The sequence below is a fragment of the Haliotis rufescens genome, unplaced genomic scaffold (genome assembly GCF_023055435.1).
Source record: "Haliotis rufescens isolate VD_foot unplaced genomic scaffold, xgHalRufe1.0.p SCAF_56, whole genome shotgun sequence".
Taxonomy (NCBI): Eukaryota; Metazoa; Mollusca; class Gastropoda; order Lepetellida; family Haliotidae; genus Haliotis; species Haliotis rufescens.
Genome location: NW_025964290.1, coordinates 1,907,861 through 2,020,000, shown reverse-complemented (window position 1 = coordinate 2,020,000; position 112,140 = coordinate 1,907,861). Strand labels below are relative to the sequence as shown.

Here is a 112,140-nt window from a genome sequence, read left to right as displayed (position 1 = left end):
AAAGCGGCGTATAACCATACTCACTAACTCATATACGAAAATATCGGGATTATGTGTCCCAAGTGGCCCTGATAAGGAATACAGTACATCTTGGACATTGACAGAAACATCGAGATACTGGTACCAGTTGAGAAACGTAAGAGTGGACCGGAGACGGCAGATCGACGGCAAATGCTTCTTACGTAACTAGTGTTATTTGAACGGTTCTTTGATCACAATGAACACAATTGTGTAGCCTGTGGTTTGTTTAGCAAGTGCTAATATGTTGAAAAAAGTGACATTCATATTTCATGCGATATCGATCTGTGATTTGAACCGAGTGCAAAATCTTGAATAAGGACCAAGATGGCGCATGTCACTCCTTGTCTGTATGTATAGAGGGGATGTGATTTCTTTCTATACGAATATATTATGCCATACACGCTATCGTCGAGTTTCTGTGCACCTTAACACGTAATCTGATCAATGTGTATGGTCCTTAGTAATTGTTGTACGAGGGTGGTCACTCATGGATAGTATGTGACGATGGATGCTAAATCTATTTCTGAAACCAAGTTTGTTTAGTTTCTATGGGTCTCTCTCATAGATAGACAGACAGATGCCTCAAAACGCTAGAAACACAAAGCGGCATGTCCAGTCGTTTTCTATTTAACTCCTCGCTGGCATTGCCTTATCTCTTTATCTCGCTTTAAGCTCTTCTCGCTAAATCGGCCTTTTGGAAAGTTCAAGAAATGACTCTTGGTACTTTTGTTTAATGAACTAGTAAACTCCCACGCCCAAACAATACCCAATATTGCGTCTTCAATACGCCGACAATAACGGAAAATCACTTTATTGTCATGTAGATGAATGCACTGTAAACGAAACAAAACGTTTCAAAACTATGACATCAAAGCTACAGTTCGGCTACAGTTCGGCTCCAGCTGGGATTTCAATATGCAAACAGGCTGGTTGTGTGATCAGGGCAGTTGTCTGTTGCTTTTAAGATAACAATGAAACCACATTTCTTTTGGTCTAAATATGTTCTTTGTAAGACTATTTAACATGTTAAAAGATTGTTTCTTTTTAAATAGATCGTCTTTAATTAGTAATAGATAAGGGTTACCTTAAATATAACATTTCTGTATTTCTGTATTTCTGTTATGAATGAACGAACATGAATGTTAGAAGTAAAATATGCCCAGGACTCATCTGCTGTCTATGAGATGATGGTGAGGGTTCATTTATTGTTTAGTTTTGCGTGCGGAAATGTGTACAAAATGGAAATGTTAATTAAAAACAAAATAAGTAATTGAACTTGGTTCTTTTCTGAGATTGCACGGGGCGGTCGGGTAGCCTTGTGGTTAAAGCGTTCGCTCGTCACGCCGAAGACCCGGGTACTCACTCACTCACTCTGAGATTGCACAGATTCAATCAAATCCTTCGAATGTTCGAGAATCCGTATGGTCTAAATTCCATTTGTCTCAGATATGTTATGAGAATGTATAAACGTCCGACTTTGACGGTCTAAAGGATTATTAAAACAATGTGGTGAAACATTCATCTTATCTTATAGTCGTCGTTTCGGAAGTATAATTCCCAGACAGTCTCCAATAGCTCTGGGCGTGAATGTTAATAAATGTTACCGGTATTCAGGAAAACGCAGCGCCTGCACGGAACAAGAAAACCTCCATTATTTTAGTGTATGAAGTCTGTGCTTGAAGGTCTGAAGTAAAAGGCTAGGCATTGGGAATCTTTGGATCGGAAACAAATACTTTGTATTGAATTGTGACATTTTATGTAATTCTACAGAATCTAACCCTTTACAGTTTCAAACTTACAATTGATGATCATTAAAAATAATCTTTATTATTGGGTGATATCATCATGCTATTGTCCACTGGAACATGTTTCATTCAGACTTTATAATACTCCCACCTTTAAAGATATTATTATGTTATTGTTTGACATCCAGCAGAGAGCAATGCAATACTAATCACCTTCTATGATTTGTTTGTTTGTTTGTTGTGTAACGCTGCACTCAGCAATATTCCCGCTATATTAAGGCGGTCTGTAAATATTCGAGACCAGACCATCAAGTGATTGACATCATGAGCATCGATCCACGCAAGTGGGATACGTTGACATGCATCAACTAAGTCAGCGAGCATGACTACCCGATCCCGTTAGTCGCCTCATACAACAAGCATAGTCGCCTGTTAAGGCAGGCATGGGTTGTCGAAGACCCACCTTCTATGAACCTGCGGTATATGAACTACCGAGCTAGAGGAGATGCAGCCTTCAATGACCCCTGCAACATTTAGGGAAGGTTCAGCCATTGTCTCTTATTAGAAGTTCGTGTATTGGAATTGAAAACGATCGACTTTTAAACAGGGTACATGAACTTGTCACTGTACCAGGTCAGCTTAACTTGACAAGGTGAACTAATGATGATATACGACACCAGGTCTTCACATGGGCGGTGCACAAAATAAATCTTGTGATCTTAAGCAAGTTATAAACGACTTGGTCAAGCACTTCAGGAGATTTATCATATAAGAAGGCAAGATATCTTTGATATTTAGCCATCTATGTCATGTCTGACTTATGCATATGCAAATTAGGTTAAAAACCCTGAATGACGTCACTTTTTCGTCATATGAGTGAGTGAGTTATAATTAAACGTCACATCGTCAATCCTTCAGCCATATCGAGATTTATCACATAAGAATGCAAGATATCCCTGACATAAACCATCTGTGTCAACTATGCAAATTAGCCTAAAACAACCTGAATGGCGCCACTTTTACGTCATGTACTAATAGTTGACGTCATATGGTATCCCCTCTGGCCGACCTTGAGAAACACAACACCGTGTTCATACATATATTCGAATTAGTTTAAAATAGGAAGTTACGTTAATAAATATAGAATACTAAACGAGCTCCCGTGTAATACCAATTTTATGAAACGAGTGAATAGTTCTGGTATTTGACGAGCGAAAGCGAGTCAGATACCAGAACTATTCATGAGTTTCATAAAATTGGTTTTACACGGGAGCGAGTTTAGTATTTTATTTATTACTTGTCATTTATAATGTTTTTAGAATTATATTGTTGAGTGTAAATAGGCTGCCACCTACACGATCCATGGCATAATCCAACTGAGTTTAACAGAATAATACTTCAAACACGTCAAAAGTTGAAACGTATGAATTTAATATCATTCAATGGTCCACCTTTAGAATTCAGGCGTCCGTCCCACAAAATTATCGTAGCGCCAAGGCTATCGCAACTTACATAATTAAACTTAGACTAACGACTGTCATTGCGCTACAGTACGATCGCCTTGTGGAACGGGGCCTTGCACCTCAAAGTTTACAATCATGTCACAATACCCGATGACGTAATTTGTGGAATTTTGTTGCAAGATCCATCGGCGAAACAATGCCATGTGACGTCAGCCTAGCAACAAGGTTGCTTGGGTGATCGAGTGTGCATAAGCTCCTCCCAGCGATCTATCATCTCCACACACAATGTCGTTGAATAAGCCAAGGGATGTTGAGAGCTTTCAATATTTGTTCGTGAAACGTCTTCCGAGAGTGCATAAGCACGCGTTTTGGTATTACACAATGTATTATACAGCTGTATGTTTATTAAACGGGTGATCTCTTCACGGGCAAGTAATAATACAATTTGTCTATATACGCATCGACCCGTTTTAAAAACGGGGTGTAGGGTTGGGAAGGGACGTGGGATGACAAGGAGAAGATACAAGTTGGTATACGCAAACGACTTGCAGCGCAGAGAATTTGAAGCTAAATAATTATTTCCGGTTGAGAATGTACCTTGAAAAAGACTTTAATAGTACTTTTAAAACATAACAGACGTTTTTGAGTGTGAGTGAGTTGGGTTTAACGCTGTAACAGTATCCAAGTTATATCACGGCGTGTCAGCTTGATGTGGGAGGAAAGCCCTAAGTAATGCAGGTCTCAGACGTTTACCACTTCGGTGAAACCCACGAGCACGGGTATGGTGCTGACAAACCGGGAATCGAACCCACAATCATTGGTTTCTGGCATGCACAAAAGACTCACAGCGAATCGCGACGCCTTAGACGACTGGGCCATCCGTGCCCCCCCCCCCCCCCCCCCCCCCCCCCCACACACACACACACACACGTTTTTATCGTCTCTTTTGTTCTATATGACTTTCGTTCAAAACCGAAAAAATTGTCGTTTCGCCCAATAAGTGAAACTTCAATATAGACGAAGGGTTGTATTTTGCCCCAAGAGACAACTTGGTGGCTTAGCTTCCCTTTGACAGCGGTAACTTCATTCATTTTCTGTGACATAATCACTTCCGTAAAATCGTGGATAATATATGAACTATATATCATATAGTTCTTAAATGTCTTACCCTGGTTTCCTGTGTTTCACGTAGAATGATGTGAACTGAAAAATATAGCCAGAAAAGATTCATTGGAGTATCGTTTTTCGCAGTATTTTCGCCGAACACCTTAACTCCATAGACGGTCCTCTTGTTCGTCGGCCCTCTAGACTTCAGCCTTTCGCTTTTCTACACCTGTGACCTGTTTTGGGAGTTGCTTCATGCAAGCATCGAGAACTGATCTCATACCACTATACTGAGGAGAATGGCCTCACAGCCCCAGCCTTCTTGTTAACATTATTCTGAGGTCGTGAGGAGCTACGGACTTTCTTACTTTCATTTTCCGACATCGGTGCCGCAAATCGATCGTTTTCCTTTATCGTCTTTTAGAGAATGATTAACTAGACTTTAGTTTTTCAATCATTCAGGATAATTGGTTGAATTGTTACACTGTCAAATAAAGCAACGTTCAATCCCGTTGTTAAATATTTGTGTTTAGTTAAGTTAATGGTTTACCGTAAAAAGTCCATCTTCCATAACACAATCGTTTGTCTCCCGAAAAATGATAATTTCCTTTTATTAAGGTGATGCAGCCAATGTGTTGCATTCTCTATAAGGGAGGATTCCCCGGATGTACAGTTTCGCATAAGCATACTTTAAGTAACAGATTGTTGGCACATGGAATAAAAACAATAATGTCCGCGACTATTGGGGTTAATAATACGTTCATGCCTGGATGAAGGTGAACAGACAGAACCCTGTGCTACATATATTCTCCACACATTGTGACTATTGCTGTATAGCATAATTACATACACACAGGTGAAGAAATATACTCGCGTTTGGTGTGCACACTCAGTGCTGGGGCAGAGGCAATGCTACATCTATTACCAACAGCTGTCACTTGCTGGTTCTGTCAACACAGCCATTACCGCCCGTGTACTGATACATGATATGTGAAGCGATCAAGGCCAGGTGTAAAGATGTGTATCATGTAGTGCACTATAGCATGAAATGATCAGTCGCAATTACACCCTAGCATGATGCGTGTCCTATCAGTGTCTCATCCTACTTTCTGTTACTCATTCATCAATAACTAAACAGAGATAATATCAACGTTTCAGCATGCATCAATTAACCCTTACTGCTGTAAACATCTATATTTAATGGACACAAAAATAGGATGACCGTTCTTTACCAGCACAAATAAAATAAATGAGCAAAGAATTTAGAAATCGAAATGAGGGTTATAATTGTGATATGTTGGATTAGACACAATAAACATCTACTTTTAATATACATGCAATTTCGGATGAAATTTAATTTACCAGCTTAAATTAAATCAGTAGAATTTAAGTAAATAATGTTACTTCTTTTTTCAAGACGTATGAAAGGTATTCCAAAGAATGTGACAGGAATACTAGTGAGTGAGCGAGTAGGTGGGTGACAGGTGACAGAGTGGAGGCCGGATGGGTGGGTATGTCAGTGAGTGAGCGAGTAGGTGGGTGAGAGAGTGACAGAGTGGAGGCCGGATGGGTGGGTATGTCAGTGAGTGAGTGAGTAGGTGGATGAGAGAGTGACAGAGTGGAGGCCGGATGGGTGGGTATGTCAGTGAGTGAGCGAGTAGGTGGGTGACAGGTGACAGAGTGGAGGCCGGATGGGTGGGTATGTCAGTGAGTGAGCGAGTAGGTGGGTGAGAGAGTGAGTGAGTGGAGGCCGGATGGGTGGGCATGTCAGTGAGTGAGCTAGTAGGTGGGTGAGAGAGTGAGTGAGTGGAGGCCGGATGGGTGGGTATGTCAGTGAGTGAGCGAGTAGGTGGGTGACAGGTGACAGAGTGGAGGCCAGATGGGTGGGTATGTCAGTGAGTGAGCGAGTAGGTGGGTGAGAGAGTGACAGAGTGGAGGCCGGATGGGTGGGTATGTCAGTGAGCGAGCGAGTAGGTGGGTGAGAGAGTGAGTGAGTGGAGGCCGGATTGGTGGGCATGTCAGTGAGTGAGCTAGTAGGTGGGTGACAGGTGACAGAGTGGAGGCCGGATGGATGGGTAAGTCAGTGACTGAGCGAGTAGGTGGGTGAGAGAGTGACAGAGTGGAGGCCGGATGGGTGGGTATGTCAGTGAGTGAGCGAGTAGGTGGGTGAGAGGGTGACAGAGTGGAGGCCGGATGGGTGGGTATGTCAGTGAGTGAGCGAGTAGGTGAGTGAGAGAGTGACAGAGTGGAGGCCGGATGGGTGGGTATGTCAGTGAGTGAGCGAGTAGGTGGGTGACAGGTGACAGAGTGGAGGCCGGATGGGTGGGTATGTCAGTGAGTTAGCTAGTAGGTGGGTGACAGGTGACAGAGTGGAGGCCGGATGGGTGGGTATGTCAGTGAGTGAGCGAGTTGGTGGGTGACAGGTGACAGAGTGGAGGCCGGATGGGTGGGTATGTCAGTGAGTGAGCGAGTAGGTGGATGACAGGTGACAGAGTGGAGGCCGGATGGGTGGGTATGTCAGTGAGTGAGCTAGTAGGTGGGTGACAGGTGACAGAGTGGAGGCCGGATGGGTGGGTATGTCAGTGAGTGAGCGAGTAGGTGGGTGAGAGAGTGACAGAGTGGAGGCCGGATGGGTGGGCATGTCAGTGAGTGAGCTAGTAGGTGGGTGAGAGGGTGACAGAGTGGAGGCCGGATGGGTGGGTATGTCAGTGAGTGAGCGAGTAGGTGGGTGAGAGAGTGACAGAGTGGAGGCCGGATGGGTGGGTATGTCAGTGAGTGAGCGAGTAGGTGGGTGACAGGTGACAGAGTGGAGGCCGGATGGGTGGGTATGTCTGTGAGTGAGCGAGTAGGTGGGTGAGAGGGTGACAGAGTGGAGGCCGGATGGGTGGGTATGTCAGTGAGTGAGCGAGTAGGTGTGTGACAGGTGACAGAGTGGAGGCCGGATGGGTGGGTATGTCAGTGAGTGTGCGAGTAGGTGGGTGAGAGAGTGACAGAGTGGAGGCCGGATGGGTGGGTATGTCAGTGAGTGAGCGAGTAGGTGGGTGACAGGTGACAGAGTGGAGGCCAGATGGGTGGGTATGTCAGTGAGTGAGCGAGTAGGTGGGTGACAGGTGACAGAGTGGAGGCCAGATGGGTGGGTATGTCAGTGAGTGAGCGAGTAGGTGGGTGAGAGAGTGACAGAGTGGAGGCCGGAGACTGACTTAACCAGTCAGTGAGTTGTTGGGTGGATGGGTTTTGAGTGAATGGGGGTGTGATCTTAGTTTAACCTGCGTTAGTAAGTGAGTAGTGACGTGGGTGAGTGATTGAGTGATGAGGTGTGTGTGTGGGCGGGCGAGCGAGCGAGCATTTATAATTTGTTTTCCAAACAGACATTCATAACACGTGTTCACATTGTTTGTAAACATGGTTCAAGTGGGTTTCAGTCCGTTATGCCTTTATATGAATACTTTATTGTTTTTAACATATATGAATTCAGTAGCTAGTGAGTGAGTTACGATTTATAGTCACATCGGCAGTATGTTAGCCATACAGTGACTATGAGACGTTATACACAATAAATACATTTAAATAAAAGCCTGTCAACGAAGGACAGTAAAATAATTAGAATATCACAGATTTATATCTAAAACTTGTATAAAACCATAACAAAGATTTCACTATATGAAACAATACAATATAAAACAGGCTATAGATCGCCAGCAACTGAAGGTAGATCCCATACTAGGGACCATGGGGACTTACAGTACTGTTGCTACCTCATGGACCCCAGTAGGATTTACATCATCCCTTCAGGTGTTGGCGATAAGTTGGCGATTAGCCGAATTAAAAGATTACATATTCTGCGATTAAGTAATAAATATCCTTAGAATGATGTGATCTTACATATCATCTCCGGCAGACAATTGTTTTACACTACTTCAACCCCCTTCGAGTGCACAGCCACTGAAAATCGTAGTTATCAAATGTATTCTACCAATATTAAAAAGTAATTTATTTGATAGAGGACTTAGTTATAAAAAATTATGGCACAATTCAATTTCTTTTTCAAAAACATATAATTAAATCAATGCAAATATCAATACTGTCAAGCAGGACATGCTTGACTGTGATTCTCTCATCACAATGGATACAACATGGAGGATCCTCACCTTTCAATGAATATTTACGTGTATATCTGCTATGGCCTATGCCTCATCGTCGCATTATGACCTCTTCAAATCTTGACTGACAACCCAAGTAGGTGTAACCGATAGTTGGTTTTATTTCGTGTAATATATTATATCAACTTGCGAGTCATCCTTCATTTGCATAAGATCTCTGATGTAACATCTAATGACAGCTTTATAATGACTGTATGAGATCGGAATCAGTGCTGCTTTCAGCCTTTGTGTTACCAACGATTCAAACATGGCTGGGTAACCAACAGAAAACGATGTCCTACTGGCCAGTAGCGAGATCATTATATAATTCAAATATGTCGATTAAGACTGAATGTGTACATGACATACAGAGCTGTAAAATGCCTATTGATTCTGCCGTGAAAATTGGACTGACATGTGGTAACCTGCGTCACCATCCTTCGATGCATCAGGAAATATAAGTCAGAAAAAATAGCAAATTATGTATTTGTGAATGGAACACATGGGATATACTCCAGCAGCCACTGTTAAACATATGACTACTGATTTGTTCACACCCTACTCAAGTGGGATATGCATCAGGTGTTAGGTCCTGGTAGATGAGTATAGATGTCTCCCCGCTCTACCTTCACGGTCGGTGTGGAATGGAGTCAGTGACGATGATGAGGAATTGGTATTTTACGACGCTTTAAACAATTCCGTGTCACGTCAAACCATGATTCGGAGCTACTGGAAGATCATTGTACACCACACAGCAGTTGACAGTGATACGTCCTCGTGTGAACAGGTAAGTCTTTTGTAAGAACAAAGCCACCATCGCTCGTCACTACAATGGACGGTTATGAGGTGTAGAGCAATGTTTTAAAACACCTTCCAGACTTGCTTCACCGTCAAAACTGCATTGGTTTGGACATTCCGGCATAACCCTGAATGCATACTATGCAAAGTAGAATTATATTTCACTCACGACTGAAACCCCGACCATCTTCCAGCGAGTGTTCTGATAAATCAGGCTTCGATTAAACCACATAACGGCAATGTTTCCCGCTTAGACAACGTGTGCCACAATTGTGCCACTATCGACGCTTCACATTGTTTCAGTGTTCGGCAATGACATTCTCACAGATATAATGATAGGCACAGTTAACAGTATAATTTAGAAACCCTAGCTGCAGTTACTACATATCCCAAGTATGTGTGGCAATTCCTTTTGGACAGAAAGCACCTGAGAAATTGACTGAGGTAGGTTGACTAAGTTTTAGGGACAGTACAGGTCTAACGATTCTATATAAGCTGTGACTTCCCACAGAGGACGTCACAGAGAGCAGTGTGACTTCATCACACTGGAGTGCTTAATTTTCATGTTGGCTTCCGAATGAGCTGTGCTACATACTTTAAATGTCTCTCAAGTTATGCAAGCAAGGTGTCACAATAGAAAAGATCATGATTGAGCACATGCTGAGTCATATTATCGCTGTGTCCTTGATTCAGCGAACAACCAACTCAGTCTATGCCGTTTGACTCATTTTTTTGCTCACACCAAAGCCAAGGACATTAATATTTTTTTTTATCTGGAACAAATTGTTTTCGTAAATAAAGCAACAAAACCCTTTCCATATCAAATAGAAATCTTATTCCTCACGAATTTGAAAAATATTGATTATCACTTGAATTGATATGTTTCATTAGTATGATTAAGGTATCATTGTTTTAAATATATTGTGAAACCCTCACATTGATTGACAGACACATCAGAGTGGACACCACTTTAATAGGTTTCTTTAAAACAAAACCCTTTCCATATCCAATAGAAATCTCTGCATAAAGCAAAGTCTGTTGTACCATTCCGACTATGTCATGAGCATGCGTTTATGAATCACTATCTTATAGTAAGAAAATGTTCGCGAGAAGGTGAGCCTATCCTTCCCCACCGGTGGCACCCATCACAAACACATGCAAAGGCAAGACGATTGTTACCCTGAAAAAAACATGGGAACATATGGTACAAGTCAAAATAAGGAATTGCATTAGACATTTTTTGTTACTGACGCGTCAAATTTAGAAATGTCCTCCACATGTCTACCATAAAACTTTTTGAAAGCTAAACTGAATGTTGTAACCTTGATCAAACAACTTCTGAGCATGACCTTCTTTGACATCTTGGTAGGAAGAGCATGCTCGATTGCATCTCAAAAGTTGCAAAATGTTGAAGTAATCCCTCTTGCCATACCGTCTTGTGGAGAGTCTTTTGTCACTCTGAATCTTTATGCACGGATCTAAATATGAAACAGACGAGGCGATCTCACTAGTCTCCTTTATTTCTAGTTCAGGTGGGGGCACGGGTGGCCCAGTCGTCTAAGGCGCCGCGATTCGCTGTGCAGAGTTGCGTCCCTTGGGCACGCCAGAAACCTATGAATGTAGGTTCGAATCCCGGTTCGCCCCAATTATGTTTCTAGATTTGTCAGCACCATACCCGTGCTCGTGGGTTTCACCGAAGTGGTAAACGTCTGAGACCTGCATCACTTCGGACTTACCTCCTACATTAAGCTGACACGCCGCGATATAACTGGAATACTGTTAAAAGCGGCGTTAAACCCAACTCACTCACTCACTCACTCTAGTTCAGGTGGGTAAATCAGTAGAAGGAAATTGGCTATTTGATTGCTATTAAACGATATCAGATCATCGATATACCTGAACTGAACCCTAAACTTCTTAGCCAAATTACCTTGTTTTGACTTTGCCAGTCGGAACAGATATTCCGATTCATATGCATAAAGAAACAGATCAGCAAGAAGGGGAGCACAATTGGTGCCAATTGTATTGGGGATGCCTACTTCGTTGCCTAAATGTCATACCCCACAATTTAACGTAGATGTTATCAATCAGGAAGTCAAGCGTTTCACATATTGCTTTCTCAGTAAAACTCAAATGGCATTTGCTTTCATTTTTCACAAATTGTCCTGAACCTCTGACTATTGATACGCAATATCTTGATATTGAATCTGTGTTCCCCTTGTTTTGTTACAAAAGCCCCATGGATCAAGGAATGAAGGTTTTCCCTTAGTTTGTCATCTGAGTTAGTGGTGTACAAAGTTGTTTTGACAGAATGGAACTTGGTTCTTTTCTGAGTCAAGCAAATCCTTTGAGTTTTTGGGAATCCACATGACATAAGTCCACTTGTCTCAAATAATTTCTGTAAATATATAGAAAGTCTTTCCTTGATTGTATTAAGGATTATGGTTAGTCTCTGAGACAGGGATTTGGTGGTACATATGCTGGACCCAGCAATATATCTCTCTTTGTATAGATATTTATGGAGCTTTTGAATCCACTACAAAAGAGAAATGGAGATGTCTTCAGGTTTAAGTGAGTGAGTGAGTCTGATTTTAGCAATATTCTAGCAATATCACGACAGAGGACACAGAAATGGGTTTCACACATAGCACCCCTTTCGGGAATCGAACCCGGCTCTTCGGCGTGACGAGTGAACGCTTAAACCACTAGGATACCCGACCACCTCGTCAGGTTTTAGAGTCAAGTCAAAAGGTGGACAGTACTGATTTTTTTTCTTCAGATTTCTTCCCCAGTTAACATACTGGCCTTATATGTGGCATCATTTGATATGTCACTTATACCAAATTCTTTAATCAAAAAATTAATGCTTACTTATAATGGTTATTATTATTTGAGGCCTTGTCAGTTGGAACAACTAAAACATTTTCATTTTGGACAGCCTGACTTTGGATGACAGCTGGCTGGGTCAGAATGGCTTTATTCCAATTCTGTTTCCTCTGGTGCATTCTACCAATGACAACATCATGCACTGACTCAACCCACTCTGAAAGACATTCAACAGGTTCCTCTTCTCTTTTGGCCCATTTTTAGTGCACATTCTTCGACAGCATCCATAATGATTTTAAAGTTGTGATCCCTATTGGTAGGAGGTTGCTCACGGTATTTTGGTCCACATTTGAAAAAATGACGATGGTTGTTTTTGTTCGTTTCTCAAAAATAATTAACAGTTTCAAAATGTTTCCAAAACTGTACCGAAAATCTATCTTTATTATCCCGTATCTTTTGTGTACCCCTTTTAATCATAATTAATAATCCAAGCACTATTAATGTCCATTCCGGGTCCACCCTTGAGACTAGTCCAGATCAGGATTGGACTAATTCTATGCCGCATCACCAACGATAACGTCAACGATGAAGAATGGCTGCCCAAATTGTATGGATGTGTATAACTGACAGAGACGTTCACTGCAGGGGGGCAATTGCAACCCCCCGCCGTGCGTTCTGTCAGGTGATTATCATCACATACCTTTTCGACTGTTGTTCGCCCATAAACAATCAACATGCCAGCTCTTGTCTTGAGTTTTGTCTTCCATCGTCCCACTGAGCTAAATGCAAACAGAAATATATTACATACCCTTCTCCCTACGCTTATACGTAGTTAGTGCAGATCCAGGCCATCTGTGGTTCGGAGTCGTCCCATACAAATCAGACTCTTTTCAAGGATTTGTCTTTGTAACTTGTAGTTATGTGAGCATATCTGGTAAACAGCTTTCAAAAAGTTATAACGACATGTTTATAGATTCATTTAAAAATTAGGTGAGCGGAGGTTCCAGCTCATACAAACAGAAACTTCAGGTGAGAGGAGGTTCCGGCTCGTACATACATAGCAGATGTGGGATGTTATCTGCGGTTGATATAGAGGGGTTTGAAGAAAACTGTTCCATCGTCACAAGCCTGAACCAGAATCCAATGAAAAATACAATCATGTGAAATTGTCTCCAACATATGTTTGACATTTGCAGGTGTATGCCAGAGACCATAGAAGGTTGTTTGCACGGAGATACTTAATTCTCGCTGGTATCATTATAAGCACAAAATCGTGCAGGTAAAACGAAGTAGAACACAGACAATATACACAGTCTCCACTAAATAAAGTTGGTGAATGTGCCTAGCAATGAGACTTCATAACATATTATACTTCTACCATTAACACAGTTTACATATATGAGTGATTTTTTCAACAATTTAGCATAAAAACCCTTTTTCACTCATTTAGAAGTGTTATGTGATTGCATATAGGCAGTGCCATAGAATGGTGTGTTAAAATGGATCTGCTACATCTTCATTTCTGGATTGAAAAAACACATAATTGTTTCAGTGTCGCCAAGAGGTACTTGATTAATCTATGAAACAATGAATTGTAATCTTTGATTACATGCTGCAATGTCTGACGCCTATCGAGTAGGAAACCAGTGTTGAAGAGTAAACAAAGGTTATGCATATAGGACAGCCGCCGGATATATATCTACAGGGTAGGGAATAACTGACATTGGAAGCCACGAGTAAACAAAGAATATGCACATAGGGCAGCTGTCGGATATACGAGGGGTGTTCATTAAAGATTTCCCCTGACCCACTTCCGATGGGCCTAGTGGAATGAAACTTGGCATAGGTATTAGTCTTTCTCCACATTGGAACCACCAAGAGTTACACACTTCTCCCATCGTCTTATGCAACTATGGAGACCTCGCTTGTAAAAGCCCTCATTCGTGCAGTACGTTGTCGTGTGAACTATCCTCCCTCTGTTAGAGCACGTGCAGCTACAGAGTTCCACGTCACCGTGTCGAGGCTACCGCGATGTTTACAGGATCAGTATAAAAATAAAAGTGCCGTTCAGATAACACTGGGTACGTGAGTGACATTTGTCACCAGCGGCCGTCGATCTGTGGTCAATGGTCCACTCTTCCGTGTCTCAATTAGTGTCAGTATCTGGATGTTTCTGTCATTTCGACCTCAATGATATAAGTACTGAGCGAAAAAAACTCTCGGACTGACATCGATCATGCTTCTTAATTCGTTGTAAAAGACATGGTGTAAACATAACTGCTTATACATTTTGCATTTCGGTGTGTATTCTGCTTCCTTTGTGTTTTGTTTGAATTACAATTTACCTTCAATACTAAAAATAAACAGGACTGGTATTAATGACAGAAAGTAACTGAAAGTCAGAGCCAGCGCTGTTACATTCCTCACATCAGCTGGACGGCCTGTTTTTGGTGTTGTCATAACGTGTACCCTCTAATAAATCATCTGAAGACTATACAGGCAACAGAAGAATCGAAATGATTTGATTATAAATATACTCCGGCAAAAGACACGAAAAAGTAGTAGAATAGCTGACAGAGTGTTGCCGACATCCATACAAAATGAATACCTAACATGAATTCGACCAGTTCGAGGTGTCACTTTGACGGACATGCATCTTTGGCTGCGACGTCAATGGCGTCAAGGTCACACAGCTAGAGTATGGCCACAACTGCGATTCAGACAAGTGTGGTTTCGTGAAGTCACGCTTTAGGCTTCGGAGTGCGAATGGAAGACGTCGTGTTAACAAGCGTCGCTGGGAACGTTATGCATGAAACTTCACACAGGAAGTGGACAGATTTGGTGGTGGAAGTGTGATAATGTAGGTGGCCATCTCTTACAGGGGAAGAACAGACTTCGTGCAAGTTCTGGGGAATGTAACGGCACAACGTTAGACGGATGAGATTCTTCGGAGATTCCAATGCGCGCTTTGCGGATTGATCAGACTTACTTCCGGGGTCACCGATACCCGAGAAGCGACGTGGCTACGGTTTGTGATATTTTCACTCGCGGTATTCATTACGTATCGCTGGGATTAGATGTATACCTTTACCCAAACCCACAGGGTCGGGAGAGAAATGTTTGAGGCTGATCAAGATGTGCAGTAGGCCTCACCATCAGTTAAATGTCGCCACCATCCTCCACGGGATCCACGTCTGCTCGAAGGTGAGAATTTGCACGAATTTCCGCACTTTCGCACATATGTATACTCAATATGGGTAAATGACAACACGTAGCAAGTTATGATTTTACGCATGTTATAAACAAGGATAATGCTTGTAAATACAAAATCAAAATTTGAATTATGTATTTTGGAAACATCGGGTATTCAGTTAGCAGGTCATGTTGCTAAAATGTAACAGGCGAGACGGCCGTGACACACTGTAAACAAATATGACAGTGATCTGATTTCGGTTAGTGCAGAACGAAATCTACTATTATTTATATTGAAATACAGTCTGCATGGTGGAAATTGTATTCCTCTCTCTTAGATATGATTTATTTTGTTACAGATTTTAGATATCATTCAGTTTCAAAATCACAAAAATCACCATAAGCCTATCATGCTTGGACTTTTTCAGCATTTCTATGAAGAGACAGGACCCATGCAGTAATGAATTACCTGATCCTATTCTCCTATATATCACCTTCCAATACAACAAATAACACAACACTTTCTGGATTGCTATGCAGTGCACCACACCACACCATTTAATTCAACATTAATATCACATTTACGTATATCTCAGTCATTTGAAATCCATGATATACACAATATCTAACATATGACATTGAAAAAATTGACAATATTCAAATACTGATGACGAGTCTCGATTAAAGCGACCAGCTTCAAATACGTGGCAACGAGCCCTACAAAAGGCAACAAGCCATAATCAGTGATAAAAAAACTATCATGAGCAACGAGCTGCTGTTTACATGCGACAGGCATCAGTTTCTCAGGGCGACAAGCCTCCATGTTTTGCGACATTCTCAGGGCGACAAGCCTCCATCTTTTGTGACATACCTCGTCGTGGGCGACAGGCCATCATGGTTAACACCGTTAACCGCACATACTGCAACATAGAAACAATCATTAATAAAAGTAAAGTTTTCAGTGGCGCACTGCAAGTGAGAATGACCACTCTATACATGCTTGACCTTATATAGCCCCTTATAAGCGCCCTCTACTATTACACAACACCATGTTGTATTTTCCTACGATAGGAGAAAGTAATTTCTTCCTAATTCGTACCTCAAACGAAAGAAATAATATTTCTCCTATATATCACCTTCCAATACAACAAACAACACAACACTTTCTGGATTGCTATGCAGTGCAACACAACTCGAGATTCAAAGAACGGGCTGATAATATAAAATACTATAGTCCTAACGACATTGATACTGACAAACGATGTTCTACTGAATCCTTTACATATCCATCTTTAGCATTCTCACTTTTCCATCTGCCATGCCTCTTAAACATCCTGTCCGGGACACCATTGTTAGCTGCAGCTGTTGCACCGCCTGCACGCCAACTATGCAAACCATACTTTGATATATCTCTGACAAAGGGGGCAAAAGCTTCAATAAACTCTTCCCTCAAACAAGTATATGACATACTTGAATTTTGTTTTCTTAAGACGTAAGATGTCTTACACTTTGATAAGTTTTCTGAAAAGATACTCTTGTGACTCATTATCAATACAAGCCGCTTCAACATATTTTTCTAACCAAGAAACCGGGCATAGCTTCCCTCTTGTTCTGCTTATTAATAACCAGGCACCATCTCGATACATATCAGTTTTCGATTTCTCAATAAACACTGTCATATAAGATTCGTAAAAAAATAATATCACATCTCTTCAAATTGAGAAGCTCAGCAGATCTGAAAAAGCCGGCATAAGCAACTAAACTCATAGCAACAATCCGAATATCCTTCAAGCAATCGCTGTTTTGCTTCACATCAATCAATTTCTCTAAAATATCTACAGTAATTGGCCCCTCTTTTACATTTGGGTTTCGAAAGCTTTCTCTTAGCAGCCTCAAGAACATTTCGAACAAGAAAATTATCTGTCGGACTTGGCAGTCCCAACAAATTATGCACATGGTGTATGCTATAAAACGCAGTCTGAACTGATGAAAACGAATCATTACGCTGCATTACAGCAACAAGATAAATAGCACAATGCAAAGGCTGAACAGGAACGTCTACACATATGCTGTTTGAATTAGCCCACCTTTGCCACGCTTTAAATCCGTAATGGTACTTCCTGCCAGTGGAATCAGCACGACCTCAATTCAATCTGGTCAGCTAAATCCCTGGCAGTTCCAGGCAACATCTCCAACACAGAAACATAAGCACGAGTAAACACATGTGTAAACATAGACATCAAAATTGCATTTTCAACGCCAACATGTTAAAATGCAAATGCTCAATACCAAATATTACCCCTTGACATCTACCTGGCACGTAAGCCTCTCTTTCTCTAGGTAGATAACAGAAATCCAACACTTGTGGTATGAAGATATCGTTAGGACACAATAATGGCCAGTAATTTGCAGAATACCATGCCGGAACTATCAAAGTACCTTTCGCTTTTGACCATTTCATATGTTTCAACACTAATCAATCTCAAATCTCAGCGTGACCCTGCTCGTTCTCATAATAATCGGTTGTAATTCTAAATGTATCATTATGAGTGAAGAAGATTCAAAACTACACTTAACTTTTGTCACGGCTTCTTTGTGATGACCTTCACCTCGTTGATTGTTTGTCTGAGTTGAGCTTTGAACTGGGTCTGGCCATTGGCGAGTGGACAATGTCGTCTCCAATGCGAGAAGTCACCGCAGTGAAAGCAGGCCCCTGTTGACCTCTGACCTCTGACCTCCACGGGCACGAAAAAGCTGAGAACCAGCAGCAGCAGACTGACCGTGCGTGCTGTCGCTGACCGCTGTTGACGCTGTTGATGCTGGACTGGGTCGTGGTCCATAACTATATGGGTGCGCACGTGCATTACATGCGTTCTTGGCCTTGATTTTCTTGATGGCTTTGTTCTCGGCCCTCGTGATGCGACGGTCATCATCGGAGTCATCAGCCAATTCACGGGACACGTAGTTCCTCACGGTCTCCCAGCCTCCCTCGGACGAATCTGCAATCTTTATGTGTTTGTTTCTGTTCTCGATCCTGGCTATCTCGCTCTTGACTAACTCAGATACGTAATCGCTCTTACCGTACTGAATTCCAAATTCAGTTTGTTTAAATGTCTCTAAAGTCTCTTCATTAAAAGAATATTGAATGCGATTACCCTCGCGTGACCGTACGTAATCTTTCTCTGCTTTCAGTTTCTGTAACTCCTTGTTTGTCTTTGAGAATTCATCTCTTAAACCAGCAACTCTAAGATCTAAACGTTCATCTATACTTTTAGCTATCTATTCTTTAGAAAATGACGTCTAATAGGTGCTTGGGCTTCCATAACAAAAGTAAAGTTTTCAGTGGCGCACTGCAAGCGAGAATGACCACTCTACTTACTTACTTACTTACTTTGGAGATTTAACGTGCGCTTTCCGACTGATGCGTATTTCGCACACGGTGCGTGTTCACTCTATACATGCTTGACCTTATATAGCCCCTTATAAGCGCCCTCTACTATTACACAACACCATGTTGTATTTTCCTACGATAGGAGAAAGTAATTTCTTCCTTATTCGTACCTCAAACGAAAGAAATAATATTTCTTGTGAAATGGTATCATCCCTTCAAGGTTAGAAAGAAGAGGAAATATTCGTGAGAAGGAAGTGAATTATTGAAATATTTTGACAGATTGAAAGAAAAAACCCCGTCTTAGGTAATATCAGAAAATTATTGCTTTAGAATTGTTGCTTGGTAGTGGAAGCTTCCTTGTAAACATTTTAGTGAAACAATATAACTGTTAAAAACGATTGTAACATCCACCTGCTATAAAACTAAGCTTGTTGGCTCTTTCTATAGGACATAATATTATTTCTTTTTAAATAATATATTTAAAAAAAAGATAGTGTTGAAAGTGAATACCAGTATCATATTCATGATATTTATTTCAAGATACAAAGAATTTGTAAAAACAATACCAGTATCTCTTTGTCACACCCTGATCAAGCATTATCCAGAATGCCTGATGAATTCTGATACAGAATAAATTATATAATTCTTAATACATTTCCTATATAACTGTGATGAATATTGAAATGTATTTAACCCAAAGTGTAATTCTTTACCATGATTTGAGGAGATTGTCAATATTTGATAATTGAGCAAGAGCTAGTGTTTATCAAGTATATTGGTAATTTACATATTGTTCAAGTTTTGGTTATGATTATGTTGAGAATGAGCTTCATATTTACTTCACAGTGATTTTGCTGGCTTCAGGACATTTTCAAGTGGGGTTTTTATCTTTTAATATGACTTTACCAAATTTAAGAACAACTTTAGGACATTATGGATGACAATCAGTCAGTATCCTAGAAAAGGAACTGGTCTGATCCCTGTTTGTGTGTATTGTTATTATTTAAATAAAAGTCATGTTCACACCAGTATTTGTGAAGCATACGTGGTATATATGTTTAAATATCTAATGAACTCCAGGTGTCCAGCTACCTGATATTTGCATTTAAATGTATGTTGTTTCATGCATAAGTAATACTTATCAATTCGCATGTGATTTGTAAAATGAAATATATATTATTTAGTGTTATGTCCTATAGGCATGTGGTTTCTGGAGCAATAAAAGAATTATTTCTTCTTGCAAAGTAACAGTCATGATGTCAACAGGTAATTTTGTTGATTAAAGCTTATGACATATTTAAGTCTTCGGATCGCATTTAGAAGTAATACACATACGGAAGAGATTTTAAGGATGGTGGTGTTCCTCATTATTAAGAAATTGACATCCATAAATTCTCTTCCTTATGAGATATTTGTTGTACTTAATTTACATGTTTAGTTGTTAACAGTAATAATTCTTGGATTCATGACAAGTCTTTTGAATAAAAGATCATATATGGATTTAAATTCGTGTTGTATATTTTATCAATTCAAGTTAATTGATGGGAAGTACTGCAGACCCTGTCTTCAGATACTTTTACTATCACATGTTTCCCTTTTCTGGAACATGGATCCGATTGATTTGATATAACCATGGCAGTTATAACATATAACATATAACGTATAAACATATACTCAACAACAAAAGTTCCTGTGACACCAACAAGAAGTAAAGTTTGGTTTTCAATATTGTAGTACATGTATGGAACCAAATCATAAAAACGCCACTGTCACAGAAAAGAATGCATTCCATGCAAAAAATGACTTTTATGCAAGCCCCATGCATTTCACTACCCAAGAATGGGTATAAAACATGTGCGTTAACGGGATTCCATATACATTGTTTAGCATCGTGCTGACAACAACCACTCAGAAAAACAACAATGTTACAGCAAGACAGAGAACCTGTTTGATAGTGGTAGAGGGAAATTTGGACATGGACAGCGCTACCGCGACGAGATCATCGGCCCTATTGTTCTTCCGTTTTTGCGTCGTCATGGACCAGGCATTACCTTTCAACATGACAACGCCCGGTCTCATATTGATCGACTTGTTCAGGATTCTCTTTAACAAAACTACGTGAATGTCATCCCCTGGCCGGCTCGCTCCCCTGATCTATCACCAATCGAGCACATGTGAGATGATATGGATCGGCGCCTTCGACGTCAACCACGTGTTCCACAGACACTCCAGGAACTTCGAAACATGCTCCAGCAGATATGGACAGATATCCCACAGGACTTTATGCGACGCCTGGTCCATTCCATGAGACGAAGATGTGTTGCTTGCATCGCAACCAGAGGTGGACACACAAAATATTGATTTGTATCTTGACATTTTGGCATGTTCATGTTTTTTATGAAGTCACGCATTTTCTGAAGTCAGTATGGCAAATTAAACCATTTGAACACTTACATGAGTCTTTTATCTGTTGCAAACCGAAATTGTTTCATATTTGGTGAAAAACATAACTTTGCGTTAAATCGTATTCAGGGTCACAGGAACAAGTGTTGTTCAGTATATATTCATCATGAGAAAGTTGCCAGTGCCGTTGGTACCTCATAAATTGTTCTCTAACTGAAAGCAAGAACATGGTTAGATATTAAGTTTCCTAATAAGACGCCTCAGATGTGACTGTTTAGTTGCCGAGGAAAGGAATTTCAATCTTCGAAAAAATAAATCTTTGGCATATTGATAAAGCAATACATCAAATCTGTTGATGTGAATGATTCTGTTGTGGTCGCTGTCAGTTATATCGTATGCGGATGATGTATTCTGCAAAGGGCTATTTTCAAATTTGGTAGTAAATGTTAAGTTAAAGGTATTCTCGAAAAGAATTTGTGACAGTTCCTGATATTCGGTTAAACAAAAGAAAGCCATATTCTTCAGATTTTCTTTTGCGCTTGCCAGCATGAGGTACTGTCTCTCGTCGTAAGTCCAACCGGAAGCGGAAGTGTTGTAGCAGTCAACAATGCTCAGGTTGGCCAGCATCCGGGTCTGTCTGTTCACAGCTAGATTTGATTGACATTCCATGAACTCATGCAGGGTTACGTTCTTCCAATCAACATCAAAACACGGGGGTAGCTCCTCCTTGGTCGGGGAACGACCGTTGCATAGAAGGGGGGCTGCAGACCAAGTGGCACCCCTTGAAACGTGTTTCCATTCACTGATGTAACGCGGCAGTGGGTCCCTCACCATGGTAACGTACAGGTGCCTGAAACATAGAAGATAGTAAATTATCATGAAATTGAGCTGAACCCGTGTGTTAATTGTCCATAAAGGTTAATTGTTTTCAAAGCATACTATTGGCCATATATCGATGCCAGGGGGGAGTTTGTGAATGCATATGTGTTGTTGGGCCTAATAAATGAATAAAAGATGAACTAAAATCTAAATTTCAACCAGAATGGAATACTGCAGCTTGTGCATTATCTCAATCAAAACCTTCTGAAGAAGCTATACGATATTCAAAATACTGCAGCCCCTGTCGTCACAGGAACATCAAATGTTTTACATTTGTCACCAGTCGTCGAATCTCTACACTAGCTACCATCCGAAGCAAGAATCCAGTTCAAGATAATACAAACACAGCCTGGCTCCATCATGCATGTCGGAGTTTCGTCCATCATACAGTGTATTTCAGTGTCCCAGAAACGGAACAGTCTGTGTCCGTGCTTATCACGAAGTGGAAACAGTTTGGACGACGCTCATTCAGTGAGAACCATAGCCTTGGAATAAACTAAAATGCCTTTCAAAGATTTGACCTAAAATACTATCGGAAATACTAGAATAATGATAATAAAAAAAATGCAGCAAAGAGGGTTTGGGTGATCCTGGCACAGTCAGACTGATTAGGCTCATTATCAGCTTAGGGCCCCTGTCCCCCTCTACACGCAGCCAAGACGGCAAATAGGACTTCTCTCAGGAAGCGCTGCTTAGTCAAACCCACCCAGGACTTTTCGGAGAATGTGAAGAGTCCACAACACTGCATCCTTCTGCATTACCCAGATTGTCAGAAGGGCTGTTTTACTGGAAGCAAACCCGGGTACTCTCCCATTGTCAGTCAACAGATTGGGACGTACCAAACCTAAAGCACTGAGAACAATGGGGAGTCGGACAACTTGGTACTTGGGATGCAAGCGTGACATTTCGAAAGCAAGGTCCGCATATTTTTTATGTTTTTTTCTGAATCTTGTCAATCACATTTTTGACAAAAGGTATAAATTAATTTATTGGATTTATTAAAAAGGACAACACCAAGTTTGTTGGCCTGGATACGTTTAAGGCTGTAAACGGGCCTGTTCCATAGAATTTTGTATGTATCATTTTCCATGATGCGCTCTACATATTCCGGGTCGTACTATGGATGGACCTTTGTGTCAAAACCACAAGCATAGCGAAGACGGTAATAAAATGATCGAGCCACTCCATCATATCGCTTAGGATACTGTGTTTGTGCCCAAACTGGGCATCCACTGACAATGTGTTGGACAGTGTCATTAAATTAGCATTCTTTTTCACTTTTCAGGCCAAACGACTTCATCCATGCGAAAGACTCTGCAGGGTTGCTTATCTTCTCAACACACTGCACAGAAACTCAATTCAGATAGCCTCTCCTAATTATAATTATTATTATTATTGTTATTGTTGTATTTGCTGCTGTTTTGTTGCTTTCAAGAAGGAGAGGATGTGCATTATTTCAATAAAAAACTGAACATGAATTTTTCGGCAGCAATAATGTCTTTTATGTGAAACTGCCATATGAAAGTGTCAAATTTCAGAAAGTGAGAGACTTCGTCTGTGTCATGTATTGAGTTCTGAAGAATGATCGGGCCCAGATTTTCATAACCGACCGAACCAGTTTTAACAAAAACTTTATGCTGAATTCGTTTTCAGTTCAACGTTGATTTCCGAATCTATCTTTAACCCCGAAGTCCTGACAACCAGCAAGGCCATTCGTGATTTCGGAGCATTGGTCGTGCGTTTTGGTACAATTATGAAGTTAGGTTTGAAAAATGAGACAACAAATCAGAAAATGATTAAAACAATGTGAGTGAGAGTGGTTTTACGCCGCTATGAGGGATCCCAGCAATTGCAGGGACACCAGAGAAGGGCTTCATGCATTTGTACCAATGTCGACGCAATTCATCACAGGAAGAGTCAAATTTAAAGTCTAGTTATGATTTATTTGTGCAGTAGGATTCACATCTTACCTTTGTTTGATTTTCCGACCATGCCGTTTGTTCATAGCCACTTCCACACATGCATGCAGGTGGGTCCAATCGGCATGGGCCTTGCAGGGGTGCGTATGCCACTTTCGTTTGAACAAAATATTTGATTTCCACTCTTTATAACACCCACACTTATTTTTAGCTTCACACTGACACCACGGTGGGATATCGAGGTCATACGCCATATGTAACGCAAACGTCGTACTTCCGGTTTTCTGGATTCGAACAAAGACAATGACGTCACTTCCGTTTGTACTCACGTTGAAACTATGGATCAAGTCTTTGCGTAAAAAGTGTGCAGATGATAGGACGCCACTGTTAAACGCGTCATCTTTCTCGTTGGGATAAATCCTCTTCAGAGCTGGTAAGTTTTGTTTCAGAAAACCAAAGGAGTTTGAACGAGTTTGAATGATCTCATAAGTAAGCCAAACAATGATTAACAATACCGTTATAACGAAGAACAAAACCTTTTGTGTCATTTCTTTCCACATCAGTAATGCGCTCCAACATTCCCGGAAACGTATACGTATTTATAGCGAGATGCAATGCGAGTATCTAAATGCAAGAGGTAACCTGTTTTGTGAGTTGTGTTTTGCAACAGTTGTAATTACCGTCATTGTGAGTTAACATTGAAGTTGGAACACCTGGGAACTTGAAAGTACTGCCACCTGTGCCTGGAAACAAGTATCGCAACGCACAACGGCTTATCTCCTCAAGCTCATATTAATAACAATAGATGTCATTCAAACTAAAACGATAATTTTGATCTGAAACACAATACCTGTCAATCAACATTGGACATGCGACGGGCCAAAGCAATGCTGCACATGCACGACGAAAACCATGTGAAATGTGCAAGTACTGAGAACCGGTCATTGCAAAATCGACCTTTCAGTGACCCATAATAACTAAGAACAACTCTCAAAAGCTATAAGGGGGATTGGTTGGTATCAACCGAAGTGTCTTTGAGCGAGATTGTTTGATAACTACTGAGGTGTCTTTGAGCCAGATTGTATGATAACTGCGGAAGTGTCTTTGAGACATATTGTTTGATAACTACTGAAGTGTCTTTGAGACATATTGTTTGATAACTACTGAGGTGTCTTTGAGACATATTGTTTGATAACTACTGAAGTGTCTTTGAGACAGACTGTTTGATAACTACTGAGGTGTCTTTGAGCCAGAGTGTTTGATAACAACCGAAGTGTCTTTGAGACATATTGTATGATAACTACTGAGGTGTATTTGAGACATATTGTTTGATAACTACTGAAGTGTCTTTGAGACAGATTGTTTGATAACTACTGAGGTGTCTTTGAGCCAGATTGTTTGATAACTACTGAAGCGTCCTTGAGCCAGATTGTTTGTTAACTACTGAAGTGTCTTTGAGCCAGATTGTTTGATAACTACTGAGGTGTCTTTGAGCAAGACTGTTTGATAACTGCCGAAGTGTCTTTGAGCCAGATTGTTTTGATAACTGCCGTAGCGTCTATGAGCCAGTTTGTTTGATAACTACCGATTTGTCTTTGAGGCAGATTGTTTTGATAACAACTGAATTGTCTTTGAGCCAGTTTGTTTTGATAACTACCGATGTGTCTTTGAGGCAGATTGTTTGATAACTACCGATGTGTCTTTGAGGCAAATTGTTTGATAACAACTGAAGCGTCTTTGAGCCAGATTGTTTTGATAACTGCCGAAGTGTCTTTGAGGCAGATTGTTTGATAACTACCGAGGTGTCTTTGAGCCAGTTTGTTTGATAACTACCGAGGTGTCTTTGAAGCAGATTGTTTTGATAACAATTAAAGTGTCTTTACGGCAGATTGTTTTGATAACTACCGAAGTGTCTTTGAGCCAGATTGTTTTGATAACTACCGAAGTTTCTTTGAGCCAGATTGTTTAATAACTACCGAAGTTTCTTTGAGCCAGATTGTTTGATAACTGCCAAAGGCTATGGGGATATTAGTCTCTTATGATATCAGGATGTGCATCTCTGATGGTATGGGGATATTGGTCTCTGATGGTATGGGGATATTGGTCTCTGATGGTATGGGGTTATTGGTCTCTGATGGTATGGGGATATTGGTCTCTGATGGTATGGGGATATTGGTCTCTGATGGTATGGGGTTATTGGTCTCTGATGGTATGGGGATATTGGTCTCTGATGGTATGGGGATATTGGTCTCTGATGGTATGGGGATATTGGTCTCTGATGGTATGGGGATATTGGTCTCTGATGGTATGGGGATATTGGTCTCTGATAGTTTGGTGATTTTGGTCTCTCGTGGTATGGGGATATTGGTCTCTGATGGTTTGGTGATTTTGGTCTCTGATGGTTTGGTGATTTTGGTCTCTGATGGTATGGGGATATTGGTCTCTGATGGTATGGGGATATTGGTCTCTGATGGTATGGGGATATTGGTCTCTGATGGTTTGGGGATATTGGTCTCTGATGGTATGGGGATATTGGTCTCTGATGGTATGGGGATATTGGTCTCTGATGGTATGGGGATATTGGTCTCTGATGGTTTGGTGATTTTGGTCTCTCGTGGTATGGGGATGTGAGTCAGATGGTTTTCTTTTGTTTGTTGTTTAACGCCGCACTTATGTCATAATTAAATCTAAACAAACCATAACCAATTTTAACTGAGGTGGAACTTGTTGTCATGTAAACTGTAAAAAACAGAAGAGTTTGCCACTAACGTGGCCAAGTCTCCTGCCCAGCAAATGAAGTGTATATTATGTCAAGAATAGTGAAATGTGATCACACAAACACATACATTTGAAAAGATTCAAAATTTTGTAAGCGGTTAAAGGCAGCAGGGGAGCTTCTACTTGATGTAAATGCAAAATATCCTGAAGAAGCAAAATAAAATGCAGCAAGACACAATTTCAATGACGTTCTAGAAAAAAATGAACCCTTCTCAATAAAAACATGATGGAAGTACAAACTGACAAAGCCAGTAACTACATTTACTACTGAATTCATTAGGGTGGGAGAAAGAAAAAATATTACAAGTCCCATTTTGACTCGTAATAATATCTACATTGAATATTTGTTAAGAAACATAAATGGTATTAGTTTGTGATATGTGACTATTGTCAGTTCAAACCCAAGACGTTGCTTTGGACATAGTAGATTAAATGCAAAATATTAAGATTAAAAAAGTTCAGTTCATCACCACATTGATTAACATACAAAGAAATAATGATAGTCAGTTCAATATACTACACCTATTCCGTCACATCCCACACATGATGATGGTCAGTGTATGGGACTGGAAAGATTCCTGTTGAGAGGGGCTCATTACAGAAGATCAAGTCTAGTGTACCCCAAAGGTTGTGGGTTGGTTTGCTGATCAATGCAAATGTAAACTGCTCCATGAGGTTGGATAGTGCATTGTTGTCACTGACAGACTGGTCCATATTGAAGTCCCAAGTGATAACAATCATATACTGATTGAGAGGCAGCTGCTCCAGCAGTGTTTGCAAGTGAATGAGGAAAGTTCTCCTAGATGACGATGGTGCCCTATAGATGACAACAACCAAGAGAGTAATACTGGCCTCAATGTAGCATCCGAGAGCCTCTACAGCAGGAGGTATCTGTAGTTCTGTTGCCTCTCTGTACTGAAGGGCATCTTTGATTACGATAGCTAGTCCATGTTGGGAATGCTTCAACAGAACATTGTGAATTGGCTTAGGAAAGTCATTACCATTGGTAGTCTCATCCGTTCTTTTTTCAGTGAGGCACAACACTTCAAGATGGTGCACAGATATATCAGACATAAGATCTGTAAAGTGTCTTGGAAGTGATCTTATATTTAAATGCCCAACAGACGTCTTGTCCTTTGTCCTGAGAGAATGTCATTGTTTCTCAAGCGCATAGTTTCTTTAGTGCATTCTTTTGAGAAAAGTTAATAAGTTTGAGTCCCTTTCTTGATGGTGTGCGGCTTAACATTGTGTATGTTAACCCTTGTGCCATTGGTGTTCGAGGGGGCAGTGTTAAATGAGCAACAATATTTTGGTAGGTACTGTCCAGTGATTTGTGAGTTGTTAAACCAAAAGCTAGCATGCCTGGGTATTGTTTTCTTTCAACAGGTACTGGGACTTTTTGTGACAGAAGGAGACGTGCTGTAACTGCACCTACAGCACAAAAGTCTTCATATCAACATGTGCTGAAAACTGTAAAAGGTTTCATAGAGAAGAATACCATCTTATCGCACTCTCATCTCTGTCATAATCAATGCAGAAGTAGGGATGATGGATTTGATAATGAAGTCATTAAAGGAAAGTTACCCTCAACCATTAATGAGGAACATACTGACAACTTGGTAGAAGGCATGCACAGTTTCCCTACAATGGGAGATGATGATGACAAACACAAAACGTAGGCACAAAAAAACCCTTAATTATGACTTATTAGATTCCTTAAAGAGGTTAAATGGGTATCAAGTTGAATTTTTTGGCATTTAAAAGAAGAATTCATAAATTTCTAAAAGTTCAACTTGTTAGCATGGAAAAATAAAAAAATATATATTTCCAAAATGTTTAAATAGTAAAAGGCACCAGTTGACCATGTACCTGACAGACCTGCAAAGTTTCATGAATAAGTATTGAACGGTTTATGAGTTATGCTCCGGAAACGAACCCTACCCAAACAGAACCTAAGTCCATCTTGTTGCCATGGAAACGTAAAAAAAAAATATTTTTAAAATTTCTAAATAGCAAAAGGCACGTTCAGCATGTACCTGACAGACATGCAAAGTTTCATGAAAAAATATTTGACATTTTCTGAGTTATGCTCCGAGAACGAAACTTGACGGACGGACGGAGTCCGTTCTATAGCTATATTTCTAAAATACACAATCCACGCATCCCTGGCCAACCAGGAGGCCCGACCGTGCCAACCATGCAGAGCCTTATTGAAAATAAGAACACTTTGCACCAACACTGGAACAGGCCAAATTATGCCTCTGATTCTGAGGAGGGCGACATCAGGTTGTTATTCAGGCATACAATTCTGACATCTGCAACAGTTGTAATTACAGTCATGGCTTACAGTTAAGGGGGCACGGGTGGTCCAGAGGTCTGAGGTGCTACAATTCGCTGTGCAGAGCTGTGTCCCTTGGTCATGCCAGAAACCGAAGATGGTTGGTGAGAATGCCGGTTGGCCCCAATTATGTTTCTAGGGTTATCAGCACCATACTCGGGCTCGTGGGTTTTCCCCAATGTGGTAAACGTCTGGCATCAGGTCGGGCTTTCCTCCAACATCGTGAGATAACTGACAAACTGCAAAGCGGCGTTAAACCCAACTCACGCATCTGTAGTTACCTTCAGGGGTAGCAATGTTTGTCTTCACTCTGTCCACATATCCATATAGTTTGTAACATTTTGTATGGACACATGTGATCTTATTGCCCTTGCTGCAGGAATATTATAACTTGCTCCGATGTTGTCTTGTTAAGATTTTACGCAGACGTCTGTCCATTACCAAAATACATGGTCACAGATTATGAAACATTAGCAATATGCTGACTTCATCGTGTTGCCATACAAGTTTCCAGGTGTATTAAATCAGTGTCATTGATCCATTGTCTGGATCTCTAAAGTGTCGATGCATACTGGATACCAGTGTATAACACCAAAGAGCTTACGACAATGTACTGACAGTGTACTGTGATATGTCACAATACACAGTATGAAGCCTCACCTATGGACAAGTATTGCTGATAAGGCAGGACGCCAGGTGTCCTTATAATTATTATGACTATTTTGCATTTTACGCCCGTTTGAATCTGTTATTCTGGTACCGAAACCGTTCCACCTTTGGCAGTCATTTTTTAAAGTGGATCGTTCTTCTGACGGCCGATCCCCACATCTTTGGAGAGTATATTTCTGCTGATAGCAGATCAGTGAACAAGGCAGACAATGTTATCCGACGTAAAATCACACAGCAACCGCGACTGTACACAAATGTAATACAGTACAAGGTATGTTGTACTATTCGTACGAAGATACATGAATTCAGGTGACCCCCCTGTTTGTTGTATGCCTCAAGCCATTAACTTCAATGGCAAATATTCTTCTGGGTATAAAAAAATGATATATTTTGTTTCAGCTGTTGTTTTGTTAAATGACGGTAATGTAATGGATACCACCTGCAATGGAAACTGTTTGGGCAGAGAATGGAAACCGACGTTGCATATACACTCTTCAAAAAAAGAAATGCACAGGTAATATGTAGTTCATTGAACCTGACTACACAAAAAAATCCGGTGTAGAAATTGGATAAATGTTATTGGAAAATTATGATGGCCTGATATTCGACAAACAGTGCGTCAAAACACAGCCATCGTCGATTTGCAATGTCTTAAACGGCATTGTTTTCACACTTGTTCAAAAGTGTTATGGAGGTAAAGCAAACTGCACGGGCAAGTTATGGCATTTGCAACTCGTGGTAGTGGCTATAAGCTTATAATTTGTCATTCAATTGTCGAAAGTCGGAAGGTCCGAGATTCGATCTCCGGCCGCGTCATAGCATAAGACGTTAAAAAGATGGTACTTGTTGTTACCCTGTCTGGCGCTTGGCATAAAGGGGCTTAAACAAGGACTGGTCGGCTCGGAGTCATTATACTATGTCTGAGTAGGGTATTCATGTTAAACTACGGTATGGTATCTCAGTGAGCTAGCACCATAAATCGGCATTAGTCCGGGCTAGTACAAGCAGCCACACACACACGTGCATGTACGTCGCTATATAAGTGCAATAATCTTCACCACACACGGTGTTGCAAACTATATTTTTAAGCGTTTCTCTTTACTTGTTAGCAGCAGAATAGATGCACTTGTACGCAGCGGGCGTAATTCTAAATAAACATATTATTTTCAGTTTTTAAAAAATCGGTAAAGGCACTATCTTGTCACGGGATTGTCTGGTCAACTTTCACTGGATTGTCTGGTCAACTTTAACTTGATTGTCTGGTCAAGACTCGATTTGGTACACACCACTGTCCTACGAAAGGAGTACTGTTAGGCGTAAGCCAAAGAACGCTTATATTAGTATGCAACTTGGGTGAGTGGTGGGTGTTACCTGGAGACCCGGTGTCATCACTGATTTTTTAGTGATCCCTTCATATAATGGTAGAAACAAATGCTTTTTTTGCCAAATGGAATCTGTTTCTGCAGAAAATCGAGACCTATTTTTCTTTGGCGTTGATGATTTACACGCTCTAAAACAGGGTATAAGCAATTCGAAAAAAACACCCCGTTGATTACAGAAATTATCAGAAATACAGACGGTATTGAGTGAGTATTGTAGAATCACATGTAGTTGTCAGCAATGCAGCTGACACACAGACATGGTTGATATTGTTTGCGCTGGATTATGTAGCACCCAACAGAGCACGTGTACCGTCACGCACGGCTGTATCAGACATCCATGAATGAAGTATTGTGCATGGTTGACGGTGAAGGTCGAGATATACACTCCTGCCGAAGGGTGATGTAACTTGTAACGTACTCAACGGGGAAGACAGCAAACATTCGGAGTTTAACAGTGACAGTAAGTATGGTTTTACGCCGCGTTTAGCAATATTCGAGCAATATACCGGCCGGGGACACCAGAAAATAGGCTTCACCCATTGTACCCATGTGGGGAATCGAACCCGGATCTTTGGTGTAACCCAACGCTTAAACCACTAGGCTACCTCACCGCCCCCGGAATTTAACAAAAACTTGACAATGTTTGACAATTTTTCCATTTTGATTTTATTTGACATGAACGTGGATATGAATAGTATATCTCTTTTCCAAACAACGTGTAATCTTGATATTTCTATTTTGGCACGTATAGTGCAAAAAAGGATAATTTCCTTATGACACCTCAACTCGCAAAACATTTCGAACTTGATCAGCTTTTCATTGTCCCGACAAGAACGCAATTCTCATTGATTTGTAGACACGGAACTAAAAGATGATTTTTATTTTGTACAAACAGCACAGGTCATCTCCCAGCCATTAACATATGGTGGACATGGCAGGGGACCACAGATAGACTCGACCAGGTACAGGAGATGTCCGTTTGTGTCAGCATGGCCTCCCTTTATGGATTCTGGGTCTTCATCTACACACACGTAATCAGTTGAACCTGTGTATACAGTGCCACCCCCAAAGAGGTACCCCTTGTACTCCAGGTGCCACTCAGGGAAGCACTGATTCCTGGCAGGGACCATGACAGCACTCCTCCTGTCACGACTGCGGCACACCACACAAGGGACATCATGTTGTAACATGTTGTGCAGAGGCGCTGTTGCTTGATAAGGTTGATACTCAGTCCCATAGAGAGTACTGCTTGATCCTGCTGCAGTATGGTTGGCGTAGATAGGAGAGTCAGGAAGGCACAGAGTTGTCCCTGGTCCACCCTTGGCCTGGTAGTGACTTCCTCCTGCATAACCTAGGAGATTGAAAGGAACTAGCTTTTATTCTATGTGAAGACATATAATATATATATGTTCCCAGTCCTCCTGTTGCCTGGAAATCAGATTATTTAGAACATACCAGCTCGTGATCATTAGATGTTAGTGAATTAATGGGAGTCATATAGAGACAATTCATCACCGTTGGAATTATCAACCAAGTAATTAATAAATTTTGACAAGCTTGTGGCCACGCGAATAGTGATTTACCCAAACTCGGTTGATGTTGCCCATATTACAAAAACACTGTAGGTGGATTCTTCTTATCATTTTCAACTGTAAGCCTCACCTTGAGCAAACTGAAAGACATTGAAATCGTTTGTACGTGTCGTAGAATACGCATATAAATGCATTTCCTCCTTAGCCGTGTGAAGAAAAACAAATGACCCATTCATTTCCGTTGGAACCTTCCATTTACCGAAAAATAAGTTCCAGTCAAAGCACGTTGCTCGTGCCAGGTTCAGTAAGCTGAAAGTAGGCACTATTGTGAGTATGTACGTCAAGTACAGCAACAACGATTAATTCTGTAACATTTGATTATATGCGTGACATTATTTCACAACTGAGACATTCGAGGCAAATTACGCTTGCAGCTAGGTTACAGCAGTACATGTTTATTGGTGTCAGTATCCTTTACAATGAAAACCGAGCATGGTGGTTTATCAAGAGATAATCGTAAAATCGTTGCCAGTTAAAGAGCCAACAGAGTCCTGACGCCACTAGAAATAGGATAAACTTCAGAAACGACAAGCTGGTACGTGACAGTGTGACATGGTATTGTTTCTATGGCTTCTGAAATTATTGCGAGTATATCAGTATTGCTTTGACAGTTATTACTTTGACTGAAACAGCTGATTTGATGGTTTCAACGCGAATATTTATAGAAACGTACTTCTTTCTCAATCATTGTCGGGGTGCATTTTCAACTACGTATAATTTTGTGTTACAAAATGTAGAATTGTGGTTTTTACTACAATGTTAAAAGTTCAGAAAAGGAGGACTGCCACATGAAAAATAAGCCTGCACGTTCCTTCATTCTGATAAAGTGTCACCCTGGCGGTCTTGTTGTCTTTGACAGCGGGTGACATTTGCATGATTCGTTCTTTGGAAACTGAAAAGCAGTGTTTACGTTAAAGTTATGGGATCTGTAAAAGGTGCCTTGGGATGATCTGAACCCAATTAATGATCTGTGGGATGACACAGACAGACGTTTACATCTATGTGAAACAGGGCCACAGAAGCTGCAGCAATAATGTCAAGCTCTTCGGGATGACTTGGCTGCATTCCACAAAGTGTCATCCACATGCTTCTTGGTTCTACAGGCATGAGGTAGTGTGCAGACATCAGGCCAATGATGGACACACGTGATACCAGGTTTTAAGACAGTGAGGTAACCGGCACATGTAAAGACGATTACAAACCAGGTGGTTTAAGTTGGGTTGCCTCACCATGGAAAAATGTTCACGATGAAGACGAGCGAAGGAAAATATTTTGGACAATGAAGTATTTCTGATCGACTATACTGCTAGAGATGCACATCTTCTAGGAGAATACGTTTGACTAACGTTAATCTTCTACGTTTTGTTGTGACCAATGAAGTGTTTGCATTGAATAATTGTTGACAACATTTTTCTTGTGATAAGTGCTGCATAATATGACTCACGCATACGTTTTTGCCCCCAAAAGATGTGACATAGTACGTGCTTAAGACAATTGCTGAATTAATGACGTCTTTTTGTTTTAATTTTGTGCACCACTGTAAATTGTAAAATGGATTGACCAACGTGCCTGCTTTGTCTCACCAGCAAAGTCACTCATCCCTGACTCTACCTGGATTATCTAATTGCTACGGTTCAGCTGGTTTTAAGAATTACGCGAAGCAGGTAGACTTCTCCGTTAACGTTTGATGAACTTTCTTGCCATCTTCCAAACATTCTTTTACAAAACGGTTTGCGTTGAACAATTCTGCCTATGTCATAAGCATGTGCATATGAATCACTATCAAACAGTGAGGATTACAGTTTTTCGCGAAAAGGTGGGCGTATCCTGACCGACTAGTGCCACCCGTCACAAGTACATGTAAAGTCAAGTTAAGTGTTCGCCTGAACAAGCTCGAGAACATATGATACAAGTAAAAGTAGGGATTTGCAGCAGGCATAAGTTTGGTCACTGATGCGTGGAAAATATCCTCCAGATGTCAACCATTACACCTTTTGAAAGCTTCAGTAATGCATTGAATGTTGAACCCCTATCCAACATCTTTTCAGTAAGAGTCGCTCTTTGAAATCCTGGTGGAAAAAGCATGCTTGGTTGCAACCAATAATGGAATAAAACAAGTGTCTGTGTTTGATACTCATATGGCATGGAATTCTTGTGCTATAAAACCGCCTTTAGTCCGAACTTACGCAAACATTCAATTTATTTTGAACACCACGTTAAACCCTATTTCTCCCAACCTCGCCATATTGCCTCACTGACAACAAAAGTCTGCTTTTAATGGTAGAATGGGGATAAACATTCTTTGGTTTCACTGCAGAACTAAACTACCTGTAGATTTAATTGTGCTAGATTTGGAACCGATCGCGAATGCACAACGTTATGTCTCCAAAAATAAACACATTGAAAAGTGTACAGTTACGCACACTGTACACATATGATTGTTTTCGTTTTGCATACATGTCATGTATGGCAGTAGTTTCAATACAAACCTTTTTGAGTTAACTGCATATGTTCCAGCGAAGCCAGACAATAAAGAGCTTTTCACATTCTCGATTGGAAAGTCCACTTATGTATGAGATGATACCATTCTATAAATGTACTTTGATTGAACTGACCCCCTGAAAATATTAAAATTAAATAAAAAACAAACCCATCTGACAAAGTGATTAACCCCCTTTTAACAAACATGTGTCTCGAAATGTTTTACCTTTATACATGACATCATTTCCTAACGGACATGTTGTCTTTCCCCACCGAGTGAATATCGCTCCTCCTCCTACAAATACACAGAAAAAACACAGATTTCAATACAGACAAATAAATACTTGACTGGGAGAGACATGGTGTGTGCTAATCTTATATGTGTGCCGTATTGGTAAAGTACGTAATGCATGAGTTTAAATTTAATGACCTCATCATAGAATGTAAACAGTAGAATACATGTTAAACAATCATCAGAAACTGAAAACAATCATCAAGTATTGAAATCACCATCTTATATATACCTTCCTGACATCAAAGACTATACATACACAGAAACACAAAGGCGTGTTTACCTGAGCTGCTACTTTGTGGAGTGGAGGTCACTGGCGGTAGAACCTTCTCCCCCAGATAGAGGCTCAGCAGCGACCTCAGCTCATGCAAGAACTGCCGGTTCGTGGAAGCCGAGCACGGAGTAATGACATCGGTTTTGTTCAAAGAAGCACCTACAAATCTCAAAGCACACTTTTCATATGGTAATTTAAAAAACAACGCTATGCGTGAGTGAGTATGGTTTTATGCCGCTTTTAACAATATCCTAGCAATATCACGACGGGTACAGCAGAAATGAGCTTCACACATGGTACCCATGTGGGGAATCGAACCTGGGTCTTGAGCGTAAGGAGCGAATGCTTTAACCACAAGGTTAACTCACCGCTCCAATTGCTATGACAATGGTGTTATCACAGTTGATATGGATACTTGGTTACACTACACATATGGAGAGACATTCTAATTAGTGTGGCCACACAGTTAGCGTTGATAACAATATGAAGTGCATAACTATGATTTTCTATCACATGTGTTCAATCAGTTGTCAGTCTAAAATTGTATGGATAGTTTAAGCATAGTTTGTGCGTGTGCGTCTGTCTGTATGTCTGTCAGTTTGACTCACTGTGGTAGATATTTACAAATAAGTATAAATAGGTCGGGAACTCTATTTTACAAGCACATTAGCATTGAATTGAATTTCTAAAGACAGTAAGAGTGAAAGAAATTGTAAGAAATAAGTGTTTTTAAATACTATTTACAACGCATCCCATTTCTATTGTCCAAGGAATGAATAAACAGGTTAATGACGCTCTCAAAAGTCGTATTTGTGACTTGAGGTAGATACACATATCTAATCGATTTGTATTTTGTATTTTGTAACAGTGTACATGTATAACTTTTATCTGCATAATTTACATTCATCATTATCAATACAAATCGGACGAGCACCATCTTCCCGAGGCAAGGGAGTTAACTGTCTATAAAAGTCCAGTGTCCACCCTTGCCGAACTAGGCTGTTATTATGGAGTTACATTTTGGCTGGACTGACGAGTCTATGTATAATAGAAATCGAAATCCGGTAAGTAAACTGTTGTGCAGATTTCGGTCGACTGCAGGATTTTTAAAGCATGTGCACAGCCAACTCGTTGTCAACAGATATTTGCCAAGTCTTTTCACGTTTTTTCATAAAGGTGCTCACGTGATTTGATGCACTTCGCGAGGTAAGACCCGTGTATCACCATGTAGATCTTGATTATCGATAAGATCGTCTTGACTTGGCGCCGCCATTTTGTGTGAAACAAATGCAAGTGATACGAGAGGTAGAATCTGATTGGTCCATAGGAGAGACTTATAAGGGACATAACTCGTAATAACGGTGGCGCTACAATCGAGCCAAGGAATTCCAGCCTAGTTCGGCAAGGGTGGAAACTGGACTTTTACAGTCAGTTAACTCCCTTGCCTCGGGAAGATGGACGAGCACATATCCCGCGTCATGTCCAAATCTGTTGACCGACAAAACAATTCTTTGGACAATGCAAATACAAACAGTGTACTTATAATAATGACACTTACTTGTCAATGTCGATGCCTATCATACTGTGTATTAAAACCACATGATATTTACATATATGCTTTCTAACCAAGCAGTGCGACATGGTGCCCAGACGAAATGATCATAAATCAAGAGTAAAACAAAACCCTAGCTCTGAAATTTTCTCGTTTGTAAATATAAACGTTTCAAACCTCCCATTTAACACCCTTTTGCATTTTCTGCTATTACAAGAGATCCATTTTCCATGGTGTTGCATATATTAGCTGAGATTATGGAGATGCATGAGCGAAAAGTCATTGCAAGAATTGGGGAATTAATAATATCTATGTATGACAATGATTGGAAATTTTGAGCAAAAATTCTTGACCTCTACCGTCGAGACAGGCGCAACATCATGCACAGTGGTGACAGTATTTTGTTTTCAATATTCCTTGGATACAATTGGCCACATTTGACAAAATATCTCCACAAAGTTAGATTTGGTTTTAAAATTGTTTTGATCGTTTGATAACAGAACACAGATATTTAAAGGATGCACTAAGTTAAATCACAAAAGATATAGGAAGAGATGCTCACTTTGCATGTTAAGAATGCGTAATTTAAAATATTTGATTTAAATAATAAACATTGACTAGGCGTGACGTGTCAAATCAATATCAACGAAAAACCAATCCTTTTATCTGTCTATTCAAGACATTTTTTACAGAACGATCTTCTCTTGCATCGAAAAAACCCACAGTTCGATTTTTTTTATCAATATTTGTAATGCTGTGAAGGAAATTATGGGAATATATAATGTAACTTATTTTGTAGTGTCCATTATCAATATCAATATTTGCGTGGAAAAGTTTGATCACTCATGAAAATCAACAAAGTAACGGAATTATTCAACATTACGAAATGCCACGCCTGTCCGAAAATGAACGTCTGCGAGCCATTGGTATGCTTGAAGAGGGATCGAGTCAACGTGATGTTGCAAGACAATTTAACGTCTAGAGAAACACCATTTGGTGTTGATGGCAACGTTGGCAACAGACGATTGCAGTCAGAGACCATCCTCGGAGTGGCAGGCCACGCGTAACCAATAATCGACAAGACAACTGGATTCGAACAACACACCTACGAAATCGATTCCAGCCAGCAACAGTGACTGCAAGAAGCATCCCTGGCCTTCGTCGAATATCTTCACAAACCGTACGTCGTCGCCTCAGATGTGCAGGGATTGTCGCCAGAAGACCCGCCAGACGTCCAATTTTGACAGGAGACCACCGTCAAGCACATCTACGCTGGTGCAGACAGCGTCTACGCTGGACGGCCATGCAGTGGGGACAAGTTCTATTCACTGACGAGTCTCGTTTTCACCTCAGCCACAGCGATGGACGGATTCGAGTGTGCTGACGTCGTGGTGAACGTTACGTCATTGTGCCATGGAAGAAGACCGGTTCGGGAGCGGCAGCGTTATGGTATGGAGTGGGATTATAGCAAGACAGAGGACCCGTTTGATAGTGGTAGAGGTAAATCTCAATAGGCAGCGCTACCGCGACAAGATCATCGGCCCTTTTGTTCTACCGTTTCTGCATCATCATGGCCCAGGCAATACTTTTCAAGATGTCAACGCCCGGCCTCATATTGCTCGACTTGTTCAGGATTCTCTTCAACAAAACAGCGTGAATGTCATCCCCTGCCCGGCTGGCTCCCCTGATCTATCACCAATCGAGCACATGTGGGATGAGATGGATCGGCGCCTTCGACGTCAACCATGTGTTCAACAGACACTCCATGAACTTCAAAACATGCTCCAGCAGATATGGACAGATATCCCACAGGACTTTGTGCGACGCCTGGTCCATTCAATAAGACGAAGATGTGTTGCCTGCATCGCAACCAGAGGTGGACACACAAAATATTGATTTGTAAATTGACATTTTGGCATGTTCATGTTTTTTTATATACAATCACGCCTTTTCTGAAGTCAGTATGGCAAATTAAACCATTTGAACACTTACATGAGTCTTTTATCTGTTGCAAACCGAAATTGTTTCAGATTTGGTGAAAAACATAACTTTGCATTAAATATTATTCAATGTCACAGGAACTTTTGTGGTTCAGTATATGTATAAGATGAAAATACAGAATCACACACAGACAATCGATTCTGGTAAAACTTCCTCAAACTGAAGTCAATTAAATCGATTGAGGTAGACATGGTAACGTTCATCAAATTTATTTTTCAACAGTAAACAATGTATATGTCTCAATTAAAAAGGTTGATCATCATGAGCTGTACAAAGAGAATACATGCTTGTTTGATGCTTTTGCTTATTTGTTGTTTAACGCCGCACTCAGTAATATTCCAGCTATATGTATCGGGGCAGTACACACAGGATATCCCCCTGGTACATTTTTATATCAAATAACACCAGGAGTCGATACAAGTAATAAAACCCAAATATTTTATAACTTTTATCAACATGCTCTTGTACACAAGATATTAAAAGACCGGAGGAAATACGCTATTTACTCAACCATTCAATAACACTACACCTTCGTTGTTTTCATATTCCAACCTTATGCCAACTATGTTTTTTTCAATGTTGACTATTGAGATTCAGTGAGTAATAAATATATCAACATGGGGACAAGGACAAGTTTTACAAATATGTTATCCAGTTACATGTCAAATATTAATTATTGGCAACAGGGAATATATAGAGAATCTCATATATTTGATATCAAAAGACACGAGGGTGAGATTTATTAATCACCCAACATCATTCTTCGAACCTTTTCAGTTAGTAGACTGTAATAAGCAGAGCCTGAAGTGTAAAAAGTACTGCTAACAGCTTCAGTGGCAAGCATCTGACATAATCAGGGAGCAGTATCTCTTATTGCAGTGGTCAGACAGAGTTAGGCAAACAAACAAAAATAATTTAAGGCGTTAATACCTTTATCTATATCTACATCTGTTTATCATCCACCCTCATCAAATCACACGTACCAAGTGTACATACTCGTGGCATACAAGCAAGTGAGTGAGTGAGTGAAATTTATGTGTTATCAAATGCATTTGACAAATGTTATTAAATGCATGAAAGCACCAAACAGCTGTAATGCGAAATGACTTGAATCGTGATTTTAATTATATTGACCAAGTTCGTTAGTTATTCCACATTTGCTAAATGGCAACAAATCCATATCCTTTTTTTAGTTTATCATCTCCATATGTCTGGTCCGCCACCATATTGCTTGAATATTGCCGACTGTGGGGTTCAACAACAAACATACCCCCCCCCCCCCCCCCCCCCCCATTCAAATAGCCCCCGAATTCATATTCATGTGCGGTAGAAAGGAAACAACCTTAGGTTCATAACACAACTGAAAACATGTTTGATTTATGTTACATGTGGCCTCAACAATTCAAACCTTGTTACGACTTTTTTACAGATTTAAAAACAAAATTGTGCTAATAAATTATGGCATCGCTATTGTCCTATGTTGGAAGTGCAAGGTATGTTGTTGTAAATTACAGGTAGCTTCAAAAAACATCCCACACACAACTACTGGTTAAGAAGTTAACATCTTCAACACACACATTATGACAATTCATGAAGATAATTTAAACGATATAGTCACCTGCGACGAGTTCCAGGCAGAGGAGGAGGATTGACGTTGTATGCAGCATCGTCATTGACTTCATTCCACACCGACAGTGAAGGTAGAGCGGGGAGATATATATACTCATCTACCAGGACCTAACACCTACTCGTGCATCATACTTCAGAACAAATGTTACCAAACATTGCAGTTGATTGAAAGATAAATATCCCACTCGTGTAGGGTGTGAAGCAATCCTTAGTCATATTTTTAAACAGTGGCTGCTGACATATATCCCATGTGTTACATTTCAAAGTCAAGCAAAGTAAAAGTCTGAAAACGTGTTTTATGAATGCCTGCATAAAAACAAGTTACGTTTGTTTGACCGTATGGACCCACATAAAAAGCCATGTACAGATGTATGGCTATATGAAATCGGCTGTTCAAGCATTAGTAGACATATGCAAACTAAATGTTGACCCACAGAGTACATGTTTACAAAAGTTCGTGCTGTACATACCTACATGACCTTCAGTAAATCTCCTCACACAGAAAATGCCAAAGCCTGATGTGATATTGCTAGAATATTGGTAAAAAGGGCGAAAATCCATTCTGATTAAATCACTTACTCATCTCACATGAACATGTTTGTAATCAAACCCTTACGAGCAACGTTAAATAATTCATGGTTGCACCTCCAACAAATCCAAAGCAATTGTTACATGTTTGTTCATTCATTGTATTTTAACTGGTAAAAGAAGTGCCATCATAAATTTGTTATATTCATTGTATTAGAGCTGGTAAAGAATTGTCATCTTTATTTTTTGTCCATTAAATATAGATGTTTACAACAGTAAGGTTTAACTGATGCATGCTGAAACGTTGATATTATCTCTGTTTAGTTATTGATGAATGAGTAACAGAAGGTAAGATGAGACACTGATAGGACCCGCATCATGCTAGTGTGTAATTGCGACTGTACATTTCATGCTATAGTGCACTACATGATACACATCTTTACACCTGGCCTTGATCGCTTCACTTATCATGTATCAGTACACAGGCGTTAATGGCTGTGTTTACAGAACCAGCAATTGACAGCTGTTGGTACTCAATGTAACATTGCCTCTGCCCCAGCACTGAGTGTGCACACCACACGCGAGTATGTTTCTTCACGTTCATGTTTGTGATTATGCTATACAACAATAGTCACAATTTTTGTTGTTTTAATTCCATGTGACAATTGTATATCTCAATAACAAAACTTTAAATAACTAATTATGAACAGTCCAAACAATATATCAGCTGAATATCACAGATGGCTATGTTTTAGAAGGTGGACTTCGTTAACGGTTAACTAAACACAAGAACGGAAAGGAAGGGTCATCTTTTGTGAGAGTTTAAATATTCAATCAAATTTTATGAATGTGTGAAATACCAGTAAATCATTCTGTAAAATGAAAGTTAATGAAATGCATGACAAGAGCATCAATAAATTTACATATCCATTTGTGTTGTTTTACACAGACAGGGACATGGTACAAAACATGAGGGTTGTATGCAATCTATTTCAATACTTTACACAATTGAAAGGCAAAATAGTGGTGAAATATATTATTGATGAATGAGTAACAAAGAGAAGATGAGACAATGTCAGGACACACATCATGCTAGGGTGTCATTACAACTGCATCACTCAAAATGAGCGGTGACATGAGGTGTTCCTGCAAAGGGCAAGTATGTTTCGCCACAAACACTTGAACAAATGTAGGTTTTTTTTGCCTAAAGCCACGTTGAGAATATTCAATAGGCATTAATAAGGGGAAAAGTCCCTTTCCATAGCCACAAGAAGTCTCTGTTAAAGTCGAGTGTATGATTCCGACTGTGTCATGGGCATGTGTTTATGAATTACTATCAAATAGTGATGACACCAGGTGTTCGCGAAAAGGTGAAATGTCATCAACATAAAACTGTCTACCATAAAACATGTTGAAAGCTTTACTGAGGCTTTGAGTCTTGTAACCTTGATCAAACAACTTCTGAGTAAGAGATGTGATGCTCTTTATTATCTTAGTAGATAATACCTCAAAAGTTGTGAAATGCATAAGTAGACACCAATAGTAGAGTGAGTGAAGGAGTATTGTTTTACACCTACATAAGAAAAATATTCCAGCATAACACGGCGGGGAACGCTAGAAATGCGCTTCACACATTGTGAAGATGTTGGGAATCGAACCTGGGTCTTCGGCGTGGCGAGCGAACACTCTAACTCCTAGGCTACCCCACCCCCTGTCATACAAGATTACATATCATCTGTATGTGGGACTGTCTCTCTGAGTGTATAGAGTGAGTGCTTCGATCACTCTGTAGAATGTCCACGTGCAAATTATAAGGCCTACCATGCCAGGAGCGTAACACAACATTTAATAAAGAAGATGTAATATTCTCCTTAGAATAACTTATTTATACTTTAGAACATTGCTATTGTGAGTTGTTTGATAACTGTGCTTTGTATTTCACAACACGAGCTGTTTTATGAATATTGTCAGGGCTTTTCATCTTTTCTGGGCCTCATGGAAATAATGACAGAAACGCCTAGTCAGCAAAAAGGGATGTTATATAAGCTAAACTTCATCCGTTAGTAAGCACAATCTTCTGATCTTTTCTGAGTTTCATGCAAGCAATAACACAAACATGACATTTTGGTAGATTCCTGCAACAACAGAAATACATGCAAGGTTTTCAAAGCTAAACTTCATCTGTTACCAAGTACGGCGTCACAGTTGACTGCCCGAGTCACAAACATCCACACTCACATATTGATTTATACATCTGCCTGCATGAACATGTCCAACTATTATACCTTAAGTCAGACATACAATATACTTTAATTGAGAAAGTCACATCCCTCTACAGTAAATCATACAAGGTGATACAATGTCAAATCTCACCCAAAGGTTTCTATAGGCAACATATATTTTATAATATCATCAATATTCCGAACACTTCAACTGTGTAACGCACCTGTCATGTCAACAATAAGCACTATTACAGTCACGTATTCAGTAGGCCTCATAATGAATATCCCACACCCATTTTGAGAACTATGAAATATACTATTTCCGTTTGGTTGGATACGGGATCAGAAGCGCCGCATGTCATCAAATTGTCAATAGATAGTGCTTAATGTTGTCGCGTGAAACATTCCCCCTCGGTGTTTGGGGCTGCATCAAGTACCTATTTTTGGATGTGACATTAACTTCTGATTCCTGACTGACTGCGATCATGCTGCCAACGTTTTTGTCACAGCCACGCAGTGATACGATGTAAACATTACCGCTTAAAACGTTTGCATTTTGGTGTGTATTCTGGTTCCCTTATGTTGTGTATGTGTTACTTTTAATTCTAATACCATTTGATATACAAGACGTGATAGTCAGTGAATTAAAAGGAAGAGCCACTGAACGGCCTGTTTGTCGAATAATCACAACATTTATAATAACACAGAATGTCTAATACATCAGTCATCAGGCAGTAAAGGATTAGTCAATTCGAAATAAAAAAATTATGTACAGGCCTTATGTGTTGGCTTCGTGGTAGTGATTTCACTATAACTCTGTCGTGCCGTAAGCGTCACCTAGTAGACCACAGATGATGCCTGAACATATCCTGTTTTATTAATATGTTCTCTGAGATGGTAATGTAATCAAACCAAATTCTCTGAAATTATTTCAGTGAGTCAGGGGTGAGAGGTGGGTTGTATACAAACGTGACATCAATGTTGTCGTATTATAGCGCACGTCCGTAGCTGTCAGCGGTATTGTGGGAGACACACACGGAGTTGTCAGTGTTAGTGTAGGAAAAACACACGGAACTATCAGTGTTATTGTAGGAGACACACACGGAGTTGTCAGTGTTATTGTAGGAGACACACACGGTCTTGTCTGTGTTATTGTAGGAGACACACAAGGTGTTGTCAGTGATAGTGTAGGAGACACAAGGAGTTGTCTATGTTATTGTAGGAGACACACAAGGTGGTGTCAGTGGTATTGTAGGAGACACACGCAGTTGTCAGTGTTATTGCAGGAGACACACACAGAGCTGTCAGTGTTATCGTGCGACACACACGGAGTTGTCAGTGTTATTGTAGGAGACACACGGAGTTGTCAGTGTTATTGTAGGAGACACAATGTGATGTCAATAGTATTGAAGGGGACACACACGGAGTTGTCAGTTGTATTGTTAGAGAAACACACGGAGTTGTCAGTGTTATTGTAGGAGACGCGCGGAGTTGTCAGTGTTATTGTAGGAGACACACGGAACTATCAGTGTTATTGTAGGAGACACACGGAACTATCAGTGTTATTGTAGGAGACACACGGAACTATCAGTTTTATTGTAGGAGACACACGGAACTATCAGTGTTATTGTAGGAGACTCACGGAGTTGTCAGTGTTATTGTAGGAGACACACGGAACTATCAGTTTTATTGTAGGAGACACACGGAACTATCAGTGTTATTGTAGGAGACACACGGAGTTGTCAGTGTTATTGTAGGAGACACACGGAACTATCAGTGTTATTGTAGGAGACACACGGAACTATCAGTTTTATTGTAGGAGACACACGAACTATCAGTGTTATTGTAGGAGACACACGGAACTATCAGTGTTATTGTAGGAGACACACGGAACTATCAGTGTTATTGTAGGAGACACACGGAATTACCAGTGTTATTGTAGGAGACACACGGAACTATCAGTTTTATTGTAGGAGACACACGGAACTATCAGTGTTATTGTAGGAGACACACGGAACTATCAGTGTTATTGTAGGAGACACACGGAATTATCAGTGTTATTGTAGGAGACACACGGAACTATCAGTGTTATTGTAGGAGACACACGGAACTATCAGTGTTATTGTAGGAGACACACGGAACTAGCAGTGTTATTGTAGGAGACACACGGAACTAGCAGTGTTATTGTAGGAGACACACGAAACTATCAGTGTTATTGTAGGAGACACACGGAGTTGTCAGTGTTATTGTAGGAGACACACGGAACTATCAGTGTTATTGTAGGAGACACACGGAGTTGTCAGTGTTATTGTAGGAGACACACGGAACTATCAGTGTTATTGTAGGAGACACACGGAGTTGTCAGTGTTATTGTAGGAGACACACGGAACTATCAGTGTTATTGTAGGAGACACACGGAGTTGTCAGTGTTATTGTAGGAGATACACGGAACTATCAGTGTTATTGTAGGAGACACACGGAGTTGTCAGTGTTATTGTAGGAGACACACGGAACTATCAGTGTTATTGTAGGAGACACACGGAACTATCAGTGTTATTGTAGGAGACACACGGAACTATCAGTGTTATTGTAAGAGACACACGGAACTATCAGTGTTATTGTAGGAGACACACGGAACTATCAGTGTTATTGTAGGAGACACAAGCTGATGTCAGTGGTATTGAAGGGGACACACACGGAGTTGTCTGTGTTGTTGTAGGAGACACACGGAGTTGTCAGTGTTATTGTAGGAGACACAAGGTGATGTCAATAGTATTGAAAGGGACACACACGGAGTTGTCAGTTGTATTGTTAGAGAAACACACGGAGTTGTCAGTGTTATTGTAGGAGACGCGCGGAGTTGTCAGTGTTATTGTAGGAGACACACGGAACTATCAGTGTTATTGTAGGAGACACACGGAACTATCAGTTTTATTGTAGGAGACACACGGAACTATCAGTTTTATTGTAGGAGACACACGGAATTATCAGTTTTATTGTAGGAGACACACGGAACTATCAGTGTTATTGTAGGAGACACACGGAATCATCAGTGTTATTGTAGGAGACACACGGAGCTATCAGTGATATTGTAGGAGACACACGGAACTATCAGTGTTATTGTAGGAGACACACGGAACTATCAGTGTTATTGTAGGAGACACACGGAACTATCAGTGTTATTTTAGGAGACACACGGAACTATCAGTGTTATTGTAGGAGACACACGGAACTATCAGTGTTATTGTAGGAGACACATGGAACTATCAGTGTTATTGTAAGAGACGCACGGAAGTATCAGTGTTATTGTAGGAGACACACGGAACTATCGGTGTTATTGTAGGAGACACAAGCTGATGTCAGTGGTATTGAAGGGGACACACACGGAGTTGTCTGTGTTGTTGTAGGAGACACACGGAGTTGTCAGTGTTATTGTAGGAGACACAAGGTGATGCCAATAGTATTGAAAGGGACACACACGGAGTTGTCAGTTGTATTGTTAGAGAAACACACGGAGTTGTCAGTGTTATTGTAGGAGACGCGCGGAGTTGTCAGTGTTATTGTAGGAGACACACGGAACTATCAGTGTTATTGTAGGAGACACACGGAACTATCAGTGTTATTGTAGGAGACACACGGAACTAACAGTTTTATTGTAGGAAACACACGGAACTATCAGTTTTATTGTAGGAGACTCACGGAATTATCAGTTTTATTGTAGGAGACACACGGAACTATCAGTGTTATTGTAGGAGACACACGGAATCATCAGTGTTATTGTAGGAGACACACGGAGCTATCAGTGATATTGTAGGAGACACACGGAACTATCAGTGTTATTGTAGGAGACACACGGAACTATCAGTGTTATTTTAGGAGACACACGGAACTATCAGTGTTATTGTAGGAGACACACGGAACTATCAGTGTTATTGTAGGAGACACATGGAACTATCAGTGTTATTGTAAGAGACGCACGGAAGTATCAGTGTTATTGTAGGAGACACACGGAACTATCGGTGTTATTGTAGGAGACACAAGCTGATGTCAGTGGTATTGAAGGGGACACACACGGAGTTGTCTGTGTTGTTGTAGGAGACACACGGAGTTGTCAGTGTTATTGTAGGAGACACAAGGTGATGCCAATAGTATTGAAAGGGACACACACGGAGTTGTCAGTTGTATTGTTAGAGAAACACACGGAGTTGTCAGTGTTATTGTAGGAGACGCGCGGAGTTGTCAGTGTTATTGTAGGAGACACACGGAACTATCAGTGTTATTGTAGGAGACACACGGAACTATCAGTGTTATTGTAGGAGACACACGGAACTAACAGTTTTATTGTAGGAAACACACGGAACTATCAGTTTTATTGTAGGAGACTCACGGAGTTGTCAGTGTTATTGTAGGAGACACACGGAACTATCAGTTTTATTGTAGGAGACACACGGAATTATCAGTTTTATTGTAGGAGACACACGGAATTATCAGTATTATTGTAGGAGACACACGGAACTATCAGTTTTATTGTAGGAGACACACGGAACTATCAGTGTTATTGTAGGAGACACACGGAACTATCAGTGTTATTGTAGGAGACACACGGAACTATCAGTGTTATTGTAGGAGACACACGGAACTATCAGTGTTATTGTAGGAGACACACGGAACTATCAGTGTTATTGTAGGAGACACACGGAACTATCAGTGTTATTTTAGGAGACACACGGAACTATCAGTGTTATTGTAGGAGACACACGGAACTATCAGTGTTATGTTAGGAGACACACGGAACTATCAGTGTTATTGTAGGAGACACAAGCTGATGTCAGTGGTATTGAAGGGGACACACACGGAGTTGTCTGTGTTGTTGTAGGAGACACACACACGGAATTGTTGGTATTGTTGTAAGAGACACACGAAGCTGTCAGTATTGTTGTAGGAGACAAACATATTTGTCACTATTGTTGTAGGAGACACACACAGAAGACATGTTACATGTTGTCAGTAGTGCTGCAGTCCAGATAGTTGTGCTTGTCAAAACTCTGTAAAGGAAGATCTTTTCTATATGTGGAAACCAAGAATCCCAAGGACTTATCATTTAGACCTATTTTTGAGGCCCCAATAATAATAGTCAGCGTAACATCTCAGATATCCAACTGAAACCTCTGACGAAGAAGGTTCCACGTTTGTTCGATACAGGCTTTTTGAATCACCTTCCGGATGTGTTTTAGTGACCTTTGACCTGAACGGGTTTATACAGTTATAAACGCCACGTATCTAGGACTTGAAGCGATACGATATTGGTTAAATAAGCATCCAGATGCAATCTTTGAAATGTATACTGGAGAAAAATACGTTTTATTTCAATGGTTTTATCAGCAAATACACGGAACACCAATATACGCTACTCTGGGGATGAGGTATTGGGATGAAATGCTTTATTTCAAAGTAGAAAATTCGATGGATGACTACAGCTAAGCACATTCGTGAAAATGGAGAAGATATCTGGACGGCTGTTTTCTTATTTGTTCTCAACAGTGGAAGAGTTTCCGGAAGAGTTTTTATTCGATCTATCTTTTGACTTCATTATCCATGGAATGAGGCCATAATGAGATTACATTTTTGAACGTTAAAATTGTAAAGCAAGGCGACCAATTGAAAACGGATATTTACTACAGACCGACTGATACGCATCAATACCTGTCATCCTGTTGCTTAAATCATATACCTGTTGCTACGTTTGCAAACACAACAGTAGGAGCATGTTGTTAATGCGTATGCATAGAAATGTCAACAAGGCTCATATTTGGGCATATGTCAATATTCACTCGTGAACATTCTCTGGTATTTGACCTTGCTTTCACTCGGTCAGATACCACAGAAAGTCCACTCGTTTCGAAGAATGGTATCTAACGAGAATAGTGTAGTATTCTCTATAGATTGACGATAGGTTTTCAGCTATGACCTTCAGGCAATAATAACTGAACTGACTGGTCAACGTGGTCAGTCTGTCCTTACATGAGACAACCAAATGCTATCATTTGTGCCTCATGCACCTTAATAAACTTACATTCACATTGTTAAATGGTGTGTTTGTTCTGTTTGTTTGTTGTTTAAGCATTAAGTCGCCTCTTACGACAAGCATAGCCGCCTGTCATGGCAAGCATGGGTTGCTGAAGACCTATTCTATCCCGGTTTTCACAGTTTTCAATGGATATCGTTAGTCTTATGAAAGCTGAATGTGTTTATCGGATGTATGTAAGACACAGTTAATGTTCATATTTTACAGATAGTTTGGACTATATGGAGTGTTTTATTTTGTACAAACAGCACAGGACATCTCCCAACCATTAACATATGGTGGACATGGCAGGGCACTACAAACAGAGTCGACCAGGTACAGGAGATGTCCGTTTTTGTTTGCATGGCCTCCCTTTATTGATTCTGGGTCTTCATCTACACACACATAATCACTTGAACCTGTGTGTCCAGTGCCGCCCCCGAATATGTACCGCTTGTATTCCAGATGCCACTCAGGGAAGCACTCATTTCTTGCAGGGACCATGACAGCACTCCTCCTTCGAGGACTGCGGCACACCACGCAAGGGACATCGTGATCATACATGTTGTGCAGAGGTCCTGTTGCTTGATAAGTTTGATACTCCGTTCCATAAAGATAACTGCCTGATCCTGCTGTAGAATGGTTGGCGTAGATAGGAGAGTCAGGAAGGAACAGAGTTGTCCCTGGTCCACCCTTGACCTGGTAATGGCTTCCTCCTGCATAACCTGGGAGATTGCAAGGGACTAGCATTTACTTGTGTCTTGGTCAAATCAAATAGTTGCCTGGAAACCAAATAATTCAGAGAATACTTGTGCTCATCATATTGTTAATGCATTGATAAGTCTTAATTAATCAATTTGCCGAGTCTTTTGCAAGACAAGAGGTGAATTCTATTTATCATTTTTAATCTGAAAGGTTACCCTTTTACAAATATAAAACGTCAACGCCCGAGAATACTCAATTTCGATTGTTCACAGAAACAGATTCCATTGGGTGTAAAAGGCAGAATAGTAGTGAAATTATGTAAATGTATAACTGAAAAACATTGATGTTCGCAAAGAGGGTACGCATGTCCATTTCTACCAACAACCGCGAATGTCGACCATGTACAAAGTACGTTGATATCTCATATGGATAAAATGATGTAAAATCTCACAGCAACAGGTAAACCAAGTACAACATACGTTTTTAAGCAAATGCGAATACTATTCTCAGCGTGATATACGTGGCCACATGATCCTTATATCGAGAAATATCACGAGATAATAGTAAAATGTTTGCCTGCAGAGACTGCTGACACAAGAAATGTGGATATTCTTCCGGAACATAATGCTGGGCTGATACCTCGCCATGGCATGTTTACTGAAGTTGTATCAGATATGTATGCGTGATGATCAGGATTAACCATGGATGTTTTGGAAATCTGCATGGTTTGATGTAGCGTAGCCTTATTGTCATTTCATCAACTTTATGTTCTGCTTTCTCTGATGCTCTTTGAAATCTTCGTAGAACGAGCTTAAAAGGGGATAAAACAGGGACTCGCCGGCATTAAATGCGTCTCAGTGAGGTATGCATGAAGCATGGTATCTCAGTAGGCTAACACTATGCAACTGGCATCAGTCAGGGCTCGCACAAGCAGCCACACACAGAATGTCTGTATTCACGTCGCTATACAAGTTCAATCATCTTGAACACAACGTTAAACCTCATCTGATATCACCTTATAAATAACATTGCTGACACCATAGAGTTTGCTTTTGATATAAGAATGGAGATAAACATACTGTGTCTCCAGTGTAGAGCTAGGTTACCAGTAGATTTAACCCTGCAAGATTAAACTTGGAAGCGAATGCACAGCAGCTATAGGTATCCAAAATACATATCTTATATGTAATTTATATACCAATATATATTGATAGAAAACAATTCGAGTAAAGTACATTCATGAGTGTTCATACAGAAATGGAGCACATTTTGACCAGTTAGCATTGTGGGCCCTTATTGTGTATTTAAACAGTAATGGCCACGTATTGTCTTCAGATAACACCCGCTTTTGTGCAGGTGAATCGATCAAAATCATGTGCACAGCTCTATAGTGGCAAAAGTGGTTTTTCACGTGCAACTGGTCACGTGGCCATAATAACGCACGTTTTTTCAGCCATACTTGTTTACAAAAAATGAAAAACACACACAAAAGTCTTTACGGCCATTTGTCATGCCACGCCTATCAAATGTGCAACGTGAACGTGCCATCTGCATGTTGCAGACGGGAACGTCCGTAGCTGAAGTCGCAAGGAAGATGGGTTGTAGTCGACGGACTGTTAATGATTTACAGACGCATCTACTGCAAACGGGTACCACCGCTAATCGCCCTCGGCCAGGTCGACCACGTGTGACGTCACATGCAGAGGATCGTCAGATTGTCTGACGTCACCTCCATAACCGATTTTTGACGGCTACATCAACCAGAAATGAACTGTTTAGGGGTAGACTGAGTGTGCAAACTGTTCGAAACCGTCTGAGAACTGCTCACCTTCAAGCACGACGACCATACTGTCGGCCGATTCTGACTCAATTACACAGACGTCAACGTCAATTGTGGGCACAGCAATACTTACGAGGGACTCAGAGGAATTGGAATCAAGTCGTCTTCAGTGATGAATCCCGATTTAATTTGTGTACAGGAAATTGACAGATTTCGAGGCGGAAGTGTCATTGTGTGGGGTGCTTTCTGTGGCAATGCACGTTCCAGTCTTCTTGTCATCCGTGGCAACCTCAACGCTGCTGCTTACCGCGACAAGGTACTGGCACCAGAACTTCTGCCTTTTATGGCAGCATATGGACCCGGTTTGATCTTCCAATACGACAATGCCAGACCCCACACAGCAATTTTGACAAGGAATTTCCCTCAGAATGCGGGAGTCAACGTCATGGACTAGCCGTCAAGGTCTCCCGACCTCAATCCCATCGAACACGTCTGGGATGCTCTTGGCAGAAGTCTGCGCACTCTCCAGAACCAACCACAGAAATTGCGAGATCTTGGAACCATTTTGCAGCAACAATGGCGTCGTCTTCCCAATCATGTGTTCACAAGCATCACAAGGTCCATGCGGAGGCGTTGTGTTGCAGTTGTCAACGCACATGGTGGCCATACATGCTACTGAACTTGTTTGCCATCAGATTCTCTTGCTTGGGACTTATGATTTAAACTGTTGATGTTATTACCGAATACCGTAGGTGTTTGGAACAAATTGTGGTTACCACCGTTAATTAAAATCCTTCTTTGGACATAATTGATTAAAACTTACCTTCTCTGATACATTTGTCCGTTGTATATCATATATGGGATTACTTTTAAAAATGTGATTTTTTTTAATTTGACTCAGTATATATACATGGTGGGGAGAGACATACATATTTTATACTTTTCGCATTTTTTGCTGTATTATTCAAAGAACATGAGATAGTGTAAACGGTTGAATACAGACGTCGGCAACATAATTTTCATGAATTGAAAGAAATCATCAAGCATTGAAATCACCATCTGATATATACCTTCGCGCCATCAAAGACTAAACATACACAGAAACACAAAGGCGTGTTTACCCGACCTCAGCGACCTCAGCTCATACAAGAACTGACTGTTCGGGGAAGCCGAGCACGGAGTAATGACATCAGTCTTATTTTTCTTCAAGGGAGCACCTCCAAAACACAAAGCAAAGTGGTCACGTAATGCGTTTTTAAGTTTTCCCTTTTCATTATTTACATTATTGAATGCGTAGCAACATGGGTACAATATATCTTCTGCAAAACATATCCATTTTATAAAACAACGGAACACTTGAATCTTAACAAAGATAAGAATGTCCCATTTAGCTAGTTATTCAACGTGTCCATATACTTGTCTGTGTTGGTCATCTCCATATGGACAGCTCCTTTAGAACTTCCGGGTCCAGGCAACCTCAGATTGTTGTAAGTGGCGACTAAATGAAAAGAGTGGTCAGTGGTCAACTTGGTTGATTGCGTGTCATCGTACCCTCGTGCAGTTGATCGTGTGTCCACACTCGATATTTTACCGGCCGCCATGATACAATTGGAATATTGTTGAATGTGGCGTTCAACAACGGACAAAATGTCCCCCAAATAGCCCATGCGTTCAACTTCATAGAGAGTGTGCGGATGAATAAAAACGATATATATATATCTAGTTCCGAAAGCAACTGATAACGTGTCTGATTTATAAAACAAGAACCAAACTGGGTCGACAGTTGAATAGTGACCTCAATAGTTGAAAACTGAGTACACCTTGTTTAGTGATTAAAAGAGTGTATGCTTATTAAATAATGTTTGAAGTGCAAAGTTTGTTGTTGAGAACTGCAAGACGAAAAACTCGAAGCTACAAATAACACACCCACCCTGCATACAACTACTCGCTAAGAAGTTAACATCAATACACACATTATGATCATTTGTAAAGATAATTGAAACTATAGTCACCTGCGACAAGTTCCAGGCAGAGGAGGAGTATGAACGTTGTATGCATCATCATCATTGTCTTCATTTCACACCGACAGTGAAGGTAGAACGGAGAGACATATATACTCATCTACCAGGACCTAACACCTACTCGAATGTCTCTGAACAAATGTTACCAAACATCACAGTTGACTGAAAGATAAATATCCCACTCGTGTAGGGTGTGACCTAATCACCAGTCAGGGACGGGTTGTATTTCTCCAATAGCTGCCACATGGAAAGCCCGTATGGGGTGTCTCCCGCCGTGATATTGTTGGAATATAGCTGAAAAGGGCGAAAATCTATTCCCACTCAATCACTCAGAGGTATAAGATGAACATGCATTTTATCCAACCCGTACGAGCTGAGGCTAAATAGCTTATGTTTATACCTCCGAAAATATCCATACCATGTATTAAATGTTTGGTCATTCATTTTATTTTATGTGGAAAACACTGCCATTCGTTTTTGTTTTGTATGTTGAATAAAGATGTGTATGTCATTAAGGGTTAACTGATGCATGATGAAACGTTGATATTATCTGTGTTTAGTTATTGATGAATGAGTAACAGAAGATGAGACACTGACAGGACACACATCATGCTAGGGTGTAATTACAGCTGCAGTGCTGTAGTACACTACATGATACACATGTTCACACCTGGACCTGATTGCTTCACATATCATGTATGGTTCAACACAGGCCTTAATGGCTGTGTTCACAAAACCAGCAACTGACAGCTGTTGGTAATAAATGTAGCATTGCTTCTGCCCCAGCACTGAGTGTGCACACCACACACGAGTATGTTTCTTCACCTTCGTGTATGTGATTATGCTTTACAACAATAGTCACAATTTTTGTAGTTTTAATTCCATGTGAAAATTGCATGTCTCAATATTAAAATTTGAAATAACTAATTATGAAAAAGTTATGAAAAAGAACAATATATCAGCTGAAAGTGTCGTTGGAATCCTTATGGTAATGGGATAACTGCATATTCGGAAACTCTTGTCTAATAGAGGATGCAACATGTTAGCTCATTCCGCTAACATTACCGTAAGTCAGCTTTCGGGAGACAGATGGTTATGTTTTGGATAATGGATTTTGTTAACGGTAAGCTAAACACAAGAACGGAAAGGAATGGTCTTCTTATTTGACAGTTTAATAAATCAACCAAATATTCTGAATGTGTGAAATACTAGCTTATCATTCTGTAGTATACAAGTGAGTGAGTGAGTGAGTATGGTTTTACGCCGCTTTTAGCCATATTCCAGTAATATCACGGCGGGGGACATCAGAAATAGGCTTCACACAATGTGCCCATGTCGGGAATCGAACCCGGGTCTTCAGCGTGACGAGTGAACGCTTTAATGACAAGGCTACCCGACCGCCCCTAGTGTACAAGTGAATGAAATTGTATGATAAGAGCGTCCATAAACATACATAACCATTTGTGTTGTTTACGTAGACACCGACACGGTATAAAACAAGGGGGTTGTTTGTAATCTATTTCAATACTTCCCACAAGTGAGAGATATTTCATGTTGAAAGTTAATAAATGGGAAAAGTCCCTTTCCATAGCCACAAGAAGTCTCTGTTAAATTCAGAGTTGAAGGTACGATTCCGACTGTTATTGGCATGTGTTTATGAATAGCTATCAAATTGTGATGAGACCGAGTGTAAGCGTATCCTGCCCCATCGGGGGCTTCCGTCACAAACTTATGTAAGTGCAAGTCAATTGTTCACATAATAATAAAAGAAAGACAACCGTTTCGGTATATGTATGTTTGTATTTATGAATCACTATCAAAAAGTGATGATACCAGGTGTTCTCGAAACGGTCAGTGTATCCTGGAACCCATTACAAACACATGCAAACCCAAGTCAATTGTTACTTGTGCGTCAAATTTGGAAATGTCCTCTAAATATCTCCCACAAAACTGGGGCCTTGAATATTGTAACCTGGATGAAATAGCTTTTGACCAAGAGTTGTATAACGCTCTTTGACATCTTGGTAGAAAGAGCAAGATTGGTTATACCTCAAAAGTTGTGAAATGTAGACACAAAGGGCAGGAATCCTGTTCGACATAAAGGGAAAGTTGACTATTGGAAAGCATAAGTCATTCCTCTTGTCATATAGTCTTGTGGAGAGTGTTTTGTCACTGAATCTTTATGCATAGATCTAAATATGAAACAGATGAGGCAGTCTCACTGGTCTCCTTTATTTCTAGTCCAGGTTGGTAAATCAGTCTAAATCAGGGAATTGTCTATTTGATGATTATGGATATACCTGAAGCTTAAGTAAAACTCTTTGGCCACATTTATTTAACTTTGACCATCCGAGCGTTAATTCCGATTCCGAAAGAAACAGAACACCAAGAAGGGAAGAGAAATTGATGCCCAGAATGTTTACGAGCATGCCAGTATGTACACAGACGCTTATCGTGCTATCAAAATGAACATTGTACCTGTTACCCATTGGATGACGTTTATTGCATGGTTTGCTTTTATCAGTATGTAGAGTCAATGAGTGAGTATTGTTTTATGCCGCTTTTAGCAATAACATGGCGAGGGACACCAGAAATGGGCTTTACACATTGTACTCATGTGGGGAATCGAACCAGATCTTGGGCATGACGAGCGAACGCTTTAACCACTAAGCTACCCCATCGCCCCTGTCTTACAAAATCACATATCATCTGTATGTGAGACTCTCTCATCTGTGTATAGAGTGAGTGCTTCTATCACACTGTAGAATGCCCCCGTGCCAAATGTAAGACGGGCCATGCCAGGAGTGTAAGACGACATTTGATGAGGAAGATGTGCTTTTCTCCTTAGAATAATTTATTTATACTTTCAAACATTGGTATTGTGAGTTATTTGATCATTGTGCTTAACTGTCACAAATATTGTTCATTATTTTCCCGGCTTGTCATCTTTTCTGAGCCTCAACTAAACAATTACACAATCACCGAGTCAGCAATAACGGAAGTTATAAAGCTAAACTTCATCCGTTACTAAGCACTATCTACTGGTCTTTTCTGATCTTGACTTTCATGCTAGTAATTGCACAAACATGCCATTTTGATACATATCGTTCTCAAAGCTAAACCTCATCTGTTCCCTTGAACGACAACACAGATAAACTCATTTGTTGATAGTTGACTGCCAGCGTCAGAAACATCCATACGCACATATTGATTTATACACCATTCTCTATCAGCCTGCATGAACATATCCAACTATTATTGCTCAAGTCAAACATCCAATATATTTTAATGGTGCATGTCACACTACTCAACAGTAAATCATACAAGGTGATACAATGCTAAATCTCACCCGGAGGTTCGCTATTTGTGTAGGCAACACATGTTCAGTTATATATCATCAATATTCCGAACGCTTCAACTGTGTAACGCACCATGTCATGTCAACAATGGACTATTACAGTCATGAAATCTGTGCATTCTGGTTCCCTTATGTTTGGTTTGTGTTGAGTTTATTTTAATGCTATTTGATGTACAAGACGGGAATTAGAGACAGTGAGGAAACTAAACGTTAGGGCTGTAGCTATCATCTGATAGACCTGTTTATCGAATAATCATGAAAGTCATAATAATAATAATAATAGTCATAATAAAATGTGTAGTCTAATACATCAGTTACAAGACAGTCCAGGGATTAGTAGATTCGAAATATAATTATTATGTATAGGCATTAACTGTTGGCTTCGTTGTAATTGTAGTAGCGGTAGTTGTCGGGTGGTAAACACAACAAACGGCTACAGGGTGTGAGCTGATGGCTGTTTATTCTCTTAGAAGAGAATGGTGAATAAATACGGCCTGCAACAATGTATAAATAATAATACATACTGCATACAAGACATTGACATTGATATAATATACATAATGGCCTTACATCTAAGGGATATTCAATTAGCAAGAAACCAATGTTACTCATGTAGGAAGTAACCTGTACAATGATATATATATTATATCTGCTTATGACTCTATAATCAGTTTAAACTAAACATAAACCATGTCTACTGTCATAACACTAGACAAGTACAATACTACATGATAATTACAAAGATATACGTCAGCATATATATAGATACATACATTTATACATTCATGAGTAACACATAAACAATACATACCAGACTGGTGAAACCTGTGCCGTGTCACCAAAGCTTCTAAGATAGTGCCAGTTACATCTGCATTGACAAAGTATAAACTAATGAAGATACTATTTACACTATAATTATACACAACACATAAGTAAAATAGGTATTTAAAATAAGGATTGATCAAATTACTTCAATAATGCACTTTCACACATACGCATACATTCTTGTACACAATTGACACAATTACCTTAATGTGATATGAGGTATAGAATTACTACAGTTTATTTAGGGTTTAGTTTTATTTAGTTATTGTTCAAGTTAAGATGATAATAGCCTAGGATAAATTAGCTATTTATCAATTAAAGAAACTGCTTTATAATACTTTATCATATAAAATAATCATGATCAGAATACACTAACTGTGGATTCAATACAAAACCTGATTAGCAATAAACCAAGCACAACTTATTTCTAACTTTAAGAATTAGAAATACACAAATACATATAAAGTATCATACAAGAAATATACTATGACTAACCTTCAAATCCATGAAATAATCACATCTATTCGATCCATGAATACAAGATCCATTCAAAATATATACAAAATGACTATGGAGTACATATGTCAAGTGTAATCTGGCAACTGCCTCAGATCACAAGCAAACAAAGGTATACCTGTGGTCAGCTGTGAGTGACCACAGAGAACAATAGAGTACTCTATGCGCGGGGTGGGATACTAAGTGCTGTGGGTGAAAAGCATGCAGTGGTATGGTTAGTCAAGGCTGGATAAATAATAGACTGAATGAAACAAAAAAGCTATGGTATTAATGTTTAAGTTGAAATACAATTATATGGCAAAAGTAAGACAGGTAAATAAACTATGTACTACTTAATTCAAATATGAAATAGAATGTGTATAAAACTATAGCTAAAATAGAATTAAAACCTAACTTGTATGTACAAAATATTACTCTGCCACATACTTCCCCCTCCACACAAATGACGTCCTCGTCATTTGCCGGGTTTATCCAGTAGGGAAACTATCATCTGTGACATGGCTCCACCAAGTTGCTGGAAGACTCCAACCTCTGCCAGTTGCTCTAGGAGTTTGGCCTTTCGTCTCCAATCCTCTGCAGTAGCCTGGTTCATGACATAGTCCCCTGAGCGCTGCCATTCCGGTGGTCTTCTCTGTCGGGTAGAGGTTCTTGGTGGTGGTTTTGATTTTGGTCGGACATCAGGTGTCAAAGAGGTGGGAGCTCCTCTAGGTAAGTATGGTTCCTGATCCTGTTATGCAGTTCTTACATCTCCAGCATCAACTTCTGTACTGAGGGGATCTCTGTCCTGCAGTGTATGGCCGTCACCATCAGAAGTTGCACTGTCTACCCCTCCAGTCGTCAGGTCGTCACCTTCAGACTGTGAGATAGCGCCATCTTCCATAAACTCTTCACTGATAATTGTGATGTCATCAGCCACTATGGGTACTCCAGCTGTCAAGCTCTCTGTACTAACCGACTTGATTTCATCCTGGTCCGACACTTCTGTTGTCTCCTTGGCTGGCAATGTTTGTCCTTTCCTGCGACGTGGTCTCGGAGTTGGAATTGGTCTGGCTGGCTTGTCTGGCTCAGCTGTCCTTGGCAAAGATCCTATGGGAAGGAGGTGATTCCTGTGCAGAGTACGTGTTCTGCCTTCTCCGTTTTCCTTCTGCACAACAAACACTGGAATTCCCATGTTTGGCTGAGAAGTAAAGATGTAAGGGTCCTCCTCCCATTTGTCCGAAAGCTTATGCTTGCCTTCAAAGGCTAGAATCTTGACAAGGACTCTCTCTCCGGGTTGCACAATAGCACCTCTGATCTTCAAATCATAGCCTGCTTTCTGTTGACCTTGGGCTGTTCTTGATGCTTTAGAAGCAATCTTGTAAGACTGTTCTAGTCACTGTCTAAGGGCTTCAGCATAAGATGTTAGAGTGTGCTTGTCCCAGTTCGTTTCGATTCCAAATGCAAGATCAATAGATAGGCGAGGCTCTCTTCCATACATCAAGTAGAAAGGAGCGTAGCCAGTCGACTCGTGCCTGGTAGCATTGTAGGCATGAACTAAGGGTCTCACGTGTGATTTCCAATCCTTCTTCTGACTTGGCTGCAGAATACCAAGCATGTCAAGCAGTGTCCGGTTAAACCTTTCTGTCATGCCATTCCCCATTGGATGGTACGGTGTGGTCCTTGACTTAGATAGGCCTAGAATGTCACAAACCTCCTTCATAAGTCTACTTTCAAAGTTTGCACCCTGGTCACTGTGGATCCGCATGGGCATCCCATAATGCATAACAAAATTGTTGTAGAACGCCTCTGCTGTTGTCTTGGCAGTTAAGTTCCGAGTAGGTATTGCCTGGGCGTATCGTGTGAAGTGGTCAGTTATCACAAGCAGATGTTGGTATCCTCCCTTTGAAGTCTCCAGAGTAAGGAAGTCCATACAGACTAATTCCAAAGGCTGGGTACTTGTGATACTAACGAGAGGCGCACGTGCATTTGTTGGTGTCTTCCTTTTCAAACATCTGTTGCAATTCCTGATCCAGTCTTCTGTGTCAGCTTGCATCCCTGGCCAATAGAACCTGTCACGTAGGAGTGATAGTGTTCGGTCACGTCCTGGATGTCCAATCTCGTTGTGCAAGCCTTGTAATGCATCAGGGATAAATCGTGATGGCAACACCAGCTGATACTTTGTCTCTCCTTCAGACTTGATCTGGCGATATAGAATCCCACGCTGGAGAGTGAGGTTGTCGAAGCATCGATGTAATGATGTGTCAGCTGGGGTATGCGGATAGTCTTGTCTCCTGGGTTTCCTCTTGGCTCTTACTGCTTGGATCCATGGGTACAGGGTTGCGTCAGCAGCCTGTGTCATACGCCCATCCCGGTCTGTCATTCCTTGCAGATCCTTCCCTTCTTGGTGCAATTCCTCATCAACTGCAGCTGTAGAAAGGCACAAAGACTCTACGTAAGGCTGAGTGTGTAGAACTCCACAAATGGCTTTCACAGATTCCATGGAAAGTTGTTCTGTGGGGGCGTTGCTACTTAGTTCCGGAAGCCTAGACAAGGTGTCTGCGTCTGTATTCTTCAATCCTGGCCGGTACTGAACATCAAAGTCATATGCTGCAAGGGCTGCCAACCACCTGTGACCTGTGGCATCCAACTTTGCACTTGTGAGCACGTATGTCAAGGGGTTGTTGTCTGTGAGAACTGTAAACTTTGCTCCATGCAGGTAGTCATGGAATTTCTCACAAACCGTCCACTTGAGTGCAAGGAATTCCAAACGATGAGCTGAATAGTTTGCTTCTGACTTGGTGAGTGCTCTACTGGCATAGCTGATGACTCTCTTCACACCATCCTGTTCCTGATATAATACTGCACCAAGTCCTTGACCGCTGGCATCGGTGTGGAGCTCAAATGGTGTTCCATAGTTTGGATATCCAAGGATGGGTGGTGAAGCTAGCAGTGTCTTCAGTTTCTCAAAGGCGTGTTCTTGTTCAGCTCCCCAAGTCCAAGGCTGTTCCATTACCTTCTTCTTGGACTTTCCAGATTTACCATTGGGCATCAGTGATGACAGAGGCTTAGCAATCTTGGCAAAGTCCTTAACAAACTTGCGGTAATATCCGGCGAAACCGAGGAACTTTCTGACATCACTTGGGTTGGTTGGTTGAGGCCAGTTCAATATCTTGTCCACTTTATCAGGATCAGTTGTAATTCCTTCTTCAGTCACCACATGGCCAAGGAACTTGATTTTCTTTTTGAAGAAGGAATACTTCTCTGGAGATAATTTAAGACCTGTATCCCTGATCCTCTGGAATACTTGACTGAGCCTGATGAGATGTTCGCTGACTGACTGGGAGTAGACGATGATGTCGTCCAAGTAGATGAGACATATCTTCAAGTGAAGACCTTCAAAACATTCATTCATAAGGCGTTGGTATGTTGCTGGGCTGTTACATAATCCGAAGGGCATACGGTTGTATTCGTAAAATCCCAAGGGTCCAACGGTGAAGGCTGTTCTTTCCTTGTGTGTTTCCTCTATCTCTACTTGGTGATAACCACTCTTCATGTCCAAGGTGCTGTAAAGTCTTGTTCCTGAGAGGGCTTCGAACATCTCTTCTATCCTCGGAATTGCGTAGTTGTCTCGGATCGTCTTCTGGTTCAGTTGGCGAAAATCTACACATAGCCTTAATTTTCCTGACTTCTTGCGCACAAGCACAACATTGGATGACCATGGAGAGTGAGAACGTCTTATGACACCAGCAAGGAGTAGATGATGCAAGTGATCCTTAACTTCCTGATACATGGCTGGTGGGACTCGACGATGTGGCTGTTTAAATGGCGTGTCATCTACTAAGTCGATCCTATGTTGCACTGAAGAAGTGTGACCAACATCTGTGTCTCCTGTTGAAAAGATGTCGATGTAGTCAGAAATAACTTGTTTCCCTTGTTGAAGTTCCTTGTCTGTTACACTGGCTTCCTTAAAGTCCATAAGATTCATGATATCTGTGTCCTTACTTTGAGTAAAAGGATGAATCTCCGGTACATCTTCTGTGCTAACAACTTGTAGTTCGCATAAGAGAGCACGACTTGGAATGGAAACAGAACGAGTTGTGAGGTTTGATACATGTATGTCCACAAACATCTTCTGTCCTCTTCCATCATATGATACTAAAGTTGGTTCAATGTCAAGGTCGTCTGGGATGACTGATCCTCTTGTAGGCTGAATAATGGCACAAGTGGATCTGTAAGGTAGGGGCTGTATCACATGTCCACGAATAACAATTTCAGAATTAGCTGGAATTATCTTGCGACCTGGCTCTGAACTTCTAATTCGTCCTATGGAGTAGTTGTTCTTGACAAGTTCTCTCTCCTGAAGGGACATAGAACGAAGAGCCAAATACCAAGGAGTATGGAGGTCTGCTTTCTGAAGGAATCTTTCCCCGAACTCCTCCTTGCACTGGAGCATGTAGACAGAGAGAACGTTGGTACCTAGAGTAATTGGAACTGTCTGGTTGTAACAACTGTCAGGAACTACAAGAAGTAAACATCGGACTTTGAATAGAGCACTTCCTGTTCCCTGAATGTCCACAACAATGTACCCACTATACTGTAAAAACTCTCCATCTGCACACTCGATGTTAAGGATGTGTTTAAGTGGCTCAATAGGAATATCACTGTAATTCTGTTGGTAGTAAGACTTGGAAATAGAAGAAATGGTCGCTCCTGTGTCAAGTAGAGCCCTGGAACTAACACCATTGACCATGATATTAGTCTCAGTAGGCTTACCAACTAACTCTGCAACCAACTGCTGTTGAGTGCTGACATGCTGTGTGTCTAGGCCCATGGTCCGCCTCTCCCCATAGGCCGATTGAAGTTTAAAGGACCATTGTCTATCCTGGTTCTACATCCTCTCCTAATGTGTCCAGGTTGTCCGCATCGGTAACAAACCGGAATATCAGAAAAGGTCTGTGGTCCTTGGAATCTATGTTGACCACCACGTCCAAACTGCGGATTTTCTCTAGGCTGTTGTGGACGTATCCACTGTCGAGGTGGTATCTGCCATGATTGACCTTGGCCTTGGTTATACCTTGCTGCTCCTGTGTTTGCCTGTGAAGAGTCTGATTCCTTGGCGTCCTTATTCTGTTTCTTGAGAGCAGCAATCTCTATTGACATGGACTTCAGGATTCCCCGGATTTCTTTAAGCTCTGAATCCTGAGTGAATGTGGCCTTACTTGTGGCATCAGGCTTCTTCTTAGACACTGGGTTCCTCTCCTTTAAGTCGGCTTCCGCCTGCCTGAGGTAACGAAGAAAGTCTTCAAATGATCCACCTTGATCAAACTTGTGACTTGTGAGGTCCCTCAGTTGTGATCTAAGTCCAGTCCACAAGGTAGTCCTTAGTAAATCTTCTGTTTGTCCAGGCTGTACTTTTCCAAGTGTGACTCCTTGGCTCAAAATATCCTCTAGTCGGCATGACCACTCTGCTACACTTTCTTCATCCCCTTGCTTGGCTGTGTAGAACTGTGACATAATGTTGTGTTCTGTGTGAACATCACCAAACACGCTAGCAAGCTTGGAGATGATTGTCTTCAATGGGGCATCCTTGTCTACATGCATAGCCACTCTAGCAGCTCTACCACGTAACGAGCGCCGAACAGCTTCAGCAACGATCTTTGAAGAGTAACGAGTAGACATACAAGTATACTCGTGTCTCCATTGATCGAAATCGGCATCCCCCTTCCTGTCACCAGAAAAGTATTGAAGCTGTGGAGTGTGGGCCAGGGTGACAGTAGTAGGCACGAAAGAACCTTCTGAACCTGCTTGTGCTTGACCATGTTGACCATGTTCCTGCTTTACCTGACCGACTTCGGATATCCACTTCAACAAGTCTTCTGGTGTGTCAGCTTTAGGGTGAAGTTTTAGTTTTTGAAAAGAAGAAATTAATTTCTGCACCTCTTCCTCAGAAAGTCCTCCTTCTGCCATTGTGACATGTAGGCGAAATGCAAAGTGAAAAACAAAACAAAAAAACAAAAGGCTGAAAGAGACTTAAATAAACCAACCAAAAAAATTGGGATGTGTGATCTTGGAGTGCAATATGATCACACAGAAAAAGAAACTACACAGTAAGCTAAATGAATGTGTTTAACTGCACACACGTCTGAAATCAAAGTGCAATGATGTCACGCAGTGTAGGAATTGTACGGTAATATACCCATTACATGTTTATCATAAGAAATAATTGACAAGGTCAATGGAATTGCTATGTAATCTAAGTATGTTGATAAGTAGTGCACAGGTACCCCACAAGCTACTTACTAAAGCTTGTCTTCAGTACATGCTTATGATGACTTACCACATCACGTAATACTATCTAAGTATTAGAATGCAATGTGCATCAGTGCAGAGTGTACTATTGCGCGCGCAGATATTGGGTCAAGTATAAACAACTTATTCTACATGATTAAGCAAAGACAATGAACCTTAGTTGCACGATGTAGAACACTGAATGTAACCGAGTACAAAACTAAGTGAACACCAAGTGCAAACCAACACCAAAGACAACACTAGAAAAGCAAGCAACAATTCCCTGAATGTAGCAAACTAGCAAGACAACAACTGCTAATGAACTACATGTAGTGAGCTAACCTCAAAATGAACCTATCACTCTATTTAGGAATTAAAGTAATAGCTATATGATTTATGTTAGTTAAGTAGTTGATTTTACTAACTACCTAGCCACAAACACACACAGACCAATCATACAGTGCTTAGATACCAAACAAAAATACATGAAGCATAAGACTGGCATGAATAATAGGTATGGTCGGAGCGCTCCTAAGAATGGCCATAGTATATAATACATGTATATTGCAAACAACATATGCATAAACACACAGATTATAGGACAGATTTTAATCATACACATCCAACACAAATATAGCATGAATCATACATATAATTCATTGCATGGCAAAACATGTAAGTGAGAAGTCATTCCGGAAGACAACATGTCAAATATGTCACATGACAAGTACAGCATAGCATTGCCATCACTATGGTATACAAAAGAACACAGAAATACGACATGGTATTCACAAGAGATAAGTGAAGCAATATCCAGAAGTTTCACACACTCGCAGTTATCAGTTCAACTCGGCTGTGTGTAAAAAGTTTATGATGATAAATTGTCAATTACTTTCACTGCTGGATCCAGGTTAATATACACACAAAGTGTCACAATTATCACAAGCGTAGAGTGTCATGATCATGATCAATTCAGAAATGCTCAACGTTGAGTAAGAGTATATATGATTACAACAATAATAATGTTCATTGTCTCATCAATACTCAAGTCACGTGTAATCACATATCTACCGGTCTTGTGTCAACACACATCGCCGATCACATGATGTCATAATGGCGGATCGATCCTCAAGTGTGACGTCACATAACGCCGTGGTTGGTCTCATGTGTACATCAGTTTCCTCATGGTCCCATCAAATCCTCACTGGGGGCTCCAATGTAGTAGCGGTAGTTGTCGGGGTGGTAAACACAACAAACGGCTACAGGGTGTGAGCTGATGGCTGTTTATTCTCTTAGAAGAGAATGGTGAATAAATACGGCCTGCAACAATGTATAAATAATAATACATACTGCATACAAGACATAGAACATTGACATTGATATTGACATAGGTATTTAAAATAAGGATTGATCAAATAACTTCAATAATGCACTTTCACACATACGCATACATTCTTGTACACAATTGACACAATTACCTTAATGTGATATGAGGTATAGAATTACTACAGTTTATTTAGGGCTTAGTTTTATTTAGTTATTGTTCAAGTTAAGATGATAATAGCCTAGGATAAATTAGCTATTTATCAATTAAAGAAACTGCTTTATAATACTTTATCATATAAAATAATCATGATCAGAATACACTAACTGTGGATTCAATACAAAACCTGATTAGCAATAAACCAAGCACAACTTATTTCTAACTTTAAGAATTAGAAATACACAAATACATATAAAGTATCATACAAGAAATATACTATGACTAACCTTCAAATCCATGAAATAATCACATCTATTCGATCCATGAATACAAGATCCATTCAAAATATATACAAAATGACTATGGAGTACATATGTCAAGTGTAATCTGGCAACTGCTCCAGATCACAAGCAAACAAAGGTATACCTGTGGTCAGCTGTGAGTGACCACAGAGAACAATAGAGTACTCTATGCGCGGGGTGAGATACTAAGTGCTGTGGGTGAAAAGCATGCAGTGGTATGGTTAGTCAAGGCTGGATAAATAATAGACTGAATGAAACAGATAAGCTATGGTATTAATGTTTAAGTTGAAATACAATTATATGGCAAAAGTAAGACAGGTAAATAAACTATGTACTACTTAATTCAAATATGAAATAGAATGTGTATAAAACTATAGCTAAAATAGAATTAAAACCTAACTTGTATGTACAAAATATTACTCTGCCACATAATGATTTCACTATAACTTTGCCGGAACCTAAGCATCACCTAGTAGACAACAGATGATGCCTGGATATGTTTTATTTCTTAAAAAATATGTTCTGTGAGATGGTACTGTCATCAAAGAAATTCTCCGAAATTATTTCAGAGAGTGAGTGAGTGAGTTGTGTTTGACGCCGCTATTTAAAGGCGTGTCAGCTTAATGTGAGAGTTAAGCCCGAAGTGATGCAGTTCTCAGACGTTTACCGCTTTGGTGAAACCCACGAGCACGACGGGACCACCAGTGCTCCCTATTTCAGTTAGTGGGGGAAGTCGGAGTTGAGTTGTATACATACGTGTCAGCAATGTGGTCGTATTGTAGCGCACGTACGTAATTGTGAGTACTGTAGTTGTATAGAAACGGAATTGTCAGTATTGTTGTAGGAGACATACATGGAACTATCAGTGTTGTTGTAGGAGACACACACGGAACTATCAGTATTGTTGTAGGAGACACACACGGAACTATTAGTATTGTTGTAGGAGACACACACGGAACTATCAATATTGTTGTAGGAGACACACACGGAACTATCAATATTGTTGTAGGAGACACACACGGAGCTATCAGCATTTGTTTTGGACACACCGAGTTGTTATTATTGTTGTGGGAGACACACTCAGAGTAATCAATATTGCTGTAGGAGACAAACGGAGATGTCATTATTGTTACAGGAGACACATGGAGTTGTCATTATTGTTGTAGGGGACACACACGGAGCTGTCAGTGTTGTTGTAGGAGACAGACAAGGAGCTGTTAGTATTGTTGTAGGAGACGACCGGAGCTGTCTGTATTTTTGTAGGGGGCGCACACGGAGCTGTCAGTGTTTTTGCAGGAGACGCACACGGAGCAGTCAGTATTGTTGCAGGAGACGCACACGGAGCTGTCAGTGTTGTTGCAGGAGACGCACACGGAGCTGTCAGTGTTGTTGCAGGAGACGCACACGGAGCAGTCAGTATTGTTACAGGAGACGCACACGGAGCTGTCAGTGTTGTTGCAGGAGACGAACGGAGCTTTCTGTATTGTTGTAGGGGATGCACAGGGAGTAATCAGTATTGTTGTAGGAGACAAACGGAGATGTCATTATTGTTGTAGGAGACACACACGGAGTAATCGGTATTGTTGTAGGAGACAAACAGAGATGTCAGAATTGTTGTAGGAGACACACGGAGTTGTCAGTTCTGTTGTAGGAGAAACACACGTAGAGGTAAGTATCGTTGTAGGAGACACATACGATGTTGACTGTACTGTTCTAGTAGACGAACGGATCTGTCAGTATTGTTGTGGGAGATAAACACGGAGTTGTCAGTATTGCTGTGGGAGGCACATGGAGACGTGAGTATTGTTGTAGGAGACACACACGGAACTATCAGTATTGTTGTGGGACACACACTCGGAACTATCAGTATTGTTGTGGGAGACATACACGGAACTATCAGTATTGTTGTAGGAGACACACGCGGAACTATCAATATTGTTGTAGGAGACACACGCGGAACTATCAGTATTGTTGCAGGAGACACACACGGAACTATCAGTATTGTTGTAGGAGACATACACGGAGCTATCAGCATTGTTTTTGGACACACAGAGTTGTTATTATTGTTGTGGGAGACACACTCAGAGTTGTCAGTATTGTTGTAGGAGACGCACACGGAGAAATCAATATTGTTGTAGGAGACAAACAGAGATGTCGGTATTGTTGTAGGAGACACACACGGAGTAATCGGTATTGTTGTAGGAGACAAACAGAGATGTCAGTATTGTTGTAGGAGACAAACGGAGATGTCGATATTGTTGTAGGAGACACACACGGAGTAATCGGTATTGTTGTAGGAGACAAACAGAGATGTCAGTATTGTTGTAGGAGACAAACGGAGATGTCGATATTGTTGTGGGAGACACACTCAGAGTTGTCAGTATTGTTGTGGGAGACACACTCAGAGTTGTCAGTATTGTTGTAGGAGACACACGCGGAACTATCAATATTGTTGTAGGAGACACACGCGGAACTATCAGTATTGTTGCAGGAGACACACACGGAACTATCAGTATTGTTGTAGGAGACATACACGGAGCTATCAGCATTGTTTTTGGACACACAGAGTTGTTATTATTGTTGTGGGAGACACACTCAGAGTTGTCAGTATTGTTGTAGGAGACGCACACGGAGAAATCAATATTGTTGTAGGAGACAAACAGAGATGTCATTATTGTTGTAGGAGACACACACGGAGTAATCGGTATTGTTGTAGGAGACACACGGAGTTGTCAGTTCTATTGTAGGAGAAACACACGTAGATGTAAGTATCGTTGTAGAAGACACACACGATGTTGACTGCACTGTTCTAGGAGACGAACGGATCTGTCAGTATTGTTGTTGGAGATAAACACGGAGTTGTCAGTATTGTTGTGGGAGACACATGGAGTCGTGAGTGTTGTTGTAGAAGACACACACGGAACTATTAGTATTGTTGTAGGAGACACACACGGAACTATCAGTATTGTTGTAGGAGACACACACGGAACTATTAGTATTGTTGTGGGAGACACACTCAGAGTAATCAATATTGTTGTAGGAGACAAACGGAGATGTCATTATTGTTGCAGGAGACACAAGGAGTTGTCATTATTGTTGTAGGGGACACACAAGGAACTATCAGTATTGTTGCAGAAGACATACACGGAACTATCAGCATTGTTTTTGGACACACAGAGTTGTTATTATTGTTGTGGGAGACACACTCAGAGTTGTCATTATTGTTGTAGGAGACACACACGGAGAAATCAATATTGTTTTAGGAGACAAACAGAGATGTCATTATTGTTGTAGGAGACACAAGGAGTTGTCATTAATGTTGTAGGGGACACACACGGAGCTGTCAGTGTGGTTGTAGGAGACGAACGGAGCTGTCTGTGTTGTTGTAGGGGACGCACGCGGAGCTCTCAGTGTTGTTGCAGGAGATACACACGGAGTTGTCAGTATTGTTGTTGGAGACAAACGGAGATGTCGGTGTTGTTGTAGGAGAGACACACAGAATAATCGGTATTGTTGAAGGATACAAACAGAGATGTCAGTATTGTTGTAGGAGACACACGGAGTTATTAGTACTGTTGTAGGAGACACACCTGAGATGTAAGTATCGTTGTAGGAGACACACGCGATATTGACTTTACTGTTCTAGGAGACGAACGGAGTTGTAAGTATTCTTGTGGGAGTAACACACGGAGTTTTTAATATTGTTGTAGGAGACACACACGGAGTTGTCAGAACTGTTGTAGGAGACACACTCGGATCTCTCAGTATTGTTGTGGGAGATAAACACGGAGTTGTCAGTATTGTTGTGGGAGACCTACTGAGTTGTCAGTATTGTTGTTGGAGACACATCGAGTCGTGAGTATTGTTGTAGGAGACACGAACTGAGCTGACAGTATTGTTGTAGGAGACACATATGGAGTATTGTTGTAGGAGGCACACATAGTTGTCTGTAGTGTTGTTGGAAACACACTCGGAGTTGTCAGTAATTGGTGTAGGAGACTTACGGAGTTGTCAGTATTGTTGTTTGAGACATGGAGTTGTCAGTATTGTCGGTCATGAGTAAAACCAATGTCATGGCAGCCACGCATGTTCACACACATGTCATCTCAGTCAGTCATGAGTAAGCCAATATCAGGGCAGTCAGTCATGAGTAAACCAATGTCATGTCAGTCAGTCATGAGTAAACCAATGTCATGTCAGTCAGTCATGAGTAAACCAATGTCATGTCAGTCAGTCATGAGTAAACCAATGTCATGTCAGTCAGTCATGAGTAAACCAATGTCACGTCAGTCAGTCATGAGTAAACCAATGTCATGTCAGTCAGTCATGAGTAAACCAATGTCATGTCAGTCAGTCATGAGTAAACCAATGTCATGTCAGTCAGTCATGAGTAAACCAATGTCATTGCAGTCAGTCATGAGTAAACCAATGTCATGTCAGTCAGTCATGAGTACACCAATGTCTGGGAAGTAAGTCATGAGCACACCAATGTCTAGGACGCCAGTCATAAGTACACCAAAATATATTTTTCCATTCTTGTTGAGCTACAACTTAAATGTCCAATTTGGGTTATGTGTTGCTTGAAAATACCAGCAAAATGACTTTGAGTGGACATTGATCAGCCCTCGGAAATGATGTAACATGTTGATACTTAGAGAAGAGATTTCCAGTTATCCATTGATTTAACTCTTAATTTACGCCCAATGGAATTTGTTTCGGAAGTTAATCGAGACTGATTCCTCTCTGGCATTGACTTTTAAATTTCCTTTGATTCTAAAACAATGTACTTGCCAAACTCTCTTGATGCGACGTAAAATCAGACAGCGACCACGTGTGTAAATCAGTTGGACCACGTACAAAGTATTCTGTAAGCTCATGTTGATGCTATTTTTAGTGAGATACATGTTGCCATGAGATACTCCTCTAGTTGCTTAAAGAAATAATCACTTCCGGTTCCGATAGAAAATTGTATGCAAACTTAACATCTTAAATTATAAAGTCAAATAGTTCTAGCTCAATTTATAACAAAATTATTAGTACTTTCTGTCTTTGAATTCTGTCATTTAAGGTTTAATAACACACGTATACGTAATAAAGTCCCAAACTTGTAGCTCGTTTTACAAGCAAACTATTAGTGTTTGAATTGTCTAACTTCCGGAAATAGAAAATACTTTCTTACAGCATTAAATCCATATGTCTGAAGGCCCGTGGCGATATCTCGGTTTAGACATAAAACAAATGCACCTATAGTTTTAATTATTTCAAACTAGGCTGCCTGCCTAGAACTTTTCAACTGAAAGTATGGTATAGCTCAATTTATTGCAAAAGCTAGATTTAAGTACATCACTTATTTATTCGGAATACATGTGACCAAAGGAACACACCCCTCAAGAACAATCAGTTAGATTGAAAGTTATATGGCTCTTGGTGAATAATGTACAAAGTTCATAGTAATTCCCGCTATATGGATCTAGTTTGTCACTCCATCTCTTAGAAAGAGATAATAAATAATACGTTTTCTCTAATGGACCATTGGTTTCTGATTTAGTTGCTTTTAGTTAATTATTTTGGAATTGCCTGCTATTGGACGTTGGGCCCAGAGTCTTGGGATCTTTGTGTAATCTGCTTCACATGATGTCCAGATGCTGATGATGGGTTGTTGAGTTATCTCTTGTACAAAACAAAATGCGGAATAATAAATAATAAATAGAAATAAGTGATAACCACAACGATGACAAAAGGGCTCTTGCCTTTCAGGAGGAACGTACAAGCCAATCCAGTAGAAATCAATGATGAAATAAGTCACTGATAACTACAGCGATCTGCCCCTTAAAGCAGTTCCACGTGGTCACAGATGATGGTGGGTGTGTTTACCTAGGCCATACTTTACCAACACATCAGGAATATCCCTGTTTTCGAGCATTTGATGACTGAATCTACCTGTGACTTCCACTCATAGTTTGGCTCTGTTGCGTAATTATTATATTTTCCACAGTGACATCGATAGGGTATTGTCTAAAGCGTCGTAAAATAACTCGTTTACCCAATTAGTTCTTCTATGGATTCAAAAGTGAATTTCTTCAATGCTCACACAGTTTGCATCTTGAGATGTGTCTTGGATATGGTCTAAAGCGTCGTAAAATAATTTCTACCCAATCAGTGCTTTTGTCGATTCAGCCAGGAATTTCTCTAATGCTCACACAGTTTGCAGCTATCCATAGGTTTGAATGCACGTCATGAGTACATTATGTCCCTTGTGTTATGAAACAATACATTTCACATCAGTTGAAGGATTTTGTAAAGGTTTGTAACTACCGACAAGATATATAATAAACATCCAAACTATTTAAGAAAGGTTTTTATTAACACAAACTGGTTAACAAACTGTAGTTTTGTCATTTAGTCTCACAAAAGACCACACATAAACATTTAGAATGGATCTTTATTTGGGGCAAGAGAACAATGAACACACTTCATGTAGTGTCACTTGGGGTACTTGTTGAATCAATGTAACATGGTGTCATAGCATGCTGAGAAACTGAACTTGTCTGATGTCAAAAAAGGAATATAACTTACAGCTACAAGTATCTTTCATCATGCTTTTATCTGTCGTTTGTTGTCTTGATACTCAGTATACTACAGTATTTGTTAATATAACGACATGTCGGCCCTTTGTCAATTAAGAAAACATGTGTTATGAAATAGCATGTGTAATGACATTGACCAGAACCTTTTCATTGGCGATAACTTGCAGCTAGGAGCTTCAGCCAATGATAACGTAACTGACTTGTCAACGTGGCCAGTCTGTCCTTACAACATGAGGCAACCAAAGACTACCTTTTGTGCCACATGCACCTAAGTAAACTTAAAGACTCGTCAAGATCTGGGGTAGAATGGGTCTTCCATGCTTGTCGTAAGGGGCGACAAACGGGATCAGGTGGTCAGGCTCGCTGACTTGGTTGATGCATGCCATCGTATACCAATTGCGCGAAACGATGCTCACGATGTCAATCACTTTATTACACACGTGATGAAAATACATGTTTTAAGATACTAAATCCGTACGACACACGTTTGTCGTACAAGGTGAACCTCATTATGTTCCTTTTAATCGTATAACCGTGACCTCTGTCACACCGGGACTACTTTTTCATTCATAAAATAATCGTGATTCAACACTTTTACAACTACATGGCATAAATGAATGAACCTCACGAAAGCGAGAGACATTTACACACAACCAAACAATGGATATTGGTAGTCTTATGTTTATCGGATGTATGTAAGACACAGTTAATGTACATATTTGACAGACGGTATGGTCTACATGGAGTGTTTTATTTTGTACAAACAGCACAAGTCATCTCCCAACCATTAACATATGGTGGACATGGCAGGGCACCACAGATGGACTCGACCAGGTACAGGAGATGTCCGTTTTTGCTTGCATGGCCTCCCTGTATGGATTCTGGGTCTCCATCTACACACACATAGTCACTTGAACCTGTGTGTGAAGTGGCTCCCCCGAAGAGGTACCCCTTGTACTCCAGATGCCACCCAGGGAAGCACGCATTCCTGGCAGGGACCATGACAGCACTCCTCCTGCGACGACTGCGGCACACCACACAAGGGACATCATGATCTAACATGTCGTGCAGAGGTCCTGTTGCTTGATAAGTTTCATACTCAGACCCATAGAGTTCACTGCCTGCATGTGCTGCAGTATGCTTGTCGTAGATGGGAGAGTCAGGAAGGCACAGAGTTGTCGCTGGTCCACCTTTGTGTGTGTGATGGCTTCCTCCTGCATAACCTGAGAAATCGAAAGGAACTAGCTTTTATTCTGTGTGAAGACATATAAAATATAGTTGTTCCAAGTCCACCTGTTTCCTGGAAACCCGATTATTTAGAGAACGGATGTAGTATACAGACCATTCATTATTTATCAAATACGGGAGCTAGCAAACAAGTCTTATTTGATTTGCTGGGCCTATGGCAAGGCGAATAGTGATTAACCAATGCTCGGTTGATATTGCCCATATTACAAGAACAAAAGAGGTGAGTTCTATTTATCTTTTTCACCTTTAAGCCTCCCCTTTAACAAAATAAAATTACATCGAAATTGTTTTAACGAACAGTGGAATATGGATAACTTCATTCTCCAAGAAAAGTAGCACTGCCACATGAAAATGAAGTCTGCACGTGTACAGTTATACGCACTGTACACATATGATTAATTTTCGTTTTGCATAAATGTCATGTAACAGAGTAGATTCAATACAGGCCTTTTCGAGTTAACTGCATATTTTCCAACCAAGCTAGACAAAAAAGAGCTTTTCAAATTCTCGATTTGAAAGATCACTTATGCAGGAGATTTTACCATTCTATAAACATAAACAGCAAAACCATCTGACTAAGTGATTTACCCCTTTTAACTTTTAGAAAACGTATATCTTGAAATATTTTACCTTTATACATGACATCATTTCCAGACGGACATGTTGTTTTTCCCCACCGAGTGAACATCGCTCCTCTACCTACAAATACACAGAAAAAACACAGATTTCAATACAGACAAATAAATACTTGATGGGGAGGGGCATGGTGTGTGCTAATCTTTATGTGTGCCGTATTGGTAAAGTACGTAATGCATGAGTTGAGATTAAATGACTTCAGCACAGAATGTAAACAGTAGAATACAGATTTCTTTATATCACTTTCTCGTTCTATCTCTCTTTTGCTTTCTCGGATATTCCTTTCTCATCTCACGGTATCGCTTTCCCGTATCGTGTTATCGCTTTCTCGTCTCGTATTATAGCTTTCTCGTCTCGTGCTATTGCTTTCTCAAGGCCGTAATTGAGGGCGACAAAGCGAAGTTCCCCCTCGGCCATCAAAGTATGCTACTTGTTGGTTGCATAAGACATGTTCTCTCATCATGCGACAAGTTATATGTGTGTCAAGACCACATGATATTCACATGTACGCTTTCTAAGCAAGCAGTGCGACTTTGACACAGGGCCGACATGAAATCAACATAAATCAAGAATGAAAACAAACCCATGCTCTGAAATCTCGTTTGAAAATGTAAACGTTTCAAACCTCCCATTTAACACCCTTTTGCATTTTCTGCTAGTACCAGGGTTCCATTTTCCATGGTGGTTTTTGAAGAATATGCATGAGTGAAAAATCTTTCCAAGAATTGAGGAATTAATAATAGTTATGTATCACAATGATTGGAAAAACTGAGAAAGAATCTTGACCTGTACCGCCGTGATGGACGCAACATCGCGCACAGCGGTGACAGTATTTTGTTTTCAATATTCCTCGGATGAAACTGGCCACATTTGATTAAATATATCCACAAGTTTAGATTTGAATTTTAAAATTGTTTTGTATGGTCAAAGGATGCAGCAAGTTTAATCACAAAAGTTATAGGAACAGATGCTCACTTTGTATGATAAGATTGTGTAATTTATAGTATTTGATTTAAGCAACAAACATTGACGATGCGTGACTTGTCAAATCAATATCAACGAACAACCAATCTATTTATCTGTCAATTCAAGACATTTTTCACAGCAAGTTTTCTCTTGCATCGAAAATAAACTACCATTCTGTTCTTTTTATCCAATATTTGTAATGCTGCGAAGGAAATTATGGGAATATATAATGTAACTTTCTTTTGTTAGTGTCCATTTCAATATCAGCAGCTGGTCCTGATGGTATTTTACCAGAGATGATAAAGTATGGCAGTGATGTTTTAATTCCACATGTTCTAGTTCTTTTTAACAACATTCTATGCAGAGGTAGTTTTCCAGATCAATGGTCTAAAAGTATTATCTTCCCTCTCCATAAGAAAGGTAATGTTCATGTTGTTAACAATTATAGAGGCATTTCCTTGATGGATATTTGTGGTAAGGTTTTTATCCAGGTTTTGAATAATAGATTAAAGCATTTTGTTAAGTTATATGATAAGCTCCCGGAATGTCAGGCTGGCTTCCAAAAAGGATATTCCACAGTGGATAACATGTTTATTCTTCAATCATTAGTGCAGAAATATTTGTCTAAGTCAAAAGGAAGATTTTACTGTATGTTCATAGACTTTCAGAAAGCTTTCGACTCTATTAACAGGGATCTTCTTTGGTTTGTTCTGCATTCAAAAGGAATTCATGGGAAACTATTTACTATCATACAGGACATTTATTCTAAAACTCTCACTTGTGTTAAAATTTCAAAGAGTAGCATCTCAGATTATTTTTACAGTCTCAGTGGTGTGCGACAAGGGTGCGTTTTAAGTCCTCTTTTGTTTTCGTTATTCATAAACCAGTTGGAAGAGGACATCCAGCAGTGTGGTGGTAGAGGGATATTTGTACACGAGGATTTACTGGAATTGGTTCTTCTCTTATATGCGGATGACTTGTGTATTTTTGCAGATTCAGTTCTTGAACTACAGAAGAAGATTGATGTTTTACACAAATTTTGTAACAAATGGGGTCTAAAAGTTAACATGGATAAAACTGATATCTTAGTTTTTCGTAATGGTGGTAAGTTAAGGAACTACGAGAAATGGAAACTGGGGCGTATGCCTGTCAAGGCTTCTACATATTACAGTTATTTGGGTATTATATTTTCAAACAGGCTGTGTTGGTCGAAAACAGTTCAGACACTAGTTTTGAAAGCAAGTAAAGCTTTAATTCCTATAAAACAGCTTAGTTATAAACTTCGAAATATCGCTCCCAAAGTGTTGTTTAAAATGTTCGACTCTCAGATTAAACCTATTATTTTATATGGTTCAGAGATTTGGGGGTTTCATAAATGGTTGTTTCTCGAACGTTTCCAAGCAAAGTTTTGTAAATTTGTTTTGGGTATCGGTTCCAAATCTACAAATGTTGCAGTGCTCGGAGAGTGTGGTCGATACGGTATTTATATTGATTCTTACACAAGATGTTTAAGATACTGGTTTAAGCTTCTTAATATGTCTCAAGAGAGATTTCCAAAACGGGTTTACGATATGTGAGTTAGGTTTGATGCCTTTGGTAGGAATACATGGGTTTCGGCTATTAAGACTATGTTACATTCTCATGGCTTCGGACATGTGTGGGAATTTCAAGGTGTTGGTGATCCTGAATATTTTATAAGTGAGTTTAGACTGAGGGTTAAGGACTGTCATGCACAAACATGGTATTCTGAATTGTCTGGATGCTCGAAATTAGAACTGTATTCATTATTTAAGACATCATTATCACTTGAACCGTATCTATTAAATGTATTATCAAAAGAAAAGCGACGTATGCTTACCCTTTTACGTATTGGAGAACTGGGAATTATGCATAACACAGGAAGGAGGGATGGCATCGATAAGACACTCCGGTTTTGTCCATTGTGCAAGTTAAGGGCAGTTGAAAATGAAATTCATTTCATTCTTGTTTGCCCCATTTATGAAGATATTCGCTCAAAATATTTCCCATATTTAGACTTCATTACTGGTAATAATCGTAAAGACACACTGGTTAGAATGTTAAACTCTTCTGATGTAAACCGCCTTGAGAACTTAGCCAATTATGTTAAAAATGCTATCTGTCTTCGTTCTTCTTACCTGTAAATATTATTTCATGCAGCACTTGATGTGAAACTAATTTGTATATATATGTACGTGGGCCTGAGGCCTTATTACCGAATAAACTGATTGATTAATTGATTGATTTCAATATCAATATTTGCGTGGAAAAGTTTGATCACTCATGATCAAACAAATACGAAATATATTGTGAGATACAACAACCGAGTTACAATGGGCTACCGTAGCTCAGCGCAGTCTTGCCCTTCTTCATTGAGCGTGTGTACATCTCTCTGCATCAAGTTATTGTTCATATCGAATGAGTAAAGTAAATCATAAGAAATTGCTAACATATGTCATTGTGTATTTCAGACATAGGGTAATATTGTGGTTCTCACAGTTTATGTAAAACAGTCAAATACAAACATACATCACGCAATATGTTCATCTATGTGCAATTAAAAGTTGCCACATTGAAGTTATTTTTATGCATTACAGAATCATCGACAACATTTAGCACAATTTCTCTTTAATGTGTTCTTATTTTGCAATTAAGTGTTTATACCATGAAGTAAGAGATGTACGTCACATATCCATCATGTCAGAGGTAGGCTGGTTGTCATTTGGTCATAATTCTCATACAAAGTTCAATACTTCAAATATGTTTCAGTAGTAACAAAAACATGTCTCGCGAGACACGAGGTGTATGCAACTCATCGCTGTGTGAACGACAAATTGCTTCCACTTCAGTTCTTACAATTATTATATACAAGATATACCTACTAGTTGTGTGACCCTCAAGTCATTTTACTTTGCTTCCTCAACTGTTTATGTGTCATTGAATGCGTTTGACAAAACTACATACGTACAATATTTAGATCAACTTCTAAAAAAGAAACATAAAAGCTGTGATGTGAAATGACTTGAATTTTGTTTTTATTGACCAAGTTCGTTAGGTATTCAACCTTTGCTAAATTTCGACAATCCATATCATTTTCTGAGATTATCATCAGCAATTCCTGGTCCTCCATTACCTATGATGGTCGTAAAAGGCAACTAAATGATCTGGTGGTCAGGCCCCGTCACATGGTTGGTGCATGCCATCATAATCAAAAGACATGGATTGTTGTTCATGATATCAATCACTGGTTTGTCTGGTCCGCCGCCATATAGGTTGAATATTGCTGAATATGGCGTCCAACAACAAACCCAACCCCCCTAAGATAGCCCACGAGTTCATAAGAAGTTTGTAAGAAGAAAACAACCTTTGGTTCATAACACAACTGATAACATCTTTTGATTTACGAAACAAGTGCAAACATGGTTGAAATATTGTATTGTGACCTCAATAGTTCAAACCTGGTTACGATAGATTTAAAAACAATTGTGCTAATAAATTATGGCATCACTATTGTGCTTTGTTGGAAGTGTAATGTATGCTGTTGTGAACTACAGGTGGCTTCAAAAAACATGGCGCACACAACTACTGGTTAAAAAGTTAACATCTTCAACAAACACATTATGACAATTTCATAAAGATAATTGAAATTATAGTCACCTGCGACGAGTTCCACGCAGAGGAGGAGGATGAACGTTGTATGCAGCATCGTCATTGACTTCATTCCACACCGACAGTGAAGGTAGAGCGGGGAGACATATATACTCATCTACCAGGACCTAACAACTACTCTTGCATCATACTTCAGAACAAATGTTACCAAACGTTACAGTTGACTGAAAGATAAATATCACACTCAAGTAGGGTGTGAAGCAATCATTAGTCATATTTTTAAACAGTGGTTTCTGACATATATCCCATATGTTACATTTACAAAGTCAAGCAAAGTAAAAGTCTGAAAACGTGTTTTATGAATTTCTGCATAAAAACAAGTTACGTTTGTTTCACAGTATGGACCCACATAAAAAAACCATGTACAAATGTATGGCTATATGAAATCGGCTGTTCAAGCATTAGTAGACATATGCGAACAAAATGTTGACCCACAGTGTACATGTTTACAAAAGTTCGTGCTGTACATACCTACATGACCTTCAGTAAATATCCTCACACAGAAAATGCCAAAGCCTGATGTGATATTGCTAGAATATTGGTAAAAAGGGCGAAAATCCATTTTGATTGAATCACTTACTCGCCTAACACGAACATGTTATTAATCAAACCCTTGCGAGCTACTTTAAATAATTCATGGTTGCGCCTCCAACAAATCCAAAGCATTTGTTACATGTTTGTTCATTCATTGTATTTTAACTGGTAAAAGAAGTGCCATCATAAATTTGTTATATACAATAAATATAGAATGAACCACAAATGTATTCTGCTTGAAAATACTTCATAAATCCTTTGCTTTCTACAAACATGGCACCTTATCCAACATATAACGATAACATCCCTCACTCCATTTTCTAAATTCTTTGCTTATTCATTGTATTTGAGCTGGTAAAGAATTGTCATCTTTATTTTTTGTACATTAAATATAGATGTTTACAACAGTAAGGGTTAACTGATGCATGCTTAAACGTTGATATTATCTCTGTTTAGTTATTGATGAATGAGTAACAGAAGGTAAGATGAGACACTGATAGGACACACATCATGCTAGTGTGTAATTGCGACTGTACATTTCATGCTATAGTATACTACATGATACACATCTTTACACCTGGCCTTTATTGCTTCACATATCATGTATCAGTACACATACCTTAATGGCTGTGTTGACAGAACCAGCAAGTGACAGCTGTTGGGAATCAATGTAGCATTGCCTCTGCCCCAGCACTGAGTGTGCACACCACACGCGAGTATGTTTCTTCACCTTCGTGTATGTGATTATGCTGTTCAACAAAAGTCACAATTTTTATGTTTCAATTCCATGTGACAAGTGCATGTCTCAATACCAAAACCTGAAATAACTAATGATCAAAACAATATATCAGCTGAAAGTATCGTTGGAATCTTTTTGGTAATGAGACGAACGCATATCATAGAGGATGCAGCATGTTGGTTAAATCAGCTGCCATTATCGACAGTGCAGTTACAGGAGAATTGTCAGTTTTCGGTAGACAGATGGTTGAATTTTGGAAGATGTACTTTGTTAACAGTAAACTAAACACAAGAACGGAAAGGAACGGTCTTCTTATTTGAATTTAACAATTCAATCAAATATTCTGAACGTGTGAAATACCAGCTATCCATTCTGTAGTATGAAAGTGCATGAAAATGCATGATAAGAGCGTCCATAAATATACATAACCATTTGTGTTGTTTTACACAGACAGGGACTAAGTATAAAATAGGAGGGCTGTATGCAATCAAAGTTCATACAATTGAAAGATGTTCCAGAACAAGTGCATGTTTAAATGGATCCCTTAACAGTAAATTTATAACGTCATTGCCATAGCATAACCAGCCTCGACAGGGCCTCATGTAAATAATTACACAAACGCCTAGCAATAATGTATGTTAGATAAGCTAAACTTCATCCGGTAGTAAGCAAAATCTTCTGATCTTTTCTGAGTTTCATGCAAGCAATTACACAAACATGACATTTTGGTAGATTCCATGTCAGCAAAACAGAAATACATGTAAGGTTTTCAAAGCTAAACTTCATCTGTTACCAAGTACGGCGTCACAGTTGACTGCCCACACGCACATATTGATTTATACATCATTCTCCATCTGCCTGCATGAACACTGTCCAACTATTATACCTTAAGTCAGGCTTCCAATATACTTTAATTGAGAAAGTCACATCGCTCTACAGTAAATCATACAAGGTGATACAATGTCAAATCTCACCCAAAAGTTTCTATAGGCAACATATATTTTATAATATCATCAATATTCCGAACGCTTCAACTGTGTCACGCACCTGTCATGTCAACAATAAGCACTATTACAGTCACGTATTCAGTCGGCCTCATAATGAATATCCCACACCCATTTTAAGAACTATGAAATATACTATTTCCATTTGGTTGGATACGGGATCAGAAGCGCTTAACAGATAGTGCTTAATGTTGTCGCGTGAAACATTCCCCCTCGGTGTATGGGGCTGCATCTGGTACCTATTTTTGGATGTGACATTAACTTCTGATTCCATCTCAACAATGTCGGTAGTGAAGGACAATAGCTGTCAGACTGACTGCGATCGTGCTGCCAACGTTTTTGTCACAGCCACGATGTAAACATTCCGGCTTAAAACGTTTGTATTTGGGTGTGTATTCTGGTTCCCTTATATTGTGTATAAGTTACTTTTAATTTTAATATTATTTGATATACAAGACGTGATAGTGAGTGAATTAAAAGGAAGAGCTACTGAACGGCCCGTTTGTCGAATAATCACAACAGTCATTATAACACAGAATGTCTTAGCTCTCAGTGTTATTGTAGGAGACACACAAGGTGATGTGAGTGGTATTGTATGGGACACTCACACGGAGTTGTCAATGTTATCGTTAGAGAAACGTCCGTAGCTGTCAGCGGTATTGAAGGAGACACACAAGGAGTTGTCAGTGTTATTGTAGGAGACACACACAGCTGTCAGTGTTATTGTAGGAGACACATGCGAGGTTGTCCGTATTATTGTGTGACACACACGGTCTTGTCTGTGTTGTTGTAGGAGACACACAAGGTGTTGACAGAGTTATTGTAGGAGACACACACTGAGTTGCCAGTGTTATTGCAAGAGACACACGGAGTTGTCAGTGTTTTTGTTCTACACACACGGAGTTGTCAGTGGTATTGTAGGAGACACACAAGGTGATGTCAGTGGTATTGTTTAGGGCACACACACGGAGTTGTCGGTGTTATCGTTAGAGAAACACACTGAGCTGTCAGTGTTATTGTTCGACCCACACGGAGTTGTCAGTGTTATTGTAGGAGACACATAAGGTGATGTGAGTGGTATTGTTTAGGGCACACACACGGAGTTGTCAGTGTTATCGTTCCAGAAACGTCCGTAGCTGTCAGCGGTATTGAAGGAGACACACAAGGAGTTGTCAGTGTTATTGTAGGAGACACACGGAGTTGTCAGTGTTATTGTAGGAGACACACGGAGTTGCCAGTGTTATTGAAGGAGACACACGGAGTTGTCAGTGTTATTGTAGGAGACACACAGAGTTGTCAGTGTTATTGTAGGAGACACACAAGGTGATACTAGTGGTATTGTTGGGGACACACACGGAGCTGTCAGTGTTACCGTTAGAGAAACACACTGAGCTGTCAGTGTTATTGTAGGAGACACACGGAGTTGTCAGTGGTATGGTAGGAGACACACGAAGTTGTCAGTGGTATGGCAGGAGACACACACGGAGCTGTCAGTGTTATTGTGCGACACACACACACGCGGAGCTGTCAGTGTTATTGTGGGAAAGACACACGGAGTTGTCAGTGTTAATGTAGGAGACACCAGGTGATGTCAGTGGTATGGCAGGAGACACACACACGGAACTGACAGTGTTATTGCAGGAGACAAACACACGGAACTGTCAGTGTTATTGTGCGACACACACACGCGGAGCTGTCAGTGTTATGTTAGGAAAGACACAGAGAACTTTCAGTGCTATTGTAGGAGTAACACACGGAGTTGTCAGTGTTATTGTAAGAGAGACACAAGGAGCTGTCAGTGTTATTGCAGGAGACACACGCGGTCATGATTACACCAATGTCAGGGCAGTCGGTCATGGGCACACCAATGTCAGAACAGTTGGTCATGAGTACACCAATGTCAAGACAGTTGGTCATGAGTACATCAATGTCAAGACAGTTGGTCATGAGTACATCAATGTCAGGACAGTTGGTCATAAGCACAACAATCTCAGGACAGTTGGTCATGAGTACATCAATGTCAGGACGGTTGGTCATAAGCACAACAATCTCAGGACAGTTGGTCATGAGTACATCAATGTCAGGACAGTTGGTCATAAGCACAACAATCTCAGGACAGTTGGTCATGAGTACACCAATGTCAAGACAGTTGGTCATGAGTACATCAATGTCAAGACAGTTGGTCATGAGTACATCAATGTCAGGACAGTTGGTCATGAGCACACCAATGTCAGGACAGTTGGTCATGAGTACACCAATATCAGGACAGTTGGTCATGGGCACACCAATGTAGGGACAGTTGGTCATGAGTACACCAATATCAGGACAGTTGGTCATGGGCACACCAATGTAGGGACAGTTGGTCATGAATACATCAATGTCAGGGCAGTTGGTCATGAGTACACCAATAGCAGGACAGTTGCTCATGAGTACACAAATGTCAGGACGGTTGGTCATGGGCTCACCAATGTAGGGACAGTTGGTCATGCTTACATCAATGTCAGGGCAGTTGGTCATGAGTACATCAATGTCAGGACAGTTGGTAATGGACACACCAATATCAGGACAGTTGGTCATGAGTAGATCAATGTCAGGACATTTGGTCATGCGTACATCAATGTCAGGGCAGTTGGTCATGAGTACACCAATGTCAGGACAGTTGGTCATGAGTACACCAATGTAGGGACAGTTGGTCATGAGTACACCAATGTCAGGACAGTTGGTCATGAGTAGACCAATGTCAGGACAGTTGGTCATGAGCACATCAATGTCAGGACAGTTGGTCATGAGTACACAAATGTAGGGACAGTTTGTCATGAGTACACCAATGTCAGGACAGTTGGTCATGAGTACATCAATGTCAGGACAGTTGGTCATGAGCACACCAATGTCAGAACAGTTGGTCATGAGCACACCAATGTCATGACAGTTGGTCATGAGTACACCAATGTCAAGACAGTTGGTCATGACCACACCAATATCAGGACAGCTGGTCATGAGCACACCAGTGTCAGGGTTGTTGGTCATGAGTTCACCAATGTCAGGGCAGTTGGTCATGAGTACATCAATGTCATGACAGTTGTTCATTAGTACATCAATGTCAGGACAGTTGGTCATGAGTACATCAATGTCAAGACAGTTGGTAATGGACACACTAATATCAGGACAGTTGGTCATGAGTACATCAATGTCAGGACAGTTGGTCATAAGCACAACAATCTCAGGACAGTTGGTCATGAGTACATCAATGTCAGGACAGTTGGTCATAAGCACAACAATCTCAGGACAGTTGGTCATGAGTACATCAATGTCAGGACAGTTGGTCTCGGGCAAACCAATGTCAGGGCAGTTGGTCATGAGCACATCAATGTCAGGACAGTTGGTAATGAGTACATCAATGTCAGGGCAGTTGGTCATGAGTACATCAATGTCACGACAGTTGGTAATGGACACACCAATATCAGGACAGTTGGTCATGAGTAGATCAATGTCAGGACATTTGGTCATGAGTACACCGATGTCAGGGCAGTTGGTCATGAGTACACCAATGTCAGGACAGTTGGTCATGAGTACACCAATGTAGGGACAGTTGGTCATGAGTACACCAATGTCAGGACAGTTGGTCATGAGTAGACCAATGTCAGGACAGTTGGTCATGAGCACATCAATGTCAGGACAGTTGGTCATGAGTACACAAATGTAGGGACAGTTTGTCATGAGTACACCAATGTCAGGACAGTTGGTCATAAGTACATCAATGTCAGGACAGTTGGTCATGAGCACACCAATGTCAGAACAGTTGGTCATGAGCACACCAATGACATGACAGTTGGTCATGAGTACGCCAATGTCAGGACAGTTGGTCATGACCACACCAATATAAGGACAGCTGGTCATGAGCACACCAGTGTCAGGGTTGTTGGTCATGAGTTCACCAATGTCAGGGCAGTTGGTCATGAGTACATCAATGTCATGACAGTTGGTCATTAGTACATCAATGTCAGGACAGTTGGTCATGAGTACATCAATGTCAAGACAGTTGGTAATGGACACACTAATATCAGGACAGTTGGTCGTGAGTACATCAATGTCAGGACAGTTGGTCATAAGCACAACAATCTCAGGACAGTTTGTCATGAGTACATCAATGTCAGGACAGTTGGTCATGGGCACACCAATGTCAGGGCAGTTGGTCATGAGCACATCAATGTCAGGACAGTTGGTAATGAGTACATCAATGTCAGGACAGTTTGTAATGAGTACATCAATGTCATGACAGTTTGTTATGAGTACATCAATATCAGGACAGTTGGTCATGAGTACACCAATGTCAGGCCAGTTGGTAATGGACACACCAATATCAGGTCAGTTTGTCATGAGTACATCAATGTCAAGACAGTTGGTCATGAATACATCAATGTCAGGACAGTTGGTCATGAGTACATCAATATCAGGACAGTTGGTCATGAGTACACCAATGTCAGGACAGTTGGTCATGGACACACTAATATCAGGACAGTTGGTCATGAGTACATCAATGTCAAGACAGTTGGTAATGGACAAACCAATATCAGGACAGTTGGTCATGAGTACATCAATGTCAGGACAGTTGGTCATAAGCTCAACAATCTCAGGACAGTTGGTCATGAGTACGCCAATGTCAGGGCAGTTGGTAATGAGCACATCAATGTCAGGACAGTTGGTCATGAGTACATCAATGTCAGGACAGTTGGTAATGGACACACCAGTGTCACGACAGTTGGTAATGAGTACACCAATGTCAGAACAGTTGGTCATGAGTACATCAATGTCAGAACAGTTGGTAATGAGTACATCAATGTCAGGACAGTTGGTCATGAGTACATCAATGTCAGGACAGTTGGTAATGGACACACAAAATGTTGCATAAATGTAGGCCATTTCAGTTTCTTTTCGTGTTAGAAATTGTTTAATAATGTTAAACATTTACGAATCGAAAAAGAGAAAATGTTCATTATGGTTATGAAACTCCAACCTAATTCAAATGTATTATTTTCAATACTTCTTTCTGTAGTTCTCTGTGTATTTGTGGACTCACACAGCAATGCATTTACGGCTGACGCTATTGTCACTAACTATGACCTTAAGGTCATTATGACGTCACAAACATAATGTTGACTGCACTACTTTCTCAAGAACATGCTTGAACAAACCAATGTCAGGGCAGTCGGATATGAACACACCAATGTCAGGGCAGTCAATCTTGAGCAGACGGATATTGGGACGGTAAATCCCCAATTTCCCCTAGTGTAGGCGATTATCCCGACTGAGTTAAGTAACACATCACCTATACCCTCTTGGACAGGTGATAACAAACTTACTGTGTGATGTTACGGTGGATATGGTGGAAGCTACAAATCCTGTTTACACCCTTAGATATGTGATAACATGGAATTACTGCGCGATGTGACAGTGGTTATTGTGGAAGCTACAAATCATATACACCCACTTAGACATCCTATTAACAATAAAGATCAATGTCATTAAAAAACAGACGTTGCATCGATAATTGCGACAAATACATTTCCATATTCATGGACCATAATACATTCAGAGAGCTTTTCTAAGGCTTTGAATCTTGTCACCTTGATCAAAGAATTTTTAGCAAGGCTTGTGTGACGCTTTTTGAAATATTTGTAGAACGAGCATGCACGATTGTACCTTAAAACTTGTGAAATTTTGACTATTGGAAGTCATCCGTCTTGTCGTACAGTTTTGTGCATAGAGTTTTGTCATTCTGATTCTTTATGCATAAATCTGAAAAATATTCTTTTATTCTTGTTAAGTTCCAACATTAATGTCCAATTTGGGTTATGTGTTGCTTGAAGATACAAGCACAATGACTTTGTGTGGACATTGATCAACCCTCGGAAATGATGTAACATGTTGATGCTTACAAATGTATGTAAAGGATAATACACAGCACCGTACAGAAGTGATTTCCAGTGATCCATTTATTTCATTTTACCACAATTTCTCATTTCACGTCCTGTGGAATTTGCTTTGGAAGATAATCGAGACTGATTCCTCTCTGGCGTTGACTTTTAAATTTCCTTTGATTTATAAAAAAACATTCTTGCCAAACTCTCTTAATGAGACGTAAAATCACACAGCGACTTTTGTTTCCCAAAAATAGGTATACAAACTGAACATCTTAAATCACAAAGTCACATAGTTCTAGCTCAGTTTAAAAAAAAGTATGAGTACTTTCTGTCTTTGTACTATGTCATGTATTAACAAAGTTCTATGCTCATAGCTCGTTTTACCAGACAACTATCAGTGTTTGAATTGTCTAACTTCCGGATTCAGATAATACTTTCTTACTGCATTAAAACTTTAAATCTGAAGACCAAAGGTGATAGATTCCGAGGAGTGGATTTTGGCAGATAAGTATGAGAACACTGCTACAATCTCCAATCCAATGCGGCTGCCACACCATGTCATTTGGCGACATGGGACGTCGAGACGAAATTGATGAGCATCTGATGCTGCTGCCGCATGCCAGCTTTAAAAGCCATCAAACTATCGGTTTCTGTGAGAGTTGCTCTTAGTTTATTAATTTTAAATTATCTGCCCATGGATATTGGGCCTAGAGCATTTGGGTCTTAGTGTTATCTGCTTCACATGAGTCCAGATGCTAATGATTTTGGGGAAGAGACCCTGTCCACTGGTTGTTGAGTTATATCTTGCACAAAAGAACGGCGGAATAATAAATAATGATAAATGACAAACAGATCAATTACAATAGGGCTCTTGCCTTTTAGACTGGGTCTCCTAATTATAGAATTACCGAGTACCTTACTTGCTCTTGCCTTTTCGGCTTGGATCACTAATAAACAGGACGATTACAATAGGGCTCTTGCCTTTTCGGCTTGGATCATTAATAAACAGGACGATTACAATAGGGCTCTTGCCTTTTCGGCTTGGATCACTAATAAACAGGACGATTACAATAGGGCTCTTGCCTTTTCGGCTTGGATCACTAATAAACAGGACGATTACAATAGGGCTCTTGCCTTTTCGGCTTGGATCACTAATAAACAGGACAATTACAATAGGGCTCTTGCCTTTTCGGCTTGGATCACTAATAAACAGGACGATTACAATAGGGCTCTTGCCTTTTCGGCTTGGATCACTAATAAACAGGACGATTACAATAGGGCTCTTGCCTTTTCGGCTTGGATCACTAATAAACAGGACGATTACAATAGGGCTCTTGCCTTTTCGGCTTGGATCACTAATAAACAGGACGATTACAATAGGGCTCTTGCCTTTTCGGCTTGGATCACTAATAAACAGGACGATTACAATAGGGCTCTTGCCTTTTCGGCTTGGATCACTAATAAACAGGACGATTACAATAGGGCTCTTGCCTTTTCGGCTTGGATCACTAATAAACAGGACGATTACAATAGGGCTCTTGCCTTTTAGACTGGGTCTCCTAATTATAGAATCATTGAGTTTTTTACTTGCTTATAAGTAAAAAGGCCCCAACATATATGGCACTATAATGAGGGACCATTTTAGCAAACGAGTACCCAACCATACTGAACATCAGTGAACTTCTGTATTTGACTTTTTGCATTACAAGCTGTGTTCATTCGACAGATGGTTATGTTTTGGAAAATGGACTTTGTTAACGGTAAACTAAACACAAGAAAGGAAAGAAAGGGTCTTCTCATCTGACAGTTTAATAAATCAACCCTAATATTCTGAATGTGTGAAATAGCAGCTAATCGTTGTGTAGTATACAAGTGGATGAAAATGTATGACATCGGCGTCCATAAACATATATAACCATTTGCGGTGTTTTACGCAGACAGGGACAATGTACAATATAAGAGTGTTATATGCAATCTATTTCAATACTTCCCACAAGTGAAAGATATTTCAGAACAAGTTCATTTTGAAAGGTACCCCTTAATAGTAAGTATATAACGTCAACACCAGAGAATAGCCAGTCGCGGTTATGTGACCAAATTCCATTGGGATTGAAAGGGAAAATAGTGGTGAACATTTCTAATTAATGAATAGATGATGGTGATTCGCGTAAACCGTAAGCATGTCCCGCTACCCATAAACGTTTCATAAAACAATGTTTTGGGTTTTTTTTGGCCTATCTCCACGTTGAGAATACTTAATAGGTATTTATAGAAGAGAAAAGTCCTTTTCCATAGCCACAAGTATAATTCCGATTGTTATTGGCATGTGTTTATGAATAGCTATCAAATTTTTGATGAGACCGAGTGTAAGCGTATCCTGCCCCATCGGGGGCTTCCGTCACAAACTTATGCAAGTGCAAGTCAATTGATCACATGGTAATAAAAGAAAGAAAACCGTTTCCATGTTCATAAGACATCGGCATATGTATGTTTGCATTTATGAATCGCTATCAAATAGTGATGATACCAGGTGTTCGCGAAACGGTGAGTGTATCCTGGCACCTATCACAAACACATGCAAACCCAAGTCAATTGTCACTTATGCGTCAAATTTGGAAATGTCCTCTACATGTCTACCATAAAACTGAGACCTTGAATATTGTAACCTTGATGAAACAGCAAGAGTTGTATAACGCTCTTTGACATCTTGGTAGAAAGACCATGATCGATTATACCTCAAAAGTTGTGAAATGTAGACACAAAGGGCAAAAATCTTGCTCGACTTAAAGGGAAAGTTGACTATTGGAAAGCTGAAGTCATTCCTCTTGTCATATAGTCTTGTGGAGAGTGTTTTGTCACTGAATCTTTATGCATAGATCTTAAGATGAAACAGATGAGGCGGTCTCACTGGCCTCCTTTTTTCTAGTACAGGTTGGTAAATCAGTGGAAGGGAATTGTCTATTTGATGGTTATTGATATAACTGAAGCTTAAGTTAAACTCCTTGGCCAAATTCATTTTCCTTTGCCAATCCGAGCAATAATTCCGTTTCCGAAGCAAAAAGAAACAGAAGATCAAGAAGGGAAGATAAATTGGTGCCCAGAATGTTTACCAGAATGCCGGTATGTACACAGACGCTTATCATGCTGTCAAAATGCACATTGTACCTGCTTTCCATTGGATGACTTGTATTGCACGGTTTGCTTTTAACATTCTGTATAGTCAATGAGTATATATGACGCTTTTAGCAATAACACGGCGAGGGACACCAGAAATGGGCTTTACACATTGTACTCATGTTGGGAATCGAACCCGGGTCTTCAGGGTGACGAGCGAACGCTTTAACCACTAAACTACCCCATCGTCCCTGTCTTACAAGATCACATATCATCTGTATGTGAGACTGTCTCATATCTGTTTATAGACTAAGTGCTTCTATTACACTGTGGAATGCCCACGTACAAAATTTAAGGCGGACCATGCCAGGAGTGTAAGACGACATTTGATAAGGAAGATGTGACATTCTCCTTAGAATAGCTTATTTATACCTTCGAACATTGGTATTTTGAGTTATTTGAAAAATGTGCTTTATAATTCACAACATTGTTTATTATTTTCAGGCCTTTTCATCTTTTCTGAGCCTCAAGTAAACAATTACACAATCTCCGAGTCAGCAATAACGGAAGTTATAAAGCTAAGCTTCATCCGTTACATGGAGGGGAATGTCAGAGTAACCATTCCTTAAAAAATAATGGAGCAGGGGCCGAGGTCCATTATTTTTAAGGAATGGAGAGTTACGATGATATTCCCCCACTTAAAACTCATCCCTACTTTTACACTTTGACAAATATTCTGTAGCTGAAAATATTTGGAAAAAAACCCAGAACTCTTTGTTGTCTGTATTTTTACTGCGTGAGTCGCCATTGCGTGATGCACGAGGAATGCGTTCTCTGCCGCTGTTGCACGTGCGCCAAGCTCCGTGGCGAGTTGACATTTACAATGCATGGTACACGGCTCTTCATAATTTTGTTGGGTCCAAAACTAGTATTTATCAATCGCTTGCACATTGTTAATACATGCTGATGGGTATAATTGGAAATATAGAGCCCCGAAGAAGCGATGTTTATATTACCTTATTTGTTTTTTCTCGTCAAAGGTTTATCTAACTATCTAAAAATATAAACATTGCTGGGGGTAACCTGCTCTAACACAAAATATGTACATATTATTTTGAGCTTTTAAGCATTATGCAAAATTATGAAAATATTTAATAAGTGAATTTGATATGTAAAAAAATAGTTCCGTCTGTTCCAAGTGGAAATTTATTCAAATGTTCTTTGAAGATAATGTACAGTTGACAAGCAACTCTCAATTCCTGAAAAAAAATGGAGCGTTTTAATAAGCACTATCTACTGGTCTTTTCTGATCTTGAGTTTCATGCAAGCAATTACACAAAGATTACATTGTGGTAGATATCGTGTCAGCAATAACAGAAATACGTGTAAGGTTTCTTAAAGCTCAACCTCATCTGTTACAAAGTACAACAACACAGAAAAAACACATTGATGATAGTTGAGTGCCAGCGTCAGAAACATCAACACCCACATATTGATTTATACATCATTCTCTATCAGCCTGCATGAACATGTCAGACATCCAATATATTTTAATGTTGCAACTCGCACGACTCAACAGTAAATCATACAAGGTGATATACCATGTTATATCTCACCCGGAGGTTCGCCATTTGTGTAGGCAACATATGTTCAACTTATTAACATCATCAATATTCCGAACGCTTCAACTGTGTAACGCACCTGTCATGTCAACAATGTACTATTACAGTCATGAAATCTGTGCATTCTAGTTCCCTTATGTTTGGTTTGTGTTAAGTTTATTTTAATGCTATTTGATGTACAAGACGGGAATTATAGACAGTAAGGAAACTAAACGTTAGGGCTGTAGCTATCAGCTGATAGACATGTTTGTCGAATAATATAAATATTATGTATAGGCATTAACTGTTGGCTTCGTTGTAGTGATTTCACTATAAATCTGCCGGGCCCTAAGCATCACCTAGTAGACAACAGATGGTGCCTGGATATGTTTTATTTCTTAAAAAATATGTTCTGTGAGATGGTAATGTCATCAAAGAAATTCGCCTAAATTATTTCAGAGAGTGAGTGAGTGAGTTGTGTTTGACGCCGCTATTTAACGGCGTGTCAGCTTAATGTGAGAGTTAAGCCCGCAGTGATGCAGGTCTCAGGCGTTTACCACTTTGGTGAAACCCACTAGCACGACGGGGCCACCAGTGCCTCCTATTTCAGTGAGTGGGGGGAGTCGGAGGTGAGTTCTGTACATACTTGTCAGTAATGTGGTCGTATTGTAGCGCACGTACGTAATTGTGAGTACTGTAGTTGTACAGACACGGAATTGTCAGTATTGTTGTAGGAGACACACACGGACCTATCAATAATGTTGTAGGAGACACACACGGAAATGTCAGAATTGTTGTAGGAGACACACATGGAACTATCAATATTGTTGTAGGAGACACACACGGAACTAACAGAGATGTCAGTATTGTTGTAGGAGACACACGGAGTTGTCAGGACTGTTGTAGGAGACACACACGTAGATGTAAGTATCGTTGTAGGAGACACACACGATGTTGACTGTACTGTTCTAGGAGACGAACGGAGTTGTAAGTATTCTTGTGGGAGTCACACACGGAGTTTTTAATATTGCTGTAGGAGACACACGGAGTTGTCAGAACTGTTGTAGGAGACACACACGTAACTATCAATATTGTTGCAGGAGACATACACGGAGCTATCAGCATTGTTTTTGGACACACAGAGTTGTTATTATTGTTGTGGGAGACACTCTCAGAGTTGTCAGTATTGTTGTAGGAGACACACACGGAGAAATCAATATTGTTGTAGGAAAAAACGGAGATGTCATTATTGTTGTAGGAGACACAATGAGTTGTCATTATTGTTGTAGGGGACACACACGGAGCTGTCAGTGTTGTTGTAGGAGACAGACAAGGGGCTGTCAGTATTGTTGTAGGAGACACACACGGAGCTGTCAGTGTTGTTGTAGGAGACACACACGGAGTTGTCAGTATTGTTGTAGGAGACACACACGTAGTAATCAGTATTGTTGTAGGAGACACACAGGGAGTAATCGGTATTGTTGTAGGAGACACACACGTAGATGTAAGTATCGTTGTAGGAGACACACACAATGTTGACTGTACTGTTCTAGGAGACGAACGGAGTTGTAATTGTTGTTGTGGGAGTCACACTCGGAGTTTTTAATATTGTTGTAGGAGACACACACGGAGTTGAGGAACTGTTGTAGGAGACACACTCGGATCTGTCAGTATTGTTGTGGGAGACCTACTGAGTTGTCAGTATTGTTGTTGGAGACACATCGAGTCGTGAGTATCGTTGTAGGAGACACGAACTGAGCTGACAGTATCGTTGTAGGAGACACATATGGAGTATTGTTGTAGGAGGCACATATGGAGTATTGTTGTAGGAGGCACATATAGTTGTCAGTAGTGTTGTCGGATATACATCGAGTTGTCCGTAGTGTTGTTGGAAATACACTCGGAGTTGTCAGTAATTGGTGTAGGAGACTCACGGAGTTGTCAGTATTGTTGTTTGAGACATGGAGTTGTCAGTATTGTCGGTCATGAGTCAGCAAATATCAGGGCAGTCAGTCATGAACACATTAATGTCTAGGTAGTCAGTCATGAGTACACCAATGTCAGGGCAGTCAGTCATGAGTACACCAATGTCATGGCAGTCAGTCATGAGTACACCAATGTCTAGGTAGTCAGTCATGAATACACCAATGTCAGGGTAGTCAGTCATGAGTACACCAATGTCATGGCGGTCAGTCATGAATACACCAATGTCATGGCAGTCAGTTAGGAGGGCACCAATGTCTGGGAAGTCAGTCATGAGTACACACATGTCAGGGCAGACAGTCATGAGCACACCAATGTCTTGGACGTCAGTCATAAGTACACCAATGTCAGGGCAGACAGTCATGAGCACACCAATGTCTGGGAAGACAGTCATAAGTACACCAATGTCAGGGCAGACAGTCATGAGCACACCAATGCCATGGCAGTCTGTCATGAGTACACCAATGTCATGGCGGTCAGTCATGAACACATCAATGTCTAGGTAGTCAGTCATGAGCAAACAAATGTCATGGCAGTCATGAGTACACCAATGTCATGGCAGTCAGTCATGAGCACACCAATGTCATGGCAGTCAGTCATGAGTACACCAATGTCATGGCGGTCAGTCATTAACACATCAATGTCTAGGTAGTCAGTCATGAGCAAACAAATGTCATGGCAGTCATGAGTACACCAATGTCATGGTAGTCAGTCATGAGCACACCAATGTCATGGCAGTCGGTCATGAGCACACCAATGTCATGGCAGTCAGTCATGAGCAAACACATGTCATGGCGGCTGGACATGAGCACACGATTGACAGGGCAGTGGGTGATGAACATACCAGAGTAGGCGGTGTTAGATGGTGAAAACCCAGACTGAGTGCTTAAAGTGCTCATTACGGAAGCAGCAAATCACATATACCCCCTTGGAAGTGTGATAACAACGAGTTACTGCGTGATGGAACGGTGGCTTTTTTGGAAGCTACAAATCACGTATACCCCCTTGGACGTGTGTAACAACGAGTTACTGCTAAGTGTGACGGTGGCTATTCTGGAAGCTACAAATCACATATACCCCCTTGGAAGTGTGATAACAACGAGTTACTGCATGATGTGACGGTGGCTATTGTGGAAGCTACAAATCACATATACCTCCTTGGACATGTGATAGCAACGTCTTAATGCGCGATGTGACGGTGGTGATTGTGGTAGCTACAAATCCGAGGTGCGTCAACATGACAGGTGCCGGATGAAATCGTCTTTACATATTGACTATCAGTACTACAGGATGAATGAAGGATTACACTGAGATAATGTAATTCAATAGAGAATTGATTATGCTTTCAGCAGGAATGTCTCAGGAATAGGAAAATAGATGTGTCGTATATATTTGAGACACGATGTAAGCTGTCTATGCCTTCTGTGTGAACGGATCAGCATTGTTCTGTTACACTGAAGCATAGTAAAATCACCAAAATCAAATTTAGAACTGCCCTTCACATGTGCACCCTAAAAAGTTCTGAAAGCTTTACTAAGGCCTTGAATCTTTTGACCTTGATCAAACAACTTTTGAGCTGTATGACGCTCTTTGAAAGATTCGAAGAAAGGGCATGCTCGAATGTATCTTAAGTTGTGAAATGTTGAAACTAAAGGTTCAAGCTGCTTGAAATGGCTCCAACATGTAGCAAATGTTGACTAGTTGAAGTAATCCGTCTGGTCATATATTTGCGCATATATGTTTAGGCACTCTGATTCTTTGTGCATAGATCTTAAAATATAATTCTTCAACTTAAATGTCCAATTTTGGTTATGTGTTGCTTGAAAATACCAGCAAAATAACTTTGGGTGGACATTGATCAGCCCTCGGAAATGATGTAACATGTTGATACTTGCACAGCTCCGTAAAGAAGTTATTTCCAGTTATCCATTAATTTAACTCTTAACTTACGCCCAATGGAATTTGTTTCGGAAGTTAATCGAGACTGATTCCTCTCTGGCATTGACCTTTATATTTCCTTTGATTCTAAAACAATGTACTTGCCAGACTCTCTTGATGCGACGTAAAATCAGACAGCGACCGCGTGTGTAAATCAGTTGGACCACGTACAAAGTATTCTGTAAGCTCATGTAGATGCTATTCTTAGTGAGATACATGTGGCCATGTGGTCCTCCTCTAGTTGCTTAGAGAAATAATCACTTCTGGTTCCGAAAGAAAATTGTATGCAAACTTAACATCTTAAATAATACAGTCACATAGTTCTAGTTCAGTTTATAACAAAAGTATTAGTACTTTCTGTCTTTGAATTATGTCATTTGAGGTTTAAAAAATGGACTCAATTCTTTAAGGCTGGGACGCTTCATTATAAAATGATCGAGTAGGTTACTTGCTTTTAAATAAAAACGACAGAACATATGTGACTCTATTATGAGGAACCATTTTAGCAAACGAGTACCCCACCATACCGAACATCAGTGAACTTCTGTATCTGACTTAATGTATTACAAGCTGTGTTCATTATACATTTCTGTGTTCAGACATTCACTGTGAAAAGAACAGTATCTATTGTGTGCACCAGTTACCACAGAGACACCGTTCCAAAATAATACCAAGGAAAGCACTCGCTCCTTGCACGGACCAGGACACGCTCCACCTGTGACGGTAAATGGGACATCCGAGTGACACATTTTATACAAAGGAAGAACAAGATGAAATTGGTCTTCACTACCATAAACATAGCTGCACCTCTCCAGCTGGAAGAAAGCCGTCTACTTTGAATAGTAGTCGTATGAATTCATGGTGACGAGGAACGTACAAGCCAATCCAGTAGAAATCAATGATGAAATAAGTAAATGCTCCTAGCAGTTCCACGTGGTCACAGAGAATGTTTGCTGTGTTTACAAAGGCCATACTTTACCAACACATCAGGAATATCACTGTTTTCGAGCATTTGATGACTTAATCTACCTGTGACTTCCAATCATAGTTTTGCTCTGTTACGTAATTATTATATTTTCCACATTGATATGGTTAGGGTATTGTCTAAAGCGTCGTAAAATAACTTGTTTGCCCAATTAGTGCTTCTATAGATTCAACAATGGATTTCCGCAATACTCACACAGTTTGCATCTTGAGATGTGTCTTGGGTATTGTCTGAAGCGTCGTAAAAAAATATCTATCCAATCAGTGCTTCTGTCGATTCAGCCAGGAATTTCTCTAATGCTCACACAGCTATCCATGGGTTTGAATCCACGTCATGAGTACATTATGTCCCTTGTGTTATGAAACAATACATTTCACATCAGTTGAAGGGTTTTGTAAAGGTTTGTTACTACCGACAAGATATATAATTAACATCCAAACTATTTTAGAAAAAGGTTTTTATTAACACAGACTGGTTAAGAAACTGTAGTTTTGTCATTTAGTGTCCAGAGTTTAGACCCCACATAAGCATTTAGAATGTATCTTAATTTTGGGCAAGAGAACAATGAACACACTTCATTTAGTGTCACTTTGAGGTACTTGTGTAATCAATGTAACATGGTGTCATAGCATGCTGAGAAATGAACCTGTCTGCTGTCAAAAACAGAAAATAACTTACAGCTACAAGTATCTTTCATCATGCTTTTGTCTGTCGTCAGTTGTCTTGATACTCAGTATACTACAGTATTTGTTAATATAACAACATGTCAATGTAACTTGAGTGTATATGGGCCGATGGCATTTCATTCAATAAACCATTATTTGATTGATTGATTTAGATGACATACTGTAGTGGTGGACCTTTATCAATTAGGAAACCATACATGTTAAATATCTTGTGTAATGACACTGACCAGAAGCTCATCAGTTGCGAAGCTAGGACCTTCAGCCAGCAATAACTAAACTGTCTGGTCAACGTGGTCAGTCTGTCCTTACAAAATGTGGCAACCAAATGCTACCTTTTGTGACACATGCACCTCAGAAAGCTTAAAGATCCGTCAAGATCCGGGGTAGAATGGGTCTTCCGTGCTTGTCATAAAAAAGGCGACACACGGGATCGGCTGGTCAGGCTCGCTGACTTGGTTGATGCATGTCATCGTATACCAATTGCGTGAAACGATGCTCTTGATGTCAATCACTTTATTACACACGTGATGAAGATACAGGTTTAAAGATACTAAATCCGTACGACACACGTTTGTCGTACAAGGTGAACCTCGTTTTGTTCGTTGTAATCGGATAACCGTGACCTGTGTCACACCGGGACTACTTTTTCATTTATAAAACAATCGTGATTCAACACTTTTACAACTACATGGCAGAAGTGAATGAACCTCGCGAAAGCGAGAGACATTTACACACAACCAAACAATGGATATTGGCAGTCTTATGAAAACTGAATGTGTTTATCGGATGTATGTACATTATTGACAGATGGTATGGTCTATATAGAGTTTTTATTTTGTACAAACAGCACAGGTCAACTCCCAACCATTAACATATGGTGGACATGGCAGGGCCCCACAGATAGACTCGACCAGGTACAGGAGATGTCCGTCTTTGTTTGCATGGCCTCCCTTTATAGATTCCGGGTCTTCATCTACGCACACATAATCACTTGAACCTGTGTGTTTAGTGCCACCCCCGAAGAGGTACCCCTTGTATTCCAGATCCCACCCAGGGAAGCACGCTTTCCTGGCAGGGACCATGACAGCACTCCTCCTGTGGCGACTGCGGCACACCACACAAGGGACATCGTGTTCATACATGTTGTGCAGAGGTCCTGTTGCATGATTAGTTTGATACTCAGATCCATAGAGATAACTGCCTGAATTTGCTGTAGTATGCTTGGCGTAGATGGGAGAGTCAGGAAGGCACAGAGTTGTCCCAGGTCCACCTTTGTGTGTGTGATGGCTTCCTCCTGCATAACCTGAGAGATTGAAAGGAACTAGCTTTTATTCTGTGAGAAGACATGTAAAATATATTTGTTTCAAGTCCACCTGTTGCCTGGAAACCCAATTACTTAGAGAACGGATGTAGTATATAGATCATTAATTATTTATTAATAAGGGAGCTAGCAACCAAGTTTTTATTTTATTTGCCGAGCCTATGGCAAGGCGATTAGTGATTAACCAATACTCGGTTGATATTGCCAATATTACAAAAACAAAAGAGGTGAGTTCTATCTTTTTCACCTTTAAGCCTCCCCTTTAGCAAAATAAAAATACATCGAAATTGATTTAACGAACAGTGGAATATGGATATAATTGTATTTACCTTTTAGCCGTGTGAAGAAAAAATAAATGACCCATTCATTTCTGTTGGAAACATCTATTTACCAAAACATAAGTTCTAGTAAAGGCACATTGTTCGTGCCAGGAGCCAGGTTCCATTGTGAATATGTAAGTCAAAGTCAAATAACAATGTGTATAATTTTATGCTACACATTGTAGAATTGTGGTTTTTACTACAATATTCAAACTTCATTCTCCCAGAAAAGTTTCACTGCCACATGAAAATGAAGTCTGCACGTGTACAGTTATACGATTTGCATACATGTCATGTATGGGAGTAGATTCAATACAGGCCTTTTCTAGTTAACTGCATATGTTCCAGCCAAGCCAGACAAAAAAGAACTTTTCATATTCTCGATTGGAAAGATCACTTATGCAGGAGATTATACCATTCTATAAGTTCACTTTGAATGAACTGACACTCTGAAATTATTCAGATTACATATACAACAAACCCATCTGATAAAGTGATTTACCCCCTTTTAACTTTTAGAAAACGTATGTCTTGAAATATTTTACCTTTATACATGACATCATTTCCTAACGGACAGGTTGTCTTTCCCCACCGAGTGAACATCGCTCCTCCTCCTACAAATACACAGAAAAAACACAGATTTCAATACAGGCAAATAAATACTTGACTGGGAGAGACATGGTGTGTGCTTATCTTTATGTGTGCTGTATTGGTAAAGTACGTAATGCGTGAGTTGAAATTAAATGACTTCAGCAGAGAATGTAAACAGTAGAATACAGGCAAATGTAAACAATCATCAAAAACTGAAAGGAATCATCAAGTACTGATATCACCATCTTATATATACGCCATCAAAAACTAAACATACACAGAAACACAAAGGCGTGTTTACCCGAGCTGCTACTTTGTGGAGTGGTGGTCACTGGCTGTAGAACCTTCTCCCCCAGATAGAGGCTCAGCAGCGACCTCAGCTCATGCAAGAACTTCCGGTTCGTGGAAGCCGAGCACGGAGTAATGACATCAGTTTTGTTCAAAGAAGCACCTAAAAATTTCAAAGCAAAGTTTCTATATAATATGGTAATTTCATAAACAACGCTGTGAGTGAGTGAGTATGGTTTTATGCTGCTTTTGGCAATATTCTAGCATTACGGCGGGGATAGCAGAAATGAGATTCACACATAGTACCCATGTGGGGAATCGAACCTTGGTGTTCAGCGTAAGGAGCGAATGCTTTAATCACTAGGTTAACTCACCGCTCCCATCGCTATGACAATGGTGTTATCACAGTTGATATATGTACTTGGTTACACTACACATATGGAGAGACATTCTAATTAGTATGGCCACTCAGTTACTGTTGACAACAATATGAAGTGCATAACTATGATTTTCTACAACATGTGTTAAATCAGCTGTCTGTCTGATATTGTATGTTTAGTTTAAGTATAGTCTGTGTGTTTGCATCTGTCTGTATGTCTGTCAGTTTGACTCACTGTGGTAGATATTTACAAATAAGTATAAATAAGTCGGGAAAGCCAACTTAATGTCAGTTGAACTCTATTTTACAAGCACATTAACATTGAATTTAGTTTCTGAAGACAGTAAGATTAAATATTATGAGAAATTAGTGTTTTAAAATAATATTTACAACGCATCTGATTTCTATTGTCCACGGAATGAATATACTGGTTAATGACGCTTTCAAAAGTCGTATATCTGACTTAAGGTAGATACACATATCTAATCGATCTGTATTTTGTATTTTGTAACAGTGTACATGTATAACGTTTGTCTGCATAATTTACATGCATCATTATCAATATATTTGTCATTTCTAAATCGGACGAGCACATATTCGGCGTCCCGTCCAAATTTGTTGCCTGACAAAGCAATTCTTTGGACAATGCAAAGAACACAAACAGTGGACTGATTATACTGACACTTATTTCTCAATGTAAACTAGTGTCCAAAAGAAACGATACCAACTTATTTTCAAAATTGTTTTTTACTAAGTGAATTGTCAAGTATGAAAACATGCCAATTCGTATTGCACATCCCAAACACAGCATAGTCGATAAAAAATACCGGGAACACGTGATCACTTCCGGGAAAAAACGTAAATTTCGTGAAAGTGACATTTCCCTCTCTAGCATGTTCTGCACGTGCAGAAAAACTGTGTAAAACGGCTGATCAGACACGTTGATATCACAGCAACAAAAAAAACACAAGATATGCCACGTTTGACAGCTATCGAGAGAGAGAGAGCCGTTGGAATGGTCCAACAAGGAGCGTCACTCGTCGACGCATCACTATCACCAGGTTGATGCAGCGGTTACGTCAGACAGGTCAGACGTCAGACAGGCCCAGGAGTGGAAGACCACGAGTAACCACGCCCCGTGAAGATCGTTACATCCGGGTATTACACCTGAGGAACCGCACCGTAACAGCGACGTCCACGGCGGCTACAGCACTGGGACACAGGATCAGTCGACAGACCGTCTACAGGAGACTACGGCAGTATGGTATCCGGCCACGTCATCCCTACCGCGGACCGCTCCTGACGCCTCGACACCGGAACAACAGACTGATCTGGGCCAGGCGAGTTCGACGTTGGCAACGGCGGGACTGGGCACATGACATGTTCTCTGATGAGAGCAGATTCCTCATCTTCAGAAACGATGGAAGGCAGCTTGTATACCGACGATTTGGTGAACGTTTGGCGCCTAACTGTATCTAACAGGTCCGGCCGTTTGGAGGTGGAGGGTAAATGGTTTGGGGTGGCATATGTGGTGACGTCAAAACGATGCTTGTCGTAATTCGTGGAAACCTGAATGCACAGCGTTATCTTGATGACATCCTACGGCCTGTTGTGGTGCCCTTTATTCAGCAACAGCCTCGTGGACTCCTTTTCCAACATGACAATGCAAGGCCACACACAGCAAGATTGACACAGAACTTCCTTGCCAACGCCAACGTACAGGTTTTGCCATGGCCCGCATGTTCACCGGACATGAATCCCATCGAGCACTTATGGGACCACCTCGATCGGCAAATCCGACGTCGCCGTGTGCCTCCAGTCAACGTCCAGGACTTGGAACGATGTCTCCTCTAGGAATGGCAACGCATAACTCCCAACGTCATCAGACGTTTGACGTCATCAGTCCGTAGGCGTGTTCTGGCATGTATTGATGCTCACGGTGGACATTCCCGCTACTGACTTGACTTTGAGACGTGTGGTGTGACATTTCCCGTTGTTTCTGTGATCAGTGCTCTAACGAAATGTTCATTTTTCGACCCCACCCATCTTTAAAGGCTTGTCATATTGGTTGTACAGATTTTATTGAAATGAAATTTTTGTACAGATGTTGTGAAAGGATTTCTCAAAAGCATAACACCAATCCTACACTTCTGCATTGTTTAGTTTTTCTTTTATGTCGTTGCAAACAGGTGGTATCGTTTCTTTTGGACACTAGTTTATAATTCATGTAATTCCTTATGTGTTCGGGGGGCACGGGTGGCCCAGTCGTCTAAGGCGCCGCGGTTCGCTGTGCAGTGTTGTGTCCCTTGTGCACGCCAGAAACCTTTGATTGTGAGTTCGAATCCCGGTTCGCCCCGATTATGTTTGTACGTTTGTCAGCACCATACCCGTGCTCGTGGCTTTCACCAAAGTGGTAAACGTTTTAGACCTGCATCATTTGGGGCTTTCCTCCCACATTAGGCTGACACGCCGTGATGTATATATGACGGCGTTATACAACTCACTCACTCACTCATTATGTGTTCCAGTTCAATGTATCTTTTAATGTTTCAGTTTTAAGTATGAATAGCGAAACAAATTCACAAATATCTTAGAGCATGTAAGTCTAAACTTGGAGAGATATAACTAATATAATCCTACACAACACTTCTATCGACGACGGGGATGGGGGAGTGAGAGGGGGAGGGCGCGTGTGTGTGTGTGTATTTGGGATGGTAGGCATAAAACTCATAACTCCTATAAAAGGGACAATGAAGTTTCCAAATAATTCGCAAATAGGTTGCGGACTTTCTCAGGAGTTTTACCGAAATACAGTAAAAGTAAAAGACTTTCCTGTTGTAGTGCTTTTGAATCTTTCGAATTAATTACAATACAAGAAAGTACAAACATGCGTGTATACAAACGAAACGAGATAACATTCTGTATGTATATCTAATAAATTTATCTCTACTACAAAATGTTGAAAGTGCGAGGCATAAAAGGCAAAACAGCTGTGAAAATTATAGGAATGGAGCCCTGAAAAGGAGCAAAACATCTTTTTAATGTACGGCATTATAAGGAATATCTAGCATTTTCTAGTATTATCGCTTTCTCACTGTGTTGCTTCATCCCTTTCTTTCTTTATCGCTTCTTTCTATATCGCTTTCTCGCTCTATTGCTTTCTCACTTTGATGCTTTATTGCTTTCTTGTATTGTTATATTACTTTCTCGTTCTATCTCTCTGATGCTTTTCTCGCTATATTGCTTTCTCGTCTCATGGTATCACTTTCTCACCTATTGGTATCCCTTTCGCGCCTCGTGTTATTGCTTTGTCACGGCCGTTATTGAGGGCAACAAAGCAATGTTCCAACTGAGATGAGATTATGAAGAATATGCATGAGTGAAAAATTATTCCAAGAATTGAGGAATTAATAATATTTATGATTCACAATGATTTGAAAAATTGAGAAAGAATCTTGACCTGCAACGCCGTGACAGACGCAACATCGCGCACAGCAATGACAGTATTTTGTTTTCAATATTCCTTGGACGAAATTGGCCATATGTGACTAAATATATCCACAAGTTTAGATTTGGTTATCAAAGGATATCAAAGGATGCACCAAGTTTAATCACAAAAGACATAGGAACAGATGCTCACTTTGTATGTTAAGAATTCGTAATTTAAAGTATTTGATTTAGACAACAAACATTGACTATGCGTGACTTGTCAAATCCATATCAACGAACAGCCAATCTTTTTATCTGTCCATTCAAGACATTTTTCACAGCAAGTTTTTCTCTTGCATCGAAACAAAACTACCATTCGATTCTTATTATCAAATATTTGTAATGCTGTGAACGGAAATTATATTTTGTGGTGTCCATTTCAATATCAATATTTGCGTCACTCACTCATGAACAAACTGATACAAAATACATTCTGAGACACAACAACCGGGTTACAATGGGCTACCCTAGCTCAGCGCAGTCTTGCCCCTTTTCATTGAGCGTGTGTACATGTACATCTCTCTACAGCAAGTTGTTGTTCATATCGAATGAGTAAAGTCAATCATAACAAATTGATAACATTGACATTGTGTATTTCAGACAAAATTGTGATTGCTCACAGTTTATGTAAAACAGTCAAATATAAACATACATCACACAATATGTTTATATGTGTGCAATTAAAAGTGGCTAAATTGAAGTTATTTTTATGCAATAAAGAATCACCGACAACATTTAGCACTATTTCTCTTCTAATGTGTTCTTACTTTTGCAATAAAGTTTTTACCAACTGAGGTAGAACAAGAAGTATGTCACATATCCGTCATGTCAGAGGTGGGCCCGGTGTCATTTGATCATTATTCTCCTACAATGTTCAGTACTTCAAATATGTTTCAGAAGTAACAAAACCATGTCTCGCGAGAAACGTGGGGTGTGCAACTCATCACTGTGTGAACGCCAAATTGCTTACTTCAGTTTGTATAACTTATTACATACAACAAGAGATATCTACTAGTAGTTTTGTGAATGCCCCTCAAGTAATTTTACTTAGCTTCCTCAACTGTTTATGTCTTATTGAATGCGTTTGACAAAACTACATACGTTCTATATTTAGATCAATTTCTATAAAAGCAACATAACAGCTGTGATGTGAAATGACTTGAATCGTGATTTTGTTTTTATAGACCAAGTTCGTTAGTTATTCAACCTTTGCTAAATTTCGACAATCCATATCATTTTCTGAATTTATCATCTCCATATAACGAGCCCCTGCGGCAATTACTGGTCCTCCATAGCATATGATGGTCGCAAAAGGCAACTAAATGATCGGGTGGTCAGGCCCCGTCACATGGTTGGTGCATGCCATCATACCCGGAAGACATGATATCAATCACTGGTTTGTCCGGTCCGCCGCCATATAGGTTGAATATTGCTGAATATGGCGTCCAACAACAAACCCAACCCCCCTATGATAGCCTAAGAGCTCATAAGAAGTTCCTAATAAGAAAACAACCTTTTGTTCATAACACAACTGATAACATCTTTTGATTTACGAAACAAGTGCAAACATGGTTGAAATACTGCATTGTGACCTCAGTAGTTCAAACCTGGTTACGACAGATTTAAAAAAGAATTGTGCTAATAAATTATGGCATCGCTATTGTTCTTTGTTGGAAGTGTAATGTATGCTGTTGTGAACTACAGGTGGCTACAAATAACACAACTACTGGTTAAGAAGTTAACATCTTCAGCGTACACATTATGATAATTCAAAGAGAAAAATGAAACCATAGTCACCTGCGACAAGTTCCAGGCAGAGGAGGAGGATGAACGTTGTATGCAGCATCGTCATTGTCTTCATTCCACACCGACAGTGAAGGTAGAACGGGGAGACATATATACTCATCTACCAGGACCTAACACCTACTCGTGCATCATACTTCAGAACAAATGTTACCAAACATTGCAGTTGATTGAAAGATAAATATCACACTCAAGTAGGGTGTGAAGGAATCATTAGTCATATTTTTAAACAGTGGCTGCTGACATATATCCTATGTGTTACATTTACAAAGTCAAGCAAAGTAAAAGTCTGAAAACGTGTTTTATGAATACCTGCATAAAAACAAGTTACATTTGTTGCACTGTATGTACCCACATAAATACCATGTTCAGATGAATGACTATATGAAATCGGCTGTTCAAGCATAAGCAGACATATGCGAACAAAATGTTGACCCACAGTGTACATGTTTACAAACGTTCCTGCTGTACATACCTACATGACCTTCAGTAAATATCCTCACACAGAAAATGCCAAAGCCTGATGTGATATTGCTAGAATGTTGATAAAAAGGGCGAAAATCCATTCTGATTAAATCACTTACTCATCTCACATGAACATGTTTTTAATCCAACCCTTACGAGCTGCCTTAAATAATTCATTGTTGCACCTCCAACAAATCCAAAAGCAATTGTTACATGTTTGTTCATTCATTGTATTTTAACTGGTAAAAGAAGTGCCATCATAAATTTGTTTTATACATTAAATATAGAATGAACCACAAATGTATTCTGCTTGAAAATACTTTATAAATCCTTTGCTTTCTACAAACATTAAACATGGCACCTTATCCAACACATAACGATAACATTCCTCATTCCATTTTCTAAATTCTTTGCTTATTCATTGTATTTGAGCTGGTAAAGAATTGTCATCTTTATTTTTGTGTACATTAGATATAGATGTTTACAACAGTAATGGTTAACTGATGCATGCTGAAACGTTGATATTATCTCTGTTTAGTTATTGATGAATGAGTAACAGAAGGTAAGATGAGACAATGATAGGACACACATCATGCTAGGGTGTAATTGCGACTGTACATTTCATGCTACAGTGCACTACATGATACACATCTTTACACCTGGCCTTGATTGCTTTACATATCATGTATCAGTACACAGGCGTTAATGGCTGTGTTTACAGAACCAGCAAGTGACAGCTGTTGGTAATAGATGTAGCATTGCCTCTGCCCCAGTACTGAGTGTGCAGACCAAACGCGAGTATGTTTCTTCACGTTCATGTTTGTGATTATGCTATACAACAATAGTCACAATTTTTGTTGTTTTAATTCCATGTGACAATTGTATATCTCAATAACAAAACTTTAAAAAACTAGTTATGAAAAGTCCAAACAATATATCAGCTGAAAGTATCGTTGGAATCCTTGTGGTAATGAGATGACTGCATATCATAGAGGATGCAGCATGTTGGCTAAATCAGCTGACATTATTGACAGTGCAGTAACAGGTGAATTGTCAGTTTTCGGGAGACAAATGGCTATGTTTTAGAAGGTGGACTTCGTTAACGGTTAACTAAACACAAGAACGGAAAGGAAGGGTCATCTTTTGTGAGAGTTTAAATATTCAATCAAATATTATGAATGTGTGAAATACCAGTTAATCATTCTGTAAAATGAAAAAGAGCATCAATAAATTTACATAACAATTTGTGTTGTTTTACACAGACAGGGACATTGTACAAAACATGAGGGTTGTATGCAATCTATTTCAATACTTTACACAATTGAAGGATGTTCCATTGGAAGTGAAAGGCAAAATAGTAATGAAAATTATTATTGATGAATGAGTAACAGAAGATGAGACAATGACAGGACACACATAATGCTATGCTGTTATTACAACTGCATCACTAAAAATGAGTGGTGACTCCAGGTGTTCGTGCAAAGGGTAAGTATGTTCCGCCACAAACACTTTAACAAATAAAAACAAACGTAGGTTTTTGTTTGCCTAAAGCCACGTTGAGAATATTCAATAGGCATTAATAAAGGGAAAAGTCCCTTTCCATAGCCACAAGAAGTCTCTGTTAAAGTCGATTGTATGATTCCGACTGTGTCATGGACATGTGTTTATGAGTAACTATCAGGTAGTGATGACACCAGGTGTTCGCGAAAAGGCGAGCGTATCCTGCCCAACCGGTGGCAGCCGTCACAAACACATGCAAAGGCAAGTCAATTGATCACCTGAAAAAACACAGGAACATATGGTACAAAATAGGGAATTGCATCGGACATCATGTTTGTCACTGCTGCGTTAAATTAGGAAATGTCCTCAACATAAAACTGTCTACCATGAAACATGTTGAAAGCTTTACAAAGGCTTTGAGTCTTGTAACCTCGATCAAACAACTTCTGAGCAAGAGATGTATGATGTTCTTTGATATCTTAGTAGATAATACCTCAAAAGTTGTGAAAGTATACAGCAAGGATTGGAGCTGCAGGAATGTATGAATATTACGATGCACAGTGTACCTGTTACCCATTGGATGACGAGTATTGCATGCTTCTAACACTGCAGAGTGAGTGAATGCGTATTGTTTTACACCGCCATTAGCAATATTCCAGCAATAACACGTCGGGGGACAACATAAATGGGCTTCTCACACTCTAAAGAGATGGGGAGTCGAACCCGGGTCTTCGGCGTGTCGAGCAAACGCTTTAACTCTGATGCTACCCCATCCCCCTGTGATACAAGATTACATATTACCATGTATGTGGGACTGTCTCTCATCTGTGTATAAAGTGAATGCTTCGATCACTTTGTAGAATGTCCACGTGCAAATTATAAGGTCTACCATGCCAGGAGCGTAACACAAAATTTAATACAGAAGATGTGATATTCTCCTTAGAATAACTTATTTATACTTTCGAACATTGCTGTTGTGAGTTGTTTGATAACTGTGATTTGCTTTTCACAACACGAGCTGTTTTATTATTATTGACAGGGCTTTTAATCTTTTCTGAGCCTCATGTAAACAATTACACAAACGCCTAGTCAGCAATAACGGATGTTATATAAGCTAAACTTCATCCGTTAATAAGCATAATCTACTAATCTTTTCTGAGTTTCATGCAAGCAATTACACAAACATGACATTTTGGTAGAGTCTGTGTCAGCAAAAACAGAAATACATGTAAAGGTTTCAAAGCTAAACTTCATCTGTTACCAAATACAGCGTCACGGTTGACTGCTCGAGTCACAAACATCCACACGCACATATTGATTTATACACCGTTCTCCATCTGCCTGCATGAACTCCAACTGTTATAGCGTAAGTCAGACATACAATATACTTTAATTGAGAAAGTCACATCGCTCTACAGTAAGTCATACAAGGTGATACAATGCCAAATCTCACCCAAGGGTTTCTATAGGCAACACATATTTTATATTATCATCACTATTCCGAACGCTTCCACTGTGTCACGCACCTGTCATATCAACAATAAGCACTATTACAGTCACGTATTCAGTCGGCCTCATAATGATTATGCCGCACCCATTTTAAAAAACTATCAAACATACTATTTCCTTTTCTATCATGGTTGGATGCGAGATCAGAAGCGCCGCACATCATCTAATTGTCAACAAATAGTGCTTTATGTTGTCGCGTGAAACATCCCCCTCGGTGAGAGCACGTGCAGCGGCAGAGTTACACGGTACTCACGTAACTGTATCCGGGCTACCGCGGGGTCTGCGGGGTCAGTGTCCGTACATTTGGAATGTCCGTCACTGGCCACGCAGTTGATTAAGTGTTGTCACACGGGATACGTGAGTAGCACTTGTCAGCAGCGGCCGTCGATCTTCCCTCTGTGGTCCACTCTTCAGTGTCTCAACTAGTACCAGTATCTTGATGTTTTCTGTCAATTTCCAAGGTGTTCCTGTTTCGGGGCTGCATGTAGTACATGTTTTTGGAAGTGACATTAACTTCTGATTCCATCTCAACAATGTCGGTAAGTGAATGACAATAACTGTCAGAGTGACTGCGATCTCGCTGCCAACGTTTTAATTTTAATATTATTTGATATACAAGACGGGATAGTAAGTGAATGAAAAGGAAAAGCCACTGAACGGCCTGTTTGTCGAATAATCACAACAGTCATAATAACACAGAATGTCTAATACATCAGTCATCAGACAGTAAAGGATTAGTCGCATCGAAATAAAATTAGTATGTACAGGCCATAGGTGTTGGCTTCGTGGTAGTGATTTCACTACAACTCTGTCGTGCTCTTAGCATCACCTAGTAGACAACAAATGATGCTAGATGATAATGTAATCAAACGAAATTCTCCGAAATTATTTCAGTGAGTCAAGGTTCAGAGGTGAGTTGTATACATACGTGACATCAATATTGTCGTATTATAGCGCACGTCCGTAGCTGTCAGCGGTATTGTGGGAGACACACACGGAGTTGTCAGTGTTATTGTAGGAGACACACACGTTGTTCTCAGTGCTATTGTAGGAGACACACACGGTTTTGGCTGTGTAGTTGTAGAAGATACACAAGGACTTGTCATTGTTGTTGTAGGAGACACACACGATCTTGTCTGTGTCATTGTAGGAGACACAAGGAGCTGTCAGTGTTGTTGTAGGAGACACGCACGGAGTTGTCAGTGTCACTGTAGGAGACACACACTGTGTTGTCAGTATTATTGTAGAAGACACACATGAAGCTCTCAGTGTTATTGTAGGAGACACGCACGGAGCTGTCAGTGTTATTGTAGGAGACACACACGGAGCTGCCAGTGTTATTGTAGGAGTAACACACGGAGTTGTCAGTGTTATTGTAGGAGTTACACACGGAGTTGTCTGTGTTATTGTAGGAGACACACACGAAGCTGCCAGTGTTATTGTAGGAGTAACACACGGTCTCGTCTGTGTTATTGTAGGAGACACACAAGGTGTTGTCTGTGTTATCGTAGGAGACACAAATCGAGTTGTCAGTTTTATTGTAGGAGACACACACGGAGTTTTCAGTGTTATTGTAGGAGACACACGGAGTTGTCAGTGTTATTGTAGAAGACACTCAAGAAGTTGTCAGTGTTATTGTAGGAGACACACGGAGTTGTCAGTGTTATTGTAGAAGAAACACAGGAAGCTGTCAGTGTTATTGTAGGAGACACACTCTGCGTTGTCAGTGTTATTGTAGGAGACACATGGAGTTGTCAGTGTTATTGTAGGAGACACACACGGAGTTGTCAGTGTTATTGTAGAAGAAACACATGGAGTTGTCAGTGTTATCGCAGGAGGGACACAAGGAGTTGTCAGTGTTATTGTAGGAGACACACACGGAGTTGTCAGTGTTATTGTAGGAGACA

General features: G+C 40.2%; 3 protein-coding genes and 1 long non-coding RNA gene across 9 annotated transcripts; all 4 read right to left on the bottom strand.

The window, feature by feature from the left end:
• Positions 1–21,195: 21,195 nt before the first annotated feature.
• On the bottom strand, positions 21,196–24,428 carry LOC124141763 (heparan-sulfate 6-O-sulfotransferase 3-B-like). Its single transcript, XM_046509849.2, has 2 exons — positions 23,932–24,428; positions 21,196–21,932 (listed from the first exon to the last, which is right to left on the bottom strand). Exons 1-2 carry the CDS (start codon positions 24,426–24,428, stop codon positions 21,314–21,316), a joined length of 1,116 nt encoding a protein of 371 aa, XP_046365805.2. The 3' UTR covers positions 21,196–21,313.
• A 7,261-nt stretch (positions 24,429–31,689) lies between these two features.
• LOC124141724 (short-chain collagen C4-like) lies at positions 31,690–80,185 on the bottom strand. Of its 4 annotated transcripts, none has more exons than XM_048385214.1 (4): positions 80,052–80,173; positions 35,696–35,845; positions 35,347–35,415; positions 31,690–32,398 (listed from the first exon to the last, which is right to left on the bottom strand). In XM_048385214.1, exons 1-4 carry the CDS (start codon positions 80,158–80,160, stop codon positions 31,926–31,928), a joined length of 801 nt encoding a protein of 266 aa, XP_048241171.1. In that variant the 5' UTR covers positions 80,161–80,173; the 3' UTR covers positions 31,690–31,925. The 4 variants fall into 4 exon arrangements, with proteins under 4 accessions (XP_048241171.1, XP_048241172.1, XP_046365761.2 ...); XM_048385215.1 differs by lacking the exon at positions 80,052–80,173 and adding an exon at positions 54,180–54,226; XM_046509805.2 differs by lacking the exon at positions 80,052–80,173 and adding an exon at positions 40,858–40,939.
• LOC124141728 lies at positions 49,921–106,858 on the bottom strand. 3 transcript variants are annotated; one of them, XM_048385213.1, is made up of 4 exons: positions 106,754–106,858; positions 101,102–101,251; positions 100,755–100,823; positions 49,921–50,407 (listed from the first exon to the last, which is right to left on the bottom strand). In XM_048385213.1, the coding sequence occupies exons 1-4, from the start codon at positions 106,815–106,817 to the stop codon at positions 49,935–49,937; spliced, it is 756 nt and encodes a 251-aa protein (XP_048241170.1). In that variant the 5' UTR covers positions 106,818–106,858; the 3' UTR covers positions 49,921–49,934. The 3 variants fall into 3 exon arrangements, with proteins under 3 accessions (XP_048241170.1, XP_046365764.1, XP_046365765.1); XM_046509808.2 differs by lacking the exon at positions 49,921–50,407 and adding an exon at positions 99,320–99,871; XM_046509809.2 differs by lacking the exon at positions 49,921–50,407 and adding an exon at positions 99,320–99,871 and having other exon boundaries at positions 100,755–100,820.
• LOC124141727 lies at positions 57,988–59,594 on the bottom strand. Its single transcript, XR_006862062.2, has 3 exons — positions 58,867–59,594; positions 58,358–58,414; positions 57,988–58,040 (listed from the first exon to the last, which is right to left on the bottom strand). It is a non-coding gene; the product is annotated as an uncharacterized LOC124141727 (long non-coding RNA).
• Positions 106,859–112,140: the final 5,282 nt, after the last annotated feature.

What these genes read in the sequence shown, in the direction of transcription:
- LOC124141763 (XM_046509849.2), bottom strand. Translation starts at nt 24,428, where the DNA reads ATGACACAAAAGGTTTTGTTCTTCGTTATAACGGTATTGTTAATCATT. An exon ending in GGTCGGAAAATCAAACAAAG is followed by an intron (nt 21,933 to 23,931) that starts GTAAGATGTGAA and finishes TCTATGTTTCAG; the next exon opens with GCACCTGTACGTTACCATGG.
- LOC124141724 (XM_048385214.1), bottom strand. Translation starts at nt 80,160, where the DNA reads ATGAGTATATATGTCTCCCCGCTCTACCTTCACTGTCGGTGTGGAATG. An exon ending in CTGCGTGGAACTCGTCGCAG is followed by an intron (nt 35,846 to 80,051) that starts GTGACTATAATT and finishes TGAGATTTGTAG; the next exon opens with GTGCTTCTTTGAACAAAACC. An exon ending in AAATGATGTCATGTATAAAG is followed by an intron (nt 32,399 to 35,346) that starts GTAAAACATTTC and finishes TCAATCTCCTAG; the next exon opens with GTTATGCAGGAGGAAGTCAC.
- LOC124141728 (XM_048385213.1), bottom strand. Translation starts at nt 106,817, where the DNA reads ATGAAGACAATGACGATGCTGCATACAACGTTCATCCTCCTCCTCTGC. An exon ending in CTGCCTGGAACTTGTCGCAG is followed by an intron (nt 101,252 to 106,753) that starts GTGACTATGGTT and finishes TGAAATTTTTAG; the next exon opens with GTGCTTCTTTGAACAAAACT. An exon ending in AAATGATGTCATGTATAAAG is followed by an intron (nt 50,408 to 100,754) that starts GTAAAATATTTC and finishes GCAATCTCCCAG; the next exon opens with GTTATGCAGGAGGAAGCCAT.